The sequence below is a fragment of the Leptonotus elevatus genome, chromosome 5 (assembly GCF_054856555.1).
Source record: "Leptonotus elevatus isolate MCC_2025b chromosome 5, RoL_Lele_1.0, whole genome shotgun sequence".
Classification (NCBI taxonomy): Eukaryota; Metazoa; Chordata; class Actinopteri; order Syngnathiformes; family Syngnathidae; genus Leptonotus; species Leptonotus elevatus.
In genome coordinates, this window is record NC_141243.1 from 3,251,762 (window position 1) to 3,372,500 (window position 120,739).

Below are 120,739 nucleotides of genomic sequence, written 5' to 3' on the forward strand. Positions count from 1 at the left end.
AGCAAAGCTATTAGCACGCCTCCAGGCAAATAAATGGCTTCCGGGCAGCTCAAGGAGGGGCTGAAAGTGTGTGTGCGGGAGGGGGTCCCCATTCAGGATATGACAAGCATCTTTAATTTATGTCAATCATTCCCGGCGCCACCTTCAAATGGAATGCCCCATCTTTTAGCCGGCGAGGATTTTTTATTGCCCGACGACAAAGAGCATCGCTGACCCCACGGGGTGCGACGCGGGCCATTGTGACCTGCCTGGTAAAGACGTTACGAGTCATTGTGTCGGGACGAGAAAGAGCCAAAAGACAACATTCCGGATTGCGCCCCCCCCCCCCCCCCCCCGCTCCATTTTTATGCGCCGGCGGGGGCTCGGCTTGATCGTCAATCTGGAGACGACCTGCTTTGAGTTCTCACTCACTTTACGTAACTTCCTGTCTATATTTTCTGAAATTCTACAATTTGACAATAATAATAAACCAGTCTTACTGCTACTTCACGTAACATCTTATCTTCTTCTCTCGAAAAGAAACGTAAACACAAGTAAAATGGTTAAACTCACTTCACGTAACTTTAGCATACATTTTGCGTAAATGTGACGGCAGAGTTTTACTGCTTTGAAAACAGTTTTTTGTGTACATTTGACAAGTGTGCTCTGAATGCGAGCTGCTCTCTTTACGTAGCTTTCTGGCTATATTCTCTTGATATAAAAACAATTATAAATCAGTTGGACATTACTTTGTCAACAAGTTATGCTGAACAAGCAAGCGAGCAAGTCCGCTTGCTTCATGTGCATATTTTCTTCTTCTACACTTTAACACACCTTGTTGTGCGCCAAGCTAGCTAGCTAGCTAGCCACCTATCTCTTGCTAGCTAGTTATCTAGCTATCTTGCTAGCTGGCGACTCTATCTATCTAAATCATCCTATGGCTTGCTCTCACGTGGTATATCCCAGATTGCCTTTCCTACAAAAAAGGTTTTGGTTTAGTCCAACCCAGGAACTGCCGCTGGATCGCCAAGAAAAAGGACACCTCAAATTTTCTGGTAAGTTCATGTTGATCATTATTGTTAATTGTTATTATTATTATATTTAAAAGTTGTTGTTTTTTTTCTTTTCTTAAATGCTATCTGAACATAGCACCGATTACCTACTTACTGATGCCATGGACTTTGTAGAAACATGATTCAGCCTAGCGCACGCTTTAGCCTAGCTAGCACGTGCATTATCTTAGCACCAAGCTTTAGCCTAGCACGCCAGTTGTCATTTACAACTGCTGAGTCCATCTACTGCACATGTGTACGCTCCTCCATATTTACCCACCTGTTTACTTCCTACACACTCGTCTTACTCACCTACCAGCCAATCTCGTACCTACTTTAGCCTACCACCATCTTTTTACCTACCAATTTGTCTACTTCTCTACTATCTATCCACTTTTCTACCAACTTACCTCCTTAATTAACTAGCACGGCGGACCCAGCAGATTTGTGGTTTTGGCAACCAGAATTCATCTATTTCAACATATTTTAAAAATATATATAGATTTTATTTTGAATTTTTGTAATTTCTTCTGGGAGCCCACCCTATTTTTTTTAATGGAAAATGCTGATTACAATCCTTTTGGGGGTATAAAATAAATCAATGTAAAAAAAAAGATTGGTAGCAATTATAGGCCAGCCTACAAATAGCAAAACTCCGTGGGGTTCCGCTGTATGTGTTTTCCCACCAAGTACTTACCCGCCAACCAGCCTCCGCTTCCTAAAAACCTACCAAGCGACCTGAGGCGAATCGAACAAGGGCGTTTGGATGAAAGACGTGGCATCTCCCTGTGATCTGGAGGTCGCATTCATCTTGCGCCCGTGGACAAAGTGAGAGCTCAGATGTGGAAAATGACAGCGACAAAGGCGACTGACGTGCTGAGACGGGTCGCACTTCCTGTCATGGCAAGTAATTGGCGGGAGGCCTCGCCTCATGTTCACACGCTGACTCGCGCCTGGCTTGGAAATCAAATTTTCACCTCTGGAATAACAGGAATCTTTTTTTTTTTTTTTTTTGGGTGCAATTTGTCATGAGTAACTGGCACGAATGAACGAATGATTGTGTCAGACATGACGTGCATATTCTTCAGTTGGGCTATTTTGTTTTACTTGAATAATTATTTATTTCTATTGTGCAAGAAGCCAGATGACATGACGACATCGTTTTACATGCCGGGCCAGTTATACAGTGCAATGAAATATTGTGGTCCCCTCCATCATGAAAGTTGCCTATCTAAGACTGTCCTCGTAGGGGTGTGCACACTTGTGCAACCATATCATTTACATTCATTTTTATTACCATCTTGAAAGTGGGTGGGGGAGGGGGGGCGTTTTACAGGTTATAGCTCCCACCATATTTGTTGAAAAAGTTTTGCAATTATTATAATATTGTAATCACCAAAACCTGATTGTGCGTGTGAAGTGAACGGGGTGGGTGGCTGGCTGTGGTGACGTCACGCAGGGCCGGACTTATTTGGTTTATTAGCTTTGAGCAGGCAAGCAGGCAGGCAAGCAGGTCGCGCAGCTGTGCAGCGGCCGAGACGTGAGCGGCGGCGGAGCCACGGAAACTTTTCATTGACAAAGTGACCCACCAAAAAAAAAGTCACGCAACTCGCCTCACCACACTCTTTGCGCCACTTACAAAAAAAACAAGACAGAAGCAAGGTTTTGCTGCACATCCCATCTTTGTTTTCTTTTCTTTTTTTTTTGTGTGGATAAACTTGATTTCTTATGATTTCCTTGACAAGACTCGTGATGGCCGCGCTGTCATCCGCCGTTTTGGTGCTGGTGGGATTTATCGCGACTTCAGCCGCCAAGGTAACAACTTTGATGGTAAAATGTCTTCTTTTTATTTTTTTAAAAAACGTTTTGAAGGTCAAAACTGAAGTGCGACTGACTGGAGGGGAGAGTGGGGGGGGAAATTGCGTGCACGTTTGACTCCCTTAAATGCGCGCACTGTGTAAGATGTTGACACACACTCCACACACACACACACACACTATCCTGTTACATAACCTTTACAATAAAGCCATTTTTTGTTAATTTTCACAAAGTTGCACGTTTCTCTCGTCCTGCTGCATATTTGTGTATTTTTAAATGAATTCCTCCCTTTGTCTTGCAGGCTGGTGAAGATGATCGAGAAGGTGAGTTTCAATGAAAAAGTGGGAAGGGAGTGGGGAGCAATTAAGGGGGGGGGGGGCTGCTCGATGTGTGTACACTACACACACACACACACACACACACCCCCACACACACACACACACCAATATGCACACATGCTGGTAGACTCCAGTGGAGGGAAGTATTAAAGTACAGGAGCGCTTTGAGATGCAGGTGACCCGACTTCTGCGCTTTTTAAGATATGGTTTTTGTTGTTGATTTATTTTTTTGTTTATTATTGAAGTTTATTGTCAGATAAAACATTAAAAACAAGGAAAATTGTAAACAAACATAAGTTGGCCTTTTAGCTCAATTCTAACTACAATGCCTTTTAGCCGTTTAGCTTAATGCTAACTACAATGCGCCACAGTCTCGCTAATGATTAGCATCACAGTGGCAAATCTTAAGAGCATTTAAACATCATTCACAAGTAACCAAGCTTAGTAAAGTATAGTTAACAAAAGCTACTGAAATCACTAAAATTGAGAAAAACAAACTTTTTTTTTTTTGTTAGCGCAATAAAATGAATACGCTAGCCAACTCCTCGAGCGCTTGTGAGTTTATTAGCTTTGGCACTAACTGGCATGCTGAATAGTCAGCGCCACTCTTAAGGCTGTTTTTTTTCTTCTTCTCCACATGAAATAACTGCCACACAGATTTTTTTGTACAGTAAGTAACTATTTAGTTCTGCCGGTTGTAATTCCACTGTCAAACACTAGATGGCGGCCCACTTGTCTGACACAGTGTAAATTTGAAAGAAGAAAAAGAAGAATGAAAACAGGAAATATTTCAGGTCAGCATTGTTTTGCTGAATCTTACTGTCGCTCAAATTCTCTTTCATCCTGCTTTTTTTTGTACAGTTGTAGGTTCATTTTATAGCATACATCTTTGGGAATTATTACGGATTTATATTGTGAGATGATAAGTCAGTTTGGAAAAAGTGGGTTCCACACACACACACACGAGCATACACGCACTTTTGGTCTAGCGGTGCTTTGCTTGACAGGCTCCGTTAAGACAGGAAGTGCAAATTCCACCTCTGGATCCTCCACATCTGTTCTCCATCGGGAAGTTAAGCAAGAAGTTGAGCTTCGACACGGTCCGTGCCGTACCTCCTTATCTCCCCCCTAAGCCCTCTTACGCTAACACTTGACCTCTGTTTGCCTACTTTCCGTTTCGCAAGTTTAAAAAAAGGACATCGGTCCCACCGCAAGTGTTGCTGTGACTCATGTGTACGCAATTGCCGGTACGCTGCGTTCAAGGACTGCCTGAGAAAGTGGGGATTGTTCTTTCGGGGGGAATGATAACAAAAAAAACATGGTCCTCGTTTGACGGCTGTTTATGCTTACTTTGTGGGAAGTGGTCCAAGCAAGGGTCAATCTGTGGCCATCCTGCAATGTTTTTTTCATTAGACAATCGAAAAATATACATACAATAAAAATCGCAATACAATTTTGAAAATCTTAGATGTCATATCCAATAAAAAGTTAACCGGGATAAATGTTTGACTTTATTGGCATATACAAATCAAAAATATTCTGTGTGGCAGTCACAGCACCCTAATTCATCGTAACATAAATAATTTACGAAATGATGCATTTAATGCGGGCAAGTTGTGTCTGAAAGACATTTAAAGACATTTGAAGTCTTACAGTCTGCTAAATATGTCACAACTCACAGGTAAAGACGTTTCTCGTTAGGACAAGAAAGGTTTTCGTTTTGGATGAGAAACTTTCTCGTCCTAGCGAGAAGATGAAACGCGGTATAAAAATGGCAAAATTAAAAAATGCTTGCTTGTAGCGTCTCTCGTCCCAAATGATGCATTCAAGCTTAGCAGCAGCGATTTTACAGCATCACAAAAGCAGCATAAAAATGAAAACAAAACCAAAACCAAAAATCATTCTTCTCTTGCATGCAATTTTTTTCATTCCCTGCACCCGTAAAGCAAATGTGCCCGTTGTGCTACTAATAAATTGTACCTTATCTTAGCGTGTCTGGCTCCAAATGATGCATTCAATGAAGCGTGGCGTTTATAGTTTCACAGTCAAAAATCTGCATAAAAATGAACAACAACAAAATCTGTCAGTGTCTCGTTTCCCAAATGATGCATTCAATGCGGCATGGAGTTTGAAGTATTCCGCTATAAAAATGCCCTTTGTGTCCATTTCGTCCATGTTTTTTGGTTTATTTTCACCCAGCTTTTCAGCACGTCCCGAGTTAATGTTGCAAACGTGTTAAAAAACAAACAAGTGAGTCTGACGACAGAGTGCTCAGTCTTCACCTCATAAAAGATCTTTGATGTTTTCAAAGCAGATGTTGTTTATTCTTTTGTTTACGGGTCAAGCGCTTCCCCGCTAAAATTCATGAATCGCAACAGCTGCATCTTCGTTCAAATGCCCTAAAAACGCAAACAAAACTCATCAATGCATTGTTTTCCTCTTTCTTAATCCCATTTATTGCTTTTAACAGGCTTGACATTTCTCCCGAGCGTGTAATTATAGCTTCACCAAAGACACCTGTTCGAATGGCCAAAACTTCCGCGTAATTACAAGGTCTCCAAATTAAACCTTAGCGTTTTTCTTTCCGACCCACCAATTTACACATTTTTTGCTTGTAAGTTGAGTCCAACTCTGACCTTGTGGAGTTTGCTACCCATCAAACTGTGCCATCGTGTTCCTCCAACACACAATGACCAAATCTCAAGTCCTACGGAATTTAGCCTCATCCATCTGTTTGGTATACCCGAGTCAAATTTAGGAGTAATTGGACAAATTCTCTCGGGAGTCGTTCATTTTTAACAGACTCTTGGAAATGGTCAAAATGAGCCGATATGTCTGCTTCAAACCAAAATGGAAGACTGTACCCCCATCCTGACTTTTAATTTTTTTTTTAATTTTTATGGTCTTTCCGTGACAATTAAGTTGACCAAATTTTATGTTGCTAAGTAAATTCTGGCTTCAGGGGCTGAATTGGAAAAAACAAAAAAACAACAACTACCACAGTGAGGTCAAAGTTTGTGTTTTTGCAGTTCCATTATAAACCACTCAAGTGCAATCTTCTGTAACGCCTCTCACGAGCGTTTGAATAAATGCGAGATGGCCAAACAAACTGCAAGAATAAACCAAGTCGGACCCCAAATACCGTCAACCAAATGCTGCCCTGCAAACGTAATCCGACGCAGTACCTGGACTGACCTGTGAGGTCTCTGAGAGGCAGGCATGCTTGCTGTTAGCTTAGCGGCTAACTTGAAACGTCTGTTCATTTGTGAAGAAGCCTGTTGGATTCAAAAAGACTAAAAACCAAAAAAACACAGTCCGGATTCTATGACTTAAATCACAAAGCTTTTGTTGACAGTAGTTAAGTAGCACCGAGATGGAATTTTTCGCCAACTCTTCTTTTGTAAAACACTTAACTCGAAATGCTCCCTTTTTGCAACCGGCATGGCAACCGCACCTCTATTAGTTAGTCACATGACTTGTACAGCACAGTTTTTACACTGGATATCCTTTATGACACAATCCTCCCGTTGGTCCGGGCTGTGGATCCAAAGGAGGCACTTGTCGGGAATCAAACCCACGTTCCAGTAAGTCTCTTACGTGAATGGCTTGGCACAGTTTTTCCTGATGCAACCCTTCCATTAGTTTGGGCGTAAGTACCGGCACTGGAGTGTGTTGGGGCACTGGCTAGGAATTGAACCCTCAAGACGTGCCACTACACTCCCAGCGCGGTGTGTCGTTGGTTCCACATGCTTTGTTTGGCACAGTTCTACATCGCAAGACTCACATTTGTCCCTTGGGACCCCCCTTGGACCTGAGATCCAAATTCTATGGGGGTCCATTTACAACCGTAGCACAAAAAGGATTCAGATGGGAAGAATCTGGCAGTACGTTCTCGTCTGGTTCTTTTTTGTCCATTGGGACTGGTGTAGTATGGAATATGGACCCACTTGGACCTGAGATCCAAATTCTATGGGGGTCCATTTACAACCGTAGCACAAAAAGGATTCAGATGGAAAGAACCTGGCGTTACGTTCTCGTCTGGTTTCTTTTTGACGAACCGGTCTTTTGATTTGTGTTGCAGATCAGCTGACGCGCCGTCTGAAGGAATACGGCCTGGTCACCCCTTTCAGCACCGACGCCCACGGACGCTTCCTGTCCCACCTGCTGTCGGCCACCCACAAGCAACGGGTCAGGAGGGAGGCGTCCACTACGCCGCCGCCGCCGACGCCGCCGCCGACTGATCACCAGCTCTTCTTCAACATCAGCGCCTTCGGCAAGGAGTTCCACCTGCGACTGCGGCCCAACAACCGGCTTGTGGCACCGGGGGCCACGGTGGAATGGCACAACAACAATGGCGACGGCGACGGCGACGGCTTGGGGACGGCAGGCGGAGCTTTCCAACCGTTCGCCAACAACGCGACCGGCAGAATAAGCTTGCTGAAGACGGACTGCACCTTCGTGGGCGACATCACGGACGTCCCCGGGGCCTCGGTTGCCATTAACAACTGCGACGGCCTGGTAAGTGTGCTGTTCAATGACCTTATCAACGGACCCGTTTTGAGGCGTCCGGAACCTCGGGACTTTTCTTTACGTCAGCATTTTTACAGCGCATTGTTCTCAAGAGGCCGTTTATACCGACGTTTGTTACGCTTGAGTGGCCATTAATCGGCGAAGGCCCCCCCCCGACCCCCTCGAAAAGGACCCCTTCCCAACATAAAACAGGAGTGGTCTTTTGTGCGGTCGGGCCAACCGGACCTCCCCGTCGCCCCTCGTAAAACACTCAAGTGATATTTAGAGAATGAATCGCCCATGCCCGGGATTCCATTTAGAGATTCCGGGGGAAAACAATGCTTAACATTAGAGATGTTAAGTCCCCACGGTCACCCTACTCCACCCCCCCCCCCCCCAAAAAAAAACCTGGTTAAGTACGTATCGTGGTTTTAAGGTGACAATACAAATCAAGTGAACAAAATGTATTCAAAGAAATACTTTTCAAAATAGTAAAAATAATATATAAGACTTAAAATATTTTCTTTTTAGAAAAGTGCAACATCATTATTATTATTATTATTTTTTAGGAACGCACCAAATCAGTCGTTTGTCTTCTTTTTAGGGAAGTGCAAACGGACAATTAGTTTTCTCGTTAGGAAAGTGCAAAAGTAATTGTGTAATTACTTTCAATAGTTTGTCTTCGATTCAGGAAAATGCGACAAAAGTGGTTTCGCTTCCTTTAAGGAAACATTATCATCAGTAGAGCTTGTCTTCTTTTCGGGGAAGCATAACAACAGTAGTCTTTTCATTAAAAGCTTAACGTCTTGGTACAGGAGAGAGAAACATTAGTAGTTTGTTTTCTGTTAAAGAAAGTTCCAAATCAATAGTGTTGCTTTTAGGAAATGCAACATCAGTAGTTTTTCTTTTTAGGAAAGCGCACCAGTAGTTCTTCCTTTTAATGAAATGTTATCTTAGCATCAATAGTTTTGTCTTCTATTTTAGGAAAGCACAACATCAAGTGTTTTGTCTTCCTTTGACAAAAGCACATCATTAGTTTGTCTTCTTTTCATGGAAGTTGAACATACGAAGGTCTTATCTTAAACTGAGCAGCTGTTCATTTTGTTGGACATCCTGCCAAAAACACGTGACATAACCGAGACGGTCCCGGCTGCAGTTTATTTGTTTATGGAATCATCTGAATAGATGCCAACTATTCAAGGAGAGTGAAAACGTGAATCTCGCCTGACAATAGTTGATCTTTGGTTTATTCAGGAACCGCCTGAGGACTAGCACGCTAACTTTTGACAGGAGTGAGCAACCAGGGTACACGCTTTGTCACTTTTTTTGCGCCGCCATTCGTCCTCGCGGAGCCGAGGCGGCGATAAGGAGCAACTGCTGTAAAATGAAAATGTTTTGCATGATTAGTCACATTTTCAAGTTGTACAAGCGGCCAAGCGGAAAAGGAATTGCTGCGGCAGATTTATGCTCTCCGTAAAGATAGCCGAGCAAACTGCATTCCTTTCGCTGTGTGGATTTTAGGTCTTGTCAACTGGGCAAAACTTGACCATAAGATGTCAAACTGGAGTGGATCGGTTCCATGCGTAAAAAGCAAACATCTATATATACTGTATGTATATATATATATATATATATATATATATATATGTGTGTATATATATATATATATATATATGTATATATATATATATATATATATATATATATATATATATATATATATATATATATGTATATATATATGTGTGTATATATATATATATGTGTGTATATATATATATATATGTGTATATATATATATATGTGTATATATATATATATATATGTGTATATATATATATATATATGTATATATGTGTATATATATATACACATATATATATATATATATATATATACGTATATATATATATATATATATGTGTATATATATATATGTATATATATATATATATATATATATATGTATATATATATGTGTGTATATATATATATATATATATATGTGTATATATATATGTGTATATATATATGTGTATATATATATATATGTGTATATATATACATATGTGTATATATATACATATATGTATACATATGTGTATATATATACATATATGTATACATATATATATATGTATGTATACATATATATGCATATATATATATATATGTGTATATATATACATATATATATGTATATATATATACACATATATATACATATATATATATATATATGAATCTCTGTGCCTTTTGTGTCTTTTATCACCCCACCCCCCCCCCCCCCCCCCCGCCCCCCACCTCTAACCGCTTACCATCCCTCTTTAAGCGCGACGGCCCGTCACAAAGCTGGCCTTTATGGTTTTGGCATCACAACGTATAGCGAGGCCGCGGCGTGAGAATGTGACAGACTTGACGGTGTGGGAGGACATTTTGTACGGATTCTTTTTCCGCAAGACTGAAACCGGCAGTATTGTTTGGGTTTGTTTTTGTGGGAAAATGGTGCGTCAGGTGCTGACAAACGCGGCTGTATTTAAAGATGTATACGCTGTGTGCTGTACACTGCGGGGAAGTTAATTTGTTCCGTGACCAAACTAGTAACTCAGCTCAATTCAATATACATACAATTCATATTATGCAAAAAACTGGTCATCTGCGGCACTCGTCAGTCGAGGTGCCGCTGTAGAGCGTTTCATTTTGAGCTCAACAGTTTGGATGCACCCCCGGTCCCCCCCCCCCCCCCCCCGCCACTTATCTGACATGCGCGGATGTTTGTGAAGCAAGCAGGAAAGACGGAGGCGCCGTTCCAAACGAGAGCATGACTGAAAATAGAAAATGAGCCTCTAAACTGCCTTTTGAAAACAGCCGTGAAATTGGCCCTCGACCTTCCCCGTTGGTCCCCGGCGGCGAAACCTTGTCGAGCCGCATTAGCCGTGTTTGCCATTTAGTCGATTGGATGTCCTTTTTTGCACATCTTGTCGCCTCCCGGCGTTTAGTCAAAGCGGCCATAAACATGCCAATTAAATTATAACCGCGCGTTCATGTTTGCAATGAATCCCCGACAGATTATCTCAGAGGCGGCACGTTCCCGACATTCACCTGATCCGCAATGACGACGTTCAGCGAACACTTCTGAATTTCTTTTTATCTGGTAAATTGCAGAAATCTAAATGTCTCATTAGCCGTGTTCATTAGCTCCAAAGTTCATCAGAAGTATGAGGACGAAAGATGCAGAATCATTACATTTTCATCACGCTCGCATTTTAATCACACTACTCAGTAAAAGTCGCTAAATGTTATGATATAAAAGCGACAGCTAGTTAGTTATCTTGGGCGCACACTACAGATATTAAAACAATAAAAAAGGATTATAATGAGCCTGCAGACTTTATCCAGTCTTAGCGGTGCCAAATCCAGGTCCAGAAAGAAAATCCTGCCACAGTTTGGCTTTAGCCTCAGGTGCTAGTTAGCTAGCTCCCTAGCTAGATCCCTAGCTAGCTTCCATGGTGCTCATTTACCTGATAAGGAGCTAGCTAGCTAGCTGCCACTAAGGACTAAAGCCAAACTGTGGCAGGGTTTTTACTTCCTGGACCTGGATTTGGCACCTCTGTCCGGTCCTAACGGGCTACAGTGCAGTTTCAAAGACGTAAGCTAGTTAGTTATCTTGGGCGCACACTACAGATATTAAAACAATAAAAGGATTATAATGAGCCTGCAGACTTTATCCAGTCTTAGCGGTGCCAAATCCAGGTCCAGAAAGCAAATCCTGCCACAGTTTGGCTTTAGCCTCAGGTGCTAGTTAGCTAGCTCCCTAGCTAGCTCCCATGGTGCTCATTTACCTGATAAGGAGCTAGCTAGCTAGCTAGCTGCCACTAGGGGCTAAAGCCAAACTGTGGCAGGGTTTTTACTTCCTGGACCTGGATTTGTCACCTCTGTCCGGTCCTAACGGGCTACAGTGCAGTCTCAAAGACGTAAGCTAGTTAGTTGTCTTGGGCGCACACTACAGATATTAAAACAATAAAATGACTATAATGAGCCTGCAGACTTTTCCCTCCTTTTTTAGCCTCAGGTGCTAGTTAGCTAGCTTCCTAGCTAGCTCCCATCTTGCTCGTTTACCTGCTAGGGAGCTAGCTAGCTAGCACTAGGGGCTAAAGCCAAACTGTGGCAGGGTTTTTACTTTCTGGAACTGGATTTGCCACCTCAGTCCTGTCTTAACTGGCTACAGTGCAGTCTCAAAGACATGAGAGCAATTTACTACGTTACCATCCCTACTGTAAAAACGGAAAAGGCTGGGGCTGCTTCGCTACATCCGACACGGATATCATGAACGTGTGCATGAAATCGGAAAGACTATCCAAGCTTTCTGGAGCAAAATATGAGGCCTACCGAGTATCAAAACGCTTGGTATCAGCAGTACTTTTCTTTGAAGCAGGCTAGAGGAAGCAGTTAATCAGTAGCGTGGTGGGAGTGTGCGCGTGTGTTTGTGTGTATCAGGAGAGGCGGGGTTGGGGGGGGGGGGTGCGGGGGCAAGGGGTCCGCACAGGATGTGATAGTTGTGCTTTTTTAATAGTGTTGTGGCAGTTAGCAGTCCAAGATCATTTGCTTGTGCTGCACTTCATCACGCTGAGAGCTGTGACACATGTGAAGCCCCCCCCCCCCTCACCCCCCCCCCCCCCACGTATAATTACAGTGCATACATTACTCAGTTTAATGATGGAGTTTATTTATTAGAAGGCTGAGTAATAATTTTTTATGTTAAATATGTGGCGGGCTAGTTTGATGATTAACTTTATTCATTTAAATGTTATGGTTGTTTATGGCGTTTAAAATGGAAGTCAACTCAAACATTTTCTTAACAATAATATGTTCTATGCACGGACTCGCCGGTATATATGAGTGGACTGTTAATAGAAACCAGAGGGCAGCCATCTTACGTTGCCACTTTTACTCACAACTTCACGGCTCAGCTTCAGAAAACAGGTGATCCGTGATTGGTTGTTACCTTTGCCCTTAGGCACTGTGATGTCATTTTCAGTCGACAGCATGTGACAAAATGGCCGCCATGAAAACAGGTATATTTTGCTGCTTAACTCATATTCCACAAATGAAGTATTAATCAGAATGCCGTGTTTAGGCTAGTGGGGGCACATACTATATATTGTTGTCAAGAAAGTTTTTGGGTTGCCTTCCATTAAATTTTTTTAAATAAATCCTAATTAAGTCCCAGCCATTTTCACTGAAGCAACTCCTGACTGTTTTACTGGATTTTGACTGATTTTGCATGGAACCTATCAAAAGAAAGATTAGAGTTTCCTCTTTTAATAGGGAAAAAAAAGGTAGATTTCTATGTGTTTCTGTTTTGCAGCAATGAGCGTTATAATTTGTCATCATTATTCACAAACCTGTTTAAAACTCTAGCAATAAAAAAACATAAATACGTTTTTGGGACTATAGCAATATTTAAAGTAGAACGTTTTTATACGTTTTTGGGAGCAAATGAGTTAATAGAAAGCTTAATTGTGAAAACGAATCATTAATTTTATTTTGTTTTGTGTAATTTCATCATTTAGGGATTGTAATAAACATAATAGATTCATTAAAAATATGTAGACGTGTTAAATATTTTTGCATAATTGTAATAATAATCATTTCATTAATATACATTTTTATTCTGTCCTTGTATGATTATAATTGTCATTATTAAATAACACAATTATTTTAATATTTAGAAATGCATGTACTATATATATATATTACGATAAATAATTTTGTAATTATATTCACAACGTTTTTTTTTTTTTTTTTTTAATTAGACATAGTTTAAATGATATTCAATAATGTTTCCTGGTGGAGTTGTGTCATAGTTGAACTTTCCCAGAGTTGATGTCACGTTGGGCTTCTTTAGCCAGCACAAGTTTGTGAAATGTTTATTGGACATATTTTTGTGGGATTTTTTATTTATTTATCGTGAAACCATTATTCGCTTTAAAAAAAAAGAAGTGTATTAGAGCTTTATTATAAAAAATGTTGGTGGCATGGAACTACGTTGAAGTGAGTTGAGTAGTCTTATAAAAGCGGTGCTTTGCCAGCATCTTGTGACATCTGTAGGCAATCAAAAAACATGATAACTAAATGAGCGATTTGCAGTGATTACTTAATTTGGCACACAATGCTGTTTCTAACATGCTTGATGAAGCCACAGCGTGATGTTGTTCCTCCCGTTGCGTCAGTGCCGAGAGTCGAGGGGCAGATGAAGCGTTTGGAGGAAGCGTGTCGCTCTTTGATGCGTTGCGCTCGCCCTGTGCGAGGTGTGTGTTTTGCGTGTGTTTCACGACGATTTAATTATAGCCAGCAGTCTTGTGAAGCGCACACTTCCTGTGTTTGCTACCTCAGTAGCGTAGTGGTTGAGTGGTGGTGGTGGGGGGGGGGGGGGGGGGGTTGTGTGTGTTGGGGGTGCTGGCAGGCTGACTGAAGAGCTTGAATCTGATGCAACAAATGCTGAGCTGTGTTTTTAATTTACTTGAATTGAATTTGTAGGAGGTCGCTGGCGGTGTCGTGGACTGTCCCGACTTTGATGCTATGGAGGCTGCCCAAATTAAAAATAAATGAAAGACTACATAAATAAATACATACATAAAAGTGAAAATAATTAATTAAAAATAATTTAAAAAATTGAATACAAAAAAATAAATATAAATGGAAATAGAAACACAAATATATATATATATATATATATATATATATATATATATATATATATATTCCTATTCCTAATAAGTAAAAATAAATAAAAAACAAAAAAACGAGATTAATAAAATAAAATATAAAAATAAATGTCGTAATAAATACAAAAATAAATATGTAAATAGAATTATATATCAATCAATCAATAAAAACGCTCTGCTCTCACATTTATTTATTTCATGCTTCAAACGCGCACAAAAACACCTGCTGTGATTTTTATTGAGCTTGTAAAATAGATCAAACGCATGTTTTTTTTGGTCGTAATGACAGTGATTGGTAAGGTTTGCGCACAGCTGCTCTTTTTGATCGTTAACATTGCAAATACAGTTGTCACCGTTAGGCAAAGGTGGAAAAAATACTCACACTGCACTTATGTTGAAGTACTTGTGTCATAAAAGACTGGTGAAAATAAGTAATGTTGGAGAAAGCAGTAAAGTAAAAGTATAAAATGACTGTCTGGAATGTACATAAATATTAAAGGAAAAATGAACATTTACCGTCAATTATACACAATACACGAGGGGCGTATCGAAAACCAATTCAAATCGGAAAATCAGTTTTGATTTAAAAGATGCGAGTGCATTGAATTGAACCAAATGAATAGAATCAACTTTAAAAACAGCATCACACCACATACACACCCCTAATATATATATATATATATATATATTTTTTTATCAGATTAATCACATCTTAAAATTTTGATTAATCACTTAATTAAAAAAGCCTTTTTTTTAATCAACATTTTCCCCGCCAAATTTGAAGAGCACCTGTTATGTGTTCATTCTTTCGACATTTAATGTTATGTCTTCAACATTTTTTGATCCACTGCACCCTCTCATCCTCCTCTTTTTTTATTTCAGTTAATTACTTGCATAATCAAAATGACCCCAATATTTTGATATTCTGAATGTCACACGCAAACATTTATTAAATGCTTTACATTAATGCATGTAGTTATGTTTATTGCTCAAACACAACCTGTGCTACCGTTAACGTAACCATCCGCTGTCAAGCTAAAAGATCATCTGCGGTCAAAATTAATTTATGACTAATGCGATCATTTTTTTGTGATTAATCAATGAGTTAGTTAATGCTTTAACTTTGTCAGTACTAATATATATATATAAAATAGACATACTGTACACTCAAGTAAATATACATGAAAAATGAGTACAGTAAAAACGCATCTGTTTGCTAATTCCCACCAGCTGCTGGGGGTGTTCCACATTTTCCATCTTCCTCTGCTTCTCCTTCTTCTTGTGTGGGTCACATGGCCGGAGAAGGCAGCACATGGCTAGAAAGAGAGAGAGAGAGAGAGAGCGAGAAAAAAAATGATAAGAGCAAACAAGTCAGGAATGCAGCTGACCTCTATGTCTTCAAGTGGGCGGAACGCTTCGCCGTTCCCATCCTCCTCAAAGTTCACGTCTGCGGCCTCCCCGTGTTAACTACTACGCGCGTACATGCACACGCGCACGCACGTATACACGCGCACGCACGTATACACGCGCTCGCATATATTGACTTGTCTTGTCACCGCGTTGATTCTTCACATTCTGCACACGTTGGAATATGCCGTTTCTTTCCCACCAAGCGTGGCTTTCCCCCGTTTTTGTTTTATCTGCTTTAATGTGAGCCAAATCCGAGTGAGCTCGTGAAAATCAGAGTTTGCGAGTTACGAATGTGTTGCGAAATTGAGCGTGTTGTTTGGTACTCAAGCCGAGTCTGGTGATGTCTCCATTGATGGCGATTCAACGGCTCTCCATGTTTGTCCCCAAAATGTTGTGAAAAATAAATAAATCCAGAACTAATGTAACCAACCAACAAATGAACAAAACGACTAACTAGTTAAAATGCTTAGTTAACTAAAGTATGACCTAACTAGTTAACAGATGTAATAAATAAATTGACAAACGATCCTCAAAGCTAACAATCAAACAAATGACGTTGTTAACTAAATAACACCCAAAAGAACAAACAATTTAAATAAAGCAGACATGTACAACCCAAAACTTTTATTAACAAACAAAGGAACCAAGAAAGGACTTAACTGGTGAACAAATGAAATATATAACAACCCTAATAAACAAATGAACAAATTCAGACATCCAACACACAAAACGTTCTATCTCGTTAACAAATGAACAAACGAGCTAGCGAATTAAATAACAACTGAAAGAACGACTTAATGAGAAACTAACTAGTAACTACCAATTGCCTAACTAATCAACAAACGGAGGAAGGAATTACGCAACTAAAAAACCTCCGAACAAATCAACTTAATAGTAAATGTGCTAAGTAGCAAACTACGGAACAAACAGAGGCTAAATTAACAACCTAATAACCGGAATAACTAACCTAGCTCATGAAAAAACAAACGACCACACAAACGGATGACAAAACTAACTTCCTAATCAACGAACAAGCACATTTTTAAACAAATGATTTAACTACCTAACCACCAGCGAAGAACAAATTGGTTAACAAAGGAACAAAAAAAACGACTTAGCTAATGAACGAACTCAGTGACATTGCTAACTAACAACAAAAGCTCACCAAATGTAAAGAAAATAGATGAGCGGGATAAACACAATATAGTTAGTGCTGAGTGAGTAGCTATAAGTCAAATTGGTGAAAATTCACAGTTTTAACAGCGTGAAAGAGTCATAACAGTGGTACTTGTCAAGTCAAATTAATGTTCCCCTTTGAAGTGAATGGAAATTTCATTAATCCGTTCTAGCCCCTCAAAACCCACCACCATTTTTTCATTACATTTTCATAAATAAAAATAGCGCTATCGTATAAAAACATCGCAAAAGACAATGAAAGATTTATTTTTAAGTGTAATTAGTTTACATACTGTCGTATTTGTGAGTTGGATGTGTGCCCTTAAGGGGCGTGGCCTGCATGCGAGTGTTCTCGCTTTAGATTTCTGTCTCAAGCCAAAGCCATTGCCATCGGAAAAATGTCAATTCATTGTTCAGCCCTACTCGTAATTCAAGGATAGCACAATACGGGGAAGACAACGGCAGGTGTGTAACAGAGACTTGCACCATTTGCTGGTCCGAAACAAAAAAAAAAAAAAAAAAAAAAGGGATCAAGACTCCTGTGTTCCATCACTTTAATACCCCCGGCTTCAAGCCCGGGCCAAGCAGACAGCGCTGCCCTGCCAAGAACAACATGTGGCATTCAGCTGAAGGGCTCCAGTTTGTCAGAAACGGCCCCTTTCAGTGCGAAAACCTCTTAGAGGGCTCGCTATGAGGCGGGACAGTAGCACCTTTCACCCGCGGTGTTGTTCAAAGGTGTGTTTGCTTTGCAGAAATGCGAGCAAACCTTCGTCATCATTAGCTGCCATTTTCATCCGCCGGCTTGAAAGCGGCACGCATCTCCATTTCTTGTCACAGGGCGAAATCTCGCTCGGGTGTCTTTCTCAAAATACGCAAGGAAAACAAAAACGGCGAGAATAAATCGTCACGTTTAGAACTAACTGTCCGGTTCTTGGTCTTTGTTATTCTTTGACCACATCTATTTTGAGACTTTCGTCATGTACAAAATCGGCTTTTGGATCATTCAAGTTTGGTCGTGGCGGCAGACATTTCTATATTTAAAAATTCAGTCTCCAAAATCAGTTTGACTTATCAAAATGAAATTTGGTGAGCATGTCTATCCTGAGTAAGCACACAAAAAGTCTCATAAACCCATGCCTAAAAAGAGTCTGCCATTTTTGTTCGAAGCGGACATCTTAGCCCAGTCGATATTTATACTTAAAAATTCAGCCCCCAAAGCCAGTTTCACTTTGCAACAAGAAATTTGGTCTGTATGGACTATCATAAGTAAAACTAGCAAAAAGCTTCAAGAACCCATGCCTGAAAAGTCACAGAAAATCTGCCATTTTGGTTGGGAGCGGCCATTTTGACTCTGTAATGCCTAAAAAACAAAAACAAAAAAACAATAGCACACCTTATATAATTCTATATTTAAGCATTCAATCTTCAGTCAGTTTGTCTTGTCTTCGAATGTGGATCTTCTGTGCCAGGTCTCTCTCGCGCAAGTAAAGATGTTAACGACAACGTTAGCGACGTGTCATAGCTCCCAACTGGCTGTTTAAATTAGTGGTTGAACGAATGAGTGGATAAGACAATTTTATGACTGAATTTGAATAATCGCTGATCACGTTTTTTGGCATCGAACTTTCAACTCGCCCGTACTGAAACTCTCTGTGACCGTTAGTGAAGATGTAAACTACAACGTTAGCTTTAGACGTTAGCTTTAGGCGTTGACTTGCTAGCTGCCATTATGCTTTCAGTTTGTGCCATGATTTAAACATTTGTCGAGATAAATTAAAAAAAAAAAGAAGATAATTTGCAACCTCAGTGAAAAACATTTCAAAGTTAAATCGGCTTTGTCGCTGTCTCATTTACGCTTGCTTCCTAAGCTTATTTATCTCAAATCTGCCACCGCCTGCAGATTACAGATTATGAATATAATGTGTTTTGCAGCAGTTTGCTCACCAGTGGATCAATTATTGTTATTATTTAAATAGCTTTTTTCATTATTACCTAGCTGGACTTTTTCGTGGTTGTTGTTCAACACGAGTTTTTGTTGTTGTTTGGGAGGTTAATGTCTCGGCACGGGGCGGCGGTCGCTTCGGCGGGTCTTATTAAAGCTTCTGTTTGGGTGAAAACAGACTGTGGCGCTGCAAACAAACCGCCGTGAGGTTACTAATTGGATTTGTTGACAGTCTAGTGACCTGGCAATACCCCCCGCCGTCTCACTATCGACAGTTTAAAGGCGCTACATACTACGACGGGAAAGCTGCATTTTCATTAAGCGGTCTAGTTGATGACATTTGTTAGGCTTTTTTTCATCTGGCTGTTGGAGTAGCCAAAAAAATTAACAATTCATTGATTAATCAACAGCTAAATCGATTATCAAATTAATCAACAACTATTTCCATAGTCAGTTAATTTTAGCGCATGGAATTTTTTTTCTGGTGCTTTAATTTTAACTGTCCAACATTTGAGGTTTTTAATTGATGGTCATTTTGTAGAAACTTTATTTGGACGTACATTGTTATTGAAGTCGCATTGTAAGTTAGTGCGTAGTGACATAGAATGGCGGCAGGCTCTCTGCCGAGCAATGTGAAACGTCTATAAAGAAAGCAAGGTAAGCCTCGTAACGTTCCTAAAGAAACAACATGCGATGGGGAGAAACCCCTCCCTCCCCCACGCCGTGCTCTCGTCATTCACCAGACACATTCAAGAGTTTTGATCGTCTCTTTAGGAACGCTATGAAGAAAAATGCTAACTTATGTAACTTTTTGGAATTTTATAGTAGTCTTGTTTCAACCTGCACAACTTTTAGTAGTTGAACTTAAAACTTTACCTGTTGATCACAAGCGACAATCGTGCGGCAGCTAGCATGAAAAGCTAACATAGCGGTCTTCACTGTCCAACGGATTGACTCTATCAAAGGCGTTTGGTCCCAAAAAGGCTGTCAAGGTATTTTTCCGAGATATATCAGCGAGACGTTCGCTATAGGTGCTCTGTCCGACATTCCTCTGCAAAAGTCGGGAATGGAAATGTGTCAAAGAGGCAAAAGGATAGCCAAAACCTTGAAGCCGCATTAACGACCTTTTAAAGCATTCGCTCCAGGCAGCTAGCTCCCAGGGGAAATATCTTTGCCCGCTAAATGCTCCATTATGTGCAGGAGCAGCAACAGGCCTTCGACTGCCGATGTTTGCCACCGGCCGGCCACTCGCTGAGCCCATGTGAACTTTGTTTTCGTTTTTGACATCGTAGCAACCGCTCCGTAGTTGATGCGTTAACCTGGCTCACCACTAGGGGGTGGGACAACGTATCAATATCTTCATGTGTCGTGTGGTTTCTTGTGTACTTAAAAAACCAAAGGTGGGCACTTCCCTAAATCGTCAATTCCCGTCAATGACAATGCCCACCTTTTGGCCAGTGCTTGATAATGCGAAGCCTCACAAAAATTACACGGAATGAGAAGGACCGTGTGTACTTACCCTGATCGGCAGAAGTAATGCTTCACTCTGTGTATTTTTTTCAAGGCTTCGCGTCATTGCGCACTAACCAAAAAGTGTCCCCACCTTTGCTTAAAACAACCACATGGCCTCCGCTACCCGGGTGCTAACATACAATGGGAAACTTCATAGACACACAGGCTAACAATTAGCATCAATGTGGTGGTGGTGTTACCCTATAAACAACAGATAGTGCTGCAATATATGTAGACAGACCAGGCATAAATTCTTTATCTTCTGCAAAGAACAACTTAATGTCTGTCTTATACTGCCCCCTGGTGGCCAAGGCATGTACCACACAATTAGAGGACAAAGTGTGACAAAAAGTTTAATTATTTTCAATTGTATATCATTTCGTCATGACTATGTTTTATAAAGTGTATAATAGATTATTTTTACTCCTACAGTGATGGACAGTTGCGACACTTTCTTGTTTTCATGGTTTTCTCGTGATGATGTTCTAGTTCTAGCTCGCTGAGCCCTTGTCATTGTGCGTTTCAGGCCGGCATGATCCGGACGGACGCGGACGAGTATTTCATCGAACCTCTGGAGAGGGGCACTCAGGAGCTGGAGGACCAGGGCAGAGTTCACGTGGTCTACCGCAGGTCGGCCGTGCTGCGGGGCCCGTCCGACATCTCGGTGGACTACCACACGCCAGGTAAGGACGCGTTGGCCGCAAAAAATGATTGCCTACTTTTTGATTGAATGACACTGTTGAATAGGTTTGGTCTTATGGGAACTGCCACCTACTGGATTGGATATGTATTGCAGTTACTTTTTAAAAACATTTGTCATCCGTGACTTCGAAATTTCTGGTTTACAAAAAAATAAAAAGCACTTGTTTTTTTAGATTGGTCATTTGTTTAAAAAAAATGACAACAGTAGTAAATGATACATATGAACACTGGGGGGAAAAACAGCCATCTCTGGCGGCATCTTGTGCCAATAATTTCACATACAAGAAACCACAGCGCAATCAGAGACAGGTGTGACTTATTGCTTTCAAGTTTTATTTTTGATGGATTGTTTTTCTGTGGCGTGGCGGTTTCTTGTGAGGATAGCGTTTATGATGAAAGTTGATTTAGTTTTTTTTATATTTAAAAAAAAAAGTTGAATATGGATTTGTATTGTTTTCTTCAAAAATAAAGTAGGCAGTTATTGTATATGCATATGCATATGTCGCATTCTTGCGAAACAACCTAAAAATGGCGGCGAGTAAATGCGATATTTAAAAAAAATTTTTTTAGATTAAATAATCAATTTTGCTAAATAGCATCTTATTAAAAAATATGTGCACATTGAAGATATAACAAAGTTTTGACTTCTTGGGTTTAGCTCCTCTTTTGAAAAAAACCACAGGTGCTATATTCTCAGTCTCGCGTAGTTGAGAAAAAAGAAAAAAAGAAAAATCCACCCTGAGACGAATCCTTCGCCAAATGTAACTGCTTCATAATTTCCTCGACATCTGTGAAGTAGTCTATGCATAATCTTGTAGAGCAGCGATGAAAACAACATCCATTTCAGTGGAGGTAACAAAAAATGGTGTCGAGTAGCTTCGGCTGTGAAATTGACATAAAAATATTCATTTGCACCCGAGAGATTGTGTTCGGCGCTGACATTTTGATGCTTAATCCCACTTTTGAACATCGAGTGCAAACTCCACTTCCAGTAAGTAGTCTTTGCATCATTTTGTAAAAACAGGGATGAAAGCTTTTCACTATTGGAGGTAAAAAGTATATTTTCGAGCAGCTTCATCATCAAAATACTCATTTGCCCCAAAGAGATAGTGTGTCAAGTTGTTGCTTGACCCCAATTTTGAGCACATTACACTCACTCAGAGCAAACTCCACCTCCCGTTAACTCCCGTTTAAAAATCCAAGGTGTTAAATTCCCCCTTTTCATTGCCTTATTGCGCAATTTCCCAGATCGATGCATCACAAATGTCACACGGGTTTCTATCTATCAGGACGTCATCTCTTCGAGGAGATAACGGCAATCTTTTGAGTGTGTTTCCTCTGGAATCGTCAAAACAGATGAAACGCGAGATTTTTAGCGCGAACCTCAGCTGATTGCGGCGCGTGCCTTGTCGCGATCTCATCAGTCGACGGCGTGTATGGAAATGCCGCAGTGCGGAGCTCATCAGATGCTTTCCCCGTTGACTCCATTTACCGTTTAATCCTCTTAGTTTGTATCACAGCACATCAGGTATTTTTATTTCACTGCCAGTCGTAATAATGCTCAACTGATAACAGATTTCATGGCAAAGTTATGTGCTTGTTTTAAATGAAACTGATGTGGTGGTGGGGCCCGCGGGGTTGGTAATGCCTGAAATATGGTAGGCTTCACACACATTCAATCTTCTGCAAAGACGGTACATTCGACCCGCAGACCATTCAATCTACAGTCGCGGAAAAACGTGTTTGTCGTGTTGATTTTTAATGCCATCCTAATACAATTAAAGGTACATTTGTTTGGAGCAAGGAATATGACAACAATTTTTTTTACAAAAGCTGATTTTGAGAGCTAAAGAGCTAAAGCTAGCTAAAACTAGCTTTAAAAGCTGTTTTTTTATATTAACCAAAATCACTGAATACAATTAACCTTAAGCTTGTCAAATAGAACATAGAGCATTATGGATTCCGCTATATTTTGTTGTGTTCAATGCACCAAAAATGTAAGATTTTTGTTTCTGACTGAAGTCTCTCTTCTCTGTGAGCCACGGGTTGCTTTGACATTCCACTTATTTCATGCTGAGCGACTGAACAATTCTTCCACCGAAAAGAAGAAAAACACTTGTGCAGTGGCAACCTTTCGTATCGACCGCTCGCTCACATGATGTTATGCCACCATTTCTGCAATTAATGTCAGCTCTACTGAATACGTTCTACCAGGTGTTGCGTGGTGTCGATTCTTTCATTTAAAAAAAAACAGAAAAAGGTGCTTACTGTTATTGTTGATAACGGTGATGGTAGAAATAAGCTAGCTCGGGCTGTTTTTCGTAACAATATATAAGCTTTGTAATAATAAAATATAGGCTGCGATGTTAACATCTCATGGTAGATGTTAGCTAGTTAGCTAGCCAGCGCTGTTTTTAATGCTTGTTTTGTTTTGGTTGGTTTTCCAATTCTACTGTTTTTGTTTTATCTCCTGTCAAGACTCTATATATCTATATCTATCTATCTATCTATATATATATATATATATAATGTACATTTTATGACTTGATTCTTCTATGAATGATTGTGCTGTATAAAATGGCACAATAGCTTCGCTAGTTGCTAGATGTTTTACTGTTGCTAATTTTCATTGATTACCATTGTTTAATTTGGATCATCTGTGACTGTTTTGGTACATTCTAGTCCTATCTGTTAACATGTCATGCTCGTTACTAGCTAGGGCAGATGTTTTGACCAGCATATAAATGAGATTTGCTCTGAATGTAACACTGTTCTCCTTAATTTGATATGTAGAATACCCCGGCAAAGTGAGTGTATGTGTAGGTAATGCTATTGCTAGCTTGGTTCAATGGAAAGTTAGCTACAACCCCCAGCTGACCGACAGATAGCCCACCTGCCCCAACTAACAGTATTTTCTATACATTTTTGCTTTAAAATAAATGTAAATGTGTTTAAAAGTGATTGTTAATACATTTAAATGTTTTCAAAGCAAATAGGAGTTGTAAAACTATATGGAGGAAAAATGGTCTCTCTCTTCACATATCCCACACTTGCTAAGTTAGCATCCTGCGCTACACCCTAGCCTACTTGGGAGACTCCTCAACCTTTCCAACGAGGTCACGTAGGCTGTGGGAATTCTGCTTATCCCAGCGTCCGCGTAACAAGCGTCTTATTTCTTGCTTGGTTGTTCAGCTCGGCGCATTCTGCTGGCACTCCTCGAAGCAAAACAGCCGCGCGGCATGTCGTGTTTGCCCGTAAAACAAACGCGCGCCATGCCATGCGCCAACCAAAGCAAACAGCGCGGCGGCCGAGAGGATTACACGAGGCGAGGTGTTAATCGTCGGCCGCCGTGTTGTTTCTTTATCGGGAACAGATGATACCGTTGTGGAGGTGACTCACTTCCTGTTTGTTTATTTTTCTTCATTGTACGGAGAAGATTGAGCCATGAATGGCTCGAAGTCGACACAACGTGACGTGCAGAATGACCTTCCTTACCCTTTTGTTAGGCCATGTGCTATATAATAAAAAAAATGTATAATATCATTCTTGGTATTTTAGTACATGACCTTGTTAACTTGTTAACCTTAAAAATGTGTGGAAACGACACCTTTAAATGACATTACAATAACCCCCATTTATGACATATTTATTTCACACCACACTGAGTGAAAATCCATGCTATAGGCCGTATAAAAACATGCAGCTACACAATATAACAACATGTTAAGCAATCAGTGATAAGTCATCTGAACGTGGACTTTTCCGCAACGGCTAGCCTCTCATTTGCGAATGAGATACTGTTCAGCCTATCCCCTTCCAGTGTGGGGCCAATGCCAATGTCTTAAGTTTCGGTACTCTGGCTATATTGCTATGGAAGAAGGAAGCATGGATGGATGGATTGTATTTTCACTGGTGCAGGCAGAACTTCGCCATCAAACCACCTAAATTAGCATGTTAAACGAGGTAGCCAAATAATGAAAACTCACGTTTACATACGTCTCCTTTAAAATAGTTTGTCACCCAACAAAAAAATTCTGAAGCCTGCGTAGTCGAGAAGAACTTCTCAAGTGGTGAAGAAACCTGACAGTCAGTCAGTTCGCTTCACCTCCAAGCAGATGGTCTGTGGTTTTGCCGACCGTCTGTAAACTGCTTTTTTTTTCCGCCTGGAGGGCAAAAAGGAATGGGGGGGGGGGTCGTGAGAAGACAAAATTGTGAAAAGTGACCGTGCGTCTCACTTCAACATGCGCATTCAAAAGCGTCGCGAGGCATCAGTTCTTGCCAGTTGGGTGTCGAGGTGAAATGTGCCCTGACTGTTTTAGCGTCTGCCTGGTGGCAATCCAAACGCGGGGAAACATTTCATCATCCGCTTGCACTGTGTGAATAACAATCAAGAGTCCTCGTGACTGGAAAGTGGAGCTCCCTCAGTCCAGGTAATTGCTGCCTCCAAGTGACATCACCATGTTATTTGGGGTCAGGTGTTTATTTGACCAAGAATACGACGTACCCAGTAAAGCCTACCATACCAAACTGTGTTTGATTTTAAGAGATTCAATACAGAAAAAAATAGCTAATATTGGACGAATAAATCAACCAGACAATTAATCGGTCGAGCCCTAAACTCAATATGAGTTTCATCAAGGATTGGAATAGATGACCTAGATGGAGTTTTAGTAGCAAATTTGCAATAGCGGACTTAAGAGTGAGTGGGATTTACATTTTAAAGAAAGAGAAGTGGTTCTAAGAATGACCCCTGTGGGACCCCTTTTTCTAAGGTGATGACATCACAGACATCACCAACCCTAACAGCCTGTGTGTGACCTAAGAAGTAACCCTCAGAAGGGTATCCATCAAAATGTGACATTCTGCCATGTCAAAAACTTTTGATAGATGGATAAATAAAGGAACACAGAATGTCCTTTTTTCTATAGGAGCTTTAATGTCATGAAAGACGTTAAGGCTGTCACAGTGCTGTTCTTGGTTGTAAAAGCAGACTGCAACATTTTGTTCCGACGGAGAGGTTGGAGATGGGGCAATCATTCAGTTGAGAAGGATCTCGAGACACAAGGGCTTGTTTCAAGGACTGTTATCAGGACATTTTTCATCTGAAATAGAAAGTTTGTATACCATACTCCATAATTGGAGTGGCGACTTTTATATGGAAGGGGGTCGATGCCATCAGGCCAGCAGACTTTTTCGGGGTCTTACGTTTGTAAAGCATTGGACATTAAAAAAGGAGACGAAACAAAAGGGAGATCATTTGAATTAAAAGTAGGCAGATTAGAGGAGTCTGAGGAGTTTGTACTACTTGGCTGAGAAACGGGATGTACTGGAAATCATCAAGACTAAGCCCAGCCTTTTTGAAACGGATTTTATGAGGGTGATGCTGATAGCGAAATTTGGCAGAATAAAATTCAGATAACCGATAAAAAAATACATATATATAGTTAACTCATTTGCTCCCCAAAACGTATAAATATACGTTCTATTGTAAATATTACCATGCTCCCAAAGACAAATTTATGTTTTTAAATCTTTTTTTATGCTAGAGCGTACAAAAGGCTTTGATACAGCCTCTCAACTTCAAAGAACGGTTAAAGAAATGGTAGTTATTACAAAAACGGCCAGCAGGTGGCAGCAGAGTATAAGAGATCAACCAGGGCCATGTTGCAAAAAGCTCTTTCCCCCACTGTTTTAAACAGATTTGTGAATAATGATGAAACTGCAAAACGGAAATCGATACAAATATACTTGTTATTTTTTTCCCGATGAAAGAAGAGACTCTAATCTTTCTTTTGGTAGGTTTCATGTTTTTATAGCAATAGAACACAATATTCTGTGGGTCTTGCAAAATCAGTCAAAATCTTTCTATCTGTATCTGTTTCTGTTTCGCAGCAATTAGCATTAGAATATAGCAAAATGTAATCATTATTCACAAATCTATTTAGAAATGTGTGAGTAATTAGCTTTTTTTCAACATGGCCCCCATTTGATTTATTTTGCTCTGCTGCCACCTGCTGGCCGTTGTATAATTACTACCATTTCTTCAACCGTTCTCTGCAGTCCAGAGGCTGCATCAAAGCCTTCTGTATGCTCTAGCATTAAAAAAAACTTATTAATACGTCTTTGGGGCACATAAAACATTTAAAATAGAAGGTATTTAGACATGTTTGGGAGCAAATGAGTTAATGTGTAAAAAAAAAAATTAATAATAATCTGCAGAAATATCATTTAATTTTAAATGAGCTATCATCGGCTGATTAAACCGATTAATCCTGTCAGGCCCTAATTTGTTTCTAGTCAGAAATGAGAGAGTCATTTACCCTCCAGCTATTCTTTTAGTCTGTAAAGTTTTCACTGTGCTTCAAAACTTGGAGTGGTTGTTTGAAGTCACCGAAGTTAAGGACAGCTTCAGAGTCTTTTGATAAAATGAGTGTGTTTGTTTCTATCATTTGGGGCGAGGTGCTTATTTGTTTCATACCGGGTAAGGTAACAAAATTTGTGAGTTTAAAAAAAAAAATGCTTTCAACGTAATGTGGTTTGTATTTAATGCTCAAAATGTGTTACGTATTGTATAAGCAATTTCTTCTACTTGTTATTTGAGGCTGGTTCCCTAATTTCTTGAACGCAGCATCAGACAGCCAGTTGATGTTTTCCCTATTTGGCTAATACAACACTAGGTTAACTTTGAACTTTCCGCACTAATGAGTCCAAGTAGAGGTGAGTGTGTTTGAGCGTGGAGAGATGAAGGTTGCCATGGTGATGGAAATTCCGGAATTACAGTCCGAGCAGATGTGTGCCCCCACTCTACCCTCCCAGAGATCCTCTTATCAGGCCCGACAACCGCGGCCCGAGTCCCTCGCCGTCTTGCAACTCTTTGGATATTAGCTTCCATTTTCACACGTCGGTGGAAATATGAGCAGGAGAAACCGAGCGTCTGGGGGCGCGTCGATGACCGTCGCGATCCGGCCGCATTCTGGAAGGCGCTCTGAGGCCGGCGGCCGTTTGTGGGGGAGGAGGCCGGCCGTGGCGGAGGGTTCTGGTGCGGAGCGAGGTGTCGTCACACTCCAAAGGAGAAAGAAAAAAAACACACACACTGATTTATATTTGTCGCATGGCCGTGCGAAGCTAAGAGCGGGGGAGGTTGAGGGCGGAGGAATTTGGTGAGATGGCAGAAAAAGGAGCGAGGATGGACTGAGAAGTCTCATGACGTATGCTAAGTACAGTGATACCTTGACTTAACAGATCTTGAAATGCCATTAATTATTTGTATAAAGGTAATTATTGCCTCTTATTTAGGGCCCGACCGATATAAATAATAAAACAATTTTTACTTGTTTACAACTGTAAAGCATTCACCTTTTCTTTTATATAGTTTTATCTTGTGTTATTTTCATTATTCTATCAAAATAACCCATTTTTCACACATTGAGAATAATTTGTGCCTTTGCGTAGTGTTATCTCAACTGTGGGTATGTGTTCGCAAAAGATTTGTGCGCGGATATTCGTTATTTGGAGGGAAAACACTCCCAAAGTCAATGCTAACTTCCTGTTAGCATTTGAATGGGATCCTCCCTCCGCTCTTAGCATTAGCGCTAGGCTAGCGATGTTTTAAAAAACGAAGCGTGTTTAGTTTTACGGTTAACTCCAACTGCGGTGTCATTAAACAGCGTAAAGGAAATAACACACGGCTACACGCTTGCTAGTTGCTAATGCTACGCAAGCAAAATGGTGCGCTCGGGGTACTTTCACAGCATCGGAAACTTCGCCATTTGGCCTGATTGGCCGATGTTTGAAGGCCAATAATCAGCCGATTATAATCGGCGGCCGATTAGTGTTTGTTTTTTCACAAGTTTCACAATTCCTGGCCTTCTTGAACACAGCATCAGAATGTTTTACCAGAGTAAAAGCTTTTGAGCTTGTTTTTGTGTGTGTGTGTGTGTGTGTGTGTGTGTGTGTCCATACCTTCGCCCATATCTCTAGTTGTTTAAGTGCATAGATGGATTACCACGTCTGGGGAAATCCACTTTGGGAAGTAATTTACTGAAGCGTCTGCCGCCTAACTTTATTTAATGAAACACTCGCGTCTGCCGATAACAGCGACTGAATCCTGGCGTCGTGATTCTCTCCATGCCCAAAAAGAAATGTCTTATTATATACAGCCGTGGACGTGCGCGTCAAATCAATGCATTATGCGGACGAGGCACCTTTTAAAGCAATTTACCTTTTGTCAAGTTAACTAAATGAAAGGTTACCTGGTGTCACCCAAGATGGATCCTCTAATGTATCGTAAACAGAAATAATTCCAGCTGGGTCAGACGGCAGTGGAAACACTCGGCAGCCTCCTTGCGTGTGTGCGTGTGCACACAATGCCTGAAATAAATTAACGCGGCAAAGCTTTCAAGCGGCCTTCGGTGCAGATAAAAGGTGACGATAAGATCCCCTCTCTCACTCGTCTGCATCATTAGCACCAGTAAATAAATACAAGCCAACGCATAAAAATAATAAAATCTGAGCTTTTTTTTTTTTGTTTGTTTGTGGGCTTGATGAAGCGGCGCCGAGTGTCGCACGTTGTCATGCAGTACGACACGATGCAATACCATATCTTAAGCTAGGCGGTGATATATTGCATTCTGGTGCAATATGTTATGATACCGTATGACATGACGTAATGGATTATGGTACAACGTGTCATTGTGCAATATATGTTGTAGTACTTTATGATACTTACTATACAATAAAAATGCTACACTATGTTGCAATGAAATACATATTGTGCAATACGACCTGTATGGTACAATACGAAACAATGTTTATAATATGGTACGAAATGATGCAATGTTACATCACAATAGGATATGGTACGCTAAATATGAAACGATGCAATATGATGCAATTCCATATGCTATAATACAATATGGTACACAATACATAACAATACAATACATTATATAGCTCCCTAGTGGGTAAACTAGCACCCTGGGTGCTAGTTGGCTAGCTAGCTAGCTCCCTAGCAGGTAAACGAGCACCATGGGTGCTAGCTAGGTAAACGAGCACCATGGGTGCTAGCTCGCTAGCTCTCGAGCAGGTAAACGAGCACCATGGGAGCTAGCTAGAGAGCTAGCTCGCTAGCACCGGAGGCTAAAGCCAAATTGTAGCAGGATTTTACTTTCTGGACCTGGATTTGCCACCTCTGGTGATGAGATGATATGGTACCGGTACGTTACGATATATTACAATATGCCATGAGACGTAACCTTACAATACGTTACTTAACGATACTTAACTCTACAATCCGATGTTATGATACAGTACGTTGCGGTACGCGACAATCTGATACAATGCATAAAAAGCCCATAAGAGTTGATGCAATATAATCCAATTCATGCTCCATCTCTGTCTGCATCATTAGCACCAGGAAATAAATAAATCGAAGCGTGTGCTTGAAATCTACTTTTGTTTTCTCCATGAAGCAGGCCTCGCTTCTAAAGATACTTTCCACGTCACCGCACGTCTATTGGGTAAGTACCTTTGCCGCGTTCGGAGCACTTTCCGTCGGAAACCTGGAGATAATTAGCCGCTCGGAGCCAAGGAAGTGTGGGATGGAAAAGACTTTGGGTGTGCGTGGAGGGATATTTCAAAATGTGAATCATCATCGTCGTCATCGTCATCATCATCATCATCATACCAGTCGCTTCTCATAAGTCACATGGCGGCGTTGTTTCTTTTTTTTCCCCTCTTTCTGCTGCCGTCTTGTCAGCTAAATGCTTGAAATTCCTGCTGCTTGTTGCGGTTACTGGAGAGAGTCGCTCTCATCGGTCCACGGGCCAAGGTCGGTCCCGAGAACAAAGCGTTGCGGTGTTATTTGTGGCTCTTTTCATTGCAAACACGTTAAATGTCTTCGCACAAGGCCAAAGTGTGTGGGCTGCATTCTGGAAATGACGCGAGACCGAGTCGCTTGTCGCTTGTTTGCCACGACTTGCTGGATTATTTTGTTGTTGTTGTTGTTTTGACTTGTTTACTTGAACTGATAATGAAGAACAGACTTCTGCGCAATACATGCGATTGAAAGAAAATACAGCTGCAGTTAATACAGCAATTTGCGTAGAACAATAGCATTATTAGTACAATGAGTTATGATACAATACGGTTCGATGCGTACGGTATGGTATGATTTAATTATATAATATTTAATAATCAGTCATTTTTTAGTTTAAAATTGCCCAAATCCTCTGATTTCAGCACATCAACAGTAATTGTTCAATGATTTCTGTAGTCCTTCATGAAAATAGGACATTTGCAAACATCTGTTTTTACTTTGGAAAACAATGACTGAATATGTAACATAGTGCAACATCAATCACCCCCCCCCCCCCCCCGTTTTTATCACTATATAAATACAAAGTACGAAATAAACACCACTCATTGGTTAAAAAACAGTAATCAGAGAAAAAAATGCTTTTGGAATGCACTTTAATGCAAAATTAAATTGAATCCGATTAGTCAATTTAATCAATTGAATAAACATCGATAGATTGATCGATTTTAAAAATATTCGATAGTGACAGCATCAGATATGATACGATTAGAATATAATACAGTACGGTAATATATGATATATAATATAATTAGATATGGTTAAGGTAGATTCTGATAGAATGATGGTACAATTTGATAGTACACAATAAAATATGGTACAATATGTTTTGAAATGACACAGGTTACAATATGATTCAATATAACATATGACGTAATACCATCCGATAGGGTACGATATGATATAACATGATATGGTATGATATGATACGATGCAATTTCATATGGTACGATAGAATGTATTATTGTATGTACAACATATGTTACAATATGAACCTATCTCTTAAAATGTGTACGAGTCCGTTATGATTCAATACGATTTATTATTCGATATGATACTATGATACAGTATGGCAATGGTACAAAATGATATAGTACAGGACAATACAATATGATAAGGGGTTTTATTATTATTTTCTCTTTTATACAGTATATATCTGTGCAGCCCGTGGTTGGGGATCACCGCAATAAGTTAATATGGTCAAATATATCGATATTTGCCCATATTACTTTAATATGTTACGTAGGCAGGACGTTTTTAATGCCAGTCTCCGTGTTAAAAGTGCATTTATTTAATGAAGAACCGTTTCCAGCAGCCGATGGTTTGTGATTTGCAGACATCCTCGCTGGATGAAATATGCGCCGTTTACAAGCATCCTCACAGGCTTGTTTCGTCCTCTTTTTTTCTTTTTTAAGGTCGTGACATTTGTGAATTTGATCCGTTGTGTTGCAAAGGGAACCCGCAGTGGAAAACAGTTTGCCGCTCGCCCTTTTCTCTGCCCACGACATTGGGCTGTTTGTTTGAGAGAAACGGATGCGGGTCACTAAAGTGGATTGAACTCCCCGAAAAGGAAATACAGCCGGCGTTTTCTTCACCCCCTCCAAAAAATGCACTTCGCACCCTGCCCATGAATGAGGCCTAAGTTTGGCCACGTGTTGTGGAGCCGAGCCACGGCAACAAGGCCCGGCGTTGTCCTGCTTTGCTGCTCGCTAGCGGGCCCAAAACACCCGAGGCGACTTGGATGCGGATGAAACAAACGAGAGACGCTTTCAGATAACAGGAAGCTGTTGAATTGGATTGAATTGGACAATGAGACAGAAACAAAGTGTTTACATTTTTTCTTTGTATAATACCAGGCAGCATCGAGTTCAACATTCCGTAGATGTTGTCACGCCATTTGTTGGGGGCGGAGCATTATATTCCTTCGCATTATAATTGGAGTGAATCATATCATATTGTTCTTGGAGTGAATCGTAATAATTGATGTAAACGAGAGGGGTCAGATGATGATTTTTTTTAATCATAATTAATCGCATGACTTCAATAGTTAACGATTAATCGCAAATTTGATATCGGTTCTAAATCTACAATGACATTTTTTTTCTAAGTTTTTATACTCTTGTTAACAAAAGTGGGGACATTTTTTAAAAAATAATATAAATTGGCTACATCTTTTAGTCATTGATTATACAGTAATTTTATAATAATTCATAACAGTAAAAATTAAAAATATGTACTGTACTATAAAAGTGAGTACATAAGAGTGTTATATTGATTTGTGTTGAGGTCATTTTTCTGCCACTAGATGGCATAATTGCATTTGTAAGACGTTTGTGACAGCTCAGTGCATTTTTCTTTTCGTATTAAAAGCTATCTCATCTTTAACATGAAATAGTTTTTAAAATTGTAAAATACAACTTGACCCCAGTCTCTCCACAAATACCTGCATTATTAATAAATTTAGTACTAAATTTTGAGGTGGCTGTTTCTGCTGCGTTGCAAGTGGAATTCCCCCAATACAGGCTTTCCAAGTAAGGAACGGTCATTAATCGCATGTTAAAAAAATAGTGGCGTTAAAGGAACTTTAAATTAACTCGAAATGAACGCACTCATTTTGACACCCCTAATGTAAACGCGTCCTGATAGCCACATACCGAAATGAAACTAGCTTAAGCTGCTCAACGTTCGTTAGCAAAGTACTTTAGCGCTTGTAGCGTCCTTAAGCAAGAGCTTCAATCTGTTACCCGTACGCTGCACTTTGCGCGTGTACCAATGTAAAATTAAGCTCATTAAACAACTAAATAGCTTTGGATTCCCATTAGCATTTGCTAAGTAGCCCTCCAGACTGCCGTGTCAAGGTGCAGCATGTTTTGTTCCCTGTTAATGCTTCCAGAAGTCTTTTTACGGGCGTAATTAAGTTAATAGTAACATTTTTTTCCTTGAAAGTCTCTTGGGTTTATTTATTCTTCATTTTCTTTTTCTGGCGAATCAGCTAATATGCTGAACTCATTAGCGATTCAGGAGCGTGTGGTCCTTGTGGGAGTTGGAGTGTTGGCTTCCATTTTGGGGCTTGTTTAATGTGTGTTTTGGGCCAGCGCGTTTTAAAACGCCGCCATAAAGTCGGCGTGGAGTCGCCCGGCCGTGCATCTTTTCTCTTGTTGCGGTGACGCAGCGTTTAATTAGACCCCTGTTGTTGTTGTTGTTCCTGCCGATGCCACCGCTCTACGTTTTCAGCCCGACAACAAAAGGGGAAAAAAGAAAAGCTCATGTTCATGAAAAATCTTGTGCAATTATGTTCCTGGAAGAGGCGAGATCATCGTTATGGTAAGCACTTCATCAAGCCTTTGTGTCACTGCAGAGAAACAACAAGGGCTGATGGTAATTGTGCCTGCCATTTAGAGTCAGGTTGATTTTTGCTATTGTTGTACTTGAGGGATCAGTGCACTCATTAAAGCGGCAATACGGCCGGATAAAGCTGCTTTTCAGACTCCGGGGAAAAGTTGGAGACCAACAACTTGGTGCTTAAGATGGCCTCAACTTAGAAAGTTAGGGTAGGAAGTACAGCGAGTGAACACCCTCACTTATTTACAAATCGCTCTAATTTGTAGGGATGAACCGATGATCTGCGCCGATATTGAGCATTTTGACAAATATATCGGCATCGGCCATTTTGAAGAATCGTACGGCCGATAATAGATCCGTAAAAAAAAAAAAAAAAAAGTGTTAACTTCAGGGAAGTAATTTAAATGTTCAGAGATGCTGCTGACCCTGATAAACGCTCTGCACCTTCTGGTTTTGTTTGAAATGAAAACTAAAGATAAGGAAAATTGTAATACTTAAGATGATAGGTGTCAAACTCCGGTCCTCGAGGGCCGCATTCCTGCAGGTTTTGGAGGTTTCAAGCTTGATTCCAATCAGCAGGATCGTTATCAGGCTTATGCAGAGCTTGCTGATCAGCTGATCATATATCAGCTGTGTTGGAGAAGGGAAACATCCAAAAACCTGCAGGAGTTTGACACCTATGCTTTAGATATTTTGGAAAACGTTATTTACTGAAGAAAACAATAGGGAGCTATTTACTTACGTTTTTATTTAACTTTTGAAGACAGACTTTTTGTTACATTTTTAAAACAAAGGTGTCTATTGACTAACACTAACACTAAAAATTGCTCAATAAACATATGCTTAAAATAAAAAATATAAAAATTGCGATAAGGACAAAAATGTAACCGAAACGGATGTTTAAAAAAAAAAAATCTATCCCGATGAAGTATTTTTCGATAGATGGACTATCAAGGGAAATGATCTCTCTGCTAAACCTGGTGCAAGCATCACTTCATCTATCTGTCCGTCTATCCATCAATCCATCAATTTTCTGAACCGCTTATGTAATTTGGATTTCAATTGTATTAACTGGTCTAAGTCAAAAACATCACAAAAATTAAGAGTGAATGGCATCGAAATTGGAGAGTATCTTTTACTGTTTGAGTCACTTGAAGCATATCGTGATCACTGGCAAGCGTCACATCTCGTCAGGCTCTCGTTAGCGTTTGGTCAAATCGAGCGGGTAAAGAAAATGTCCTGTACAAACGTGCCGCTTTCTGAAAAGTTTTTTTTTATTTACTTTTGTCTTCGGCCCACTTTGTCAAATGAAAGAGAACAAAACTGCGAATGCACTTCATTATCATTTCATACCCATGTACATAAAGGCCAATGCCGCAGATATAAAGCAAACACTTAAAAGGATTTATGCTCTCATTCTGAGTGTTTAGAGAAGCCTTTTGTAATGGCCTGGATGCTGGCAATCCCTTTCTACCCCCCCCCCTCCTCCCCCCAGCCCCACCTTCCTCATGCTGTGGTAAAAGCAGAAGTACTGATTTATCAAAACAACGTGTTTCCAATTCTTTGCTAACGATGTCAACTGACTAACAAAAAAAGCTAAGTTAGCAAATGCTCATGCACTTTGTCCGTACGTTTTTTTCTGATTAGACGGGAGAATTTTTGAACGCCAGAAGCGTTCTCTTTAGGGGTGCAGCTATTAACCGCTTTTACGAGTAACCGTGGTTTTTAAACGTCAGGAATATAGAACCGCGGCCATTCAACAACACCGGTTATTTCCGTTCACAACAGTCCATCCGTTTTAAACGTAATCAGCTTTTCTGCTTCCACGTGGCCCATTTAGCGGGCGCACATCAGCACAGGGCTCAGCCTTGATGGATAGCGAGGCCCTAGGCCGAGACTTTTGAAGCCGCGGGGCTGCCATCTTGGGACTCCCAAGAAACGTATCTGGGCTGCAAAATGCCTACATTTGCAAGCGGTAAACTGCACAAATGTCGCCAGTTTAAAGGCTGTGGACAAACACTTCGCCTGTAAGTATGATTGAAATGGAAAGGAATTGAAAGTTTGAGTTTGTTTTTCAGAAGGGAAATCCATACCTAATATGTTATTTTACTGTTAAGTGTATTATTTATCTTTCAAATGGCAGCTACTTTTTATTTTATTATTCAGTTATTTAATTGCACTTAAAATAAACCTAAAGTTAAAGCCAATTTGAGCTTTTGAAGTTCTGAAACTATAATATTTATTTTATTATTTATTTATTTTTGTGTGCTGGATTTGTTTTAAAAAGTCAACAATTTTTTTTATTTATTTTTAGTTATTTGTTTTAGTTAAAAATAAACATTTTCAAAGAATGCTGTTGTGATTTTTTTTTTTTATGTCTATAAGAATAACCGTAAAGCCGCATTTTTTTCTCAGACTATAATCGTACACCAAATTCTGAAATCGATGTGCCATGGGTGGGAAATATCGTGCCTCTTCTAATCTGCTGTGTCGTCGTCGCTAATGCTCCCCAGTTCACGTTCCTCCATGTCACCGTTATTTCCGCTTCGAAAGACCTCCAGATCTCAATCATGCGATTGACTATCTTTTTTATCTTGTGTTTTTATCCGCAATGGTTAGAAAAAGTAACAAACTACAACTACAAAGTACAATAACTAAGTATTTGTACTTAGTTACTTCCCACCATTGTTAATTATTAACCATTAACGCGAACGTGCTTTTTTTTTTTTCGCATTTCTATACCATCTCTGGGGGGAAGGGGCATGAATAAATGAGTGTTTGACGCCGACAGACACAGTAGATTTCCACTCCACTCGCGCCTGTCGCTGCCATTTTTAGCCTGCGGCAGCGCTGGCTGGCCTTGTCGCCACCTCGCCCGGCGGTGCCACGTGTGAAACCCCCCCCCCCACCCCCCCACACACACACACACACACACACATCGCCCCACCAATCCAACCACCCCTTACCCTCCCCGTCTGCTGCACGGCGGGGGTCTCTGGGGACTGGGCCGTGGACCCGGAGCACACTAGTGGTCTTAAAGCGGCGCTACTGAGGGGAAGTCCTGTGCCTTTGAAGTAGCCTGTTTACTCTTGAGGGGGGTGGTTGGGGAGGGGGGAATGTGCACAAGAATGCCAGTGTCACGGCGGGAGCGATGGAGGGCAGGAATGCGGCCCACAATCCCAAGCCTGTAGGAGCCGGCCCGCGGACGACGTGGCGGCCATATCTTTGCTGTTTATTTTAGCTCGACGCGACCGCTCAATCAACAGGACTGTCTGCAGAGTGGAGCATCTCTGGAAAAATGAGAAGGAAAAGAAAAATGGCCTCTGCCTGGATATATGCTGCATACCTATCTCATAAGACGTTTACAAATGTTGTCGCTGAAGGACAGGACTCGCGAACGAGCCGCTGTGTGCTACAATTGCAGTGTACCCCGTTGTATTGTAATTGGATTAAACTGTTTCGTAACTAGATTGTAACTAAAGGTATCGTAATTAGGGTAAAGAATATCGTAACTGAAGTATTGCAGCGCATCATAATTGGAATGAATCATATTGGATCGTAAATGAAGTGCATTGTATCATAACATAATTATTGGATTATATCAAATTTTATTATATTGCAATTGGAGGAAATTGTGTCGTGTTGTACTTCTAGTGTACTGTATCATAATGCATCGTTATTGGAATGAATTATATCGAATCGTAATCGAAATGTATCGCAATGTCATTGTAGTCAGAGTAAATCGTTACGTATAATAATTATATCGTATGTAATCAGAATTTGAATGAAACGGATGGTATCGTAAATAGAGTGAATCGTTTTGTCACTCATTGTAATTGGAATGTATTGCATCGTAACTCATGCCACTTCGCAAATGATATGTATTATCGTATCGCAATTGAAGTGCATAGTATCAAATTTTGAATTTACACGAGACACCCGTAATTTCTGATTTAAAAAAAAATAATAAAATTATAATCTATAACTTTTAACAGTTTTTGAGTGTTTATCAGCAGAATTGTTTTGAAGAACTTTATGGTATTAACTTTTCCCCCCCAATGGGCATCAATTATATGTGGATTTTCGCTATTCATATATTAGAATAGTGACCAGGCCAGAGTCCACTGTATTGTACAATTGGAATGAATTACATCCCAATTGTATTTGCAGTGTACTGTATTCCATTGTATTTGGAGTGTATGGTATTATAATAGAAGTGAATCAGATCACATCATAATAAGTGAAACATATAGCGTTTTAATTAGGGTGAATTGTACTGTATCATAATTAGAGTGTTTCATATCCTAATTACGATGAATCATATCGTATCCCACACCAATTGTAGTGAATGGCAGCTCTGACGGAGTGCAAAGCTAAGCGGTGTTAGTGGAGCGCGCCACCACTTCCATCACATGGATGAGTGTGATCGGTTTCACAGTGCACTGCAAGCCAGACCCAATACTGTCAGCTCCAATAAAACACTTCATTTTCATATCAGACGTAGCCAGAGATACTCACTCTGAAGCCAAATCTGATTTGTTCCCTCTTATGTAACCACAAGAGATCATCCGCGTGTGGCGCCAATAACTATACTCCAGATCGCTCAAGTCTGAGAAACACTCACACTCGCGCGCACACACACACGTTCGTATGTTTGTGTATTTAAAACTGCGGCGATAAATATAGAACGTTTGTACTTAGTATCATGAGGGTACGAAGAAAATACAGTTTGTCACTTGGAGCCGTAGCAGTAGCAGCAGCGACGTGCACGGTGTAAGCATTCACACACGTCTTCACGGATGTGACAATGACGTTTTTTAGATCTGTCCACAGACGCAAGTGTTTTTGAGTCACGGTTTGGGATGTAGAGTGTCCCTAAAGTCACTATCAACTTCCCTTTTTTTCCCTATTTTATTTAAGGTCTCTTTCAGACAAATGTGAGACAGCTTTGGCTTTGTACTTTTATAAGCATATACTTTCCTCGCCTGTGACTCACCAATTAATTGGAGCAGTGTTAAAAAAATGGCCACCTGGCAAGAAGTTTTTCTTTCCCCAACTGCAGTTTGAGAAGCATATGGCCGACACCTTGCCTGTCCCCACGTTACATTTTTGTAACAATTATTTTGTTAATCCACTAAGGTTAAATGTGAGTTGAATTAAGTGGGTATAACTACTAGTTATTTCTTATCTTTTGTACATATGCTTTACTGTAAACACCAACAAAATTAGCCCATGCTAAACGGTTAGCAATCAAGTTTAGTATTAGCGCGCTAGCGATTACATTTAAGGTAAACAAACATAAACCACCATTTAGTTCACACATGCATCATTATATCTACATGAGTTTAATTGAGGGGATATAACTCTTTTTTTATTTATCTTCTGAGCATGAGCATTCTTAAACACCAACAGGATTAGCCTATGCTAAATGGTTAGCAATCGCGATTAGCATTAGCGTGCTATCAATTACCATTTAAGGTAAACAAACACTAACTACGATGTACTTCACACATTCATTATATCTACATGTAATAGTGTCTTAAAAGTAACTCACTTTTGTGACGATGCTTCAAAAATAGTCCATGAGTAAACGAGTGGAGCTGCCTGTTAGCTCCAATGAGCTCACTCCTTGTCCACTGCGTGCGTCTGCAAAAATGGTCCGTGTAGAAACATAGACGGCGGCGCAAACGTGGTTCCGGTGGAGCTTCGAGGCCACTGATCTGAATATGACTGGATAGCCGATAGGTAAGACTTTTGAAGCCGCGAGGCCGCCATATTGCTCCTCCCAAGAAACGGTTCTCGGCATACGACCCTTTACATTTACAGTATCGAAATTGGAGAACATTTGAGACATTTGAGTACTGAGTAGAAGCAGCATGATTTATGATGTTTTAAATGTGTTAAACATAAACAAGAGGACATTTTACAACTTGCCTTAAATACATGTATAAATTGTATGCTTAATGATGTTTACAGGAGGAAACTTGTATATATGTATATTTTTTAATAATTATAACTGTAATTCATCAAAAGATGCCTCTGCCAAGTCTAACAATGGGGGTCTAAGGAATTGAGCGATAAAAGAAAAAGGGGGTCTTAAGCAGCACATACCGTCCACTTGTTAAATTATTATTATTATTTTTAACTTGCTAAAAAATAATAATAATAAATAGTGACCACCCCGCCACAAACCCCCAACAAATATTCAGATTAGTGTCCCAGGCAGACATTTTTAGTCTAACTATTTTCAAAGTATTCAACTTGGTCGACTTTTTCCCCCAGCCCTATTTTCTACTAACGCAACGGAAATGAAGATGCGCAACAACTTGCAGTCGGAACGGGTAAAGCGTTATCGCTGTGAAGAGCGTCCGCTGAATTGAGTTTTTGTCGCCGCTAAATTGCAGTGCAGCCTCCTGAACAGAATTTCGACGGCTTTCTCGCGAGCGTCTGCTCTTCGGGCTCTGCGTTTTCATCAGTGGTTTGTAAAGAAGAGGCGGGTTTGAGAACAGCGTAAATTGGCTCATGATGGGGCTCTGAGAACTGCAGTCGGGGACAGAATAACTGCAAAATGACTTTTGGGACACATAGCGAGAGTTCACTGTATAAAAAGCTACTTTTTCACAGCTATTACTCGTCAGGAAATGGATGGACGGTTGCAGTCGTTCACTCTCGTAGATGAATGAGCTGAGGGCCGCCCGGCGGTGATTAATTTGACTAAGCACGACATGAAGCCAAATAATAAGGCCCCAAAAGAGCCAAGGCCCCACTGTGAGGAATAAAAGTGCAGTCGTCCATTTGTTTTGGATGTAAAAACAACTCGTAAATGTTCCCCACCTGCTCGAGCAATAGCTAGTGGTTATCAGAAGCGTCCAGGACGAAGCCCAGAAGCTCCCTACCGCCGATAGCCGAAGACAGGTGGGAGCAGACACACGTCAGGAAGCCTCAAACTAACTGTGGGTGTTGTAACTGGGATTTTGACAAATCCGCCAGGAGAAGGATTGCTACACTCGAGCCCGAGGATCAAATCAGGGGGCGGAATATGGAGATGCCTTCGTTTGTCAGAGCAACTGAAAAATACTTTTCCCAAAAATAAAATAGCGATGCTTTCCAATCCTTCCATCACTCTCGGACTGGTTTAAAAGAAGTATGAAAGAAGCCAATCTATTTCTTGTTCATTATTCAAACGTTTCCCATAATCGTTAATAGGGGAAGTCTTCACCATTTTTTTTCTGTCTTCTAGTCACAGTATCCTGATCAATATTGCTTTTGTGGAATATGAGGTAAGCAGCAAAATCCAAACGTTTGTATGCGTCTCAGAGGGGCGGCCATTTTGGCACTTGCTGTCGACTGAAAATGACATCACAGTTGCTCAGGTAATGACCAATCACCGCTCACCTGTTGTCTGAAGCTAAGCTGAGCAACTGTGATGTCATTTTCAATCAATCGCAAGTGGCTGTACAAAATGGCTGCAGATGAGATAAAAACGGGCTGGATTTTGCTGCTTTCTTCATATTCCACGCTCATCTGTAGGTTACTCTCAAACTAATTGATAAAATAAAGAAGATTGTGAATTTAACCCAAACACAAATCCTCTGCTACCTGAATGCTAACGTACAATGGGGAAACGCCATAGGCACGCCGGCTAACAATTAGCATCTATGTGGCGACGTTGTTACCCTTAAAGCAGCTGATATTTCCATTATAAAAATACATCACATGTTTTTCTCGGCAGCCATTTTGTACAGCCACTTTGCGATTGACTGAAAATGACATCACAGTTGCTCAGGTAATTACCCGAACTCACCTGTTGTCTGAAGCTAAGCTGTGATTGGTTCCCGTAGCCCTGAGCAACTGTGATGTCATTTTTAGTCAATCGCAAGTGGCTGTACAAAATGGCCGCCGGTGAGATAATGCGATAAAAACGGGCTGGATTTCACTGCTTACCTCATATTCCACAAACGCAATATTAATCAGAATGTTGTATTTATGCTAGTGGGGGCGCATACAATGTATTATTGCTGAGAAATTTCGGATTAACTTCAACAGCTCTCAATTCAACTCACAGTTCAACTTGAGACAATTAGAAAATGGAGGAGATATTCGAAGTCACTTTCCAGCAGATTAGCATAACCTCGACGCGTGGATGACCGAAAATCAACTAATAAATGTTTTTTTTTTATACATGCAGACGCAGAGTTGCCGCATGTTCCCGAGACCTTGGATACAGTCGCCAGGCAGATCAATGAGACGGTCCAGCAGCGGCGGCGACGCGACGCCGGCGAGAACGACTACAACATCGAAGTTCTGCTGGGAGTGGACGACTCGGTGGTTCGATTTCACGGGAAGGAGCATGTGCAGAATTACCTCCTCACACTCATGAATATTGTAAGTGCACATTTCAACATTCCCTAAAGAAGTATAGAAATACGTTATTCGGCGCTGATAGTGGAATGATGACGATGCGCGGCACGGATTGTGTGCCTTGGCGTGCTTTAATGCACCGAGCCACACTTGATGGATGGAGGATACACGCACTCACACGCCAGAGGGGGGTGTTTTGTGTGTGAAGGCGTGCTGCGAAGACACGCGTTTTTTTTCGCAGCGCTCAGCAGGAAGTGCCCAAGCCGAGCTGCCGCCGTCCTGTCTGCTCGCAGAGATTAGCTGCCGTTAGCGTCCTAACGCAGGGCCGGGAAGGCTCGTCAAGTTTTGCCTGGAACAAGACGACACATTTCAACAAATCATGCTTGCTGTATTTGCTAACTTTATTTTATTGTAAACTTCTTTAGATTTTTTTTTAATATCATTTTTTTAATTGAATTAAAATCATACCATTAATTGTCTACTTTTATAATTTTATTGAATTTAAGCAATTGATTAATTAAGGGGTTTTGTTTTTTGAAATTCATATTTATGTCATTCATTACTTAAAAATATATATAAAAAATATCTGTATATAATATATTTAATTTAATCTAATCATAATTCATTAGTTTATGTAATTTTAAATATATTTGTACTTAACAAATGCAATGAATTTAAATTAAACATTAAAAAAAAGTACTCACATTTTTTTTTTTAAATAACAACGAACAAATAAACCTTGAAAAGAAATGAAAAAATACCTTTTACTCTACCAAAAAATATAAATGGTTGATTTCAATTAAGATGGACAACTTCCTGTTCAGTTTTAGGCATGGGTCCTTGAGACTTTTTTTTTTTGTGGGTCCTTTTATGATTGGCATGTCCATCCAGTTTCATGTCAATTAGGAAAACTGATCTTGGAGGTTATTTATTTATTTAAATAATTATTTATTTTTCATGCTACCCTGTGAGAGTCATTTGGGCAAATTTGTTGGTCGGAGTTCACCAAAATGCCAGATTTCCTGTTCAAGTCGGGCATGGGTCCTTGAGACTTTTTGCGTAATGATAGAAATGTGTCAAAAAAAGTCCTGTCTGTTGGTGAAACTGGTGTTAGAGGCAATTTTTTTTTCTTACTTTCTTGGTAGGAGTTAAGCTGATTTTAACCAAAATGGCTGATTCCCTGTTAAATTTTTGGCATGGATCTTTGAGACTTTTTCGTGGGTCCTGTTACAATACACACGTCCACCAAATTTGGTGTTGACGGGAAACTGGTTTATTTGCGTTCTTGGGGGAATGATTTAGCCGACTTGGCTAGTTGGAGTCCAGGGGCAAAAACAAAAGCGACAAAATGGCCGACTTCTTGTTGAATCGGGTCTATGAGACTTTCTTGTGGAGCCGGTTCCTAGTACGAGTTCAGCAAACTACATCACACAATCCAAAATAACTGACTTCCTGTTCAAATTCAGACATGGCTCCTTGAGGCTTTTTCATAACCGTTGATGAAATTGGTGTTGAGGGTCGATTGTCTTCAACTTTCCGGTGACTCCTCCAGCGAGTTCCGTTTTCGCCAGGGTACTTACTGTACATGCGCTTGCTCTCACTCTCTTCAATGTAATTGTTGTCTTTTGTGTCTCGGGAAACCTGTAATTGCATTTCATGCGCCAACTCGTCAAAAAAAAAAAAGAAAAAAAAGAAGCTTGACTGGAGGCGGACAATGAGCGTCAGCGTGTTGTTCCTTTAATGAGATATTCTCATGTAGATAGCGGAATGCTTTGGCCTCCGGAATTTGGACGCTTGTTCCCCAGCAACAAGTCTGCTGACGGTGATGGAAGCCTTAACCAACCCCCTCAACCACCCACCCTTCCTTGAGGGTCCCGAGATAATGATTGCACACGCGCACACGCACGCTGCATGCACTCGCACCGTCTGATCGGCGTTGTCGTTGATGACGGGTTATGTGGGAGGAAAATGGCGCTTGTCAAAGTTGCCGTCTGATTTCACCCACTTGACATTTTCACAATCAATGATCAGCATTAGGGGAAGAGGCGAGTGACTGAGCAAACCCCACAAAGTCGCTTTCAACGTGAAATTTGATAGGCGTGTCCATCAAGTTGACCAAAGATGTCCAAAGAAGCCATTTGGGCCATTTTTGTGCGTTTCGTCGAGTGCCTCAAAGCTGTTAGCAACTTTCTGGTCAATTAAAAACAGAACGAATGAAAAGAGTTGTATGGAAATTTTACACTTAAAATAAAAGAACTAAGGGTGTCAGGCCATTAAGATTTTCAATCGTAATTAATCGCATTACTTCATTAGTTAACTCACGATTAATTGCAAATATATCTGTTATAAATGTACAATAAAATCAATGAATTAAATGTACGATATTTTTTCCCCTGAGTTTTCATACTCTTGTTGACATAAAAGTGGGGGGGAAATGTTGAACTATAGAAATATGGCTGCATCTTTTAGTCATTGATACAGTAATTTCATAATAATTCATAAAATTGAGTTAAAATTAAAAAGATGTACTGTACTGTAAAAAAAAAATGGTGTGATATTGATTTGTGTTGAGTTCATATTTCTGCCACTAGATGGCATAATTGCATTTGTAAGACGTTGGTGACACCTCAATGCATTTTTCTTTTCATATTAAAAGCTACCTAATCTTTAATTCATTCACTGCCATTGACGGCTATAGACTTTTAAAATTTCATTTGAACTATTTCTATTAGTTAAACATAAAAAAAAAAATTAAAACCTAGATTTTTTTTTTGTACATTTAGAACAGATATAAAATGTTGTGATTAATCGTGACTCACGATTAATTACATTAATCGCGCATCTAAAAAAATTAGTACCGTTAAAGGAACTTTAAATTAACTCATATTTTGACACCCCTAAAAAAAATTTTTTTGTATTGAAACAAATATCGAACCGTGTCATTAAGTATTGAATGGACTTGAACCATGATGCAGAGATTGATACAGCAGATTTTAAACTGTAAAAAATTATGCAGCGCAAATGCAGTACGCACAGAGGCAAGGCAGGCAATTGTTTGGGGCCCCTTAGCCAGCAGGGGCCCCAAGAGGGCACACAGATTTGACACAAACCACGTATCCTTCACATTAGCAGAAATGATGAAAATGTATATAGTAAGGCTTTTTTGTTGAAAAAAATGACCAAGGTTTTTTTTTTTAAATAAAAAATTATCATGTATAATAAGGTTTTTATTATGCTAACAAAAAAATTGTACGTTGTTGTTTTTTTTTTTTTATTAAAAAATTATAAGTAAGGCTCGTAATGCTTTTTTTTTTAAATAAATAAAATTACCAAGGTTTTTTTCCAAAACAAAAAAAAAAAGATCATGTATAATAAGGCTTTTATTATGTTGAAATGTTTTTCTTTTTTAACGACCATGCAATTTGTAATTTTATTTTCCTTTTTCTGGCTCACTTAGAAGGATTCTTGCTATTGAAGATCGAGATGTGCCATTTTAAAATGATGCACTATTTATGCTACGAATGGCCGCTGGGGCCCCCAATCTTCTTGCTTGGGGCCCCTGGAGAATGTTGCTACGCCGAAGTGCATATGATCTCCCTATTTACTCACTTTTGTTCCTCTAGTCTCTGCATCGCCCTTTCAAGCCATGAAAGACCCCCGTCATTCCCCACTCATCCGCCGCTCTTGTCTTGTCTCCATCCAACCTCCTCCCTTCTGCCCCCCCCCCCCACCCTAATTCCGCCTCCATTGGATCTCCTTCACACTGTCACCTCTTCACCCTATCAGAGTGCTATTTGATTATACATTATAATGTATTTGCATGTATGTGCAGTATGCAGGCTACATTGTAATCTATTCCATGTGTCTTTTTGCACGCCTCTTATTATTTAGGTATACAATCAGGAACGCTCTTCTTCTTTTTTTTCTTTTTTTTTTCCCATGCCGTCTGTTATTTATAGGACGTGCACAGGTGACATTTACACACAGTTGTTTCTGCCGTACAATTTATTTCCGTTAAGGACTCATTTAAAAGACAAATTAGCACTAGCTTGCCATCAAGCTGCCATGCAGCTTAACCTTTCCAAGAAAATAAATACAAGGTCCTCCTATATATCTGTGGAGATTCATAGCATCGAACCGGCTTCCTTTACGAGGGCAACTCGAGTGTAGCGTGATAGAGCGAAATAACCTTTCAGACGTTCAACTTCATCCCGATCTGCGCTCACATATATAGTTTATTATTCATGTAGTTTTTGATATAATCCTACCAACTCACAAATAAACTGTCAATAGTCACAAGGTGGCTGTCTTGTTGTGCCTGGCGGACATTTACGAACTGTATTTCACCAATTTTTTCGTGTAGTAATAAAAACGTAAAAAGTTAACCACAATTATAATAAAATTAAAAAAATAGTTATTTTTATTAAAGACTGCTACTACTGTTAAAAATCATTAGAAGCAAATGAGTAAAACCTATTCAAATTCTATCTCTATCCCCGAACCATGATAATAAAAATAGTCTACACACCCCTGTTTGAATCCCCGTTTTTTGTGATACAAAAAAAGGCAAATTTTTAAACTTTTCCCACCATTAATGTGAACTATATATAATGCAATTGATTTTTTTTAAAGGGAAAGTCTCAATAAACAACTGAGTTAATGCACACCATTTAAGGTCAACTGGATTTCCAACAATAATTGGAAATGTGGACTCGTCAGACCACAGCACGCTTTTCTGACTGTTATTGATCAATGGCTTTCACTTTGCATGGTCGACTTTTAGCTTGCATTTGTAAATGTAGCGACAAACTGTTGATAACTGACAAATGTTTTGTGAAGTGTTCCCAGTCCACACAAACGAGGCTTCAAGCCATTTATTGCTCCGCTCATCTCAGTTTTACTCTCAAACTAAACGATAAAACAAAGAAAATCGTGAATTTAACGCAAACGCAAGTCCTCCGCTACCTGAATGCTAACATACAATGGGAAACTCCATAGGGGCACCGGCTAACAATTAGCATTTACGTGGCGATTAAAGCATCTCATATTTCCCCTTAAAAAAAAACACATCACAAGAGAAGAGAGGCTGTAATGCATTCATAGAATTTCCATTTATTTCAATGGGGAAAAAAGATCATTTGCGGCACAAGTGTTTCGATGGTCGGATCACGACGTCCAATAGGTCAGCGTAGAGTTCCCGGAACGTGACCACGTTAAGAAAAGGAAACGGAAGAAAAGTGTTGCGAGCCAGCGCTCGGACCGGGAGTTCGCTGGCGGGGCGACTTTGAAGTGCCTCATTCTCGACCGGGATTACACTAGAGAAAAAAAAAAAAAAAAGAGTAGGAAGACACGAGACTTTCGTCGCTGGCGAGGCGGCCTCTCGTACTCTCTTATCTATCCACTCCCGCTCGCTGTCAATCACAAATCTGTCACGGCAGCTGTTAGATTTGTGATTGGATTAGTGAGTGTCTGTGGGAGGAACTTTAAGCCTCACACACACACACGACTGTCTTCTGCCTTCTGCTGAGGTTGAACATTGTGGAGTCGACAACGAGTTTGATGTTTCTTTGGTGTGCTAATGGTCAACAGTAGCTCGGGTTAAACAGTTAATTGAATTCAAATCGACATTGTAGTGTTTATGTTTACACTACATATTAGGGGTGATCAAAAAAATATCGATTCGGCAATGTATTGCGATATTACCGCGCGCAATTCTCGTTTGTTAAATACAGTGGCTCACCGTCATGAGCCTGAAATTTCAGATAAATATACAAATCTTACAGTGTGCATGTACAAGTTTACTGATTAGTAGTGATGGGAAAATGAAGCTTCATGAACCTTCATGATGCACTTGTAAAATAATTTTTTTTTTTTTTACTCCTATAGATGGTGCTCTTGGTTTAAAGATAATGGCGATGGAAATTGATTACATTCCCACTGCATCTTTAAACCAAGAGTGCCTTCTAGAGGAGACCAAAAAAATTCATGAAGCTTCATCTGTCTGTCTGGTTAGCTGTTTAGCTAGCTAGCCGGCACATTTAAACCAAGAGTGCCATCGAGAGGAGTCAAAAAATATCACAAGTGCTTCATAAAGCTTCATTTGTCTATTAATATTGATTAGTATTTTCAAAATGTTGAGTAAAAAAAATTAATCTCAATAATCCATTTAAAGATTCATATTGTGATTAATCGATATCGAATCGAATTGTGACCTATGATTTGTGATTCGGATCGAATCGCCAGGTACTAGGCAATTCACACCCCTACCACACTTGGTAGGAACCGCCTTTCATTTGCCTTATGCTAGCGTAAGCTTCAACATAAGCCAGGCGGTAAGCAGCCGCCGCTCCTGGCACATTTCTTAGTTGTAAATCCCTAAATAAATGATTTTGCCACCAACAACCCTTTCTCACTCTTGTTTTTCTCAGCAGAAATGAGATGAGCCCTAGAATGTGCTGAAATACAATACTTCCTGTTTCGTTCTTCTTTCAAATGTACACCATCGCAAACTAATTAGGTGTGCTGCCATATAGAGGTCAAATATGGAATAACACCTGATATAAAGAAGTGTTACATCAAAATAAAGTTAATAACTGTACCAAAAAATCTGCAAAATAACCTGGAACTCACAATGGAGGGAAGGGTATTTACTGTAAATCATCAAAGTAAATGAAATTGAAGTGGACACCGTATCAACCACAACTATAACTGCATTTGGCGTTCCTTCTTTTTACTTTCAGTGCATGTATAATGCATGTTTTATACATGCACTGAAAGTATGACGAAGGAACGATAAAACATGCATGCAAGGGAGTCAATAACTGGAGTTTGCCCACAGGTGTGCATGTGTGAGTGGCTGTCAGTTCGGGATTGGCTCCGCTCCCTCGGGACCCCCCGAAGGGCTGCATAGAAAATGGGGAGCTGCAGCCTGACGTGCTTTCCTCGTATTTCCAATGCAGTAACACAGTGGCGTAAAAAGTTTGTTCACTTGCGTTCACGGATTGGAGCTCGCTGCAATCGGCGCCGTCGTGATGCTGCGGGGCTGCTTGTATTTTTATTACATTACTGCGCTATTGTGCCGGGTACGTTATTGTACAGTCAAGAATAGGATGTATATAAATGTGTTGGATGAGGCAGTCTGGTGTTATCATGCTGGAGGCGGAGAATCAAATTTGTCATGGACCTTTTCTGAGCATCCTTCTGTCATATGGCGGAAAGCATACATAGAGAGATTTTTTTTATTTTTATTTTTAGAATTAGATGTTCTTAAAAATGGACAAATAAAATAAATGAAAAATAGCACTTTTCTTAGGTCATGTGGAGAGACCCCTACCAAGACTTGTTTCAGTGACTGTAAAAGATCCTTCATAGATATCTAAGTCTGCAATTTACGATTATTTTAATAATCAATTAATCTGGTGATTATTTTTGCTTGATCACTTGATGGATCGGATAAAAAAAAAAAAAAAGACATCTCTGCCATTATTTCTGATTAAGTCTTTAAAATAAAATTAAAATACAAAAATAAATAAAGGCAAAAATGTTGACAGTTGTTTTCCAAAGAAAACTCATAATATTTTACAGTATTTGTATTAAGAGATAATCAATTTGATCCCAAAATATTTATAGTCAAAAGGCTGAAAAAAAAAATCGAAATACTTGGCGATCGATCAGTTGTCGATTAATCCTTTAATTATTGCACTTTTAGTGATTACATTTGCAACGCCGTCCTGCTTATAATCGTCTAACTAATAGTTGGCGATTACATTTGTAATTGATTACTTGTCCATTAATACGTTAATTGTTGCAACAATTGCAACCTCTGCTTATACAGCCGGCCAAAAAAAAAAAGTTTACAATTATTATTTTTTTCATTCCAGTGACTCAATCTCAGATCAAGCTACTTGATCAGTATTTTGCGGAACCTACTGTGTTTTCAAACAATCTGTAGCAACTGGGGGTCACGTTCAAAGCAGCCAGTCATGCAAATGATTCACCTTCTGACGCCGAGACCCGTCACAGGATGCGATAGCCTGGACGTATTTCTCGATGTGTGAGACGCGCACGTTCAGCGGGGCGGCTGGGAGAACCTCAGCGGGCTAGAAGCAAATGAGCGCCACCGCACGCCGGGCTGTCCTTTCGGTCAGAACGCTCCCGCTGGCTAATAAGCACTTTGCATATTTCCGGATCGGAAGACGGACACTTCCGTGTGTGTTCTGTTTCTATTGCCATTTACAGTGGAGTCAGTGGGCCGCACGCACCACATCGTCATTCAGGATCACCTGCTAAACGACATGTAAATTATACAGCGGGGGCATGAAGATCACCTCCTAAAGGACATGTATGTATATCGTATTATATGACACGGGGTCCATTTGAGGCATATTCATAATTAAACTAATTAGCAGTTTTGTTCGTTGAAATATTTTTTGTAACACAGTGGTTCCTACAGATATGAGGGACCCAATAAGTGACTCAACTCACTTCACAAGGGACAGTTTAGCAATAATGACTTATTTTTTAGTAAATATTCAAAACATAAACAATTTGAAATGTGGACTCGTCAGACCGCAGAAGCCAGCAACCCTTGACATGGTTTTCGCCTTGCATGGTGGAGTTAGTATTTAAAACCGCCACATAACCTCTGCTGCGCAATTGCTAGAATATGCTAAAATATAATGGAAAACTTCATAGGCACACGGGCTAACAATTAGCATTTATGAGGCAGTATTGTTACCCTTCAAGCAGTGATGGGAAAATGAAGCTTCATGAACCACTTGCAATCTTCTTCTTTTTTTCTTTTTTTTACTCCTATAGATGGCGCTCTTGGTTGAAAGATGCAGTTGAATTTTTTTCAATTTCCAATGGGCTAGCCTTTACCTTTAAACCATGAGCACCATCTACAGGAAGAAAAAAATATTGCAAGTTGTTCATGAAGTTTCATTTTCTCATTCTTACCTTGAACATAAACTGCAGTGCTACACATGTAAACATACCACATAGCAATACTCACAGGCATATATTCCTTATCCTCTGCAAAGAACGGCTAACATGACTGCTGTACTGAGAGGCTGAGAGGAGCTGATCCTCCAGTAGTGTCGTAAAGGCTTTCTTTCAAGTCTGGCCCTAATATTCCTTCATATCCACTTGATGTACTTCAGCGGGGTGCTTATTCACATCTTCAATAAGTGGAGAAAAAACAAAAGCCACCAATGCCACGATTCTTATAATAGCTCACAGGGTAATCAGCTACACTTTTTTTTTCTGCAAGCCTCAGGAGGCATTTCAATGAAAGAGAAGCTGTTTTTTTATTTTTATTTTTAAATGCATAATGAACCTGGAGGACTGAGTCACAGAGAATAATTATTATTTTTAACAACAAATCATTTAGCCCATTTGCGCATTGTAATAAGGAAAGTAGTTGATGAAAGTGACCGCCTACTCTCATTTGTAGTGTGGCTGTTATCACGTAGCAAATAGTTCCGTTCAAGGAAAATCACATGACATTCATTGTTGTATGAAAATGACACGACAGTGCTGCCTTCGCTCGCAAATCATCTCGTTTTTTTGTTCTTTCTTCTTCTTCAATTCACTAGAAATTGTGTTGTTCCTTCTGGTGTGCATGCCTTGGCCACCTGGGGGCAGTATAATGCACAAACAGATTAGGGACAGGGCGATTATTGGCGCAGATATATGGCAATTTGAAAGTATCTGCATGTGACTTTAAAAAAATGTCAAATGACTTTAATAATGAACTTCATGGAAATATTTGTTTATTTATTTTAAAGTTTATTACTTACTTTGACATTTTGGAAGCTGTTTTCTTTTAACATGTTAAGACATCCTCAGAACTCCCTGAACTTTTTGTTAGAATTTTAAAACAAAGACGCTTAGTCTAAGATATTTATAAAAAAATAAAAATAAAAAATAAAAAACTCAGTTGGAAAACAATCCATATTGGTGAGGTCAAAATAAATGCCAATCAATGTGAGGACAAATGCCCAAATGATTGCAACAATATTACAGGACTCTTGAAAATGCGAACGCGTGCTGGACCGCCTGAAAGAACGGCGCGGGCCGTGCCCACCCTTCAACTCGCCCATTTAGCAGCACTATTCCCGGAAAGGCTCACAAGATATTTTGCTGTTGTCTTCCGAATAACAAAGCACTTCAAACATGGACGACATTAATTCAGGTCTCGTTCGAAGGCGAGCAATCTCCCACTGTCAGTTGTCATGGGGATGTACAGTACAGCTCACCTCCAATCGTGGCGCCACCCCGACCACGGATTTAATAATTGCGCAACATCTCTTATCATATATCGTTAATTCATTTCATTTCAATTCTACCCTCCGTTTGCCCTCAATTGTAATTGTCTCAGGGACTTTGTGGCATCGAAATAAATGGCACATCCACCCCCCCTCCCCCCCTTACCCCCAAATGTGAAGCCCTTCCAACAGCAAATCCATCACTTGTATTTATTATGGCCCAGATTCCTGAAGATAGGGAGGGCCGAGGCCAATCCCGAAAGGGGAAATTTGATCCCACGGCCTGATTAAAAGCAAGCTTGCTCGTAAAACAACGTGTTGTTGGGAGAACGTGGCGCAACGGAGCGTGAGAGCTGCCGTTGGAGTGTGCTCACTTTGCGTTTCTTTATGATTGCACCGGTGGGAATGTGTTGTTTCTCAGACTGGGTTCACAGGCAAAGTAAAGCAGACCACGTGTGTAAGAGGCCAAGACCAGATTGTGATGTTTAACACCTTCTTTGTGTTGAAAGAAATTGTCACCGATGTTGCCGCGCGGGGAAATATCCGAATATGTGAAGCCACGACGGCTGCGTGAACATTTGCTCCTGTGAGTGCTGTGTAAAAGGCAGTGTTTTCCTTAAAGACAGTGTGAAAGGGGCTTCGTCCTTAACAAGTTTTCTTTCCAACTCATTTAGCAACCCGCTTCTTTTTTTCCACTTCCTAGGTGAATGAGATTTACCACGACGAGTCCCTGGGGGTCCACATCAATGTGGTCCTTGTGAGGATGATCATGCTGGGCTATGCCAAGGTGAGCTACTTCTAACTCACTGACTAACTCATAAACCAACCAACCAACAAACAGCCACCCAATGAAAGGGTGGTTTACAGTAGGATGCGTTTCAGCGTGCTTTTGTTGCTAACCAACCAACCAACTAACCAACAAACCCAGATAAAAGGGAGATTCAGGTTGCTTCTCTTACTAACTAACTAACTAACTAACTAACTCAGATGAAATGGTTTCTGACCTTACTTGCTGCTAACCAACCAACCAATCTTGATCCAAAGGACATTCGGGTTGTTTCCAATCAAATGTGTTGTGTCACTAACTAATGAACCAACCAACCAAACAATCAATCAACCAGTAAAATATCTACTGACCAACCGATTAATCTTAATGAAAAGGACATGCAGGACCTGACTGACTGACTGACTGACTAATGAAAGGAGTCAACTTGTTTCTGACCTTACTTGTTGCCAACCAACCAACCAATCAATCTTAATCCAAAGAAGATTTAGGCTTTAGGCAACCAAACGAGTTGTGTTGCGAACTAATGAACTAACCAACCGATTAAAATAACCAAGCAACCGACAAGCCAGTTAACCAAAGGATAAATGAATCCTGATGAAGAAACCATTCTAGAGCTGAATGGGCTAACTAACTAACTGACTAACTAACTAACTACTTGCCATGGACAATTGTTTACTCCATTCACAATGGGATTTTTAGTAGGGTTTAAACCAATAGAACTAGTTGAATGGATCTGTTCACATATCTTGGTAAGTGCTGCTGTTTTGGTTTTCAACAGTGCAGTTAGCTTTTTAAAGGCACCTTTCTTTACAGTCCGAGCAGTGTTGGGTTCTCACACCACAGTATACGATCTTCACCCAGATCGGGTTAATAGTTGCTTTTGGTGACCGGTCAACGTGTCCCCCCCTGTCTTTCCCATCAGTCCATCAGCCTCATCGAAAGAGGCAACCCGTCTCGCAGCTTGGAGAATGTCTGCCGCTGGGCTTTTGGCCAGCAGAAAGGCGACGTAGACCACGCCGAACACCACGACCACGCCATCTTCCTCACTCGCCAAGGCTTCGGCCCCACTGGGATGCAAGGTAAGGAAACTCCACATCCCCGAAATGACACACGGACCGAGCCAACCGAAGCTCTGAAACAGGATGCGGGTCAGCACACACGCTCAGTCCATCCGAAGCGCTCGCCCAAAGGTGGGCATGTATTAATGACGAGCCCGTGTAACGACAGTATACAGAATGATGGGTGAAGCTAAGTTGCAACGTTTTTTTTTTTCCACTTAACATCTTTTTATTTTATTTTTTATTTTTTATTTTTTATTTTTATTTTTATTTTTTTTATTTTTTTTTATTCTTTTTTTTTTTTTTTTTTCCACTTAACATCTAATGTGGCATCAGATGCAAATGATTAAGGAAAGGATTTGCCATTAAAAAGGTGATACGAGGGCTCTTCGGCATTGTACGAAAGACCACGGGAAGTCTTCCATTTTAGTTCCAAAGCAGACACTTGGGGTGAATTCCAGTTACTCATCATCTGGAGCACAAAGAGATAGCCCGTTGTTATTTCCCACCATTTTGCTAAAAATCAAAACGAATCGGCCTGCGGCCTCTCGCGTCTCTCTTGCCGGGCTGCCATCCCATCTTCCAGCCGCATGACAAAAGAATTCCTTCGTACATACAGTACCCGCGTCCTGTGAAGCACTTTGCACCGATTTAAGAATGACCACAATGTGAATTTAATTAGCGTTCCATTCTCCCCCAGTCCCCTTTTTTGCCATAAGGCGTGAAAAATCTATTCGACGTGACCGTAATCCTCCCAGCGAGCGGCCTGGGTTTTTCATTCGTAGCGTGGCCGGGCACGGGGACATTATTGGCTTCACGTAAAGCCAAATTATTCCCACGTCGTTCGAGGTAGGGGCCGGGGGGGGGGGGGGGGGGGACGGGGGTTACATCTTACAACTCGAGTTAGCATTTGATAAGCGAGGAGGCGCGCGGCGACCAACATGTTATCAAGCGTTTGGTCTTTGAGTGTGACATGTTTTGAAATGGGATCATTTCAGCAAACAAAGCAATTGAGCGGGAAGTCGCCCATTCGGACAGCGAGGGCGCAATAACGGGCTGATGGAATGTGTCGGGGGCGCTTGTCCTGTCTTCCCGCAAATTAGCCAATTGAATCTATCAAATAGCCTTGGAAAACAGACACAAACCATTTATCATGTGCAATGATGTTTTGTTCTTAAGATGTTTACTGAGCCAGAGTGGACTCTTCTTACACAAAGCCGTCATTATACCACGATGTCCGCATTAGGCCCGTCATGATAACCACGAGATCGACTTGTCGCTCCATAAATAAAATGGTAAAATAGTTGTTGGGTGTTTTTCTGTACTTGATGAATGGCCATTTACATGCGTGTTTGTTTACATTCGTCAGCAACATTCATTCACTTACGTACACACTCGGGGGGTGCAACAGCTTTTCAAAAAAAACATTTCAATGGTTGGGTTCGACTGTTTCTGTTCGTTTCGCATTTCGTCATTATTGCGGCACACAGTGCACAGTCGCGCTAACGGTAGCCAAATAGCGCTAATGCTGTTGCGTCTGCTAACAGCTACGGTCTTCACTGCTCTTTTTGTACTCTTTTATTGCTTGTTTATGTAGCCGACATTCGCTATACCCGCCGAAAACTTACAGAGATCAGCGACCCGCTCCAGATACTCGTTTGGAGTGGCAGAATTGACAGCAAGATCAGATCTTGTGATGGAGCTTGCTTGAAATCGCTATACGTAAAAAAAAGAAAAAAGAAAAAAAAGGGAATTTGAATACAAGTGAAAATGTTTCTAAACCAAATTATAGAACAAAGATGATATAGTACAAAACAAAAAAGGAAGATGCATATCAGTCATCTCAGGGGGGCGGCCATTTTGCCACTTGCTGTCGACTGAAGACGACGTCCCAGTTGTTCAGGGCTCAGGCAACGACCAATCACAGCTCACCGGTTTTCTGAAGTTGAGCTATGATTGGCTGTTACCTGAGACCTGAGCAACTGTGATGTCATTTTCACACGACAGCAAGTGGCAAAATGGCCGCTTTCTGATATTGATGAAAAACTGCTGGATTTTACTGCTTAACTATTCCACTAATGCAATATTAACCAAAATACCGTATTTAGACTCGTCGGGCTGCATAGAACATATTATTGTCAAGAAATTATTTTGGCTTGACTTCCCCCTTTAACGAATGAAATCAATCAATCAATGAAATGAAAATACATTCATCCAAACACACCAGTGTGTATGTGCGTCATACGGACTCATTTAATAACTTCAGCTTTTATTTAAGAGAGTAAACACGAGGCAGTTTGCATTTTACATTAGAAACCTATCACAGGTAACCACCAAACAACAAACCTGTATTTAAAAAAGGGCCGCTGTGGCTACTTTAGTAGCTTACCGCCACCACAGTGTGAGTGCATGAATAATGTATCCATTACATTGTAAAGTGTCTAGAAAAGTGCCATATATAAATCCCATGCCTTATTATTATTATTATTATGTCTATTATCAGAGGTAGTAATGCAATTTAGACTAGTTTTGGCCATTGTCAGGGACCTTTCAAAGACTCGCTACTCCCCAAAGCGAGTTTCCCTTAGCGACACGAAATGTGCTTGGCATGTCTACCTCAAGTGGATGCGCAAAATAGTCTCTAAAAGACATGCCTGAAAGCACACAGGAAGTCCGTTGGTTTGAAGTGGCTATTTCATGGCCATTTTGATTATTTCCAGGGAAGAAACAAAGATGGACGTGTCATATGTAGCAGTGTCCCCTGATGACTACAGTTTAATTGAGGTTGTGTATCACTGTCCAAAGATTCCTTCAATAAAACACACAACAAACCCAATGTCATTGTTTTTGGAAGTGAAGAAAGGAGGATTGCTGTTCGTGCCGTAAATGCATGAAATCCGTGCATTTAAAAAGCAAAGACCAAGTCCGAAACTAAAGCAAAGCCCAACCAAACCCTGCCTGAGAAAATTAAGCCGACTCGTTTAACGCTAACACATAATGCATTGACGCCGTCAACGGGCTAGCTATTAGCATTGGTGCCCCGGTGTTACACCACCTTAAGCTATGGCTATTTGAACGGAAAGCGTAGCACAATGCATGTAAACAGATATACTTTTATTACTGCGGCTTACTGAGGAGCCGTGACCGTTTGCTCCCGACTGAATTGACACTTCTGTTTGATTTTACAAAGTACAATATTATAGAGTGCACTAAAGGCGCAGCGTTCTGCGCAGGTTGCACATTGGCGCGCTGCCACATGCTGTCACTTGTGATCCGAAGGTGACTGCTGGAAGGGAAGCTTCTTTTCGCCAGCTCACATGAATAAGCGTGAATCACTGTTGCGCACACGCTCGCGCGCCTCAACATTGTTTGTTTGTTTGATCACAAAAGCAAAGCAAAAAAAAGCCTCAGGCCATTTCTCATGAAAGAAATGTCAGCCAGCCGCCGCTCTCAAAACTGTATATGAAAAATTCTTATTAGTAACCTGGCCAGCATGTAATTCATTTGCAAACCAAAGGAGGAAAAATGTTAAATAGGAAGAGGAGACAGAAAGATGTAAAATGAACATTGACTGCTGGGCAACGGAACATGTTGATCGAATTTGCATTATTTAGCCACGTCAGCTAGCCAGTTATACACTTCGTTATCGACCTCAATATGTCACGATAAAAATGTCTTCATCTGAGTAACTTTACCAAAACATACTCTAGTAACTCCACTGGGCAGTCAAATATTTTTCATGGTCATCAAAATTCACCAATGAAAATTGCTTCACAATTTTGTTGTCAATCTGTTTCATACAAGTGCTCCAAATTTGGAAGCAATCGGACAAAATCTGCGGACCAGTTTACTTCCGAAGAACCCATTTGAAAAAGAAAAAAAATGCCTTTAAAGCATTTGTTTCAACCTAAAATGACACACTTCCTGTGTCTTTACGGACATCTTTACTGCTTCCTGAGACTTTTTTGTTGCTCTACTCGTGATAGACATGTAAAAAATATATATTTATTTTGCTAAGAGCAATTAGCTCTGGTCTCTTGAGGTCTCCCTAATTTGTTGGAATTGAGATGTTTCTGGGGTTGGTGAAAAGACTCTGGTATGTAAACCAGTGTGTAGTGGATGGTGTCTGGTCGGTGCTGGATTTCACTTCTCTTTCTTTTCTTTGATCCTTCCTCGGGTCTCCTGACAACTTCACGCCTCTAGCGGGATTCTGAAGTCCTCGGTTTAGGTGAAGGATATGGGATTTTTAATAGGTTTCAGGTGAATTAATCAGCACAAACTCACACGCGTGCACACACAAAAAAAAAAGAGAGCATTGATGATGACATGTTGAATCGGTAAGATTACCGAATGAACAATACTGAGCTCTCTCTAAAAAAAAAATATTGTTTTAAATTGCCACAATCAATGACAAAAAGTCAAACGTTTTATAATCCAATGTCGTCCATCTGTCTGTTACGCTTGATTCAAATTTGGTAGCAATCGTACAAAATCTCTAGGACAAGTTCATATCCAAAGGACACTTGGTGAAAAATGTGGCTGCTTCAAACAAAAATGGCAGAATTGGATGCTTTTTGGCTTTGGCTTCTCTCAACTCTTTGGTGAGTCTAATAATCATAGACATGCCTACCAAATGGATGTTTTTAAGTGAAAATTCCAAGTGGGTAACATTGTAATTTTTTTTCGAAATGGCAGCTTTAAACCAAAAAGACCCACTTTCTGTGTCTTTCCAAGTATGGCTTCTTGAGACTTTTTTTTTTGTAGGTCTTCTCACCATAAACGTCCCTGGCGAAGTTCATGGTGTTTAGTAAAACTGGTTTTGGGGGCTAAATTTACAAACTCTGAACCTGATGTGTGTTTTGTTTTCGGAGTACCATTTTTAGAGCGCTCTGACTGAGATGCATTTAAACGTAACCTTTAAACTTTCTCCGATTTTTTTTTTTCTTCACCTCCAATGAAAACTAACGTTCAGTATGCAAATGTTGACAGACTGTAATGCATTTCGATGCAACCACTGCTGTTGGATTGGAAATGTCAAAAGATCATTTACAGTTAAAGAATATCGCCGCGGTGCACACACAGGATGAATCTCAGCCGGAATGATTTCTCTGCAGTCATTTTTCTTCCCCCGTCCTTCCACACGGGCAGCTGATTAGAAACTAAAAACATTTCACACCTCCCAGCAGAACAGCTAACCATTTTCTCATAAACGCCTCAGTGAGTCTGTGGCCGCCGATTTCCACCTCAGCGTCGTGTTCGTTCTCAAACTTCATACAGGTTATTATGGCAGTTTTCACCATTTGTCATATTGCGAAGGCAAGGTGGATAAAAGGTGAGGTTTTTTTTTTTTATGTGTGTTACCTGCGGTTATCTAACAGGACTTTGACAGATCATTGATTTTGATGATTTATAACAATAACGACGCAGTCGGTGTAATTTCTATCTTAATTTACTGTAAGTAACACTGCAATCTTTTTAATTGATGGCCTTGTGCTTTAAATGCAACTTTCACAAGGAAGCATCTTGAATCTTTCTAGAAACTATCCAAATTCCACCACGATGAATAAAAGAAAGGATTGAGCCATGGTTTTGATGTCCACATGATGAAGCGATTTAGCTTAGCGGTAGCATCTGCGCGCCAAATGCAGATCAATAGTCGCGCGCCAAATCGTGCATATCAAGCGCGGCGCACTGGCGCAGCAACACGTTTTTTAACGCATTTGACTCGTGACTTACCTGCGGGACTTTGACTAATGTCGGCAGGCGGCAAAAGCTTACAGGGCGAAGGAAGCATCTAATTTTGGGTGGTGCTAATTAGCTCGTTAGTGCCGACACCTGCCACCTGCCACCTGATGATGGTGTGGATGTTTTTTTGCAAATGGCAATGCTGTGTCACCTTCATGCTGTTTGTGTCATCTGCTTTCTGGTGTAGTTGTCATTTTATGTTAAAAAAAATAATTAAAAAAAATAAAAAGTGAAACTGAGTAAGCGTTCATACAAAAAGGTTTAAAAAAATGTAGAGTTCGAAGAAACTGCATAGAAAAATCCATAATTCATCCTGGTGAAAACTGAAATCTGGTCTGATTGCGGCCATGGGCACAAACCATGCTCATCAGCGCCCCCTGGAGTTTTTTTTTAAATTCCTTTCCTGAATGTGTTCCATTTGCAGCTTAAATATTTTTTAGACATGTCTGACAAGTCGACCCAGAAAACTCAATTCCGTTTATTTGTATAGCCTTTCAAGGGGAAGTCTGTAGTGTTAAAATTGCTAGCAATATTAGCAATATTCTGCCACACCCCTCAATAACTTACTCGGATACAATTCTAAAATGTGGTTCATAGATTATGAAAGTGCGTCGTCAAATTGTCACGGTCAGAATTTCACAAAAATAACATTGCTATAGATTCTAAGCTAGCATTAGCACTGTAAACAATCTGACTTTAACCCTGGCTGCTATGTTGGTAGCATGACATAATGGAGTGTTACTATGACTCGAAATGTTATCATTTTGAAGTTTTAGTTTTTGGAATGGAATGTAAAAAAAAAAGAAGATTTTCTGTTTTCTGTCAGATTTTCTTTTGCTATTTTCAGAGGTTCTTCAAACACTGTCTTATCCTAGAGATTGTATCCCAATGCTACCAAATTTCAGCAGATGCAAATTCAGCCTGTTTCACTCAGCATTTCATTTCATATTCTTCTCAAGAAGAAAGCAAGTTTCAAGAAAATCATCTGTTTTCCGCTCATTTTGGCAATAGACTCCAAAACTCAGTATTAATTAATGGATAATGTCATTTAGTGCACTTCCTAAAATCTGTCCTTGTAATCTTTCCCAACTTTGTACCCCCTTATGTCATTTAGGTTACGCTCCCGTGACCGGAATGTGCCACCCGGTCCGGAGCTGCACCCTCAACCACGAAGACGGATTCTCCTCCGCTTTTGTGGTGGCTCACGAGACGGGTCACGTGTAAGTCTTGCATCTTTGTCCTGTTTAACTGAGAAGACAAATAAAGAAAGAGACAATACAAAGAATGGTTTGGGAACCATTGTATGACTTGGGTTGCTTAACCTAAGTAATGACTTCAGTCTACTTGTTTGGAATGTAGTGGGGATTTTTACCACAGGAACTTGGGACTTGAAACTTAAAAGTTTAAGACTGGAGACTTCCTTGGTACTTGCACAAACAGTACAAAATGTGATTTTACTCCCACAAGTGCTGTAAAGAGAAAAAAAAAAACGTCCAGTGGAGCTTAGCATTGAAAGCTAATGAGCCAACTCTGTGGAATCTGCTGTGTTCTCGCAACTCTTACAGCCCGGAGCCAAACGTCACCAGCTGGAGGCAAAAAAACAAGCCAATACATTTGTGGATTTATCCGATTACGGTGTTGCATTTTGGAGCGAGAGAGCTGGCGGTGGCGATGAGTGGATGAATTTAGCGGATCCAAATGCCATCTGCATCGTTAGAACTCACACGGTGTTTGTTTGTTGCCCGTGGAACGTAATTGACTTGGAATGGCTTCTGGTTGACGGAATAGGGAAGTCAAATCCTTGCAGCTTCACAGTGGCCGCTCATGTGGCCGAACCTCGGACATCGCAGCCCACAGAGGTGTTTCATGCCACTTCGAAAGAAACAGTACGCCATGAAAATAACTTCTGGCGTGACTCTTAAGATGGGCATCCACTGTACGACTTCAGAGGATGAATAGAAGATGGGTTTGAGTTGAATATTCATATTAACTTTGGCAATGAAAATTAGGTGTGTTGCAAAAAATGGTTTGAACCAGAAAATGTTTTCATCGTTCCACTTTGAAATATATTGGGATACGTGACGAATCGTCGTTTATTGGCGCGGTGGCACACTTGTTATGTAAAATGACGGCAAAAAATGTATTTGCATCGTACTCTCTCCAAATGAGTCATGCCATATTGAACAGAATTGAATCGTTCCACTTTAAAATCGAACCATGCTTCAATCATTTTGCACCCTATGTATTGAAAAACGCATCGAGCCATCTTTTGTGAAGAGCTGCACACCCTTGATGAAAATGCTTGAGTGTGGGGGGTAAGTAGGCTACACCAGATAAAATATCTTATGGTTGACTCGTATAATAAATATATACAGTGAAACCTCGATTTAACGGACGAATCACCTAAAAACTCCCAATACAGTACAAAATTATTGTAAATCAATACAAAAAAAGAAGCTTAAAACGGTTGAAAAGTTTGAAATTGATCAAACTTATTTTTACCACAAATTCTCTTTTCATCTCTGTTACGGGGAGAAGGGCTTGACAAGTACACGTACTACATGATGAGACCTCACGTCAATAAGCAGCCATGGATACGAATATAACATGCTCCTTGTCAGATACGTGCTTATGGTGATGCTAAGCTACTTACTGTCCACGGGACTGTTGCCACTACCAACATGGCCGCCATGTCAGCGTGTCTCTTAGCCTGCTACGCTCCTTTTCAGCGACGTGCTAATGGTGATGCTAAGCTACCGGCTATTGGACTGTCGCCCCTACCAACATGGCCGCCATGTCGGCGTGTCTCTTAGTCTGCTACGCTCCTTTTCAGCTACATGCTAATGGTGATGCTAAACTACCATCTATGGGACTGTCGCCCCTACCAACATGGCCGCCATGTCGGTGTGTCTCTTAGCCTGCTATGCTCCTTTTCAGCTACGTGCTAATGGTGATGCTAAGCTACCCTCCATGGGACTGTCGCCCCTACCAACATGGCCGCCATGTCGGTGTGTCTCTTAGCCTGCTACGCTCCTTTTCAGCTACGTGCTAATGGTGATGCTAAGCTACCATCTATGGGACTGTCGCCCCTACCAACATGGCCGCCATGTCGGCGTGTCTCTTAGCCTGCTATGCTCCTTTTCAGCTACGTGCTAATGGTGATGCTAAGCTACCATCTATGGGACTGTCGCCCCTACCAACATGGCCGCCATGTCGGCGTGTCTCTTAGCCTGCTATGCTCCTTTTCAGCTACGTGCTAATGGTGATGTTAAGCTACGTCATTTCTACAAATTGATGAGTCCGTGAGGCTCATTGTTGTTTTATTTGAAGGGTCCTCATGCATGAGGAGGAAGCGTCAGGGCCCCGTCTGGGACCCTTGGGCCCGATTGTCGCTATTGTTGCTAACAACAGTCATGTCAACCTAAGCTGTTATCAATTATTTGATAATGGCAAGCAGAGTGGCTTGATAATCAGACTCAATTGCTGTTTGCGCTGCTGGAGAAGCCAATAAAATAGCACTTGATGACGATCATCTACGTACACTTCTTCCCAAGAGGGCTTTGTTTATTCTTCTTCATGCCCGAATAAACGGTCATTTTGACAAGAAATTGGGCAGAAAATTGTTTACCTTAACAGGATGCGCGACAAGGTTTCAAGGACCCAGGCGTTAAATGGAACAGGGAGTCGGCCGTTTCGGTTCTAAGTAGCCATTTTAGGGGAATTCCAGACTTACACTGACAAACTCCCAGGCAATTTCCCCACACAGAAGCACCACATTTTAAGTGGCCCCTTGATGAATTAAAACATTTATTTTTATTAACACCCCAAAAATCTTTGAAAAAAAATGGTGCTTAACATGCAATGTACATATATACAATATACGCAATATATACGCAATATATTTTTCCATGACAAACGGGGGGAAATGGTGGGAAAAAATTCCAGAAAAACTGGGAATAATAAAAAAAGAAAGAAGAAATTTGGCTAAATAAAAACAGCATTTCATCCAAAAACATGTAGAGTATTCGGTACATAATAAATAAATAAATGTTGACATCCTTTATATTCTTCTAAGCAATTCATGGTGTCCCATCATTGGTAAGCTATTTTTAGAACAGACCCCAGTTACTCGTGTTGTCCAATAGGGACATGCTTAATAATAATAATAATTATTTATTTATTTATTTATTTTCATTAAGGACAATGCAAACTGTGATGGCCACCCATATGTCTCTTCCTTCTTTTTGATGGAATTCAAGACATACTTTAACAAACTCTTTGCAGTTATCCTAAACAGATGAGCGGCACCAAATTTTTTGCCTCATTTATTTTGTCAAATGAGATTTAAAAAAAATTTTTTTTTTAGGTTAGGCATGAAATGAGAGGCATTAATATTTAATACGTTTGACAATCTGTTCCTCGCGAAACATGACAAACGGACAACAAGGAAGCTCATATATGCGTCCAGAGGCCATTCAATAATAATTGCACCGCTTTCTATACTGTGGGAAACTTCTAAAAAAAGTAGTCAAAAGTACTTTATATTGCAAAACGCCAAGAGGCTAATGAATTATCGGCCATCTTGTCTGCAGAGAGCAATTTATCTTTCGGGAAAAAAAAGAAAATAATCAATGAGTCATTTATCTTCTGTTTCTCGCATGATGTGTACATTTTGCGAATTTGCGGTGGACTGCCCGCAATACAGTTCATATTGTTTGTGCGATGATGAAACGGCATACCTGCGAAGCACGTTTCCTTTTCAAAAGCGCAGATGCCGAATGAAAGGACGCAGAACATGCCACGCTTTGCTAAAAATAACTCCACAGTTCCTCCCGCGTATTGACGCCTCCCGCCGCTGATGCCGGCGTACAAATCGATGCTCTCTCTCTCTTTCTCTCTCTCGGGGGCGAGCGCTCCGGGCTTGATCCGGAACGTCCCCCGGATCGGGCAAACCTCCCGACGTTCCGTGAATGAACTCCGCCGCGGCCTTGAGAGAGGAGCTTTCAGAGGCGGGCGGTGACTGACGATGCGGAATGATCGTGATCATCCGTTCTCTTTGTAGCTCCGTCAGGCGGAACGTTGATCGGCTTTTTTGTTGTTGTTGTTGTTGTTGTTGTTGCTGCCGCGGATGTTTCCGAGAACGTTTTGGGACGAGCTTACGGGTCTTCATTATCTTTCTGTGTCTCTCCCACAAGCAGAACAACTTGGCCAAGAAGCCAATATGAAATATGTTTGTGTTCGTAGAGTGGCAGGCGTGTTGTTTTTGCCAAACATCAATAACGTGGTTCAAATCGAAATGGAAAAAATGGAACACCCTGGAGTCTGTCGTGAAATCGTGAGGCGTGACAGACGACCGGATGCTAACGAGTTTGCGCCGAGTTTGAAGGAAATGGAAGTGACAGACTTTGCTTAATAATAGTCGATCTGCGTTTCATGTTTTCTGGTGAGTCGTCCTGCAACCACGCCCAGTGATGGGACAAAATCTCTTAGGCAAACTTGGATGACTGGAAATGAACCCAAAATGGCTGATAAAAAAAATCTGTCTAGTACAGTGGTCACTTCTTGGGTACTGAGTCATGAAAAAGAAAAAATATATATAATATATTATATATAACCCCTCCCCCCTCCCCCGACAACTCTCTTTCAAATTGTTGTAACATCTCTGTTGAGGAGCTAATATTCCTTTGCACGCTCTCTGACAATGAGCGCCACTGCCACCTACTGTAGTGGATGTGCAATTACACATTATAATAGTACGGGAAAAAATAAAAATAAAAACGTGCTTGAAACTCTCTTGTAGAGGACTGGATTCATGTGAAGGGCTACCAGTTTGATACACACTTCTAAAATACCAACATTTTTCACCTTTAATAATGCTACTATATGTTATTAATAAATAATATTTGTTTATCTATTAGGATCCCCATTCGCCATCACTCCCTTGTGCGACTAATGGCTATTCTTCCTTCTTCACACATAACACAGTTAAATACGTAATAAAACATGCAAAGTAACAATTAAAGTCATCAACGGTAGTTACAAGGAAAAAAAACTACAATATTCAATAATTTTTCACAAAGTGGACCATTGATTACAATTATGACAAGTACCTGTATTCATTTATGTAAATACGCTGATCGTTTCTCACCATAATTAGGAAACGGAGAAATATCAAGTCTATCTGTCGAATCAAATGGAAAAAAAAATAATGATCTGTGCTTTCCTATATCACAGCTTTTTGAGTCTTTTTTTTTAAAATTTTTAATAATCTACTCATGTTAGAGATGCCGACCAAATGTCACATCGCTAAAGTGAAATGTGTGTACGCAGGTTGGGCATGGAGCACGACGGCCAAGGCAACCGCTGCGGAGACGAAACAACCATGGGCAGCGTCATGGCTCCTCTGGTCCAGGCGGCCTTCCACCGGTACCACTGGTCCATGTGCAGTGGGCAAGAACTCAAGCGATACATCCAGTAAGTCCAGGCTTGTTGTTTTTCTTTCTGAGTAATCCCTTTGCCGATTATTGCGTCTTGATTTGTCCCCCATCCTCAGTCATGTGATTTTTTTTTTTGTTGTTGTTGTTGTTGCCAAATGCCAATTATATTTAATGGGTTTGCGTGAAGGTGTGCTGCAGGGATGATGCTTTTCATCCGGGAGTCTCGTCAAATCCAATCGAAGTTAAATCTGCCTGTCGCAAGCCGCTGTCACTGGCAGACTTTTTTTTTCTTTCTTTCTTTTTTTTTTTGAAGACGTCCACTTTCACTTCAAACAACAGAAAAGTGTCACTTTGGGAGACGTTCGCTTCAATTAGGGTTCGCATCAGGAGTGTATGTGACATTTTCTTGCCGATGAATGGCCAGCCACAATGTTTACTTTTCAATAAGAGTGTGACAACTTTTTTTTTTTTTATTGTACATTTCATTGTAGATTTTACAATTAGCAATTAATCGTTGGTTAACTATTGAAGACATGCGATTAATTCCGATTAAAAAATGTAATCGCCTGTCACCCCTAATATTTACCATATGTGTGTAAATGGAAAGACATTTTTGGGGCTGACATTGAGTGTTTTTTGTGAGAATGCAAAAAATATGTGAATGGACAGGCGCATTTTCATTTGTCATCTTTATGAATGGCCGGACACGTTTGGCTTTTGTTTTTATGTGAACGGACAGATGAAACTTTACCTTTTTGCGGGCAGGAGTTTCAACAGACAGGTTAATAGCAACGTTCAATGGGGCCGTTATCAGCAACTCAAGCACGGATTTGATTGGTGCAAGCGCACGCCTTTGCGTTCAGATCTCCATCTGGCCGTAAAAACAATCAATTGCCGACTCGGCGGAGAGCGGCGACACGCGTATCGACTTCTTCTCTCGACGACAAGACTTACAAGTGCGGGATCGACGCTGCAACGCTCTGCTGGGGAGAGCCGAGGTTTGACTTTTCAAGTCAACTGTGACGTGAAGGAATGAAGCAGCCAGATGGACTTTTAATGCCACCTCGCCTTCTAATCTGCCTGAGTCATACCACAGGCGCACAAACGCAGGCGATGGTTCGAGTCGTCATTCCAAATCATCCAAAGTTCATATTGTATTCGTTTTTTTTCCTGTGATGCTGTAAAATAACACTCACAGTTAAAATTTACTTTTAAACTAAGGATAAAACTATGGAGCCCCTCTGGTGCCAGGGTATGACTTTTTTGTTGTTGTTGCTACCCACAGTTTACTAATCTGTTCCCACAGTTGACTAATCTGTTCACTCAATTTAGCAATCTGTACCCACAGTTTACTAATCTGTTCACTCAATTTAGCAATCTGTACCCACAGTTTACTAATCTGTTGCCCCAGTTTACTAATCTGTTCCTACAGTTTACTAATCTGTTCCCCCAGTTTAGCAATCTGTACCCACAGTTTAGTAATCTGTACCCACAGTTTACTAATCTGTTCCTACAGTTTACTAATCTGTACCCACAGATTAGTCATCTGTTCCCATAGTTTACGCCATTTTAGTAATCTGTACCTACAGTTTACTAATCTGTACCCACAGTTTACTAATCTGTACCCACAGTTTAGCACGTCAATAAGAAACAAAGAAAAACATTGAAATATATAGATACAAGTTTGATTAAAAAAAAAGCCTTTTTAATTAAGCGATTAATCGTGATCAATGAAAATTCCAAGATGTGATTCAACTGATTAAAAAATGTAATCGTTTGACAGCGTTAATTATTTTTATATTTAAAAAAAAAAAAAATACTTAAAAAAAACAATGATAAACCAACAATAAGTGTTTTTCACAAAAAAAGTTAGATAACCACCCTGTGTATGGACAGACAGTAGTTGACATTTTGTGTTGTCTGGCTTCCCACAACTTGACAGATACGTCCCCGTTTTACATTGATGAGAATGAAGTCAAATATGTGAATGGCAATTTGCGTGTCCACCAGCACGTACGACTGCCTGCTGGACGATCCCTTCAAGCACGACTGGCCGCAGCTTCCCGAGCTGCCCGGCATCAACTACTCCATGGACGAGCAGTGCCGCTTCGACTTCGGCGTAGGCTACAAGATCTGCACTTCGGTGAGTAGACGGGCGACTTGGCTGTGTTTGTTTGTGGATGCCATTCACGTGGCGTGCGATGAGGCGCTCTCCCGAGAGAGGTGCTGGCGCTCGCCGTGTAATTAGTCGCTCATTTCAAGTGCTAATGGACGCCAGCAGTGTTGTTTGAGTCTTTGAATTGTTTGTTTTGTTGTGATGAAATGAAATCTGGGCTGAGAAGGAAATGTGATGAGAACATTGAACTGGCTGCTCAGAACAAAATAGCACGGCATAAAGAAATAGAAAATAACTGATAAACATGATATTTTTTTGCGTATGTAAAATGAAGATAATTATAACTATAATTAAAATGAAGAAAAATGTGTTACTTATCAAATTAAATTACGCTCACAACAATTCATAACATGTTAAATGTATCAATGTAACGAGTGTAATATTAAATGCAAATGTGATTAAAGCAAAAAAAGCAATTAGATTACCAAATTTAAACAAATAAAAAAATAGAAAGTGGATTAACTAAATTAAAAAAGTAGGCAATCCAACAATAGATAACGTAAAAAAAATGTTTTTTTAAATAATGACATACTTACATTTCTCTTACTCTAATTTTTTTTTCCCTTGAGAGAAACAAGAGTCTAAAATTAAAATGAACAAATATGTCATATAAAAATATTTTTTTCAATGAAATTGATGTTAAAATATACAATAAAATTGAATGTTCGATAACATAAAATGTAATTCCAAATTTATTTTAATTTTTAATATTTATTATATTTGATAGGTTTTTTTCCTTAGGTAAAATTACAATTACTTATATGATCCTAAATCCCTCAAAACTGCACATGAAACTTTCAATGAATTGCCATCAACCTGAAGATATTCCACTGTAAAAGCCCATCAAAAATCTCTGGCATGAATCTATGACATGAGCAAACTTACCCCTGAATATTTTGGTTGTTTCCTTGAGCCCCGCCCCCACCCACACCTCCCCTCGTCATCTCTCACCCTTCATTTCCTCCAAGATGTTGAGGAAATTGACAGTGCAGCAGTGCACATTTATTAAGGGCAAATGTATCTGCGGGGGCGGGATGTGTGGATGAATATTGTTCTTGCAAATCTCCCAAATCCAGAAAACTGCAAGGGAAGAGACTTGCAGCTTTCAGCCTCAAATCTTACCTGCAGCATAAAAATGCATCTTCAATTGATACGTTTGTTGACAGATGCTTCCTGACGGCATCATCTTAATAAATGACTGTCATAATAATGTGTTGACTCCACCATTAATTTAGTGTCACCTATCTGGTTTCTTCTTACAAGTTGTGAGTGATGCTTGTCCTTCGCTGGCAAAGACGACCACAACTTTTTGTCTCACTAATAGTGCTGTCCTCGCCCTATGGACGGACGAGACAAAACGTTTTGGCAAGGCACATCAGCTCTGTGTTCATCAGAGATGGCAAATCCAGGTCCAGAATGTAAAAACCCTGCCACAGTTTGGCTTTAGCGCCCCGTGCTAGCTAGCCAGCTCCCTAGCAGGTAAACAAGCACCCGGGGAGATAGCTAGGGAGCTAGTTAGCTAGCACCTGGAAGTAAACAAGCACCCGGGAAGCTAGCTAGCACCTGGAGCTAAAGGCAAACTGTGGCTGGCTAGCTAGCTACGTAGGAGGTAAACAAGCACCTGGTGAGCCAGCTAGGGAGCTAGCTAGCACCTAGGGCTAAAGCCAAACTGTGTCTGGCTCGCTAGCTCCCTAGGAGGTAAACAAGCACCCGGGGAGCTAGCTATCATCTGGTGCTAAAGCCAAACTGTGGCAGGCTAGCTCGTGTTGGAAATCATTTCTTTGATTTCTGCGTGTTCAAATAAATTCAAAGTTGAAATCTGTGAACAAGTTTGCCAGCTTTATTTCAGATTCTGAAAGCCACTTGGAGCTACTGCTCAATCATGCAGCTCACCCACAAATGTGTTCTTCTCAAAGTTCATGCATGCATATATACAGAAAACGTTCCCTCCCCCTTCATTGACAAAGAAAGTACCATTTGGTCTATCAGAACATGTGACATTTCCTGTCTAAACAAGTCTACACACCCCCTCTCCTTATCTTAAACACTTCCTCAAGGATGTGGGCAAAACACCTTGCCCCCTCCACCTCCCTGCACCAGGGACCCCCCATAAAACCCCGCACAGAGCACAGCCCCCGAGGAAGAGACTGTGCCCCCCCTTTGATCTTGTCCTGTCAGCAGAGTGAAATACAAACAGGCCATCTCCCATTGAGTTCTTTCAGTCCTTAACAGATGTGAGGTAAATTATTGGCTTCCTAGATAAACTATTGAACTCTGTAGCAGCTTCGCACCAGAGATTCCCGCATATCTGCCCTTTAGATTCTTCAGATTAAGTCAGACACCTCACTTCCTTAGGGGGAAAACAGACCACATTCTACCACAGTTGTATTTATCTAACTAAAATCAAAAACACTTTGAAGAATATATATTGAAACAGAAAAACAATGTTAATAATTCAACACTCGCTCCCTAGCAGGTAAACAAGAACCCGGCTAGCACCTGGGGCTAAAGCCAAACTGTGGCAGGGTTTTTACTTTCTGGACCTGGATTTGCCACCTCTGGTGTTCATAGATACAAAAATGAAGCATATGCATTAATAATCGGACGGGCCCTTCCCCCAGTTTGTCTGTTAAACCGAGGTTTCACTGTACAGTACTAACATTTTGTCCCGTCTCGTCTTGTCGAACGAAATCTCCCACTTAGTCTCATCAGGATTTCATCATAAGCCATAATTAGCTCGTCATCATTTCGTTGTCATAAAAAATAGGGGCGTCAACGAAATGATTTCATCATCGTCATTGTTGACGATGATGAAGAAGGCTGTCCGGCCCGATCCTCGCCCTGAAAAGCCCGTTGCAATGAGGACACCGGATGTCTGCGGGCAAACCAGGCTGAGAGGCGACATTAGCTCTTTTCTTCTGCCGGTGTTGATGCCGTTCCTCCTGCACACGCCAGACACCGCGGAGACCACTGAAGCCCACCGGGCTGAGCAATCTGGTGACTCTTGATTGATACTGAAACACTTCAAGGAGTCGTTCAGAGAGTCCTTGAGTGATGACCGAACCAGCAGGCGTTTGCCTTCCTTCAACTCGATGTGAATCGGTCTCTTCGGCAGACTTTTAGACCCGATTGGGTCGCGCGACTTAATTTGATGTGGAAAACAGCTTCCCTCTGATTAGTAGTCGCTGATATGTGGGCGTGGCCTTTCGGGGGCCCTAAGCAAAATAATGTCACGGGGCCCACACGTGCGCCATTTCTTCACCGTGTAACTCAGGGGTGGCCAAGTTCGGTCCTCGAGAGCCCCTATCCAGCCTGTTTTCCATGTTTCTTTCCACTAACACACCTGATTCATGATCAGGATCGTTATCGGGCTTCTGCAAAGCTTGCTGATGAGCTGATCATTAGATTCAGCTGGGCTGTAGGAGGGAGACATGGAAAAAACGAACTTGGCCACCCCTGGTATGACCCATCCATCCGTATTTCATATATGTTAGTCAAATTCAATTCAAACTTCTCATCCCAACTGACTGCCAGTACTTATAGTAGATGGTGCCAACCCCCATTCGAAAATGTTAAAAGAAAGAATTTGAGCTACATTTGTTTTAAGCTTATCATAATTTCTACCAGCCTTTTAAAAAAAATCTGCTATTTTAATCTACCACCCTCACACTTTCTCTCTTGGTTTCTCGTACTGGTTGCACTTTGGACTGTAGTGCAAAATACTAGCATTTACACAGCCAATTCATGTACAGTATTAAACATACGCAGTATTATGGCACCGTTTTCCGGTATTTATTGGAAATGTAGGAGTCAAATGACCGAAAGCAAAACCGTGTAGAATATATTATCGGAGCCAGGAGACATTGGCGACTGATTTTTCTTCCAGGTCAAGTATTTTAATCGTTTTCATGCATTTAAGAACAAAAAGTAACAACCTTGTTTTGAAAATGTATCAAGTAAAAAGTATAGATACTCATGTTAAAAATGTAACGAATAAAAGTAAAAAGTAGTCTATAAAATAAATACTCAGGAAAGTACAAACTGCTAAAAAAAAACAACTAAGTAAAGTAACAAAGTATTTGTACTTCATTACTTCCCATCTCTGATTATTATTTGTGTTTTTTTGTGTATGTGTTTGTTAACTAGCGACCAGTCCAGAGTGGACTATTAGCTTAATAATGCATTCCTTGTTGCTGCCTTATTTCCACATCCGGTCAGCAATTACTGGCTGCCGCTCCATCGCAGATTTGAATTATAGTCATATAAACAACGTTTATCTCCCCTAACCACTATCCTCTGCGATGTAATATCTACTTAACGCAGCATCCTCCCTTCCATTATACGCGTCACAAGTCATGTGACGCCATTTCGCTCTTCCATTTTGCTGGTTGAAATGCAAAGTAAACACACGCCACTCAGGATGTCTCATGATGTCCTCCAATCATCTTCCCCGGAGGTTACCGATGAGCTTTTTCGCCCGCGAAAGCCTTTTTAAATCCACTCTTGCTTCCGCGGGCATTGCTTGATTTTAAGGCCTCTCGAGCAAACATATGGTTTCATTTCCCTCCTTTTCGTCGATGTCTTTCAGTTCCGCACGTTCGACCCGTGCAAGCAGCTGTGGTGCAGTCACCCCGACAACCCTTACTTCTGCAAGACCAAGAAGGGCCCGCCCCTCGACGGGACCGAATGCGCACCTGGGAAAGTAGGAACTATCTAGTATATACATTTAAAATTTAAAACCATCTTGATATACGCTTCAAGTTGCTCCCAGTTGAAGTTTACTCACCAACTAAACATAAAACTTGGAGAATTACGTTGTGTATTTAAAACAAGCACATATCTTAGCATTTAGTCCACTAATGCTAGCACATAATTGCAAATTATTATTTAAAAAAAATGCACATTAATTACCTTAGATGAATATTCTCGAGTGCTGCTTTTCCTCATTAAAAACAGTAAAAAAAAATTGGTAGCCATCAAAGGACATTACTTGGTAAGCTCATTTTTAAAGCAACCCTGGAAATAAATCTAAAGTGCAAAATTACCCTAAAATCGTAGCTTCAAACTAACATGACAGACTTTCAAAATGAAATAAATGTCCAAATAAATATAAAAATAAATATATAAATAGAATTAAATATCAATCAATAAATAAAAACTATCCACATTTATTTACTTCATGCTGCAGACGCTCTTGTCAGGTCAAAATGTTTTCAAAAGCGTGTCTTGGGTTGACAGAGTGTCTGCAGCATGAAATAAAGAAATGTGAGAGCAAAGCATTTTTATTGATTGATTGATATTTAATTCTGTTTATATATTTATTTTTGTATTTATTTCCCAATTATTTTTTTTTACTTTTATGTATTTATTTATTTTTTTTCTAGTTTTTTGTATTTAATTTTGGAATTATATATTTTATATCCGTTTTTATTTTTACTTTTATTTATTTATTTTAAATTTGGCCAATTTTGGTCCTCCATACCAAATTTCATGTTGCTAAGTGAAACAGGCTTCAAGGGCTGAATTTGAAAACAATTCTTTGGTGCACCACCAAGCCAATATTTCAAAAAGTCATGCTCCCCAAATATAGTCGCCTCCTCTTTTCAGTAAAACATAATCTCTCTTTCTATTCATAGACGCTGTCATTTACACCCAGATATCAATGGTGCTTCTGCTAGCCAAAACAGCAGCACCTACTGTTGCCAGGCTCAATGTTTTTCTATGTGTTTGTGCAATGTCGTGTTGCTTCTAGTGGTGCTACAAAGGTCACTGCATGTGGAAGAACCCCAGTCAGGTGAAGCAAGATGGCGCCTGGGGCTCGTGGAGTAAACATGGCTCCTGCTCGCGCTCCTGCGGGACCGGCGTTCGCCTGCGGACGCGCCAGTGCAACAACCCCGCGTAACTACCGCACGCTGACATTTGTCTGTTTTTCCATTCTGGAAAATTGACAAACTGATCACTTTATTAAAAGCAATGATTCGTCATTGCTGCGGACTAAAACATTTGCTATAAATACTGTAAATATTGGACATATATGTCACTAAAACAGCCAAATATTCTTATCGTGCTACTACGATTATAAAAGCATAAAAAGCAATCAAGCAAGTAAAAAGTATCTTTTTTTTCCCGTTAAAATGTCCAAGTAGCATTGCTATATCAAGCATTCAAAACAAAAAAATAATCTCTATCTTATATGTGTATACGCTATATAATGTATTTTAATATTCCTAATAATACACCAATTCAATAATTACAGTATATCTGACATTTCCATCCTTGCCCGTTTGTATTCATAAATATTTCAATAATAATAATAACCTTTTTTTTTTTTTTTAAATACTGCTGTTAGATATTCAAAGGCAATGACGGCTGAAAGATAGTCAAGAAAATGTTGAATAATATTACATTATGCTTCAAATAAAACGATATGCATGTAATAAGGGGGACTGATTGAAGGACAATATTTGTAGCGGGAATACCATGATTAAGTGCACTGACACAATGAAGCCTATTTGGATCCTAAAAGCTCCATTTGGAAGAGAACAAAGGTGCCCGCTAACAACAAGGTAGCCAGAAGGGCGTCTTGCGTATTAGCATAACTTGAAGGTTAAATCCGGCTTCTCTATTCCTGGCCATGGAACGGTGAACCTTAGCTCACGATAGCCACAAGCTAACTACCAAATCGTCTCCCTTCCCCACCTCAAGTCCCATCAATAGCGGCCAGGACTGCCCGGGTGTCAACTTCGAGTATCAGCTGTGCAACACAGACGACTGCCCCAAGCACTTCGAGGACTTCCGAGCGCAACAGTGTCAACTCCGCAACTCCCACTTCGACTTCCAAAGCGCCAAGCACCACTGGCTGCCCTACGAGCATCCGGACGGTGAGTCGGGCCGCGGCTGATGGATCGCTCGCCAGGTTTCATTCCTCCGGGCGAGTCGGGGGGTTAGCGGAGCCTTGGTTGACTCGCGGTCAAAGCGTCCTTACGTAAAGGCCTCCTAACACTGCCAACTGCTGCCCTGAAGGCTTGGAAAATGTCACATTTGCATGTATTGGGCAAGGAAAGGGGTCTTGTGTTTGTGCTATTTTGCACAATAGAAATTGGTTACGCACAGTAAATGTGTCTTAAATTTACAGTAATGCATCATTTCTTTACAGTTATTCATAATACCCGCCACTTTGCACAGTAGAAATCAACAGATCAACTAGAAATAAGCCAGTCATGAAAGTCCTCAGTCTGCTGAGTTGCACATAAGCACAGTAAATGTGTTTTAAAATTACAACAATGCATGATTTCTTGACAGATATTCATAATTACTGCCGCCTTGCACAATAGAAATCAACAGCTAGAGATAAACCATTGTCATGAAAGTCCACAGGCGGCTTGGTTACGCACAGTAAATGTGCCTTAAATTTACAGTAATGCATCATTTCTTGACAGTTATTCATAATACCCACCACTTTGCACAGTAGAAATCAACAGATCAACTATCATCAAAAATCATGAAAGTCCTCAGTCTGCTCAGTTGTACATAAGCACAGTAAATGTGTTTTAAAACTTACAATAATGTATAATTTCATGACAGTCATTCATATTTACTGCCGCCTTGCACAATAGAAATTAACAGATCAACTAGAAATAGTGCATAGTCATAAAGGTCCATGTTTGGCTCAGTTATCCAGAGTCACATGTACGTGTCATGGAAATATGGCCATGTGATTGCTCCTTTTGGCAGTTGGTAATGATACCTGCTACCTAGCACAATAGAAATAATTACAACAATTAGAAATAATCAACAGTTTAAAAAAAAAGTTTGAAATTTTGCAATCTGTTTGAAAACTATAATGTGATTGTTCCTTCACCGTTATTTTGGGTAATCACTACTTTACACAATAGAAATTAACTGAATGACTTAAAGCAATCCACAGAATTAAAATAAATAAATAAAACATCCTCAGTCACACACGGGCAATGTTGACATGCCATAAAATGACTGTACTTCAATTATTTCTTACCATTATCAATGACAATATCCACCTTGCACAATAGAAATAAACTGGACTCCTAGAAATAATCCATCGTGCGACGACATGTTTGGTCACGCATAGGAAATGACAACATGTTCTACAAAAAACGACAATGTGTTCCTTGCAATTACCGCCGTCTTGCGCAATAGAATCAAGCACAATTTTTTAAATCAGCCACAGTAGCACTTGTGCAAAGGTTCCATTGAAAACCACAACTAATCCTGTTGCCCTCCATGATTGCTTTGTAGCTAACAAGCGATGCCACCTGTACTGCCAGTCCAAGGAAACGGGCGACGTGGCGTACATGAAGCAGCTGGTGCACGACGGCACGCGATGCTCGTACAAGGACGCCTACAGTGTGTGCGTACGCGGGGAGTGTGTGGTAAGGCGCCGTTGCATTCATTGTGGAGGAGATGAGACGGCAATCTGGGATGGGGGATGATTTCTTTTGACCAGGATTTAGACATTTGGTAGAATAAAATTCTCATTCCGATGACGTGAAGTTCGTAAATGGTAAACGGAAATATTTGCAACTTTCTAATAAAATGAAAACAATTCTGACTACTCATTAATCGGCTAATTAATAAACAAATAAAAAGTCTTATTTTTTGCTCCCTAAAATGCTTACAAAAAAAATAAAAAGATGTGAATTACAGGCAGAATATTTCAATGTTTTACAATACTTTGTCTTTACAGCAGTGGAAAAAAAATGTCATGTAAAAATGTATAATATATTGAGAGAGAGCAGAAAGTAATAATAATAAATAAAATACTGTAATAAATAATGTCTGTGTTGACCGTAAACAAATCAAAAATTTCCAAATAAAAAAAACAACAAACTAATTTCATCATCTCATGATATACAGGAATAAACATGCCAAAAGATGACAATTAAAAAGCTGGATGACAGACGATGTTTGATCATTTTTAACATACATGTTATGTGAAAAGCCCTAGCTTTTTTAAATTAATTTTTTATTTTATTTTATTGTGTATACTGGTTCCTCATAAAGCCATCATTGTTGTATATATTTGTCTTTGATACAAATGTATTTGAAACAGTTCAATACAACAAAAAAGAAAAATAACTAAACTATGCTGAAATACTTCCTGTTTCGTTCTTCTTCTTTCAAATTTAAACTGTCAAAGTGAATAAGTGTGCTACCATCCAGTGGTCATCAGTGGCATTACATGAAATATAATCGAGAGTTAGACCAAAAACAGTGTAACTGTCAAAAAAATAATAAAATCAGCGAAATTGCGAAACACGTCACAATCTGCAGCAGGTGTAGCAATAGCCTTAGCAATACACTCTAAAAACAGTTGGGTCAAACTACGGGTTGTTCTTATTCTAACACCTTTAATGTTGGCTGCCTTTTAATTGTCTTTCAAAGTTCCAACCTCTGTTTCATATATTTCAATAATCAGGCTGGAGGTGAAGGTTTTCTAATCTCTCTCATTTCTTTTTATTTTATTTTTTTTGTGCGGGGGGGGCACTTCAGAAAGTCGGCTGCGACAGAGAAATCGGCTCCAACAAAGTGGAAGACAAGTGCGGCGTCTGCGGCGGTGACAACTCCCACTGTCGCACCGTCAAAGGAACCTTCACTCGGACCCCCAAGAAAGCTGGTAAGTCATCGAGGGGGATGTGGAAAACCCTAAAAAAATATAATAATAATAACTTCTTTATTTTTTGCTACCGTAAATGTGTTTTGCAGCTCATGTTGATTGGAACTGTGTATTTTTGGATTCGCCATTGTCATTCTTGCCCTAACCTTTAACCCCTGACTTGCGTTTCTTTGATGAAGTTGCTATCATGTAGATCTACGCATTCACAGTGAATGTGTCTTAAATTTACAGTAATGCATCATTTCTTGACAGTTATTCTTAATACTCGCCACTTTGCACAGTAGAAATCAACAGATCATCTAGAAATAAGCCAGTCATGAAAGTCCTCAGTCTGCTGAGTTGCACATAAGCATAGTAAATGTGTTTTAAAATTACACTAATGCATAATTTCTTGACAGTTATTCATAATACCCGCCACTTTGCACAGTAGAAATCAACAGATCAACTAGAAATCATGAAAGTCCTCAGTCTGCTCAGTTGCACATAAGCACAGTAAATGTGTTTTAAAATTACATTAATGCATGATTTCTTGACAGTCATTCATATTCACTGCCACCTTGCACACTAGAAATTAACAGATCAACTAGAAATAGTATAGTATTAATTTATTAATTTATAGTCATAAAGGTCCATGTTTGGCTCAGTTATGCAAGGTCACATGTACGTGTCATGGAAATATGGCCATGCAATTGCTCCTTTTGGCAGTTGGTAATGATACCTGCTATCTTGCACAATAGAAATAAATACAACAATTAGAAATAATCAACAGTTTCAAAAAAAAAAAAAAAGGTATGAAATCTTCAAATCTGTTTGAAAACTATATTGCGATTGTTCCTTGACAGTTATTTTTGGTAATCACTACTTTACACAATAGAAATTAACTGAATGACTTAAAAACAATCCACAGAATTAAAATAAATAAATAAAACATCCTCAGTCACACACGGGCAATTTTGACATTCCATAAAATTACTGTAATGCAATTATTTCTTACCATTGTTAATGACAATATCCACCTTGCACAATAGAAATAAACAGAGGAACTATAAATAATCCATAGGATGATTTTTTTTCTTCAATATGCTCAGGCGTCATTTTATTTGGACGTACAAGTATTCAGTAGAGCCCAAACAATCTAATCAGCCCATATTAGCTCTGTAGATTTATTATATCTTTGTATCACAATTAATGCATTACAATACAAGGCAAACATATTGCCCTTCTAATTTCCCCGGCATAAAAGAAATATCTGCAATTTTTTTTCAAGTTCATCATAACGTATAAAATGAGGTGGCAAAGGTTGAATAGTTTGGCTTTATTTTCGTTTGAACTCATTCCAAACTTTATTTGTTTACAAAATGTCATGAGCCGGCACATCGGAGCCGATAAACAAAGCCACGCAGCTGTCAAAATTGTCAGGAATAAGAACCTTATTAATTATTGAAGGAATAATGAAATCCCACTCCTTTCTCAAAGCAAATTTCATTATGCATTGACTTAATGCCTTGCTTTTAATTGAAGCGCCTTCTCTCAGGTTATCTCCCCTTGCCAGACACACTATGTGACACCCGTGTTTAAAAAACATACCTACATTCATTTGCTGCTGAGTTTTCGCTTCCTCGCGTCAAGCAAACATTAAGCTTTTCTATTATTTGGATCTGTTAGATCATGAATATTGAATGGCAATTGTTTCTGTAATATCATTCCGCATCGTTACATATCATTCCATATCATCACCAAAATCATTCCACATCAAATCTGTCACATTCAATATTATTTCGTATACTTCAATATCATTCCATTTCATTCACCATCATGCCACATTTTTCTCCAACATCATGCACATTTTTGGGCAATATCATTCCACATCATTACATATCTTTAAATATTCTATATCATTCAACATGTTGCACATTTCTCACCAAAATGATTCCTTTTTCTAAAATGATTCTATATCTTTCGATATCATTCTATGTCATTCAATATCATACCACATTTTGACACATTGCACGTTTTTAAGCAATATCATTCCACATCATTACATATCTTTAAATATTCCATATCATTCAACACTTATCACCAACATGTTGCACATGTCTCACCAAAATCATTCCACATTAGTCAGTCTCATTCTAATATAATTTTGTATCTTTCAATATCATTCTGTCATTCAATATCATACCACATTTTGACAAAAACGTTGCACGTTTTTTAAGCAATATCATTCCATATCTTTAAATATTATCCCACATCATTCCATATCATTCAACACTTTTCATCAACATCGTGTTCACCAAAATCATTCCGTCACATTCGTTATCATTCCATATCTCTCAATATCATGCCGCATTTTTCACCATCATGTTGCATATTTTCCAGCATTATAATCGCACATCATGACATGTTCATTGCATATCTCAATATCACTTTCCTCAACATTTTGCGCATTTTTCACCAAGATCATTCCACAACATTACATATCATTCAATATCGTTCTGTTACATTCAATATCATACCATATCATGCCTCATTTCTCAACATTAAATGACACATTTTTTTAGCAATATCATTCCATATCTTTGAATATCATTCCATAGCATTCCACACGATTCTGTATTTTTTTCATGCAACATTTCACATGCACTTTCTCCAGAAATTGAATTTTCTAGTTACTAACTAAACAGGAAATCATCAAACTAGTCTGCAGGAAGCGCCCAATAGAAATAAATAACACAAAATGATCCCCTAAATTGCAAATATTCCAACGTTGTACGCTACTGAAGCGATGGCACACAATTCGTATCATTGGGACAAAAACCTCAAGATGGCAGCTTCATCAAAACGGCGCCGGTTCTTTTCTTTCTCCTGATGATGAAATGATGACTTTGTGACCATCCTAACATCATCCAACATCTTTTAACAGGGAAAGCGTTAAGCAAGAGAGCCCAAAAAGAAAGTCATTTGTTGGAAAACACACTCTGCAAGTATCCATCGATAGAGCTAGCGCAGACCGCTAACACCTGGCTATTTGTATTTACTACTTTCCGCTGCTCACGATCCACGCAGGCTTGTGATCAATACATGTTTGTTCACGTCATGTGATTCTTTCCGAAGCCGCACTAACGTCGGCCTCCTTGTGCGTGTTTGTGTACGACGTCCCGTAGAAATCCCTGCAGACTTTTACAGGCAATCTCGTGTGATGTGTCGGCCATTTGTCAACTAATTACAGTGGAATCTCCAACGTTGTAAACCCTAAAAGAGTACCTTGGGTTATAATTGCCTATAAATAACACAAGTTGATGGCAAAGCACTACTTTTATCAAATTGAAGTTCGTTAGCTTACTTTGACAATGTTCCTTGGCACAAAGATGCCAAAAGATGGCAATAAGGATTTTTGATACCGTTTTTTTTTTTTTTTTTTTTCAGAGCGATGCCAAGTACGAGTATTGACTCTTACTTTTGACGCAGAAAATGATTTGCATCAACTAATGCTGAGGGGCAGTTACTCGATGTCAGATATATTTTCTTATTGCCTTAGGTGTCGGTGACTGGTATCGGCAGCCTCCAACCACACAAAAAGGCTTTTCTTGTCCCGATAGGGATATCCAGTATCTCTACTCACCCATCCGCTTTTGTCGAAAATGAAGCTCCTTAACTCAGTCCAATGTGGTTCCGTACGCCACAAGATGGTGCCTCGTGTTAATTTTATCCACCATTTTTAAATTTAGTTTTAAGTTTTAGTCCATTTTTAGTCGACTATAAATCTAGCATTTTAGTTTTTATTTTAGTCCAAGAAAACCTAATTTTATTTGTCTGGCTTTAGTCAACAAATACTATCAACTTTTATAATTAAGTAATTGGGTATCATTAGTTCCACTTTTCCATCTAAACGTCCATTTGCTTCAAAATTCACGCCTCCCGGGTTCAAGTGTTCCTTTTATTCACTTATCTTTCAACTACAATTAACACTTTGTAATTTTCACATCATTTGTCTTTAAATTCACTTCATAAGCATTCAGCTTATTAGCATTCAGCTATTAGCATTCAGCTATTAGCATTCAGCTATTAGCATTCAGCTATTAGCATTCAGCTATTAGCATTCAGCTATTAGCATTCAGCTTTCAGCATTCCCACGCAATTTCTGCAGTTAATGAAGGTTTCAGTCTAGTCTAGTTTTCGTGAAAAATGTGTGTTGACAAAATTATTTTTGTTTAGTGTTCGTTGACAAAAAGAACACTTATGTGTGGCCAAACCCAAAACAATCCACCCTCCAATTTGTTTTTATGTCAACAACTTTGATGGTTCCACTGTAATTGAATGTGAAGCGGATTCACCCTGGATGCGTTTGGGTTTTAATGAAACGCACCTCACAAGTGCCGCCCCCGCCCCCGCAGCCGCATCCAAAGTTAGATTGCAGGCCGCGTTGACCCCGCAGCCGCGCCACCCTGCCCTGACCTCGCCCAAGCCGGCTGCATCCATAATAACCTCTCGCAGCTCCCCGGCCGGTCGCCGTGTCACATGACCCCTCCGCCAGCGTGGCGGGGGGGTGGCCAAGCAATTACGACCCCCGCGGGGGGGCTCTTGCGTCCTGCCGCCCGCCTCAAAATGAGTTACCCTCCTCATCCAGTGTGAAGTCCCACCCGCTGCGCTGATCTGATCCGATCCGATCCGATCCGATGCGGCGCCCGCAAACACAACTAACAGCTTTGTTTCGTTCCAAAAGGGAAAAGCAGAGGAGCCTTCTCGTTGCCCAAAGGAGCTCGCAATGTCTTTTTAAATGAGAGCGAGGAGTTTAGAAATGTTATCGGTGAGTCACGGGAGCTTTGTGAGCGTTGGACATCCCTGCCAGACTTTGCTGCCCACGAGTCTACTAAAACTTTTTGGTTTTTTGGGGGTTTTCATCCGCACAGACTTTGAATATTAAACGAAGACTTCTGCCAAGGATAAAACATTTTTCACTTCCAAATTTCGTGAAGCAGTAACGACATGACGACTGTTCTCGCAAGTTCACCCAACCGAGCCAGCACAAATTTCCTAAAAGTGAAATCTTGTTTTTTATTTGATTTAATATTTTGACTTTTATTCACTTAATTTGATCAATTATTAATCTTTTGACCACACTGCAGACATTTTGCACATGAGATTAAATACAAAATAGAAAGCCCAGAAAATGTCAAAGTTAGATTTTACAAATCAAAAAACATAACAAGCAAAAAAAAAGTCATATTTTGAAACTTATCGTATTATATAAGGATATTATTTTATAGTATTATAAACGGTTTATTTACAGTTTTTTTTTTCATTAACTTGAAATTTAAAAAATGTACGTTTCAAACCATCTTTCATTTCAGAGATGCACATGTAGACGACCATCACAGACCTTTTCAAAGAAGTGGAATTAAAATGTCCACATTGCACAATAGAAATAAACAAAACCACTCAAAATAACCCACTGTCAAAAAAAGTTTACCAAAAAAAAAAAGGCTGCTATTTCCGAGCTCCTCTCGATCCAAATGAATTCTCAAAACAAACATAATAGAAGCATCCTTACACATCGATTTGGACAAAACAAAACAAAATTGCCTTGGCAGAGGTAAACAAGGCACAAATGCCTCCTCATTCATAATGCAAGCATCCTGTATGTGTCAATGAAAATCTCTTTTATTAAATCGTCTTCCTCCTCCTCCTCTTCCTCGGGCCGCTTTGTAGAGCAAAGCATGCGGGATGTCCACCCCTGCAAACGCGTCGTCGTTTCCGCTCATCTGCCTGTATTTCTCTTTTGTTTCTTCCCTTTCCCGCCGCCGACGCCAAAGGCTACCTTAAGATGTTTCTCGTTCCTCCTGGAGCGAGACATGTGATCATCCAAGAACATGAGGCCTCCCCTCAAATTCTTGGTAAGTGTGACGTCGCTGCGCAACCCGGGCGGCTAATGGCCGTCCTCTTGCTTATTTCCGACGCTAGGCTAATATCGCAACGTGTGTCGAAATGAAAAACTCTCGTACATTTTGCATGAAGGCTAGCATCATTTATTTATTCGCACTCTACTGTACATGCATTATGGATCATTAATCCGATTTAAAGGCACTCTTGGGGTTGCACAGGATTGAATCGTCACTTTAGCGATATGTATTTGTGTTGCGTAGAGGTGCGAGGCAGGCAGGAGGGCTGAACAATGAATTGAACTCAAATGCCGATCAACGCCGCTTTGCAGTGTTTGTTAGCGTTAAGCTAAACTTCCTTAAGAGCACACCTGCTTCTAAAAGTTACAATCAGCGGACCAAACAAACACAGCGAGCTGGACAATACAAAGGAAGGGGAAGGTTGAGTTAGGGGTGAGAGCTAGCTTGAGGTCAGGGGTCATCGACACGGCGCACGCTGGCCACGAGAGCACCCGCGGGCCTGTTCTAAAAATAGCTCATCAGTGATGGGATGGGATTTCCTCGGAATGTTGTAGAAGGGATCGTTTGAAAATGTCAAGGAGATTGATAGAAAGTGTCACCTATTGACTTTTAGCTGCTTTATAGCCTCCTTTGGGAAGACATTGTTAGTTGTCAGTCGGAGAAAATCAATAACATGATCTTCACATACTGTACAATAGATAAATGTCATCAAATGCTCATGACATATGATTAAAGGAAGTGCGTATCAAACAGGAAGCCCTTGACATGAATCAGTAGCCAAGAAGTAGCTCATGGTCTTGGGAGTTTGGCTTGGATTGTGTTTAGAAATAAAGGGTTAGGTTAGGGCAGGGGTCTGCAACCTGCGGCTCTGGAGCCACATGTGGCTCTTTAGTCCCTCTCCCATGGTTCCCTGTGGATCGCAAAAACAAAAAAAAAGAGAATAAATATTTTTTTTCCTGATCAAATATTATTCAAATGAATTAATGACTAAATTATTTATTTTTTTAAAGTTATGTTTAATGTATTATTTTTATTTTTTATTTTACCTTTTTAGTTTTTATGTGTATGATTAGTGTGCAGCACTTTGGAAAACACTTGTTTATAAAATGTGCTATAGAAATGAAGTGGATTGGATTGGAAAAAATGAATAATTTAATATTCCAAAAATAGAGTCAAAAATGTTTAAGAAAAAGAGAGACGATTGGTAGAAAAAAAAGATTTTTCAAAAATGTCCAAAAATGGAACGTAAAATGTCCAAAAAGGAAAACTACTATAAAATGTCCATGAAGAAAGGAAGAAAAATGTCCAAAAATGTCTAAAAAAGGAATAAGAGAGGCAGAAAATTACCATAATATGTCCATAAAATTGCCAAAAATGTCAGAAATTTAACAGAAAGGAAGAAAAGTCTAAAAATGTATGAAAAATGAAGTATGAAAAATTACAACAACAACAACAAAAATCCAAAAACAAGACGAAAAGGTAGAAGAAAATGAATCTCAAAGTAGTGGATACTGCATATGTTATAGTGCAGCTCTAATGAGGCCTCAGTACATTAGACTAACAATAACACAACATTTATTTGGCCTAACATGGCTCTTTTGACAGGAAAGGTTGCTGACCCCTGGGTTAGGGAGTGCATTCAGATTTGAACAGCGCTTGTCAAATGTTTGCTGCATGCTTTGAATGGTGGAACTTTAGTTTGCATGTATTTTGCATCATAAATGAAATGTCTTGGCGATGTAACAGCAAATACCTAAAAAAAATCCTTTGCTGTCCTTTCAGTCCAGGGGTTTGACTTTTTGCGGTCACAAATTGCACACTGGCCTCGGGTCTTCTGATTTTGATTGTTGGCAAGTCAAAACATCCTTTGCATCTTGTCACATACTTCCAAGCAGGGGGGTAATGAAAGCATGCATGTGCCCACCGAGCCATCACAATTGTTGTGATTTGCAAGGAAATGATCTTGATTAAAATCCGCCGCCGCAGCAGCAGCAGATGATTGTTTCTGTTTTTGTTTTGGCTTCACATGCGGAAATATCAAATCGCAAATTAGCGAAACCTTCGACATTGACGAACACGACCAAACTCACGTGTCGCTTTATCGCCGTATTTACGCTTGGGCTTTGAGGCATGTCAACTGATCCCGTTCTTTTTTTCGAGCCGTTTGGTTTCTGTCGAAGTAGTCGAGACCGGTCTCGGTCTGGACTTGGGCTGGAAATTACACTGCGGATCCAAATCTGGTTTCCGATTCGCTCTAGTTTTAAGGTGCCGTTCACATTGTTGGTTAAGAAGTGGGCGGTCCCAGTCGCGCCGATGAAAATGTGTACCTATATTTAATATATTGGACTTCATGTCGTGTAAATCCAGCCTTGGTCTCTGTTTACATGGTCAACATTCCAGTGCTGTTCGCACCATAGCTTAGCACTGGACTGGTATCGTTTCCCGCAGCAAAATAGACACGCTGTGATTGATTTGTCAAGCTGTCTTTTTCCATGGGTTCATAACAAACGGGCCGATTGCAGCAATCAAGAACCAGGCCACGGGCCACTACATTCTCAACGGCAAAGGAGAAGAGGTCAAGTCCAGGAGTTTCATCGATTTGGGGGTGGAGTGGAATTACAGCGTGGAGGAAGATGTGGAAACGCTACACACTGACGGGCCCCTGCACGACCCTGTCGTGGTTCTGGTAAGAAGGAATCCATTCATCGCATCTAACCATTTCTGCCGACAGGGGACGGGGGATGAAAATCTTCAGGGCGGGACTTTGAAATGACCACCTGAGAACAAAATGACAGACTCGATGTGGCTTCTTGAGACTTTTTTTTTTTTGTGCGTCTACACATGATAGACGTGCCTATCAAATTTCATGTTCGTAAATGAAACTAACTTCACTTCACAGATCTGACCTTGAAGAGTTTGACTTCCTTGTTTTAAGGCGGGCCATCAAACGTTGCCATCGTGCTCAACCCATAGACAAAAGAGAGGCTATAAAAGCAAACATTTCACCCATCTGTCTAGTTTTTAAAATTCCTATTGGTATCCATCAGTCCCTGGGAATTGCCCAAAATAGTTCAAACCAAAATGGTGGACTTCTTGTGTGTTTTCACGCATAGCTTCTTGAGACTTTTTTTTTTTGTGCGTCTACACATGATAGACATGCCTACTAAATTTTATGTTGCTGAGCAAAACTGAATTTCGGGGGAGGAATTTTCAGTGGCCTCGAATTATTTTAAAGCCTTTTCGCACTGCACTCAGCACAGTAGTGCGCCATTGAACATTATGTTCACGCTGCCCCCGCGCAACCGCGCAAGGTCGGCACCCTCAAAAAAGACAGTTTTTTTAATTGAACAAATTTGGACTTAAAACAAGAGTGAAGAAATGTACCGTAAAATCTTGCGTATAACACTATTTTTGCAATAAGAATGAATGAATAATAAATGATTAATAATAAATTATGTATTTATTCTTTACATTGTTTAGATGTTTACCTGTATCGAAGTAGCACCTACAGGTTGTTTAGAAAACAAATAGAGAAAAAAAAAGAAGCTTTTTAAGTGTGATTATAGAGGGCCGTGGATTATACACGGGTGATGAATGAGATTTTACTGTAGTTGAAATTTTGTAGAAAAAGGACAAAACCTCTAGAAGGCGTTAGCTTTTAAAGTGGAAGTCAACATTTCTTGACAATATGATGTTACATGTAACTTCACTCGTCAAAACATGACATTCTGATTAATATTATATTTGTGGAAAATGAGTTAAGCAGCAAAATCCAGCCGGTTTGATCCATCTCAGGGGGGCGGCCATTTTGCCACTTGTTGTCGACTGAAGATGACGTCACAGCTGCTCAGGGCACAGGCAACGACCAATCACTGATCACCTGTTTTCTGAGAAGCTGAGCTGTGATTGCTTGTGAACTGACACCTGAGCAACATTGATTGTCATCTTCAGTCGAAGTCGCAAGTGGCAAAATGGCCGCCCTCCCCTGAGATGGATAAAAACGGCTGGATTTTGCTGCTTAACTCATTTTCCACTAACGCAATATTAACCAGAATACCATATTATTATTTTAATTATTTAAAAAAAAAAAAGGGGGGGGGTTGACTTCCCCTTTTAAAGGACCATTTGAACCAAACAAAAATGGTGGTCCGGCTTCTGACTGAGAACACAGCATACGCGTGACCTAATACTCGTTGTGAATTATAATGTCGAACCAGGGGGAATCATTAGCTCGGTGTACATTGAATAGTCCTGACATTTTAGACATAGAGAGGGTCGTGAGTGTTTGAATGACCCGTCGTGATAAAGGCTGTAATTGTATCCCAGCGGAGGAAACCCGGGGGCGGGCACGACTTTCCAAGGAGAGTTCTTCTCGTCTTCAATTGGACTTTGACTTGGTTGGCTTCAAACACGGTCTTTCATTTGTAAGCATCCATCTTTCCATCACGTCGACGCAAATTTTAGCCTCGCACTTTTCAACCAACCAATCAATCAAGACGAGACGAAGCGCAATTTCCCTGTTCAAATGACAGGGATTGTTCCGCGGAAATTGTTCTATTGAATCAAGTCTTTAAACTCGCCGTTTACCAAACTTGTCACATACTTGCAAAGTCCACTTGATAACTTACATAAGTGTACTGCATTTAAACCTTCACGACATTTATTTGTGTGTGTGAATGTGTCAGTCAGGATTTCGTATTATATGAAAGTCAAATTTTATTGCTGTGCTCCACCAACATGCGATGACAAAAAGTTTCACAATCAAGAATGCTTCCCTAAAATAGTGCTTCAACACACTTTTTTCTTTTACAGGCATGGAGTCTTGAGACTTTTTTTTTTGTTCATCTACTCATAATAAAATAGCAAATGACATGTTGCCAAGTGAGACCGGCTTCAATGTTTAATGGATGTTTTATATCCGGATCAGCAAAACTGCATCAGACTTTCTAATAGGGGTCCCAGTACAGACCCTTGTGGGACCCCACAGGAGAGCAGTGCATGACCGGTGCATATAATGTAAGCTATTCTCAGGTATAATGTGAATTCATCCGGTTGAATGTATTAGTTGTACGATATTGCAGTGTTTCCCAACCAAAGCCATGACTGTTTGTATGAATGGCAACAGGTAATGGCAATGGTTCTGTCTGACACTATTCAGAAAAACTGGAGGAAAAATTACTTAGAAAAACTGGGAAAAAAAATCAGAAAAACTGAAAAAAAAATCTGAAAACTGGAGGAAAAATTACTTAGAAACACTGGAAAAAAAATCTGAAAAACTGGGAAAAAAATCAGAAAAACTGGAGGAAAAATTACTTAGAAAAACTGAAAAAATAATCTGAAAAACTGGAGAAAAAAATCTGAAAAACTGGGAAAAAAATCTGAAAAACTGGAGGAAAAATTACTTAGAAAAACTGAAAAAAAAATCTGAAAAACTGAAAAAAAAATCTGAAAAACTGAAATAAAAAATCTGAAAAACGGGGGGGAATGTTTTTGAAAAACAGGGGGAGGGGGGGGTATTATTACACTTTCCCGCATGCAATACGCTTCCGTAGAAACTGAACTGTTAGCTTACTAAAATCATGCCAATCGATTGACATTTTCGTTATGCTTTTACCTTAACTGGGCCAGTAAGTGATATAGTTGAATGTACATTGGAGGTATGCAGGAACGTGTCCGCCATTAGCGAGTCTGCAACAAGTCACTTGGAGTGCAGAGGTAAAAATAAATAAATAAATAAAAATACTCTGAAAAACAAAGCACGAGCTTCTGTTTTTGGGAGTATTTTTTTCCCTTATTTTTTTAAATAACTTTTTCCCCTTTTTTTCTGTTTGTTTTTTTGTAATTTTCCTCCTGTTTTCCTAAATATTTTTATTTTTTCAGAATATTCATTAAAACAGAAAAAAATATTCAGGAAAAACAGACGTTTTTTTTAATTACACACAAAAACAAAGCACCTGCAGGATTTAATTTTTTTTAATTTTTTTATTCCCAAGTGACTGCAATATTCTTCTGTACCGTAGTAACACTACCTAAGAACATTTTTAAAAATCTGCCACTGAAGGTAGTCTCACTTTGGTAGACAATGACAATAATAAGTAGACTGACAAAAAAAAAGTTTGTTTTAGTTTGAAGCAGACATTTTGGAATCAGTATGGTCGAACTTGCCCCTGATTTTTTCGATCGATGTAATTCCAGAAGCTCCAGAAGGTCTTATCTTTACTAAACTATGATCTGAAGCAATTTTAGCGCCCCCTACTGGTAGAAATGTACAGACACAATAAACAGATATAATTTTTGCTTGAAAAATGGGCCTTCACTGTCCGTTTGCTATTGAAATTAATTTCCTTTTGTCTCAACATCGACCTCATTAATTCCAAAAACGAGCCTTTGATGGCCCAAATTGCACTTTTAAAAGGCACATTTGTCTGAATTAAAAAGTATTCCTTGTCAACCGTCAAAGTACATACGACGCCACAGTTTGAAAAGAAATGATTTGATAGGATAATGATACAAGAGACTTAATTACGGTCGTTAGCCGAACGCTTTCATTGCTGCGTTACAAAAAGATCTGGCGGTGGAAAAAAATTGCAATTTCACCTTTAAAAGGCATTCATTATAGGCCTACTTGATTATGGAGAATCAAGCCATTAGTACATTTCTGTGGATGCAAAGTGTGATTGCTTGAGTACAAAGCGAGGTCCAGGGACCGTTGCTCACAATCGACTGAAAAAAAAAAAAAAAAAAAAAAAAAAAACCTGGAACTCATCAGCCTTTTGTCGTCAGTCACTAAGCAGCTGCTCAACATGCATTAGACACAATGTGTCAAATGGTTGTTATTGTAAATGTACATACTAATGTATACGCGCAGCCCGGTTGGGCTCCGTCGGCTATTTCTGACGATTCTCGACAAACATGCTGTACTCGAACGCACATGGAAATATGCGGCCTCCTCTTTGTGTCTGCCAGATCGTACCCAAGGACAACGACACGCGCTCCACTCTGATGTACAAGTACATCATCCACGAAGACTCGGTGCCCGTCAACAACAACAACGTCATCCAGGAGGACACGTACGAGTGGGCCCTCAAGAGTTGGTCTCCTTGCTCCAAGCCCTGCGCCGGAGGTAAAGGACTCGTTAGTGTCCGTTCAAAAGAACACGCCGGCGTCATTTATATCTTGAGTTTTAGAACACAAACTTCCGGTTTTTTTCTCAACGACTTTAGGCTACCAGTACACCAAGTACGGTTGTCGGAAGAAAGGCGACACCAAGATGGTCCACAGGGGCTACTGTGACGTCGGCAAGAAGCCCAAACCCATACGACGCATGTGCAACCTGCAGGACTGCGCGCAACCCCAGTGAGTGTGCACACACACATACGCAAGCACTCCATGAAGTTTTGGGGGGGTTGTTGCGTCATCGCCTGAGGTCATATGGGCAGATTAATGAGAGGCCATTCATTTGAGATACGACAAAAAAGTGTACTCCGTTAATGAAAGGAAAACGCACAGTGCTCACAGCAATAACTTGAATCTGACAAAAGTAATAATAAAAAAATTAAGCATTTAACTCATGCACTGCCATTGACGGCTATAGACGTCCAAAATTCATTTGAACTATTTCTATTAGTTTAACTTTTTTTTTCACACTTTTGTTAACAAGAGTATGAAAACTTAGATTTTTTTTATTGTAGTAGAACAGATATAAAATTTGTGATTAATCGTGAGTTAACTAGTGAAGTCATGCGATTAATTATGTTTAAAAATTTTAATCGCCTGACGCTCCTAATTTTTGATAATTTTTTCTTTAAAAAAAAACATTACATTTTTTTGTTTTTTAATTAAAACAAATTTAAATCGTGAGTTAACTAGTAAAGTCATGCGATTAATTACGTTTAAAAATTTTAATCGCCCGACGCCCCTCATTTTTTTACAATTTTTTCTTTAAAAAAAAAATTATTAAAAATTTAAAAGAAAAGATTATTAAAAATTAGGGGCATCAGGCGATTAAAATTTGTAATCGTAATTAATCGCATGACAATAGTTAACTCAGGATTAATCACTAATTTTATATCTGTTATAAATGTACAAAAACAATTATAGGTTTTCATACTCATAACCAAAATGGGGGGAAACATTTAAACTAATAGAAATAGTCAAGATGAATTTTTGACGTCTATAGCCGTCAATGGCAGTGAATGAGTTAAAATCAGACATAGCAGAAATATTTTACAAAACAAACCGTATGTGTCCTAATATGTCTCATTTATACTTCATACGTTTTCATCGTCATAAACAGCGCAGATGTTAGTGATCAACTTTTTTTTATGCTGTGTTTATGTTCCCAGCAGCCACGCTAGATCCGTTTTAGGGGCTGTGACTCAGTGATTGTATTTTGTGGGGCCATTGTCCAGTTTAGTCGCTTAGTAGGAGGAGCATAAAAGTTGCTCATGCCTTGATTTTCAACAATAACAGCCCTCAACTTATGATGAAAAACAAACGTATGTTAAATAAGACCTCAGATTGTTCACATTGATTTAAAATGGAGGTCCAGATTCTGATGCTTCTCAGCTTCTTTAAGAAAATAAATACATCAAACGTGAGTTAGACCGCCGTCTATTATGTTCATTGAAAGCACGAGATGCTGAAAAGCTTTCCTTTTCCGGACTCTTGTGTTGATAATGATTGTTTGTAAAAAAAAATAATAATAATAAATGATGCTGGGGAGCTTTTCTTCCATGTGCCGCCATGTTTGAACGTCTACAAAGCTTATTCTGGGCTTCCTCCATCCATAATATTCGAGCATAAGATATCACAGTAGTAGTAATCATAGTACTAGTACTAGTAGAATTAGTTGCATAATAATGATGATTGTTGTTGTTACTATTATTATTTTTATTGTTAGGAGTAGGAGTAGTAATCATATAAATACTAAACGTCAAAATAGTTTTAGTAGCACTATTATTATTATTATTAGTAGTCTGCTTTATTAGTACACAGTAAATTCTGCAGACTTAATTCAACTCTATTTAAATAGGGACCATATAGACTCCGTTTTAGAGCCGGCTAAGATTTACACTAGGAAGAGAGTAAAATAAAAAATTGAAAAAAAAGTCACTCAAGGGTTGAGCAACAAACTCACAAACTTCAGCTTGGGAGACTGCTACGCTACCACCTGAGCTATGCCCCTCCTACTGTTTGCGGATCTCCAAGAGACCAAAGACATCGTTTTTTGGTAAATACAGAGACGACCACTCTACCACTGAGCCATGCCGCCCTCTATTAGTATTAGCAGTAATAGATGTAGTCATAGAATTGAATAGCCATAGTCATAATAATAGATGTGGCCATAGAATTTAATAGACAGTATTTAGTATTTGCGTTAGCAGTGGTAGAAGTCACAGAAACAGCAACGTTAGAAGTCACAGTCTTAGTATGCAAGTCAAATTAGTATTTGTTGCGCAGGTGGATCTCGGAGGATTGGGAGCACTGCACGCGCACGTGCGGCAGCCTGGGCTTCCAGGTGCGCACGGTGCGCTGCGTCCAACTGCTGCACGACGCCGCCAACCGCTCCGTGCACAGCAAATACTGCAGCGCCGACCGGCCCGACACCCGCCGGCCCTGCAGCCGCGTCGCCTGCCCCTCGCACTGGAGGACGGGAGCATGGTCCGAGGTAAAAAACGTATCGCGCCGAAGTCCATTACAAATTCTACCGGAAGACATTTTGCGGCAAAAGGCAGGAGATGATACAAAGTGATGAATAGATCAATGAAAAGTGAACATAAAACCCATCAGACCAGATAGGCAGATGCGTCGTGGCCTCTAGGGGGCGCCAAAAATAAACTGAAATTTCACCTTCAGTATAATTGTTTAAATTATTACTAATAATTCTAAGTAAATTGAAATGATTATAAACATTTTAAATTATATATATTTTTTATGAAAATATTTCATATTAAAGTGCAATAACAGCATGTAAGTAAATTAGAGAAAATAGCCAATTTTATTTATTTTTTAAAGTAGTTGGATTAGTAGAATTCCGCGTTGTATTGTGGAACAAAAAAAAAACTGAAATTCAACAAACCGGGATGAAGGTGAATATACACAGACATAAAAGATGTCGAAAAAAATGTGACATTGCAGACGCTAGAAAACTTCATATCCATTGTTTCCTTTCAGGAAAATTATTTTAAGGTTATTCTCATCTTTCATCTCAACATGGCAAATGTGTCTTCAGTAACTGATTTAATCCATTTAATATTTGTCAATCTGATTAATGGTGGCTAAACATGAGCCAGAATTCCTTTGCCAATTTGGCGCCGTCACTTTTCCTCCCAGGCAACATGTGGCTCATTTCCAAACGTTACAGCCAACAACTTGTAATCTTTAAAGCGCCACATTACGACAACTGCAAAGAAGAGCTGTCACACTTGGAAAATACTTTATCGACATTAAAATGATGAATGTGACAAACAAATTAACAAAATAATTTTAAATATTGAAAGCCCTCATCAAGGCCTTTAATTTGAGATGTGACTTGACATGGATTGTGTTACAATTTTTTTTTCACTTTAATTGGTGAAGATTGGGGTTTTTAAAAATGTTTTAAGGATATTACATCATCATGCAAGGGCACAATGACTAATTAACTACAAACATAGATAGTCCATTTCAGGGCCTTTAATTTGAGGTGTGACTTGACATGGTTTGTTTTACTTTTTTTTTATTCACTTTAAGTGGTGAGGATTGCTTTTTATGTTTTTAGGATATTACATCATCATGCAAGGGCACAATGACTAATTAACTACAAACATAGATAGTCCACTTTAAGGCCTTTAATTTGAGGTGTGGCTTGATCTGGTTTGCTGCACATTCTAGAATTTCACATCTTTTGGGTTATTATTACATCATCACATGAGAACCAAATTGATTCCAAATCTGGAGAGTCCTCACGAGTGTTTGTTTTATTGCCCCCCCCCTCCCGCTTGTTGCGCAGTGCTCCGTCACCTGCGGAGAGGGCACGGAGAGGCGACTGGTCACCTGCCGAATTGGAGAGCAGTGCGGCGGAGACAAGCCGGAGAACGTGCGCGTGTGCCGGCCTGGGCCATGTCACGGTGAGAATCCCGCCCGCTCGGAGTTAAAGGCCTCCGCGCGACGCGTCGTCGTCACGTCGGTGGCACGCTGGGCGGCTTGGTAACAAATACTGCAACATCTGTTGTTTCCATGGCAACTCTCAATGGCCTGCTACAGCAGCCGGCTGCTATTAGCGGACCTGACAGGACGCGCCCGTTTCTGACGCACACGCAGCCATTCTGGGACACGCTGAAAGTTTGAGCAGAAACTAATCTCGACGTTCGTTTATTTAATTATTTTTCTTATTCCGCGCGGGGTCACCAGTCGGCAACGGGAGTCTTTCATCTCGCGTTCCGCATTATCGTCAACAAACCCAAACATTGACAATTTTATGTAACGGGCTTGTCGTACTCATTTATGTGCTTTCATACACACAATTTATAGATTTCATTGAAGGACTCGTAAATGTGTTTTTGAAAAAACATCAAAGACAATTCAGTCTCTAATGAACTAAACAAGCAGACATATTCGTTTCAAGTTAATGGTACGTTTTTATAATAAGACCACGACTACTTGCTGTGCGTGTTTTGGTCAACAATCAATGAGACTTTAGTGCTCAATGGAGCTAATTGATTTTGTAAAAACCACACGTTTATAATCTTGTAAACATCAAAGAAATCAGAGTCTTTGTTTAACTTAACATCTTTTCATGGACACATTTTCAAAGACAATAGAGAGGGAATGAAAAATGAAAAAACGACTTGTTTTTGTAAACATCAAAGATAATTTAGACGCAAAGCTCAAAGGCAATTTAGTGTCTTCGACGAACCTGACAAATTTAGACAACTTAGTGTTCTGAACCTAACACGTTTTTATGAGCATTAAAGTGTAGTGTTAAAAAAAAAAAAAAAACGTGTTTTCACTGTCCCAAACGTTTTTGTGTTTGTAAACATCAAAGACAATTTTATTGGTCAATGTGTTGCACATGTTTTGAACAAAAATGACATACTTTTGTGAATGCAAAAAGACAGTTGGAACCTCTTGACGTTTTCATAATCAAAGACAATTTAGCGACAAATGAGACAAATGTACTTTTCTGAAACATCAAAGACAATGTACCCCTTAACATACCTCATGTATTGTACATATTTTTCAAACGTCTAAGACCATTTAGTCTTTAACGTTTTTGTGAACATCAAAGACAATTGAGTCCTCACTAAACAAAACGTGTGCGATTGCGTAAAAAAAAAAAAAACTACAAGTAACCATCTTCCCGTGTGCTGTTGCTCCTTTAAAAGCTGATATCTTAATGAATAATTCCCCATTGCTCTCTTTGATGTTTTTCTCCTCGCTCTCTCGCATTGACGCGCTTTGATTTTCAGACGAGCCCTGCCACGGAGACAAATCTATCTTCTGCCAGATGGAGGTTTTGGCCCGCTACTGCTCCATCCCGGGCTACAGCAAACTCTGCTGCGACTCGTGCAGCAAACGCGCCACCGGGGGCGCTCTCTTCTCCGAGCCCGAGGACCACGTACGCTTCGGTTCCGCCTCCCAGCTGCTGGAGACGCTGATGGCCAACGCCACACGTGCCGGGAAACAACAGCAAAATGGCAGCAAACGCCAACAAAATGCTGGTAAACAGCAGCAAAATGGCGGGAAACAGCCACAAAGTGGCGGGAAACAGCCACAAAATGGCGGGAAACAGCCTCAAAGTGGCGGGAAACAGCCACAAAATGGCGGGAAACAGCCACAAAATGGTGGGAAACCAAAGCAAAACGCCGGTAAACAACAGCAAAGCGCCGGCCGATCGAGACTGGTCACCACACCCGCCACGCCCAAGAAATCCAAAACGACGCCAGCGCCTCGAAGGAACCCGAGGGACGCCGCCCCCGCGGGGGGCCGCTTAGGTGGCGGCAGTTGGCCCGCCACGTACTCGCAAGTGGAGCGATAAGACTGGCGCCTTCGTTTAACGGGACTACGCACACACAGCAGCTTCATCCTTCCGAGTCTTCTCACGCTAACAACAACGATGTCGTTTATCAAAGACACACGCAAAGAGGTGCTGGTTCACTTTGTTATTTAGGGTTATTGAGCTGTCATACATAGGAAGCCAGGGCATTTATTTTAAGAAGGGCACAAAGATTTCAAGGGATCTTTGAGGGGGGGGGGGGGGGGGTGTTACAAAACGAAAACATTCAGATCACACAAAACATCAAAGGAATTCTGTCTTTGATGATTAACAACAAAAGTGCTGGCTGACTTAAATTGTAGAAATTTTGTCTCTCATGACCCTAACATATATATATTTTTTTTATAACCATCAAAGACAACAAAACTTACTGTTTGACGAGTCAAACGTAGGCTACACATTTTCGTGAACATCAAAGACAGTTTACAACAAATGTTACCAAAAAAATAGAAATAGAAAGTTATATAACAAACACAGAGACTCATACACTGGTGCATTTTTATTTTATTTTTTACAAAATCTAAATAAATTATTTACACCAAACAGAGCAAATCAATGTTTGGCAACAGTACCAAAAAAAATTAAAAAAATTAATACACAACAGTAAAAACTAAATCACATGGAAACTCATACGAATACATACTGCAAATATAATGAAAATAAAGCAAACATTTTGTGAAAAATAAAATATGGTGAAAAATATCAAACTGATTTAACATGTCATTACGCACAATGTTATTGACATTACAGTGTCCGATTTTGCTTCATGGTGCTTACATACTTACTGCAAAGTGTTACGAAATTATTACATGACTATTATGAGTATTAACAAACTGGACTTTTTTTCTTTCTTTTTTTACCATGACAGTATTTAACATTATGAAACAATGTTAAAATGCGTGTTTTTACCTTTAAATATGTAGCAGCTGTATCTTTACAAAGCTGCAGCCACAATTAGCGTAGCTTTAGCTTTAGTCAGCAAAAAGATTTTTCTTAACAACGCACAACACAAACATTATTTCGCTTTACTCCCACGTTAGCATTTTAGTGTGTTGCTAGCATTTTTAGCAGCTAAAAGCAGGTACAAAGATGTATATGAGGGATACGGCATGTCATTGATTGATCCAAATAGTCAATTAATAATATATATATATATATATATATATAAAAAAATTTAGGCAACCAAATTAATACTGATAACAATGGTCATCATCGGTGAAAATATTTTGAATGAAACGCACAAATAGGAACACATTTGCCAAAACGTGTGACTCTATTTTTGTTTTTGCTCACACGTTAGCATTCATAGCATGATGCTAGCATCGTTAGCGGTTAACGCAATTGCGTGTAGTATGGATGGATAAACATTTCACTAAATGACTTTTGATTTACTGTGGCACAAATTAACGATTAGGGATTTATTGGTCAGTTATTATTTTTGAAAGGTGGTGCTGTGAGTGTATTGTTCTGAACTTCTTGATCATAATTCCCTTCTTTTTGGTCCGTTTACCTTTACGTCTTTTTTTTTTAAAGACAAAAAGAAAAATAAGGTGAGCAGAATATGTTCAATCCTCGTTTTTGTTTTGTTTTTACTTTTGTGAACGGTGCAGCCACAGCTAGCTTAGTTTTAGCTTAGCTTTAATTTTGCGCAGTAAAAAATGTTTTTTTTTTAATTACTTCAATAACCACCACAACAACAACAAACACAACATGAACACATTTTCCAAAACAGGCTGCCAATCTTTTGCTTTACTCACGTTAGCGTCTAGCTTTTTGCTAGCATCGTTACCGTTTTGCAAACATCGCTAGCATGCTAACGTGGTCACAAATGATCATAATTTGGATGGGCGTGTTCACTACATTTCTTTGAATGACAATTGGGTGACTTTTTATTTTGAAAAATGTGTTCTGAACTCCTGTATGTTTCCCTGCCAATGTCGTCTTTAGCAGAATTCAGATTTGATACTTGAATCCATACAAGATTTAAATGTAGCGTCTCACTATTTCTGCCCATCTTTTCCGTTTATAGCTTGACTTTATTAGCATTTAGCTAAACGATGTTTTTGATGGCTGAAGAAGACAACAAGAAGAAAGCAACAAAACAACAACGGATTTCCTCACAACCTCCATGCATCTGACTGCAATAAACACACAACACAACAATGTACAACAATGTATAGTACGTGTATATAGATAGCATTGAGTGCAGACATATTTATTGAAGGGGCGGTGCTGTTTGCGCAGTAACATTTTTTATTTCTCCAGCAACATTTTCACTTCTTTTTAATGAATAAAAAAAAAAGTACTAGGCTAGAGATGACATTGTTTTTTTTGCAAACAATTAGATGTAAATATACACGCTCAATTTTGAGATGTTTGTCACCAGGCTGTCTTTTCACGGCTGTTTTTGTCTGCGGCAACTTACCCGACGATCGCTTGATGCTAACCGCTAGTGTAGTTAGCAGCGCGCGTCGCTGCCGAGCTCCGTAATGACGCTAGTCGCGCACGACAAAACCCCTGAGCCTCCTTCCAGTACTGTATCCATACAACCTGTGCATTGTCATGTCTCGATTGTGCTTGTCTTGTATATTTTGTGTCGATTCAAATGTACACTACTACTGATGCTGTTTGTTGGAATGGGGAGCACATAGCAATAAAGGATAGGATCAATTTGTCTGCCGCCTCCAGGCTCTCCTTGCTGTTTTGACCAGAACACATGTTACATGCATGAATAATCAATACAAATGTAAATATTATATATATATATATATTCAGGTTTATGCTAGAAAGCAAAACAAGTGAAAAAAAACACGGAATGTCAGGAAAAGCCTACTAAAACATCTGAACTTTTTGAGGGTTAATCAGAGGCACTTTAAATGGTGGCAGGTGTGTGCTGACCCCCATTTAAAATGAGTTTGAATGGGATTTGTTATTTCTCAGCAGTTATAAGAGGGTGTGCACACTTTTGCAATTACATCATTTCCACTTTATTTTAATTGTATTATTATTTATTTATTTTATTTTGTATTTCCCCCCATATATATATAATTTACAAAAACAAATCCATTTGAAAAGGTTTTTTTCCCCCAATATAAAAACATTTTTAATAGTTTTTTTAAAATTATCATTTATTATTGTCTTTAATTTCTAAAGGTTTTAAAACATGCCATTTTTTTCAGTATATGTGTACAACTTTTTCATACATTTGCAATGTGGATGGAAATGATTTGTGATTAAATGTATTCATTAATCATTCATTTATTTTGGCATCTTAGAATTTTTATTGATTTAATAATTTTTTATTTATTTAAGTTTATACATCTGCGGAGCCCAAAAAATGTCCCAAGATCATATCAGGGATCGACTTCACAAAGCAGGTTTAGTGACAACTCTGGGTCAAGAAACCCTGAAATGTGGGGAAACTCTGCTTTTTCCGTTCCAGAAAGGAAGGTCATTGAAACAGGAAACAGGAAATTCCGGCATGTTTCCTAAAAAGAGGTTATTTAAGCTCTCGTCAGTTACCGTAGTAACTGAACCAAACCTGGTCGGTTGCAGGTTTTCCACAATGAACCTCGAGGTTTTCTCTGTCCCCGCCTCCTTTCAGACTCATTTCCTCTTTCAAAAAGTCCACTGCGGCGAGTTTTTGCGTAAATAAAGTTTTGTCCTTTTGACAATGACCCCCATGGAAGGTGCCGCATTATTGCGCAGGGAATTAAATATTCGTCGTGAGATTGTTATCACACTGCGCTGGGCAGTTATCTTTTTTGAGCGGTACCGTTTCACATCTCGGTCCATCACCTCCATACACAACTTAATCCGTCTTTGTGTGTTGCGCTCCGTTTTTTATGTTTCATCTTAAATCAAGCGCGCTCCTCCCCCCCCCCGCAAGATTGCACAATAAATTCAATGAATGAATGAATGAGCTGCCATTCAACAGGTTTAACTATATTGAAATATCCGCATTGACCCGAGCGGCTGCGACGTGATCGCGTTACGATTTTCAGTTGAGAGGGGTAAAAATAAATAAATAAATACAATAAAACGCGGAAGCAGAGGGCAGCGCCGCGCACGGCGCTTCCCCGTTGCCATGGTGACTCGACGGATCGGGGCTCCATTGATGTGGACTTGTTAGTGGTGAAACAACTCCGCGTTGATATAACTACCTCAAATAAGAACATTAAATGAAATAAAAACAACTCAAATCAGCTGTCCTGGAACGAAAAAAAAACGCAGTTTTCCATCTCAGGGCATGTCAACTCGCTGGTTCAGGGTTAGTTTCGGTGATTGTTGAACATGTGCTTGTGGAACGTTTCCGGGCACGCTTAATTTCTGACCCGGCATCATCGCTCACGTCTTCACTTCCATTCCGAGAGAAATCGTATGTGGGAAAGAAAAAAAAGCCCATATAGTATTTTTCAAGTTGTATGTGGGGATTGATTGAGGTGTAAAAAAAATAAAATAAATAAAAAAGGCACACAAACATCTGCGTCATACATCATAACATGAAAGCGCCGCAGGGTATCCGCTGCAGTTTGTCAGAGATGATTGGACACCCGTGGACTGTGTGGGAATCATCTGGCCACTTACTGCCGCTTAATTGATTTCTGGCTGCTAATTAAAACCGCTCACTGTGCGTGTTCAATAAAGTTAGTTACCGGAAGAAACATGATTACATTTCAATTAAATCGGATTTCAGGTTCGCACAGCAACTGCAAACGTATCGATGATTTTTTTAGGGATGTGTTGTGATGATTTTATAGCAGCAATATGCACATACGCAGATCTGTAATAAGAAATGTGTTGTTTTTTAGTGGAACAGCCAGGACATTTCTCATGTTGCGTTAGTGCTAGCGTCAATGCTAACGTGAGTGTGAAGGAGTATTATTATTAGTCAAAAAACCTTTTTTTTAAAAAAAACATCTATTTACTTTAAATAACCAGCGTGATTTCTTAAGTCATTATGACTTACAGATAACATCTACCGTTGCCACGGCAACCCCATATCACTCATATAATAATATGGTTGGACCAGCATGGGGCGCTTGTGTTCTGTTAGCGCTAGCGTCAAATGCTAAATTGATGTACATGTTTTGTGCGATGCATGTTCTATCGTTCGACGTCAGACAAAAAGAAAATCCTTATTTTGCTTGAGTCAGTCATAGCGAGTGATTTTCTAGAATGTGGAAAAACATGAATATTAATATCACATTACGGCCAAATTACTCATATCGTACGGCTATAAAAAGGAGTGCAGCTAATAATAGGGAGATCATTCTGCTTGTCAAACATTTTAATAGACGAAGTCCCACGTGATTGGATCGTGTCGCTCTGCTGTTTTTTTTTTTTTTTTTGTATGGCAGCAGATGGACTCGTCTTATAAAGTCCAAAGGGATTAGCATTGGAAAAATAAATGGATTTCCATACGATGCTGGAAAGCGGATGTTGCTTCCGATACTTTGAAAAAGGGAAGAAACATGGATGCAAAGTAGCGAGCAGGATTGGGAATGGCAGCGGAAGAAATGGCAAGAGACGAAGCTGTCAGATGTGAGGAAGGCGCCACCGTCAAAAAGGAGTAGCGGGGCGATGTCGAGTCGCCGTCGAGGGAACGGAAGGGAGGATAATTGGCACTTTTTGCTTTTGACAGTTGCTTCCGTCAAGCACTTGGCGGGAGGTCATGGGGTTAAAGTTGGCGTTGACGAACATGTTAAAAGTTGAATTAAAGTGTTTGCATATTTAATTGGGTTCCTATTCATTTTTAATACTTTTTCTTTATTTATTACTTTTTATGTCATTATATCAAATTTTTCTAGTTTTTATTTTCACATTCGTTATTTTGTCATTTTAATTGTGTTATTACCTTCCAATTAATTAATTTTATTTTTGTAACATTTATTGCTACAATTTACATTCTTTATTTCGATTGTTGTATGAGTTCAGCTCATTCAAAATTTAATTATGTGTTTTATTTGTGATTTTCTTTTGTGGTCTAAACATTTAATATATATTTTTTTATTTGTATTTTTTTACATGTTCTCTTTTTTAAATGTGATTAAAAGTTTTTTATTCGATTTAATTTGCTAATTATAATTTTTTAATATTTGTAATCATTTATTTATTTTATGATTAAAAAATATATTTTACCATTATTTATTATTCTTTCATATTTTGAGAGTGCTTTTATTTTTTCTTTAAATGTTACACGATCATTTTATCATCTCATTCTCCATGTTGACTTTGAGCCCCACCAAATTCAGCTGATGGCACTTTGTATGGAGGCAAACAAAAACAAAAACAATTTGGTGCGGGTTCCCCTCTGCTTTGCAACGTGTATCAGCACCACCTAGAGGACGGAAGTGGAACTTTTGGTTTGGATGGACACGTTTGGGATTGTTTGGCGTTGTTGGAGGTCAGCACTCCGGTGAGTGCCATCGAAATGACTGAAGTATCATGAGAAGTGCGTGTGTTGGCATCTGGTTTTCTGCATCACAGCAGGCACACTCTCAGCAACACAAATTCAAACCTCTGCCAGAAGCCTCACAACTAACCGCCTACCCATTATATTGCAATAAAACTCTTAAAAAGTAGAATTTATCACAAAAGTTACTTGAGTAAACGGATTATATGTAGCCCACTACCCTACCATCTCTGTTATTTTACATAAACAATGGTTCAAGTGTGAACTGAGGACGAGGGCAAGGCAGTTAAAAAGAAAACACATCTGCCGTGTTCACGCCAAGGTTAACTTCACATGTGGACGCATTAGCCCCCGCACAGCCTGCTACATTGGTTTGAGCTACTTTGTTGAGTTACGTGTTGCAATATCGCCGCATAAAAGCAATTGGAAATCATTTGTGGCTCGTAGCTAGGAAACATACATGCGCTCGATAATGAAAATGTCATGCTAAGGCTAATCTATCAGGAATCAATTTGAGTGTACATATGCGTCAGACTGCTTCTGTCGCGCCCTTGCTCTGACATACAGGACTGGAGACTAAGCCTGAGTACACACATGAAAACAATCGGGCTTTGTTTGTGTTTTTGATACTGTTCTCATTCTAACGTATCGGAATGTAGCACGTTGATGTAGCATATCAACACACGGAAAGCTTTTCATTTTCATTTTGAAATTACTAACTTCTAGGATCTAACCCTATCCCTAACCCTAACCCCTTCCCCCCCTTTGGTCTCATTTTAAATCCAGCTAAGTTGCAGCTAGCCTCATCCTAGCTAGCGCTAAGCTAGCTCATCACCAGTCATACTGAAGGCAAGCTGAGCTTTCTAGCATATTTCCAATGTTAAAATGTGGGACCGGCGCGAGCTAGCACAGCTAGCTTATGTGTAGAAAATTGGTTTTCAGCTCAGTTGTAGCGTCACAGTTATTACTTTTGAAAATCTGGTCATCTGGTCATCTGGTCATCTGGTCATCTGGTCATCTGGTCATCTGGTACCCTAACCCTAACCCTAACCCTAACCCTAACCCTAACCCTAACCCTAACCCTAACCCTAACCCTAACCCTAACCCTAACCCTAACCCTAACCCTAACCCTAACCCTAACCCTAACCCTAACCCTAACCCTAACCCTAACCCTAACCCTAACCCTAACCCTAACCCTAACCCTAACCCTAACCCTAACCCTAACCCTAACCCTAACCCTAACCCTAACCCTAACCCTAACCCTAACCCTAACCCTAACCCTAACCCTAACCCTAACCCTAACCCTAACCCTAACCCTAACCCTAACCCTAACCCTAACCCTAACCCTAACCCTAACCCTAACCCTAACCCTAACCCTAACCCTAACCCTAACCCTAACCCTAACCCTAACCCTAACCCTAACCCTAACCCTAACCCTAACCCTAACCCTAACCCTAACCCTAACCCTAACCCTAACCCTAACCCTAACCCTAACCCTAACCCTAACCCTAACCCTAACCCTAACCCTAACCCTAACCCTAACCCTAACCCTAACCCTAACCCTAACCCTAACCCTAACCCTAACCCTAACCCTAACCCTAACCCTAACCCTAACCCTAACCCTAACCCTAACCCTAACCCTAACCCTAACCCTAACCCTAACCCTAACCCTAACCCTAACCCTAACCCTAACCCTAACCCTAACCCTAACCCTAACCCTAACCCTAACCCTAACCCTAACCCTAACCCTAACCCTAACCCTAACCCTAACCCTAACCCTAACCCTAACCCTAACCCTAACCCTAACCCTAACCCTAACCCTAACCCTAACCCTAACCCTAACCCTAACCCTAACCCTAACCCTAACCCTAACCCTAACCCTAACCCTAACCCTAACCCTAACCCTAACCCTAACCCTAACCCTAACCCTAACCCTAACCCTAACCCTAACCCTAACCCTAACCCTAACCCTAACCCTAACCCTAACCCTAACCCTAACCCTAACCCTAACCCTAACCCTAACCCTAACCCTAACCCTAACCCTAACCCTAACCCTAACCCTAACCCTAACCCTAACCCTAACCCTAACCCTAACCCTAACCCTAACCCTAACCCTAACCCTAACCCTAACCCTAACCCTAACCCTAACCCTAACCCTAACCCTAACCCTAACCCTAACCCTAACCCTAACCCTAACCCTAACCCTAACCCTAACCCTAACCCTAACCCTAACCCTAACCCTAACCCTAACCCTAACCCTAACCCTAACCCTAACCCTAACCCTAACCCTAACCCTAACCCTAACCCTAACCCTAACCCTAACCCTAACCCTAACCCTAACCCTAACCCTAACCCTAACCCTAACCCTAACCCTAACCCTAACCCTAACCCTAACCCTAACCCTAACCCTAACCCTAACCCTAACCCTAACCCTAACCCTAACCCTAACCCTAACCCTAACCCTAACCCTAACCCTAACCCTAACCCTAACCCTAACCCTAACCCTAACCCTAACCCTAACCCTAACCCTAACCCTAACCCTAACCCTAACCCTAACCCTAACCCTAACCCTAACCCTAACCCTAACCCTAACCCTAACCCTAACCCTAACCCTAACCCTAACCCTAACCCTAACCCTAACCCTAACCCTAACCCTAACCCTAACCCTAACCCTAACCCTAACCCTAACCCTAACCCTAACCCTAACCCTAACCCTAACCCTAACCCTAACCCTAACCCTAACCCTAACCCTAACCCTAACCCTAACCCTAACCCTAACCCTAACCCTAACCCTAACCCTAACCCTAACCCTAACCCTAACCCTAACCCTAACCCTAACCCTAACCCTAACCCTAACCCTAACCCTAACCCTAACCCTAACCCTAACCCTAACCCTAACCCTAACCCTAACCCTAACCCTAACCCTAACCCTAACCCTAACCCTAACCCTAACCCTAACCCTAACCCTAACCCTAACCCTAACCCTAACCCTAACCCTAACCCTAACCCTAACCCTAACCCTAACCCTAACCCTAACCCTAACCCTAACCCTAACCCTAACCCTAACCCTAACCCTAACCCTAACCCTAACCCTAACCCTAACCCTAACCCTAACCCTAACCCTAACCCTAACCCTAACCCTAACCCTAACCCTAACCCTAACCCTAACCCTAACCCTAACCCTAACCCTAACCCTAACCCTAACCCTAACCCTAACCCCCTAACCCCAACCCCAACCCCAACCCTAACCCCAACCCTAACCCTAACCCTAACCCTAACCCTAACCCTAAACCTAAACCCCTAACCCCTAACCCCTAACCCCCTAACCCCAAACCCCTAACCCCAACCCCTTAACCCCAACCCTAACCCACAAAACCATAAAAAGCATAAATACATTAATAAAACAAGTTAAGATAACTTATTTGCGCATGGTGGTTGCAGTATATAAAGGCAATTCACTGTTAGAGGAAGCTCAGTTTGGATTTGGTTTTCGAAGAGGCAACATCTCAGACAATTCATTGAACAATTGTAGTGTGCTAGACCTGAAGAAGGCTCTTTAGAGCCGAAACGTTGTCAAGGCACACATGCATTTAATTATACTCATTAGGATTGTTTTTGTTTTATTGTTTTATATAATTTTTTTATATTTTTTTTATTGTTTTTTTTTTTTCTCTTTTATTTTATTTTTTTATTTTTTATAAAGAGCTCAGTATTGTTCATTCGGAAATGTCATCATCATTGCTCTTTTTTTTTTTTTAATACATATATATACATATATATATATATATACATACGTATATATATATATATATATATACATATATATATATATATATATATATACATATATATATATAAATATATATATATACATATATATATATAAATATATATATATATATATATATATATAATTTTTTTTTTTGTATGTGGGTGAGTATGTGTATGTGCGTGCATGCATGCGTGTATTTGTTAGCTCACCAAAAACCTATTAGAAAAAATCCCATACCGTTCACCGAAACCGAACACCGCCGTCAGGAGACCCGAGGGGACCCGAGGGGACCAAAGAAAACCAAGGTAGGTGAAATCCAGCACCGACCAGACACCACCCACCGGGCCACCCACCAGAATTCTTCCCCAACCCAAGAAACATCTAAATTCCAACAAATCCCAAAAAAAATTAAAAATCAGGGAGACCTCAAGGGACCGAAGGAGAGACTGAGGGAAGGAAGGAAGGACAGACGAAGCCGAGTGAGAACCACAGACACCAGCCTCCACCGATTCAATAACCTGAGGAGGAAACAGATTGTGTCTGAGTTTCGGTAGATGCTGGTGTGGTGGATCTGGCATGCATGAAAATCTCCACCAAAGAGGGGAGCCGTCGACCCCCGCCGGAACAGAGCAAGCGCAACACCTCAGGGCCCCCCAGGCCGCGGCAGCGCCAAAGGACGACCCCCGGGCCCCACCAGGGCCACCGGCCGGAGAGCAAACCCAGGAGCAGGAGCGCCCCCCGCCCCAACACGGCCCGCGCCCCCGACCCAACGCAGCAGGACGGGGCACCGCAGGCCCGCCAGGCACCCCACCGGCCCCCAACCCCCGCACCCCCCACGACCCCCCGCCCCCCATCCACCCCCGCCATCCACCCCAACCCAGCCCCAGCCGCTCCCAAGTCCCCAATCCCCCAGACACCCCCACCCCCAGCACCCACACCCCGCAACCCCCCCACCCCAACATAGCCGCCCCCCCGACCCCACCCCGACCAACCGGCAGCCCCCAAACAATATATTGTTTTATATTAATAGATAGTGATTACATATATAACAAAGGCCACTCCTATTGAATAAATAAAAGATTAAAATTCAATTATACATAACATCTACAATAAAATATATTTGTAGATAGTGATTACAATCTCAACTCCTATCTATTAAATAAAAGATTAAAAACATTATTATACATCAATTACCATAAAAAGGAATCTGAGAGATATAAAAAAAAAGGGGGATCAATTCCCCTATCCTGGTCGAGGAAGGGCTCAATCCCTCATTCCTAACCCTAACCCTTAACCCTTAACCCTAACCCTAACCCTTAACCCTAAACCCTAACCCCTAACCCCTAACCCTAACCCCTAAACCCTAACCCTTAACCCTTAACCCTAATCCTTAACCCCTAAACCCTAACCCTTAACCCTTAACCCTAACCCCTAACCCATAACCCCTAAACCCTAAACCCTTAACCCTTAACCCCCTAACCCTTAACCCTAACCCTTAACCCCTAACCCCTAAACCCTAACCCCTAACCCCTAACCCCTAACCCATAACCCTAAACCCTTAACCCTTAACCCCTAAACCCTTAACCCCTAACCCTTAACCCTTAACCCCTAACCCTAACCCTTAAACCCTTAACCCCCTAAACCCCTAAACCCCTAAACCCCTAACCCCCTAACCCTTAACCCTTAACCCCTAAAACCTAAACCCTAAACCCTAACCCTTGGTAATTTAGCAGCGTGACTCACACACACACACACTTGCATGTCTCATGATCCTTTTCAATAAAAGCGCATAAACGCTTCCCGGCAGCGTCACCAGCAAATCCAGCTGGTGGCGACAAGAGGCTCCAAATTCCAAAGCTTTTTGACGACCGCCCGAGGAAATCGACACTTGTGAATATCGTGGTGGCGCTTTTGACGGAACGCTTTTCGGCTCCTTTTCGGGGATGACGTCAAGGGGAGACAAAATCGAAATGATGAAAACAGGCTGACTCAACAACAAGCTGTCTTTTGGGCGGCTGCGTCAATTTGCATCACAACGTCGCAGCTGTGTGCCGGAACTGTCAATTTGGACATTTCTGTCTGTTTGTCTTCTACCGGTCTGCTTCCAATTGAATTCTTTCTATTCAACGTTACGATATTCATCAACAACAATCTGTGTATATACTTCTAAGGTGTGTACTGATCAATTCATCTCTTCTCTTTCAAGAACCTTTGGAAATGGCCACATTGTCCCTAAAATGGCCGCCGCAAACTAAAATAAAAGACATCCTGTGTCGACTCATGATCGACGTGCCAACCAAAACGCCTGACTGTTGCTGAGCCACAATGGCCGCTTCAAACCAAAATGGTGGACTTTCTGTGCCTTTTCGGACATGTGTTCTTGAGACTATTTGCGGGACTGCTCATGATAGACGTGCCAACCAAAACCCATGTTTGAAAGTGAAACTTGCTTTGGGGGCTGAATACTTTTGAAAATTATGGAAGATGCTAGTGAGCCAAAATGGCCGCTTCGAACAACAGAGCTAAAATTGTGTTTTAAAACAAAATGGCTGACTTCCTGTGTCAATTCGTGCATGGATTCTTGAGACTTTTTTGTGGGTCTACTCATGATAGACATGCCCACCAACTGTTTTTACGCGAAAGTGGCTTTTGGGTCTGAATGTTTTTTTTTTTTATTCTTTACAACAGAGCTCTAAAATTGTCTTTTAAAACAAAATGGCTGACTTCCTGTGTCACTTTGAGCATGGATTTTTGAGACTTTTTTGTGGGTCTACTCATGATAGACATGCCCACCAACTGTTTTTACGCGAAAGTGGCTTTTGGGTCTGAATGTTTTTTTTTTTATTCTTTACAACAGAGCTCTAAAATTGTCTTTTAAAAGAAAATGGCTGACTTCCTGTTTCACTTTGAGCATGGATTTTTGAGACTTTTTTGTGGGTCTACTCATGATAGACATGCCCACCAACTGTTTTTACGCGAAAGTGGCTTTTGGGTCTGAATGTTTTTTTTTTTTATTCTTTACAACAGAGCTCTAAAATTGTCTTTTAAAAGAAAATGGCTGACTTCCTGTGTCACTTTGAGCATGGATTTTTGAGACTTTTTTGTGGGTCTACTCATGATAGACATGCCCACCAACTGTTTTTACGCGAAAGTGGCTTTTGGGTCTGAATGTTTTTTTTTTTATTCTTTACAACAGAGCTCTAAAATTGTCTTTTAAAAGAAAATGGCTGACTTCCTGTTTCACTTTGAGCATGGATTTTTGAGACTTTTTTGTGGGTCTACTCATGATAGACATGCCCACCAAATGTTTTTACGCGAAAGTGGCTTCCGGGTCTGAATGTTTTTTTAAATTCTTGAACTAAACGTGTGTTTTAAAACAAAATGGCTGACTTCCTGTGTCAATTCGAGCATGGATTCTTGAGACTTTTTTGTGGGTCTACTCATGATAGACATGCCCACCAAATGTTTTTACGTGAAAGTGGCTTCCGGGTCTAAATGTCTTTTTTTCATTCTTGACAACAGAGCTAAAATTGTCTTTTAAAACAAAATGGCTGACTTCCTGTGTCAATTCGAGCAATTGGGTTCTTGAGACTATTTCGTGGGTCTCCCGGCGGAAGACGTTCTGTGAAACTGTTCTGTTTGAGTCAATAACTGAAACGGAAAGCAGGTTCAGAAGTTTATTGTGAAGGAGTTCAGAACCGAATCAGCAGCAAACACACGAGACAAAAATGAGCTGAACATCATTCAGTCGTGTTTACATCGACAGAATCGTCCGATCCCGGCCGACGGGTGCGAGGCGGGAGGCAACCTTTGGCAGGCAGAAGCGAGACCGCATGAAATCCACACGCACGCTTTTCATACACATTTGATTGTACACGCAAATGCGCAAACGATCGGGGAAAGGAAATGTGAGTGACGAGAGTGAAATTTGAATCAAATCGGGAGTCGAATGGAAAAGACAAGAACTTCTCGACACGACTCTTTTGTGACTTATTACGAATGTAACGTACGACTGTTGACGTTTGTATACGATGGCGGTCAGCAGTTATTATGATTTGCCTTTTTTTTTCTATCCTCCTTTTTTTTTCTATCCTCATCCAAACTCTAAAATCCGTTTACGATTTCACCAGGTTTTAATTAAAAAAAAAAAAATTTGCAATAACATTGTACTTTAAAAAGTTACCAGTTATCGATTATCATAACGTAATTTAACCCGTTTTTCGTATCAAAAACGCAAACAAATTAAGAACAATGATCATTTAATGTGTTTTTCCTTCCTCATCGTAACTCAGATCGTTTTTAACCATGATGATGAATTTTGATTTTGCAAGTTTTTTTCTATTGATCTTGTTGAGGATTGTCATATATTTTGATATTTCTTCCAATTTTTTTTCAAATATCATTTTAACTCAAGATGTTAACAATAATCATATACTGCAATTCTGGCATTTTTTTTGTTTTATGATTGATAAAAAAAAGTTGCCGACTGCCGTGTAGTGACTTCGTCAAATTCAAATTATCACAGTTGCTCAAAAAGTTAATGATTACAATATATTGCCAGTTTTTTTGTTGTCTTCATAACACAAGTAAATGTAATTTTTCCATTTATTTTTCATCTTTTTAACTCAAAAAGTTGTTGATAATTGCTGCATAGTTTGACTATGCCAATTTTTTGTATTGTCACAAAAAGTTGAGGATGAGGATTTTGCTATTTTTTTTTTTTGTATTAAAATGGAAACCGGAAAAGTTTTAAACATTTAACGATTACCACACATTGGGATTTTGCCTGTTTCTGTTATTGCAACAAAAAAAATCACAGTAAACATACTTTATATTGCGATTGTGTCTTTTTTTTCCTTTATTATCAACAAAACTACAAAAGTTCTTAACCGATGTTAACCAATTGCGTTACCATGGTAACTCAACACTGAACGTAATTTGATTTGAATTGTTTGCCGTTGGTGCAAAAAGTTCTTGGCTGATTTTTATATTTAATTTTCACCAGCATTTGTGCTATCATAACCGCTTTTTTGTATCGTCATCTTCATCTTGTTTTTTTGCCTTCGTTATCAAAAACCTTGGATCAGATTCTTGTATTGTTTTTGACTGTTTGTTTGCTGCTATTCACTCGAACCCCAAATGTTCTTATTTGCTTTTTATTTTAAGACTTGCAGGTCAGAAAGCTAATAAAAGACGTACATGTTGACCACACTTTGATATAGAATTTTAATAGATAAGACATTCAAGTCATCGTTATAATAAAATCTTTTTAAGATCCCTTCAAAAATGTCAAAAAATTGAATAAAATTGAAAGTTACTTTATTGAGCTGGTTTGTTTTGATTCTATAGCGAGCAAAAAAAAAAAAAAAACACATTTATTTTTGCGCCCATTATCCCTGAGCTAAATTCAAATATTTAAGACTCTTTCTGTGTACACAAAAGCACTACTTTTTTTTTTTTTTTTTTACAAATATCTCTAAATCTGTATTAGTGAGCACTTCTCCTTTGCCGAAAATCCAAATCAATCCATCGTTTTGCTGTATGCTATACAATATGGTAAAACTGCACTTTTACGTCTGGCCAAAGAGCTCGGCAAAGGAGAAGTGCTCACTAACACAGATTTCCACCCATTTTGAAACAATATCTGAAGGAAATCGATCTTTTGTGTAAGTGCTTTGATCCTTACGTTCCGGTTGTGAAAAATAGGAACAAAAAACAGAACGTTCGAAAGATTCTTTATATCTGGAGGCACAGCAGTTTTTTTTCTTCTTTTTTTTTCTCACTCTTTAGAGTTTTGCCAACTCTCATATAAATGACACCAACAAAAAGCGTCAAGGGGACAACCAGAGATAATCAAAGAGATGATGTGATGAGTAGCCCTTCACAAATTTGCGGGAAAACCAGCGCGTCCCGAAAAACAGCTAAAAATACACCACAGTAATTCAATAGACACACACACACACACACACGCACACGCACACGCACACTCAACAGTACACATCCACGTGCAGACTTTTTACAACACAGAAAACATTTTTATAGTTTTTCATTTCGTCGCATCACAGGCACAAAAATGCACTACATTCAAAAGAAACGGAATTTCATGTCGTTTTTTTTTTTTTTTTCTCTCCATTTGAATAACTTCATTTAGTTTAGGAGGAAAATGACGACGGCGTATCAGGTGGCAGGCGGCGCAACAAAAATGGAGCGCTGCGTCAAAACGTCAGCGTCATGGAGCTGTTCCTAATATTTTGGTCAGGTCATTTCATTGAAAGAAAAAAAAAATGATATCTAAGAAATAAAGATTGGAAGAAATGATTCAGTCATTTAATAAAAAAAAAAAAGTTTCATTCGAAACATCCATCTTAAAAATATGTCATAGTGTTTTTATTTTTTTTAAGCATGTTACGTTAATGTAAATGACATGAATTCATAATTTTTTTTGTTTTAGGTGAAACATTTACATAACTTTTTTACATGAAATAATTTCTATCCATTTTCTGAACTGCTTATGAAATAATTTCTATACATTTTTTATTTATTTTAGCTAGTAAGCATGTTTAGCATTTGCACAATTTATTATTATTATTATTATTATTATGACAATGAATGCCATATTAATCATATTTTGCTTTTTTGAACCTCACCTTTGTCACTTTTGTTGACAATTCTATAAAGCTAAAAAAAAACAAAAAAAAAAAAACACACACAATAACAATAAGAAACGAGACTAAAGTGCAATTTCTGCAGAAATTGCGTGCGAATGCTAAAAGCTAATGCAAGCTTAAACGCAAAACGGAATTCTTATGAAGCAAATTGAAAGATGAGAAAGAATTATGTGAAAATGACAAAGTATTATTAGTGAAATTATTTGACAATGATTAGTAGCCAATATTGCATTTGTACTCAAAAGTTGTCCAAGCGAGGTGTGAACCCAGGTGGCAGGTAATTATTATTTTTTTTTTTCAAAATCATGGCTTCTGGCATCTTCATATTGAAAAGTGTTATCTGATGCTGAAAGGGGACACGTGAAATTATAATGGGATTCGAACCCGTGACCTCCTGGTTACTGGACAAGGCACCACTGAGTAATGGTGAGAAGTTGTATGTATGAAAGTGGGCGTGGAAATGTGATTTTGAAAAAGTTCAATGACGAAAAGTTGATATTTAACGTTAATGTGGAATCAGACAATAAAGTTCCCCGAAGGCGTGAATTTTTGTTCAGAATAACACAAGTGTTGCTTTCAGCATTCCCACAATCATAAAAGTAGTGCTAAAAAAATGAAAAAAAAAAACTCATTTAGTGCAAAGAAACCAACTGAAATATGTGTGTAGGTAATTGAAATTCTTAATTATAATTTTCTCCTTACTAGAAAGCGCAGGTGTTCAAACATGATGGAACATAAAACTAACACAGTTGAGTCTTTCTTATCAGGAAGATACGCATGAGTTCGAGCAGCGGAGGATTGCTCAGGCAGAAAATTGAGAAAATTGAGAAAAAAAAATAAATAAACAAATTGAGAACTTTAACTTCCCAAGGGGGCCGAGTTGACGAAGTTATTTTCATGTCTTCTTGCCTCGCGCGATGCTGAATGAAAAAGTGGATTACACTCGTTATGCTCATTACAGTTACATCATCACGTCTTGACTACTCCCCACATGCTGCATCCAATTCATATATATATATAATTGGGGAGCAATACAAAATAAAAATAAAGTGGAAATGATGTAGTTGCAAAAGTGTGCACACCCCTCTTATAACTGCTGAGAAGTAACAAATCCCATTCAAACTCATTTTAAATGGAGGTCAGCACACACCTGCCACCATTTAAAGTGCCTCTGATTAACCCTCAAAAAGTTCAGATGTTCTAGTAGGCTTTTCCTGACATTTATTTATTTATTATTTTTTTATTTTTTTATTTGTTTTGCTTTCTGGCATAAACCTGAATGTTTTGTCATTCTGTGTATAAACAGCATTCTATCCTTGTAGCCTCCTTTGCAGTCCCCTTATTGTGCTTTTATTTATATATTTTGTAAACAGTGTATCTTATGTATAAGGTATTTAGGGAAATGCATGTATACATTACGTAAATTTATGGAGAGACTAAGCAATGCTTGATGATGCGAGATTTACGTGGAACAATCATGAAAGGCTCATGATTCATTCATGAATAAATAACGAGTAATCCAGCAGCACCTGATTGGAGGCACCAATGCGGATTTCAGATTAAAGAGAATATGTTGCTTCCCCTTCAAGTGATCGTTAATGTTTTAATTGGATGCTAAAAACATCGCTGTTTGTACAAGCATCGCATCCGGTAATGATTCCCAAGGTAGCGCTCATAAAACACAAGTTTGTCCAGGCCGGGGCACGAATATTACAGCGTTAACGTAGACAATTCGGTGTTGTCATGGCAACACAATTCTGATTATAAACCATGTAGCATCTAAATAATGTCAAATTGAACTGACTGCATTTGACATTTTTCTTTTTCTTGAAAAAATAAAGACAGTATATTATATACTTGCAAATATAATTGGCTATTTTGAGGAGACCTTTTTATGATTCATTTACCATATTTAATTAAAAACATTTTAATTTAATTTAATAACTATCTCAATATAATACATCTAAAAGCATCTTTAAATATATTAAAATAAAGTTTTTAAACATACATCCATCCATTATATGTCAGTCCGATCTTTTTAAAGTTTTTAGAAGATTTTTTTTACAGTTTTTTTTTATGAATTAAAATTTTTAAGTAACTGAATTATTTAAATACTTTCTTTTATTTTCCATTATTATCATAGAAGTCTTTACAACAACAAAAAACATTTTAATTGAATGACTGAATTATTATATATTATGTTATTTTAAAATTATATATATATATATATGTGTGTGTGTGTGTGTGTGTGTGTGTGTGTGTGTGTGTATGACCTTCCTTTTTACAAGTTGCCAAAACTTTGTTTTCAAAAGGCCATTAAAATACACACAAATACTCTAAAGGTAAAAAATAATCTATGAAGTATTCAGTACTCTTAATACATGCCTTATTAAAAGAATGTGGCTATCGAATAAAACATTTTCTTCAATACTGGACGCCGCTTTGTAGGGCGATGACGACAAAAGAGTGAATCTGAATGGCTTTAGAGGAGCACTGAGTCTTTTGTTCTTTGCCAGTGCTAACAAACAAAGCCTTAATTGGTTACCAAAGTGTCTTTGGAGGCCCAAAAGGAGCGGAAAATATGTTATGACAGATGTCATGCGCACACTACATCTCTCGGGAGGTTTGGGAACTTAACAATGCACCAAAGTCACTCCAAGAAGTGAAGACAAGCTAGTGTTGGCTTGTTTGGATTGGTTAGCTTAGCATGCTTTTTCCTGGCTGTTCCGAAAAATACTATTTTGACTCTGGGGTGGACGTTTCCGTTCATAAAGCACATTTGTGGATCCACGCTAACATGTTAGCTTAGCAAGCTATTTTGTGATTGTGATTACGAAGGAGCGAAAGGTATCATTTTGATCCCCGTGTGGACTTTTTCATTCATATCAGAGTCGCAGAAATTCAAACCACGCAATTCTGTACCCAGACCAACTTTTACCTGATTCAGTGCCATTGACGGCTATAGACGTCAAAGATACATTTTAATTTACAAACTACTTTTTCAGGTGGTGGAGGGTGATCTTAAGATATTACCAATTAGCAGAAGGTACCATTTTGATTCTGGGTCAGACTTGTGCCTTCACGCCAGAGTCATCTCCATTCAAACACTGAAGTGACTGAAAAGTCTTGTGGACGTTGCTTCAGTAGTTTTTAACGCAATGTTGCTACCTAGACACAAAAAACATACTCGCAAAGTGCTTTGAGGTTGGCGGAGTGAACGACTTGTTAACGACTTATTCCTGCTTCTGAATTCTGCATTGCACATGGTTTGTCTTTATACATTTATACATGTTTTTTTTTGTGCGGGGGGGGGGGGGGGGTGGGGGTGGGGGCACAACCCAGATTGTACCTTCATGAGTTCGCAGGACACAATGAAACCCGGCAACTAGTCTTCATTTCCTTGGAGGTAGCTTCCTGAAGAAATTGGCACTGAAAAAGAAAACTGGAACCCCACAGACAAAAAAACAACAACTCCAGGGAGCTGCCGGTTCAAATTGACACCGCTGTTACGCCGCCGCTACTGCAGGACCCCTTCTCCAAGTCCTCCAAGACCAAGTCCTGCTCCGCAACCTGATGTATCCGCCTGGAGCTGCTTTTTTCCAGGCTGTTGAGCGAGATGGGCTCAAGGGAGGTCTGCGCGTTATTGGCCGGCAGCACCGAGTTGGGCTGCAAGCGGTGCGAGTACGTTTTCCTCCGCTGTCCGTCGGCCGCGCACAGGCTGAACTTGAACACCACCTGAAAACCTCGGCGGAAGTTCTCGTTGAAGAATCCATAGATGATGGGGTTGACGCTGCTGTTGAAAAACGCCAGCCAATGGGCAAAGGGGTACACGTAGATGTTGACGATGCGGTACTGCTGCTCGGTGAGCCGGGCGTAGTCGCTCAGCATCATGAGGGTCCACAGGGGCAGCCAGGACAGGATGAAGAGCAGGGCCACGATCAGGAGCATCTTGATGACCCGCTGCTTCTTCTTGGAGACGCTGTGGCGGTTGTCGTTGCCCGGCTTGCCGCCCGTGGGCATGGCGGTCTTGAAGAGCGTGATGCCGATGCGGGCGTACATGACAACGATGAGCGACAGCGGCGCCAGGTAGATGTTAGCAAACAACACGGTGGTGTAAATCTTGCGCATCTCCTGATTGGGCCAGTTCTCCCTGCACCAGTAAAAAGGAGTGGTTTTGTTGTCGTAGCCGAGCAGCACTTGGATGCTTTGCTCCTGCGTCACCTGTAGCATCACGCCGGACGGACACATGATGGCTATGGCCAGGACCCAGATAATGACGATGATAAGGGTGGCGGTGGAGATGGTCAGCTTTTGCTTGAACGGGTAGACGATGCATCGGAATCTGTCAAGGGATGAAGACAGGAAATGAATGAAGACCATAGTCCAAAGCGGAAATCGACCAACATTAAATGCATCAAGTTTAGAAGACTTCCGTTTACCGTTAGGTCCTTCAAAAATACACACTGCCATACCAGGAGTCAAAAACGGGCAAACCAAGAATCCGTACTGCTGGAACATACAGAACGCTGGGGATTATGGTCACCGTTCCCAAAGTAAAGGCCAGACTTTGGGTTCGGTGGCTCAAGGGAACATGAAAGCTTGGAGAGATGGGAACTCTGGGTCCAGAAAGTAAAAACCCTTCCACAGTTTGGCTTCAGCCAAAGGTGCTTGTACTCAACTGGCAATTAAAGGAGCTTGTTTGCCAGCATACTACTCAACTGGCAAACAAGCTCGTTAAACTGCCAGTTGCGTAGAAGCACCTGTGGCGAAGGCCAAACTTTCTGGACCTTGATTTCCCGTCTCTGGTCAATGGCAACATCACGTTTCCCAAAGTGTGAGTCAAACATGGGGCCCACCTGCGAGAAAGCAGGAATACTGACCGTGAGACGATACTGTAGGATTAGAGCAACTCATCTCAAAATCCAAATGCGGCCATTTAAAACCAGCGTCTTCCATCAATGGCATCTTCCAGTGATGCCAGTAATTAAGGTCTTACACGGGGAGGCGAACCCAGGCTTATCTAAGTGAAAACCAGGAACCCAAAGTGATTTGGCACGTTTGGGATTAGGCAAACTCATTCCAAAGTCCAAATACGGTGATCAAAAGTGAGAGTCTTCCTTCAATGGCAGCCTTCAGAGATGCCAGAACTCCTCCAGGAGTCAAACCTGGGATATCTGAAAACCAGGAGTCCTGACCAAGAGATGATACGGTGCAGTGGCTTGTCATGTTTGGGATTAGAGCAACTAACTCGTACCAAAATTGAAATGTGGTGATTAAAAATAAGGGTCTTCTGTCAATGGCAGCATTTAGAGACCCCTGAAAAGAAAGCCTTATACCGGGAGACAAACCCAGGCCATCTGGGTGAAAACCAGGAACCCAAATATGCTAGACCATATTGGAAAGTGACTTGTCACATTTGGGATAAGAGAGACACACCCCAAAACCCAAATATACTGATCAAAAGTGAGTGCCTTCCCTTCAATGGCAGCTTTCAGAGATGCCAGAACTCCTCAAACCGGGAGTCAAACCTGGGCCACCTGGTTGAGAATAAGTACTCCTGACTGCTAGTTGATACGGGACAGCGATGAGTCACGTTTGGGATTCATTAGGGCAACTCGTCCCCAAAAACAAAGTCAGTCTTCCTTCAATGGCAGCCTATAAAAACACCGGGAGTCAAACCCGGGACATCTGGTTGAAAACCACCAATGTCATTTACGTATTATGGCTTCATAAAACGGCTAGGAGCGGCCCGTGGGCCATTTTTTGGAGGGAGGTGAAGTTTGCGATTCGGGAATCCCAGCCCCAAATCTGCTTGACAGCTGACCGCATGCTCCGGCGCACACGACAAAATGATGAACGCGCACAAAAAGCAGAAGGCATTTTGTCGACAGGTGAATCATTTTGACCATTCGAGAACATGTTGGAGTACGAATAATTAAGTCCGGTTCGTGCCATCCCAATCCTACGCCCAAATGTGGTGATTGAAACGTAACGTCTTCAGACACCGCAAGAAAAGAAGTTCCCGTACACGGAAGCCGCCAAACCACGAATCCTCATCAATAGACCATCACGGACGACA

The 120,739-nt window shown here is 40.1% G+C and overlaps 2 protein-coding genes across 4 annotated transcripts in view; one reads left to right on the plus strand and one right to left on the minus strand.

Annotated features, from left to right (window-relative positions):
* Window positions 1-2,531: 2,531 nt before the first annotated feature.
* adamts3 (ADAM metallopeptidase with thrombospondin type 1 motif, 3) lies at window positions 2,532-97,972 on the plus strand. Of its 2 annotated transcripts, XM_086076229.1 has the most exons (23): window positions 2,532-2,846; window positions 3,151-3,172; window positions 7,269-7,705; window positions 20,991-21,147; window positions 42,571-42,767; window positions 53,715-53,798; window positions 54,721-54,877; window positions 61,716-61,821; window positions 66,932-67,075; window positions 69,049-69,181; window positions 73,803-73,916; window positions 74,967-75,112; window positions 75,920-76,095; window positions 77,489-77,622; window positions 78,743-78,866; window positions 83,590-83,673; window positions 84,680-84,760; window positions 87,289-87,452; window positions 91,733-91,889; window positions 91,990-92,122; window positions 94,229-94,436; window positions 95,760-95,877; window positions 97,219-97,972. In XM_086076229.1, the coding sequence occupies exons 1-23, from the start codon at window positions 2,760-2,762 to the stop codon at window positions 97,785-97,787; spliced, it is 3,732 nt and encodes a 1,243-aa protein (XP_085932355.1). In that variant the 5' UTR covers window positions 2,532-2,759; the 3' UTR covers window positions 97,788-97,972. The 2 variants fall into 2 exon arrangements, with proteins under 2 accessions (XP_085932355.1, XP_085932356.1); XM_086076230.1 differs by lacking the exon at window positions 83,590-83,673.
* A 15,616-nt stretch (window positions 97,973-113,588) lies between these two features.
* The window catches only part of npffr2a (neuropeptide FF receptor 2a), a 32,827-nt gene continuing 25,676 nt past the window's right edge, over window positions 113,589-120,739 (minus strand). For both annotated transcript variants that reach the window (XM_086076839.1, XM_086076840.1), the window contains one exon: window positions 113,589-119,002. In XM_086076839.1, coding sequence (XP_085932965.1) covers window positions 118,150-119,002 — 853 coding nt within the window. In that variant the 3' untranslated portion in view covers window positions 113,589-118,149. The remainder of the gene's footprint in view (window positions 119,003-120,739) is intronic.

Bases quoted from the DNA above. Each gene is read 5' to 3' on its own strand.
- adamts3 (XM_086076229.1), top strand. From the start codon at position 2,760: ATGATTTCCTTGACAAGACTCGTGATGGCCGCGCTGTCATCCGCCGTT. The intron at 2,847-3,150 runs GTAACAACTTTG...TTTGTCTTGCAG, and splicing joins TCGCGACTTCAGCCGCCAAG to GCTGGTGAAGATGATCGAGA. The intron at 7,706-20,990 runs GTAAGTGTGCTG...TGTGCGTTTCAG, and splicing joins TTAACAACTGCGACGGCCTG to GCCGGCATGATCCGGACGGA.